Below are 144179 nucleotides of genomic sequence, written 5' to 3' on the forward strand. Positions count from 1 at the left end.
TTTTATCTTCAAATAAATGTTTCGAGAAAACAAAGCTATTTTTTTTTTCATTCTAATGGAATGGGAGCCAATTTACATTATGACATTACTTTTAAACGCGACTCGATTTCGTTCGTTCAGGAAGAATTTCAAGACGACCGACATTTTTAATTAAATTTTTTTTTAGTTTTACTTGCGATCTCTTTATGCCTAAAACATTTTTAATATAATATATTTCTTAAACATTTTGTCACTTCATCTTAACTATTACATTGTAATAAATTCCCACTCAGAGACATAAAAAACGCTTAGTCTCACCTGTGAAGATGTCTATTTGAAACATCTTTTTTAAACGATATGTGGTCAAGCAAGCATTTTTTCCATTCCTAAAGCATCTTGTAATATAATATTTTATGTATACTGCTTTAACCAATGATTGAAATTGTCTTAGTCTTGCAGTACTCGATGATGATCTTGCATTACCAGGGAATTCTGGCACAGCAACTCATTTTGGTCGGGCTTCTTGAAACCTTCCTGAACGAACGAAGTCGAGTCGTTAACTGCGCGCTTTAAAGTGACAAAGAATGGACCTTCAGTAACAAAAATAGAAATAAGTTTACCGATGCTCTCTTCTCTTGATAATCGATACCAAAAATCCTAATATGTACAAATATTATTGCACCAGTTAACTGACAAAATAAAGGGTTTTCCGATAACAGGTGTTATTTAAATATATAAAAGGCTATCGAGAGATGATTAATGATTTTTTATGGCCGGAATTGGATGGTATTGATCTGGACAACGTTTATTTTCAACAAGACGGCGCTTCGTGCCACACAAGCAACGAAACCATTGATATTTTACGGGAAAAGTTTCCGAGATCTCCTGATTTAACACCTTGTGACTTTTTTCATTGGGGCCACGTCAAAGAGAAGGTCTACGCCAACAACCCAGGGTCGATTCAAGACCTCAAAGATTGAATTCGTGAGGCTATCGAAGACATAGGGCAGCCACTTTGCGATTCGGTTATGAAAAATTTCATGAAAAGCATATTGTCCTGTAAGCGTGGTCGTGGTGGTCATTTGCCTGATGTTATTTTTCACTATTAACGACATACCATCCTTTTTATAATGAAATAAGCATCCGATCATTTATATTAAAAAATAGAATTTTTCTTTGAATATCAAAATAACACCTCTTATTGGAAAACCCTATATTTGATTGTTGTTTACCTTTTTTTTGTTTTGATTTTTGTGTGGCTGGGGTTATCCGAACTTCCCCTTTTTTATTGAAGTGATTACTTTTATTATATTGTATTTTATTTATTATAATTTCACAAATACAAATTATAATAAACACTGCTCCAAAATTTGTGCCTAAGTATACCGGGTAGTCCAAATATAAGTAATTTTTTTTAAATTTTTTGCTATTTTGAAGCTTGCAATTTTTCCGCCTCGCTCTACAGAGTCATGATTACCGATCTTGATTCTAGCAGAATAACAGCATACAGCTCATCATACCTCTTTTACGCACTCAGTTCGGTAAAACAGTTTTCATTCTTCTTGGCTATTCGTTTTTTTTTTTCGTGGTGCGGAGTTGAAGATCAATATCATACGTATAGGCCGGAAACGGTCGGCGCACTCGCGTGTCAGCATCCACGTCACTGTTGACAGTTATGATTTCGAAGTTGTAAGAGACTTCCTTTATTTAGGAACCAGCATTAACACCGTTAATAATGCCAGCCTTGAAATCCAACGAAGAATCTCACATGCCAACAAGTGCTACTTTGGACTAAGTAGGCAGTTGAGTATTACAGTCCGCTCTCGACGAACAAAACTAACTCTTTATACACCTCTCATCATGCCCGTCGTATCGTATGGCTTAGAAATTTGTATGATGACAATGTCCAATGACGCCTGCCTTGGAGTGTTTGAGAGAAAGATTCTGCGGAAGATTTTTGAACAGTTGCTGATTTTTGGCGACGGTGAGTATCGTAAGGGATGATACAGTGAGCTGTGTGAGCTTTACGACGACATAGATATAGCGCAGCGAATAAAGGTCCAGCGGCTTCGTTGGCTGGGACATGACATCCGAATGGAAACAAAGGCTCCGGCTCTGAAATTATTCGGTGCGGTATCAGAGGAAGGCCTCCTCTGTGTTCGAAAGATCAGGTGGATGACTTGGCTTCGCTTTGTGTATCCAACTGCCGCCGGTTAGCATGAGAAATAAACGGCTGATGCGCTTTGTTAAACTCGGCCAAAATCGCTTAACCGGTTATCGTACCAATCAAGAAGAAGGAGAAGCCCGGAAGCTACTTAGATCGTTAAGGCGAACACCGTCCAAACTACTCATGAGAGAGAGAGAGAGAGAAATTGCCGACAAGAGCTTGGAAGATTATTCTTATAGGATGCACTACTGCGAGGCAAGTGGAGACAATCACATGCAAAGAATGGAAATCATGTCTCAAAAGTAATGAAAATGTTTGCTTTTCCTATTAACAAAAGAAATTTAGCTTTCTTCACCCAAAAAATGTATACAAATTTGGATTGTTTAAAAGGGTTACGTGTTGTTCGCATGCTGCATATGGCATCACCGGCTAGGTTTTTCATTCAACAGTTTTTATTCAAATGCTTGTATAGATTTATATATAGATATATATATATATATATATACATATGCTTGCAGAATGTTTGAAATGTATTGTATATTTTCTATTATTAGTTCGTCAATTGCTGTAACAGGTTTTCCTCACTCCGGCCAATATATTACTAATCTCCTCGTCCTTACGTGTGTCAAATATTCGTTCGACGTTCCCTACAGTCGCCGAGCTTCCGGTGCCGGTGCGCGTAAAATGTGCAACAGGCGACTGTTGCATTTGGGTGTTAATGTCGCCGATGGCATTGTTCTGTGCGATAATGGACGTCAATGATGTGCTGGTGGGAATAACGGCGCCTGTAGTATTTGTGGTGGTTATAAAATGGTTGTAAGGGGCATAACCGTTTTGTAGCTGTTGACTGTGTATTTGCTGATGGTGATGCGTCGGATGAGAATGATGAGCGTGGTGGTGATGGTGGTGGTGGTGAGGATGCGTATAAGCGGAAGTGGTTGGCTGCTGTAATGGCAAGGTCAGTTGCAGGGGAAATGCCAGTGTTGTCGGCGGCGTACATGCGCTTGTGGCGGCTAACGTATAAGGCAACTGGGTATAATAATTAGAGCCGGTAGCGGAAACCACTAACGGATTGTTGTATGCTTCGAAGTCATCGTAGTTGTGATTTGTATCAGGATATTTAGCAAATTTCATGCCAACATCGGTTTTGCCTTGTTCCAACCCATTGTCACAAACGACAGGCGTGAAATCCGATTCGACGGCGTTGGAGTAGCGCGTGAATTCATCAAAGTGTACATTGGGCGCATAGGAGCTGGGCGGAGTTGCAAAGCTATCGCTTGTGTTGGCAATCGTTTGAAGAAGTGTACCTGAACTGGAAATACTGGTATCATGAGAATATATGGATTGATAGTTCGGACCACAATTAGTGCTGAGCGCATTTTCTGATGAGGTGGTGAATGTTGTGGCAACATCGCAATTTGTCAAAGATTGACCTGAGTTGTTATTGCGTATCGACGGGTTGTCGGCTGCGGAAACGGGCGGATAAAACGTGCCTTTTACGGAATAACCATGATCCAGTATTCCTCGACTATTGCACGTTACATACATGCCCCTGGTGGTGATAACGGCTTTGGGAGTCGATGTCAGAGGATATGCTACAAAATGATTATGCTGAGACTTGGACTCCATTTTGCCATACCTGGATACTTTAACTACATCTTTATCGAGATTGAGCGCATTCGACGATTGGTTCCGATTTGGTTTTGATAACTTGGTACCCACCGACTGACTACTACCCCCCTTCGTATTCGATTTCTGTGAACCCGTTGTTATGGTCTCATTATTCGTTATTGAAGACTGGCAATTAATCGATTCCAAGTGCTCGATTGTGTCGGAATTGCTGCAACAATCGGCGGGAGTGGAGGGAGAGTAGTTGGACCGCAATGCTTGCTCATAAATACTGGAATTTGAAGGATTTTTGGGCTGTCCTTGTGCCTGAAAACGTGTTGCTTGATTGTCGTCGGCCAACTGGTTGAATGACTGGCTCATGGATGGGGAATTGGTTGGTTTTTGCGTGACTGAGTTGGATTTGTTGGCGGCAGCAACTTGATTTGTCGTATTATTTTGTTCCTTCGCCGATGGTTGCACAGTGCGCACTTTCGATTGCTTCTTTCGGCGAGGTCGATATTTGTAGTTGGGATATTCGGTCATGTGTATGACACGGAGGCGTTCCGCTTCTTCTACATAAGGCCGCCTGTCCTGAGGAGTAAGTGAACGCCACTTTTTACCTAAATAAAAATAGTTTAAAAATAGTCATACGTTTAGTCATTCAAAATATAACAGCATATGATTTTTTTAATAAACGTATCTGTCAACAATTTATCTCAGCAACAAAACTCTACGTTAACGACTGTTACACAAAATATGCCTGATTATAGATTTCTTTTACTTCGGGTCTGTATTTAAATAGAGTCAGTATATTTACTGACGGAACTAAGCTTGATGAACAGGAGGAGTTTACTCTAAAAGGCTGGGCATCAGTGCAGCCTTTCGCTTGCCTAATCACTGTATTGTCTTTCAGGCAGAAGTTATCGCCATAAGAGGGCTTATTGTTCTTGAAGAAAAGACCCCTAACTACGAGGGAAGTATATCTTCTCGGATGGTCAGGCAGCTCTGAAATCGTTAGAGTCAGTAAAACACTATCAAAAACGGTAATTGAATGCCACAAATTATAATGCGAAGTATCGCAATATTTTTAAATTAACCTGATCTGGGTGCCAGACCATAGAAATATAGAAAGTACGGGGGCGGCTCAATAAGAACCCATTGGGGAAGTTGGTATTAGCATCATATGCTGGTATCTATCAAACGCCGGAAAAACAAATTTCAGACTGATTGATAGGTTAGTTTGGATTTGGCAGCTATTCGAGTAAGACGTGTTTCGCAATTTTCGCTAAAATGGAAAAAAGCAGTATCGTTCGGTAATTCGCTTTCTGTTTTTGGATGGGAAAATATGCGAGAAGATAGAAACAAAGTTGGATGCTGCCTGTGAGGACGCTTCGCCATCTATGAACGCAACAAATTTAAACATGGGCGAATATCCGTTTTTGATGAGGAGCCACCAGGACGCCCGGCAGACGTGGTTACCGAGGAAATCATTCAAAAGGTCCGCGACATGATTCTCCCTGATCGATGAACGAAAGCGCGCGGAGTAACCGAGGCCATAGGTGTGTCGATCGGAACGGCAATTAATATTTTACATGATAAGTTGGCGATGAAAAAATTGTCGGCACGATGGGTGCCACGATTGCCCACGGGGGACAACAAGCGGATGCGGCTGTTAACTTCGAAACAGTGTTTGGAACAATTACAAATAAATACTAAATACTTTAAGAGTATTTGGGCTAGGTTTCCTTCATTTGGAAACTAACTAATCTTTTTCAAGCAAATGAGAGAAAGAAGAGTTAAAAGTTAAAGGAAACTTTAAGGTTAAAATTTGTTTATTTAATCGATTAGAAAATCTCACTTTACCAAAACATATAATTGAAACTTTTCAAATATTCGCCTTCAAAGAGCAATGGCCATACGTACAAGGTAATTTGATGTATTGAAAATTCGCAATAATATAATACATAGCTGGGGCTCGTAATGGGAACCCGAAATTTGTAAATTCTCATAGGTTGTTCAATAAGTTTTGCGGTTCAATAAGAGATACGTTGCTCCTAGCCCACATTTTTTTTCTTTTTTTTTTTGTTATGTTGGTACTCTTTATATGAATGTATTTGAAGTTCCATTTCTATCTGGCAATTCATTCTTTGATTACAAGCCATTTATATTGATCTGGACAACGTTTTTTTCAACAAGATGGCACTACGTGCCACACAAGCAACGAAACCATTGATCTTCTACGGGAAAAGTTTCCGAACCGTGTTATCTCTCGAAGAGGTGATCACAATTGGTCACCAAGATCTTGTGATTTAACACCTTGTGACTTTTTTCTTTGGGGCCACGTGAAAGAGAAGGTCTACACCAACAGCCCAGGGTTGATTAAAGACCTCAACGATTGAATTCGTGAGGCTATCGAGGACATAGGGCAGCCACTTTGCAATTCGGTGATGGCAAATTTCATGAAAAGGATATAGTCCTGTAAGTGTGGTCGTGGTGGTCATTTGCCTGATGTTATTGTTCACTATTAACGGCATACCTTCCTCTTTATAATGAAATAAACATCCGATCATTTATGTTAAAACATAGCATTTTTCTTTGAATATCAAAATAACTCCACTTAATATAGTATTTTCTAGAATAGAAAAAATCAAGTATCGTACAATGATTGAACTTTTCTTTTTGGCAGCGAAAAAAATTTATGAGCCAATGTTGAAAGTATTTAAGGACTTTTCGCCATCAATTAATACAGTAGAAAAATGGGTTGCTGAATTTAAGGTCAAAGGTTTTCCAAGAGAGCAACAACACCAGAAATCGTAGAAAAAATACAGGATATCCTATTGGAAAATCGTCGAGTGACTGAAAGAGAAAAGAAGCCCTCATTCGGCAGTGTAAGCAAACTTTTGACTGGTGCCGCATTCGCTAGCAATGGAACATTCGAATGCGACTTTCTCAGCAACATTTAGAGCGTTTTCGAAAGGATTAAGTAGTTTTTGTGAGTCGACTATGCATAAAACATGGTCCATCACCATGATGCTAAATCAAAACAAGAAGCTAAATAGTGGTATGAACCTGGTTGTTCGGCTCCGAAACGAGTTCGTGACCAGAAATCGGCCAAGAAGGTGTCGGCATCAGTTTTTTGCAATGCGAAAGGCGTTTCCTTTGTGGATTACTTGCAAACTGGCAAAACAATAAATTCTGAATATTATTGTAATCTTTTAGACCAGCTGAAGGAAAAAAACCGTGAAAAAATACCCAGTTAGCAAAAGAAAAAAATTATTTTTCATCAGGACAATGGACTGCGTCACAAGAGCATTTTATACATATATATATAATTGGCGCGTACACCCTTTTTGGGTGTTTGGCCGAGCTCCTCCTCCTATTTGTGGTGTGCGTCTTGATGTTGTTCCACAAATGGAGGGACCTACAGTTTCAAGCCGACTCCGAACAGCAGCATTTTGACAATGGCTAAAATCCATGATCTAAAGTCGAATTGTTGGAGCATCCAACGTATTCACCAGATTTGGCCTCTAGCAACTTCCATCATCCATGGGAATTGGTACGGCCCCTGTCCGGCATTGGACAGCAGAGAAGGCATAGACTTCGATCCAATGATTCTCTCCATGCCCCTTGAAAAGAAATACAATGTTGTGCTGCCACAGATTCGATTGTGGTCAAACTCCGAAAATGAGCTCGGATGGCTCCAGGACCGAGCACGGTACCGGCTCTGGTGTCTAGGTGGAATCTAGCGGGACAAAATTACACTTTGCTCTTAGAATATACGCATCTGTGTTTCAAGCGGAGGTATATGCTGTTGCAATGAACTTTGTTGTGGAAAACAGGTGGAGAGACAGACCTGTATGTGTCTGCAGCGACAGCAGAGCTGACTTAAACATAATATCCTGATGCTAACATGGGTCCCGGGATGGGCTCTGAGCCAATTTCTTTGGCCCGGGGCCCGTTTTGCCACTCCCATCTGCAGCCATCAAAGCCACGGTTAGTAAATGGGTTACTACAACCCACAAGCGAGCTTGGCAGGCTGAGAGAGGCTGCAGATAGGCAAAACTGATGTTACCTGTCATGTCTGACCGATTGTCGCAGATCCTCCTCTCATTAAGCAGAAGGGACTGTAGGCAGCTGGTTGTACTGATGAGGGGCCATTTCCTATGGGCGAAGTACATGGTAAAAGTAGGCATCTCAGATCCTGCACTCTGCCCATCATATGGAGAGGAGTATGAAACGCCTCCGGCCTACGCTCGAAGGCGACCACCTTGGCGCCTTGGCACCACAAGATCTACTCGGATATCTTCGGAGGTCGGGTAGATTTAAAGAAAATTAAAAAGGGGCAGCAGAGTGGGCTTAATGTTGTCTGAGTGATGTGCTTGCTAGTTGTTCCGACAAAAAAAAAAGCAAAATTTAAACTGACACTGGTATAAGATGTAAAGTATCAAATTCATGACCTGGACCTAAATAATCATTGCTTGAGTCTTAAGCTCGTCTATTGTCTGTCGTAATATTGGAAATAAATGAACGTTTATTGAGAAAAAATGTGCTGCCTGATAAGTCTCATTGGCTACATTTGTACATATACATACATATATGTATGGCAATAAACAAATTTGCCGAAATTCAAGTGAGAATAAGACACCTGAATATCTACAAAGTCCTGTCGGGAACTAAATTTTCACACAAAATAAAAACTAACTGCCTTACTTTAAAACTGACTTTATTTTATTTTAGCTTAAAAGTGGGGCTTAATTATTAAAAAACTCTTTACATCGCTTTGCTAAAAACTAACTGCCTTACTTTAAAACTGACTTTATTTTATTTTAGCTTAAAAGTGGGGCTTAATTATTAAAAAACTCTTTACATCGCTTTGCTAGTTCCTTTTACATAAATTAGTTTTGAAATCAGAAATAATTTTCAAATTAAAAAAAGTTTATTACTTTTCCTTTTACGTAGAGTTCTGCCGCTGAGTATAGGTGAGTACAATATGCATACAAGTATATAAATTACCTAGCATCTTACTAAGATCCGCATTGTGGAGGTCCGGATTTTCATCGGCCAACTTTTTTCGTTCGATTTTCGCCCACACCATGAAGGCGTTCATTGGTCTACGTATTCTGGTCTCTTTGGCACATTTTGCGGCATTGACGCCAGTACGAAATTTCGATTCGTTCACCTTCTGTTGTCTTTCTAAGTATGAACAATTTACGGCACAAATGTCATCCTTGTAGTCATTGTAGTTCCACACTGGAGTATCGGCACCGGTTGGACAGTCTTCCGTGTCGTGCACTGGTACAGTTACAGCCACCATATTGGGATGTGTAAGAAATTTGTTTAGCATGACTTGATTATTTGTTAGCAATGGTAGATTGGAATTCAATAAAGGTGATGTAGTGGCAAGAAAATGCGAAGGGTACACTGCATTGCCTTCACTTTGTTGTAGCGTTCTATCAACGATTTCTGTTTCATATGCGGATTGGTGTATGGCCGGTGAGTGTAAACTGGGGGAAGAGTGCTCACTATCATGTCTAACACTGTAGGAGTCACTGCCAGCAATACCCATATTCTGCTCCTGTAGATCGTGTGCCAGACTGTATTCGGATATTCGTGACATGAATGGTTGGTACTTTTTATGGCTAAAAAAAATATGAGAAAAAATATATTTAAAACTTTTTTTTTTTAATATTATATTATATAAAATTATATTTTAAATATGTACAACTATCGATGTTACACGGATGAATGAATGTAGTAATGCACTTCAATTTCAACTCAGATCAACTTTTAGTGAAAATTCTTTCTTTTGTCCGTTACTCGACTGAGTGGGATTCACCTTTTGCACTTTTTACATTTATTCGGCCACACAAAATTAGATCTATTTGCATCGGCTTTTGACTAAAAAAAGATAGCAGCTAGAAAATCTGCTCAACTCAACGCCTGATGTTTGTGGTACGCCTCTGTAACAGAGAACGTCGCACTTTCAAAATAAAGTTACTTTCAATGCGCCCCAGAGATACACAACCAGAATATAAGGTCGACTTAAAATTGGAAAATTATTTATAAGCAGGAGTGAGAATCGAGAGGCGAATCTTCTGGCTGTCTGTTGCGATTGCAGCTTTTCGATGTTGAACATTCTTTTGGCCTCTGGTAACGATACAGCATGCTTGACTGCGCTTTGTATGTGTTAGTGCAGTCGGGTGGCGTCGTGTCACACATACTTGTTGTCGGTAAAAATCAAAAATTTTAGATATTAGCGTCAAGCACCCGACACGCACACATATAAAGTTCTTGTCAAACAATGCTTGACCGTCACCAGAGGCCATTTGCGTAGGTAGATCTACGTTTTTTGCTGCACAGAGGCGTGTGCGCAGTTTGGCTGCAACAAGGTAAAATGATCCACGACTGTTCCAAACTCATTTAAATAATGAGACAGTAATGGAATGGCACTCAATTTGTAGCCCTGATAATGTTTGTGTTTTTTTATTACAGCTATGCAAGTTTATAATTATAAAATGCTCGACAATAAATTCGAAAAAGCCACTAAGAGCTTCGACTTAGGCTTATGATGGACCCTAACCCTAATTTTGGTCTTAAATTAAATGCTTGAGCTAACGTGGGGAGAGATGTTCTGTCGTTCATAAAGCTCTGATGGCCAGTATATTACCAAAAGCTTCTTTACGTCATTGGTCTCGAGTACGGTTCGGTAGTTTGGAATACTCTTCTAAAGACAGAATCCGCTTCTTAATCAGTTCAGATTGGTTCTAAGTCTTAATTTAGTGTTGGCTTTCAAAGGCTTCTATTAAGATACCAAAAATAATTGACTATCCTATTGACTATCTGAAGAGCATCTTTCTTACGTAGTCGAAGGGAATTATTGGAATTTTTGCTTTTATCAGGTGTTTTTAAAGAACTTGAGAGCTTCAAATGATAATACACAACATAAATATTGTAGGAATGAATTTTTACTTTAATATAGTCTGGTAGATTATTTCATGGCATTTCTTTTGAATATATGATATCCGATATATATCCGCCGCACCTACGAGTTATATGGTTCACTCGAGTAGTCCCATTTTTTTCGAATTTTTCAAAGAAGACTGAATAATAAATCTAAATGGGCCCAATCAGCAGACATGCAATGTAAACGACGGTCATTTGGCTTCAATTCTTGCACGAACTGTATTTTTATAGGTACGTAAGCCAAGATCCATACGTAAAATGTTCAAAGGAATAAGGTGAGAACGACATTTCTTCTTTAACACTTCGCACTATGAACTTCGCGAACAGATGTTTTTTCTTTTTCCAAAACGAATTTTCACAGCGTTGTTCTGGTGCTAAATGACTAATGACGACTTGCTAAACCATACTGAACAGAAATGTCAACCTAGTTTGTCATTATCAGCTGTCAAACCATAGTTATCGATATCGATAATTCTCTTGTAGCTAAAAACACCTAAGTCACTGAACGGATTGGTTTTAAGTCCACTTTTACTCAGTGAAATTCAGCTAAATATATAAATAATAGTAATTGGCGCCTACAGTTCTTTCAGATAATCGGACGAACTCCTCCTCCTATTTGTGGTGTGCATCTTGATGTTGTTCCACAGATGGAGTGACCTACAGTTCTAAGCCGACTCCGAACGGCAAATGATTTTTTATGAGGAGCTTTTTCATGGCAGAAATGCACTCGGAGGTTTGCCATAGCCTGCCGTGGGGTGATCGCTATTAGAAAAAACGTTTTCTTCATTTTGGTGTTTCATGTACGGATATTCGAACCTACGCACTCGTGAAAGGTAGTTACGCTCTCATTCGGCTACGGCGGCCAAAACTGGCAATGCACTTAAGTATTCTCAAAAAAAATTTTAAACTTGACGATTATTTTCGATATTTGCCCAGAATTTTAGTAAACATTCAAATGCTGAAAATCTATTTTTTTTAATTTGGAAAACTGTTTTATATTCTTTAATTAGGCGATGCTAAACAAGTTTTTTCATTTATTATATACATATGTATATTAGCTTGGAGGAAAAATTCAATATTTTTACGTAAAATTTGTGCACAAATGGTTTAAACCCTTTTATAGTCCATCTTTAGCTCCTGGGTGATGTTACGACTACTAACATGTTGGTCAACTTCGATTATTTCTGTGATTTTAACGAGATTTTCTTTAACATCAAAAATACCTGAACGGAATCAACGAAACCAAAATTGCTCGTAATTGCAGTATCGGCACCTTAAACACCATTCACAATTTCAGCGACCTGTCTTGAATTTTCGACTTTATCAAAGAAAAACTGTAAAATGTACCAAATTGACTTTCAACTCTTGTTGACTTCCATGGTTAACACCCTATAACTCACAAGTGAATGGAATTAAAATACAAAATAGCAAAAGATTTTTTTAGTGTGAAATGTAACCGTGACAACGAGCATAAACTTTAAATTATTTGATCGTTACTTTGCGAGATATCGATCGCTAAGCCACCTATCGAGAAAATAATGGATTCCTTTTTCTTCAAACTAATATTAGATATGACAGCTGATAAGTATTCTAGTAGTTGTGGAATTTGAGATGTCGTGTAAAATGTAAGTCTCAAGTGATTTAAAATTCGTGTTGATTTTTGATTTTTTTTTTTTGTTTGCTATATTATATTCATTTTTTCCCAAATAACGAATGATCGGCATTTCTTTATATGGAAGAAGACACCCAATACCCAATATGAAAGTTGAGTACTCCAACGTTTATCTAAATTTATTGTACATAAACTTTTCCGACGAAGGTCTTTATTACTGGGCCCCAGGGCACAAAGTAATATAAGAAAATGAGAGAGCCGATGAGCTCGCTTAGGCAAGTTTTCACTTGCCCAGATTGAGCACGTCAAAAATATACCTATCACTCACCTTTCTGAAAACGGAAACTAGCTCTGGAAACGCAGTTGACATGGAAACAACCATTAGATTAGATTAGATTAGATTAGATTTGTGGGGCGTTGGACAAGTCCAAGCACTCAATCAGGAGACCATTGTACTACACCCGGATAGATTTCAGTAGAAAATTTAGAGATAATAAAGATAAAAAGTGGGTGGTAAGATGGATAAATTAGTTTGAGGTCACACTTCCACAAATCTCTTGGATTCATTGATGAATCTTAAGAGATCCAGAAGAGGAAGAATATGTACTTTTTCCATACTCAGTTTTAAGAGAAAGGTCGCTATTTTCCTGTTTGGTTCTTTCACAAAGCCCTTGGCAACTCTGGGTAGACCTTATGAAGTCGTCAATCCATAGTTGAATCGATGCGGGATTAACACCTAGAAAGGGTTTAGGGCCTAGTGGCATAATTGCAGAGCCTTCATTAGCCAATTTATCAGCTAACTCGTTCCCTGTAATACCACAGACACCCGATTGTTCACTGGCATCGAGAACAGTGTGTACCACTCCGACAATGGGTGGTATATCTGACAGTGGCCAGTGTTTTCTTCATTTCCCGGGAACAACCATACAAAAACGTTAAGGACTTGGAATACGAAAACTGCAAACTTTATTTTATCACTCTCTAGAAGAGACTACAAAATATTGGTTGGAGTACTCTGATGGCACACTGCCTCACCTCACATTACGCAGCCACAATGGGATTAGTCCAGAGCGATGTGTGTAGCGAAGTGAATGCTTTGGGTACTTTTCCACTGCAGGACTCGACAAATGTGCCTAGGATCAACATATATTTCATCCTTGAGGAATATTGCTGACAAAAGGCTGAACGGCTTATTAAAACTCGTGAAGACGTGCATTAAGAATTGTATGAAATAATATCTTCGACTCCAAATACATGGCACTGGCAAAGTGAGATCTTTGTACAGATCAGCCAGCACTACCTACAACAAGCTTTCCAATGAAAATTAAAATAAAAAATAAGAAAACTTCTGGTAATAGTTGTGTAAATGATGGTTAAAAATTGCATGCCCTTCGTGTTGCTTTGCGTGAAAAGTAATATACTGCGGAATTTACATTTTCATCCCACTGTGCTGCTTCTTCGGCTGGCTGAATCTTAAGTCACAGTCACCATTGAACTAAAGTGCCCACATAAAATGGACACTAGTTGAACAGCAACAAGAGCGAATATTGCTGAGACATCCAGCAGCCAACAGCCAGCAGCAAGCAGCCAACGGCCGACCATCGATTTATAAGTCGGCAAAATATATTCAAAACAGATATATTGACAGTATCCCTTAAATCTTGCAAAAGGAGGGTAGAAAAGGAAGAAGCGAAAACGCTACTCGCAAATATGCTACCACACCACGGCGGCACTGTCGCATCGCCTCCTGTCATGCTCGCCGCTGCTGCGACAATATTACCCCACAACTTCATGCATAAGAGGATAGAAGGACTGCTATAGCGGAGTTTTATGGTGACAGTGCCGGTTTGGACGATGTACAAGTATTCTAAGCGGTGGAGGCGGCCGTGCCGGCAGAGGTGCGGCGGTTGTTTTGTGGCTATGAATGTGGATGTGGCCCATGAATTTCATTCTTCGGTAGACATAAATGTAAATTGGGCGCGTGCAGCTATTGTATTATCAAAGAAGGCCGCGTCGCTGCCCCACTGCATGCCGACGGCAGTCAGACAAGCAGGCAAAGAAGTCAGCAGCCAGACAACCAACAGCCAACAGCCAACAGACGGACGGCCAACGGTCACACACAAAGTTACACACACCGAGCGTCGAGCAGGCAGCGGGCTGTGAGCTACGATATCATAAGCGGCTGAATAGCCAAGTCTTTTAGAAGATGCGACATATCGACACATTTCGAAGTAATTCGCCTTCCAAGAATTTGGCAAATAAAATATATTCCACTCCAGTTTAGCAGTTCGGCAGCTCGACAACCAGCAGTAGCCAGTTGAACGTGGAACAGTAGAGGATCAACTGCAATTGCGAATGCAGCTACGCTTAAATTTCACTCACCTTTATTCTGGCCCCTTGAAGCGGCAAGCCAGATGTCTGCGGGGAAAATGTTCTGCTCCATTTATCTCTGTTTGATTTTCCCTTTCACAAAAAAAACAACAACAAATAAGTACACAAAAACAAAAACAATGGCGTTTATTTAAGCGCAATTTAAATGTGTGTACACACACACTTATGAATTTAATGTGCACGTATGTATGTGCATGCATATCGGTGGGGATATAAATATAGGTTTATTTACTTTTAGGCATAGCAGAGCCGAAAGAAATGCATAAGCTTAGCCATCAATTAGCCTAATTGAATTTTTCACAGCAGCACCGCATTTTGACCTTCTTCGATGGTTTACTTATAAATCTCCTAAAGCGGCGAACTATTTTGTGCTTCCACCGGCAGACCTTCGTACAGCGCACCAAAGGCCCGGCAACGCGACATTCGCGATGACACTCGCTATGCGGTGCAAGGGGACAGCTGAGACAGGATAATTTATTATGGCCGACTTGCTTAGGCAACTGTAATATTCTGCTACCTTTCAAGAAATGCCTCGGTCGCGCCATTCTTCTGCCGCTTTTGGTAGGATTCTGAACTGGGTACGAAAGCACCCTTTAGTCTATGCTAAATATGTTCATACACATGTACATACATATATATGTATTTATATATGCATACAAGTAGATAGGTTTTTATGCACAAATATTAGGTTTGATCACTTTGCATGGAAGAGAAATTGCAGAGATTTGAGTAACTGTAGGAATCCGATGTATTCAGTGCCTGGTGTATTAAGGGACAGCATAAAAAAATTCAAATTTAAGAAAAGTAAGTTAGAGGTCTGCATAATTATAGAAAACAGAACAAAACACATTATAAAATTAATAATAAAAAAAAATTAAAAAAAATTTGAATAAAAAAAATAAGTAATAATTCATTATGCTCCACATTTTTCCCCCAAAATGAAGCGCTGTTGTGGACAAACTTTTTTTTGCACTAGAAAATACTGCCAAATTGATACACGGGACTGCCGCGTGCTTGGTGTATATACCGAATTTTTTATAGTTTTTCCTTATTGATTACCAAGAATCTCGTTTTGCATTGTCGAAAATTATGTTTTGGTACGAATATATAAGTACAGTCAGCGCCAAAAGAAAGTGTACACCACATATTGACAAGTTTTTACTTTTAATTCCAATTATTGTTTTAGAAAACTATGGTTTATACAACAAAAAACCATATAACGCAGTTTCAAACTTTGTAAAAAATTTATAAAAATTCTTAGGGAACGTGGGAGCGAGAGAGATACTATGTTCACATTTTTTTCCGATAGTCAAGCTGCGCTCAAGCCTCTGACTATGCCATGGGGCAGATCCAGATTGGTCAACTCCTGGAGATCAAATCTCTTAGGTGTTCAAGTAACATTTCTATGATCTGGATTCTAAGACATAGGAACATAGAGGGAAATGAAATTGCTGGTGATTTAACCAGGGAGAGGATTGAATTGGTCTACCCGTCCATCGGCATCTCCTGATTGTTGTTAAAGGGAAATTGCACAACTTATTTCTCAGAAAAGCACAGAAAAAATAGAGTTCAATTTCTTCATGTGCTATTTCGAAAGCCCTTTGGCCCCAGTACAATAGACGGAGGACTCAAAAAGTTTTGGGGGTAACTGCGCTTACTGATCATTGGACGATCGGCACACACGCGGAAAAGTTAAGGTTACCATTTAGCCCTCATTGCAGAAGCTGTGGGGTCCTTTAAGAGAAGGAGACTGTTGAGCACTTTCTCTGTAAATGTCCGAGTTTGGCAGCTAGACGATTATGGTCTGGGTGTTCCTTTCTTCGAAAGCCCCTGGCAGTGCGCCAATCTACATTCAATCAATTTTCTCCATTATTTCAACAGCTCTGGTTGGTTGTGGATATCTGCCCTGTTGGAGGTCTCATAACGGTATCAAAACGACGTTTTAGTGCTATTTAGTGAGTGGCAGACTGGTAACTCAACCATTTCATCTCCTACCTACCCTGAAAGTGGTCAGTATTTTTTTATATTGCGTCTCGCACAACCCCAACCAAGATAATATTCATTATCTATTGGTAAAAGCTGATGATATTTCACGCCATTACAATCGAAGCGAAATCTTCATATTGATCGAACTCGATGGGGTTTTTTCAGTCTTGTCTCTTTCATTGGAATGGTCTGTTTTTGGTAATCATATAGCCATATTTCTTCACCAGTTATGTCCCTTTCGAGCAAATTAATATCGTCGTTGACGTAATCCAAAACCTCCTGAGCAGAGCTGTCGCATGACAGTCAAAGGAACAACAATTTCCGAACAAAAATTACCAAGCACACTAAAATACTTCCGACCTTCCTTTCGGCCAAAAACAGCAAGAATCAAAGGTTGATAAAACTGAAATTAAATTGATGAAGCCTTTTCAAGCCTCGAAATCTTCTGAAAAAATTGACCTTACTACGAAATTTTTTATACATTGCGCTTTCATTCTCAGGTGATTGCATCATAAGATAATCCCGAAATTTAATTGTATGCGTCACATGCCCAAAAATGTGTGCCTATTAGCAGTAAAGAGATATCAAATTTCGATTGCCAAATTCAAAGGGTGGGTCGGCCTCAAAGTATGGAAAAAGAATTATCCCAATACAAATCTGTCAAATCCACCAATGCAAACAAATTCTCAGTTTTGGTGGAAAAATTCAAAACGCAGTCCAAGTTATATAAGAAACTCTATTATGATGAGTTTGTAAGGTATAGGGTGGACCATGTAAAATTTGCTTTTTGAATCGGCTATAAAAAAAAAAACTAATCAATATTTTTTTAAACTTTTTTTTTTAGTTTGAAGATTGAACATTGTCATTTACGAATGAAAAATAATATCGTTCAAATGACTGCCACGACTGGCTTTACAGTAGGCCATTCGATCAACCCAATTTTTAAGCACATTTTCGATTGTTTGGGCTCCAATTTCATGAATTGCAACTTCGATTTCGTGTTTTAAAACATCAATCGTCTCTGGATGGTTCACATAGCATTTGTCCTTAACGGCTCCCCACAAAAAATAGTCCAATGGGCTTAAATCACAGCTCCGAGGCGGCCAATTGATATCGGAATTTCGGCTGATTATTCGGTTCTCAAAAACGGTAGCCAAAAGTTCGAGTGTAACTTTGGCAGTGTGACAAGTTACACCGTCCTGTTGAAACTAAATGTCGTCCATGTCATCCTCTTCAATTTCTGGAAACAAAAACTCGTTGAGTATGTCACGGTAACGCTCGCCATTTACTGTAACCGCGGCTCCTCGCTCATTTTCGAAAAAAAAAATGGCCCGATGATGCCGCCAGACCAAAAACCGCACCAAACAGTGACTCGTTGTGGATGCATTTGCTTCTCTACAGTAACGTGTGGATTTTCTGAGCCCCAAATCCGACAATTTTGCTTATTGAAGTAGCCACCGATGTGAAAATCAGAAAAGAAGAAGAAGACTCACCACTTTGGAAATAGGTTTTCAATATTTCCCAATTTTGTTCAAGCGTATAGCGTCTCATTTCGTAAATGTCAAACCTTTAAGTAAATTATGAACACATTTGACATGTCATTTGTGTTACCATTCTCAAAAAAATAGGTGGTTCAAAAAGCAAGCGCTATATGGCGTTACAATGAGAGCCAATTAGCGGCATTATCCCAAATATTCATTTGTTATTTCTTACCTTTCATTTGTTGTTGTATGGCAAGGGGAATATTTTTTTGATCGTCCGGATTGCTCAAAATAGTCCGAAAAGCGTCTCTTTTGTCAATCGTCGGGGAATTGAAAGTGACACTGAGAAAGTTATTTGCGATTCGTACCTGCCCAAACACACTCTTATTTTTTTATAGCTATTTGAAGTTTTGTTTCAGATACGAAGGTAGGTTGTTTTGTGTTCTCCTGCTTCCAAGAATGATAAATTACAAGATTGTCACATCCGTCAAAATATTGTATTTCTTGGACAAACAAGAAAGAGGTGTAGACAACAATTAACACATTGACTGCCAAGGCACTTTCAGCAAATAAGATGCTCTGGGGCCACAGCATCAGAGACGTCAAAATTGGAATTTAGGGTAGTGCTGGTAATATTTTCTGCTTAGAAACAGGTAGTTTTTAACTCATTAGTATATCACACACATATGTTCGACGTGGCGCCTACCGACTTTTTTTAACTTACAACAACTTACATACGCCATACAAGCTCTACTTCGTTTTGCAAAAACAAAACAATTGGGAGTATGTTGTTTTTGCAAACAAACACCAAACAACGTTATATGACGACAATGTATTTTGATGTTTGAATCCGTTATTTTTGCAAACAGAAACAAGTCAAAGCTTATTACATGCTGTTAAACTTTCGCTGATTATTGATGCCTATTAACCGAAAAAATTGGTGTAAAATTAATGTTAGTCGAATCGACTAAGAATTAGCATTTGCGCACAATAAATAGCATTCGTTCTCTATGGTTAAAAGAGCAATCGATTGTCCGCTCTTATTGAAAATTATTACTTTTATTGCTTCTTTTAGTACCTTAAGTACCTTCTACTCAGATAAGGTTTAGATTAATTATGTGAGAATGTCCTTTTGGTTCGTGAATTTAATGAGATCTCTAATTCTGTCTTGTTAGATTTCCCTTGAGTGTTGCATATTATAGGGGTCTGAAAACAATTGACGTATTTGAATCAAAGGTTGAAAGATGGGAATGACGTGGCATAGGACAATAGTCACAGCACTTTTAAGATATTTTAATATAGCACATAAACAAACGCCTTCAAACATTTGTCAACAAATGCCTTCAAATTATATGAAGCATTTTGTGACCAAGAACCATTTCCAATGTTGACCTTCTTTCGCTTACTGATAGCTGCCCAATTAATCTTGAAATTATAAGACGAAAATGAAACAGTTTTGGACATACTTTCCGTAGAGAAGACAAAAATGTTGTCAACATGACTTTTTAATGGAACCCACAAGGAAGCCGGCGTAGAGCGCGCCCCGACAAACTTGCGTGCGCACAATCCTAAATGATAGCTCTACCACCGCCTCCTGCAACGAAGTGAGACATATGTATAGCGGCTGATAGAATCGTTGGAAAGCCTTTGTTTCCGCCGGATGATCCGACTAGGAGCGATAATACGTGCAGAGATATGTTTTTATATTTTCCGTAAAACTGTATATTATTAATGAAAAAAAATAAACAAAACCGGAAACCTTATATGTAGATATGTCAAGCCAAGAATGATAGAAACAAGATTGCACCCATCAGAGAGTACGTGATGCCACATTAACTGAGTTTTGCAGTGTTGCCAACCATTTGCTCTTCGCAATAAATTTATAATAAAATATTTAAGTTTGGTGTTTGTTTCTTTTTTTTTTTATTTTAAAGCTACCGAAACTGTAAGTTAAAACAAAAAACTGCACAATTAAATAAAAGAAGGTTAAAAAAGGTCACTATGAGAAGATTTAGTGCTAATGAAAATTTTTTGATTCTTATAAAAATTTATATTTTTAAAGTGGAAATATAATGTTTTGCTCCTTTTAAGGTTATGCAGGAATTTAAATCTTATTCTCTCAACTCTTTTTAACATTGAAAACCTTTTTACACATTTTAAAAAGCGTTTGAATTTACTGAATGCGAATTAAAACCATTGAAGTATAATCGTTTCTTCCAGTCCTAAATCCTTAGTGAGACATAGGGCATCAAGAGCTGTATTCATAGTTAAAATAAGCAACCAAATACCAGAAAATACTGAAGAAACCATAACGGCATTTTTCCAAAAAGAGTACCTTATCTTGTTACATAACCTCAAATATAGCAAAAAAGTCGTTCTCTTAACTAAAAACACATAATTAAAAAAAAGGCGCATTTGAAAGACAATTTGTCACGCATACAAAGCTCTTTTATTAATTAATAAAAATTTGATATTTTATTTTCGCATTTTAGTGCGTTTTTATATGCAAAGCTAGGCAACACTACAGTAGTGAGAGAGAGAGAGAGAGAGATTTGACTGCTAGAAGAAGAAGAACACCAACAATAACCGCAATCGGGGGCAATGCGACCAGATGTTAAAAAAAGTAAAACTAAATAAAACTGAGTGAATTATTAAACTAATATTTAAATAATGTATATTTTACAAAATTATAAACATTACATTTTAATTAGAACAGGCTAGAAAAATGTCATGAAGAAAGAACTAAAACTCGAGACTAAATAATAAAAAAATGCTAAATCAAGTTACGAAAATTGTAATCTGGCCATACTGGTGCTAATATAGTATGACGTCACTCATTGTCAAATACGCTGAGAGCAAAGTAACGGCACCACGATAGGCGCCATCTCATTATACTTTCCATCATGATGTCAAGCAATAATATAGTATTGTTTGAGCGAAACAATGGTGCTATACATTGTAGTAGGAAAACTACTTGTTAGAAAAACTCTTGTGAAATTATGGAAAGTAAAAAGATGAGGAGCCAAGAAAAGCAAAATGTAAGAAGTAGGCTACGAAAAAAATTAAACGACGTCTGGTAAATAAATATTGTGGAGCATACTTTGGATGACTGGAATTGTGATGATTGAAAGAAAAGTGCGCGTCGGTAATGAAGTGAAGTACAGAACAGTGTTAGCCACCGACGAATCGTTACATATCGAGAATGGAAGATTCGACCCATGTAAGTGTGCAATACAATTTTTTATTTTTTCCTATACTAACACCAATTAACATAGCGAGTGCTTATATTGAAAATGATGTTCGCAATTTTTTAAGAGAGCGAAGAAACTGTTTTCACTGTTATTTTAAAAAGCGAGAACTATGGGGACTTTGTTTATCATAAATTTTGCTGACATGAGTTTTTGCAGAATAATGAAAAGATCAGTTCTTTGGATGTAGATTTTATTTTATGCCTAAATTTGAATACAGAAATTATATTAACTATGAAACAAAGAAAGATTAAATTTTTTTTCTTACATTGCCTTTAAAATTAAAACCTAGAGTTCAGCTCTAAAAAAATTAAAATGCTGCTAAATAGGCGTGTATCCCTTTTGTAATACGCGTTGTGCAATTTGTTAATTTTATAATAAATTTAGGAAGCTTATGTTGTTTTTGGAAAATGAGTTCCGCGCATGTACACACTCTAAGATATTCGGAAGAACTAGCCCACCTTGGATCTTACAAGGGGACAATGACCCCAAGTATCGAAGCCGAAGATGTACATATATAGTGGAAACAGGAAAATAGGATTGATACGATGGATTGGCCTTCACAGCCGACTGATGCAAACTCTATTGAAAATGTTTGGGCAATAGTTAAGCAAACATTAAAGGGAAAACAAATATGGGTGCTCAAACATTTAGGCAATTTCGCCTGATTTGGAGTTGATTACTTCCACAACGTGCGCAGGAATTAGCGTAAAGTACGACTCAAGATGTGTAGCCATTTTCGCTATGCATTTTATTGAATATATTGCGTATTATAAATATTCCCAATGCACTTTGTTTGAATTTTTTTTCTTGTTCACTCCTCTCGGTAGCATATGGCCTCGACAAGACTTGTCTTGCATTGGTTTCATTAATCTATTTGATTCTGACAGGGTAGGTGATTAGGAATAACGCCTTCTTATTGCTTGCAGCGCCATCTGTGTTACACATTTTTCTGGCAGAAGGGTCGCACAGATGGTTGGGCACTTCGCTAAATTTGGTGTGTCTGCGCTATTACCGCGATTGCCCGCTTCCTCTTGCTGGCTCCACTGATGCAATGTATAACTGTTTGTTTTTGCTTGTTTTAGCAGCCACAATGCAAATAATGCGCTGACTATTGTAAGGATTGAAAGGATCAGTTTTTGGGTTTGAGGAATGATATTTGTTTTTTTTTAGAAACAGGGAAAGTAGGTAAATTTGGAAAAGTGCGAGGACCGTGCTTTACGTGGGATTCGAACCCACAACCTACCTCTGGGCCTTTGTTAGGCATTCTGTATATGGATTGGGATTGGTTTGGAATGTATGTACTTCGAATACTTCTGAATTCGTGTTGGCAAATTCTTCTAATTACACTGGATCACAAATTTCAACTTTTTTTCTGCACCAGAGACGCCGTTATGAAATTCCTATGTAAAATCACCGTCTGATTCCGAAAATCAAAGTTATTTTTTATTCTATGGTAACGTTTTTGAGATATTTACGAATTACCGTTATTTCAAAAAAACAAAAAATTGGGCCCACTTAATCATATATATCTCGAAAACGAATTGAGCGATTCCAAAACCGTTTAAAGCTTTTAAAAGGTAATAAAATTTCCTATAAACTGTGTGTAAAACACTTTTTGCTAGGCCCTGCAGATTCAAAGATAACGAACTATCATAACGGATTTTTTAAATTTTTTTAGTAAAAATATAAAAAAATTTGTACTTTGAGAGAAAGGATCTCGAAAACTTTTTACTTTTTCGTGTATTTTTTATTTTCACTCTAAGCTCTGTTTTATTACAAAAAAAATAAACTTTGATTAAACAAAATCGATGAACTAATACAAAAGTTACAAGCATTCAAGTAAATATATCCATATAGTAAAACTTAAGTACCCTACAAATAGTAGCATATGTACATATGATTCTTAAACTATCTATTTAGGCGACATATGAAATTTATTACACCAATGAAGAGGAGGGAACCAAGTTGCCATTCAACGGACTGCTATATTTGTACTACAAAAGTATTTGGGGTTGGAAAGTCAAGAAAAGTAACCTATGCCAGCGTATCTACAGTGTCATTACCAGAACTAAATTCAAGGGAAGCTACATTGCCAGAATCAAATTTAACTTTAGTTTCGGCTCCAGTTTCATTGTCAACAGCAGTATCTGATTACGCGGCATCATGTTGTACTGAATTGCAAACGGAAAACGAAAGAAACCCTTTGTCACAAGCACAACTCAATGATTGGATAAGGGATTTGGAATTGTCAAAAGAAAAGGCCGAACTACACGCCTCTCGTGTGCAACAATTTAAATTTGTTTCATCCGATGTTAAGGTAACATATTATAGGACTCGTCACGAACAATTCTCCCAGTACTATACGAAGAAGGACAGTGTTTGTTATTGCAAAAACATTGCTAGTCTATTTAAACAGTTTGGTGAACCATATGATTCAAAAGAGTGGCGATTGTTCATAGACGGCAATTAATTAAGTTTAAAGGCCGTATTATTGCATATTGGCAACCAAAAGCCATCTATCCCGATCGCGCATGCAGTAAATACGAAGGAAACATATGAGACAATGCAAAAATTGCTTGAATTAATTAAATACGAAGAACATGATTGGAAAATATGTGCCGATCTAAAAGTCGTTGGAAAGCTATGTGGTCTAAAACCTGGATACACAAAATACTGTTGCTTTCTATGCAAATGGGATAGCCGAGCACGTCAAGACCACTACATCATAAAGGATTGGCCAGAACGAATCGCGTTTCAAGTTGGGGTGGATAACATAAAATACTCATACTCCGCTCCACATCAAGCTCGGCCTTATCAAAAACTTTGTCAAGGCTTTGGACAAAGAAGGCGAAGCTTTTCATTATTTGAAAACAATCTTTCCACAGATTTCAGAAGCAAAAATAAAGGAAGGGATTTTTGTGGGGCCGCAAATAAGGAAAATAACGGCCAATACCCATTTGAAAGAACTATTGTCACCAGTGGAGGCAGCGGCGTGGGACTCTTTTGAAAAGGTCGTTACTTCTTTTTTAGGCAAACACAAAAGTCCTTCGAGCTGATAGAGAACGATTTAATCAAAAACAATGCGGAAATGGGTAAATAAAAAACACATATAAGACCGTTATATATATATTATATATATATATATGTATATAAGACCGTTTTCTCAGTTAACTTTAAAACTAAACAAAAAATTTTAAAGCAAATTTTTAAATTTACATGAGAATATATAGCCCTTAATCTGAATTTATTGCCCTGCTCCGAACAAACAAGAACGACCAAAATTTGTTCTGAATTGGAAGATTAACCCAGCCTAAGAAAATTATATGCTAATGTGTCACTTATGTATTTATCTAATTCCTTTTTTAATTTTCTTTCAGGAGTAAATATGTCTTTAAAAATTCATTTTATGCACTCCCATTTAAATTTTTTCCCGCAAAATTTTGGCGACGAAAGTGACGAGCATGGCGAAAGGTTTCACCAGCAAATGAAAATGATTGAAAGTCGGTATCAAGGATTCTGGGATGTTGCTATGATGGGTGACTACTGTTGGTTTCTCATAAGAGAAACCGATCCTTATATAAATAAGCGTCAAAACAAGACACATAACTTTTTCAATTATAAAATAAGATCATAGAGTTAAGACAGAATACATACAGTACATATGCTATTATTTGTAGGATACTTAAGTTTTACTATATGGATATATTTACTTGAATGCTTGTAACTTTGGTATTAGTTCATCGATTTTGTTTAATCAAAGTTTATTTTTTTTGTAATAAAACAGAGCTTAGAGTGAAAATAAAAAATACACGAAAAAGTAAAAAGTTTTCGAGATCCTTTCTCTCAAAGTACAAATTTTTTTATATTTTTACTAAAAAAATTTAAAAAATCCGTTATGATAGTTCGTTATCTTTGAATCTGCAGGGCCTAGCAAAAAGTGTTTTACACACAGTTTATAGGAAATTTTATTACCTTTTAAAAGCTTTAAACGGTTTTGGAATCGCTCAATTCGTTTTTGAGATATATATGATTAAGTGGGCCCAATTTTTTGTTTTTTTGAAATAACGGTAATTCGTAAATATCTCAAAAACGTTACCATAGAATAAAAAATAACCTTGATTTTCGGAATCAGACGGTGATTTTACATAGGAATTTCATAACGGCGTCTCTGGTGCATTTTGGCTGTAAACCAGTGTTATCATTGAAATTTAACTTGTATTCGTCTCCACACGGTAGATATTTTAAAGTAGACTTTAGGTCTGACACCGTTGGGTACTGTCTGGTCCGGATTATACGAAAAGCGGATAAGTTCGCTGTCACTATATTTTTTTTTAAGCTTTACTGTAAATATAAAGCATATATTTTTTCCCCATACCGAAGCGTACTAAATAAAATTAAAATTAAATTTAACTGAATAAGTAAAATTCAAGTAGGATAAGGCAGCAAGCAAGTCCTGCACTTCAGACAATAAATTTCGATATGTAATGTGTGCCAGACGTGTTCACCGCGAAGAGCAAAGGCATTGAATCCTTTCATAAAGATAGGCCGGACTAGTGTAAACAATTTTGTGAAGAGTCAACGCAATTCGGATATTCAGTAGGCTATTGAAAGAGATGCTCAGAATCTTCCCAGCATCTACGGAATGGTGTTTTTATTCCAAAAGTTTTACATAATATGATTAATTTGTTTCATATTTATAAATACCATTCGAATAAATCGCACATCAATGAGCTGCTGAATCCAAATTTGTTGTACAATTGAAATTATTTTTGCTAATTTTGGAAAATTGAAATACTTAATTTATTTGATAGGTTTTTATATGTATTAGGGGTACACATATTATATTGTATATATATCTATATATTTTTTTTAATAAGCCAAAAGTCAACAAAAGGTGATTTTGAGTGCTGACGTACGACGCCATTTGCAAAATGTATAAATCGTCCGATAGGGTGACTATTTTTGCGCCACATTGTATTTCTTTTTTTAAGTGATTTTGAGTACGATTGGTGTACGACGTTATTTGCACCCTCGGCCGATAGGGTGATTAATTTTGGGCCACCTTGTACTTTTTTTTAAGTAATTTCGAGTGACCGGTGCATCCGGTCGATCTAATTTTGTAACAATTTACTCAACATAAGCGCCTTTATGTCCCTAATAGGGCGACAAATGTTGGCTTCCAATTTGGATTTGCTGATACTATTTACCAAAGCAATTAAGCGATTCGTATTTATGTAGGGAATCAAAAAGTTATGATTTGTCAATTTGCCTGGAGAGCTCACCATTGACGGTAAAGTGGACTTCAGTTTTAGTTTTGAAAAAAATATAAGCCAAGATGCCTCCGGCGTCGAGAAGTTCGTGAATTCTTCTCTCTCCGAATAGGGCAATTTTGCGTTGAGTATGTCACGGTAACGCTCGCCATTTACTGTAACCGCGACTCCTCGCTCATTTTCAAAAAAAAAACATGGCCCGATGATGCCGCCAGACCAAAAACCGCACCAAACAGTGACTCGTTGTGGATGCCTTTGCTTCTCTACAGTAACGTGTGGATTTTCTGAGCCCCAAATCCAACAATTTTGCTTATTGACGTAGCCACCGATGTGAAAATGAGCTTCATCAGAAAAGATGATTTTTCGGTAAAAATGCTCATCTTCGGTCAAACGATTTTCTGCCCAATAGGTTTTCAATATTTCTCAATTTTGTTCAAGCGTATAGCGTCCCATTTCGTAAATGTCAAACCATTAAGTAAGTTATGAACACATTTGACATGTTATTTGTGTTACCATTCTCAAAAAAATATGTGGTTCGAAAAGCAAACGCTATATGACCAACCCTGTAGAAAATTAATTTCAATATTCCTCAGCGAAGCTTACGAAATTATGATATTTTCTGGTTAGAAATGGTTAGAACTAATTGTGCTTGCAATGCTCCGATTTCTAGAACCTTGAGAGAATTTATTTCGCTTTCAAATCATATTGGCCTAGATTTTTCTTCTACAAAGAACCACTTCAAAATGTTACTAAATGAATTCTTGAACTAAATTCTAAATATTATTATATATTATATTAATATTTTTTTCTCTGTAAATAATACGAAATGTTACATTTTCGTTTCTGAAACAAGTAAATTATAGGTTTCATTTATTTTTGATTGAATTATTTAGCTTTAATCTGTTTTTCGTAGTCTGTAAGAAATACTGGATTTTTAGATTATTAAATGGATAAATAAATAATAAATGAATAAGGAGCTCGAACAGTTGCTTTTTAGATTACCAGCAGAGCTGCCATGCGCAAACATTTCGGGTAAGATGTCCGTACCAACGCCTCAAACGTAAAAAAATGATTAATAACTCGAGCACCGAAATTGTTGTACGTTGGTGGCTATCTTTAGCGAAATGTTCATTTGTGGTTATAATTGAAAATATTATTTAAACAAATGAGTCCTTCAATATAATTTGCTTTCAGTAATTTTAGATTTTTAAAATATTCGATTAATACCAAACATAATTAATGCGATTTAAATAAATGGCATCAGTGGGTGTGTCCAACCTGAAAATAAGTAAAACTGTGCTACAGCACAGCATCCACTGGTAGTTGCAGTTCATTGGCTGCATCTACTTAATGGTAAATTGGTTCGCTCTCGGAGCTGCGGCTCGTTCGCTCGTTGGCTGGCGTGTGCCAAGGTGCGCGCATGACCGTTTCACGATAAACCAGTCTGGGTTATTAATATATACTCGTACGAGCTGTGCGGCCGCCATAGCTTACTGTTTTGCCAAGCCGCTCGGAGATGAATGGTAAGTATATAACTAAACAATCAACAACAATGCCACTCGGCAGACAAGCAACCAGGTGTGATATGCTTAAATAACTTGACGCCGTCTTATCTGCAAATGACCAATAAGCATTGGCGTCTTTAATTTTCACAGTGCTGCATTTTTACTACCTCTTGAGTGTGTTCATACAATGTATATGTATATGTGTGTGTGTATGGTAATGCGATTGAGTGGTACACTTTTCTACCTGAGGTCAGCGATGATGCGGCAATCAAAGCGACGATACAACTTTTTAGTGATGATGCTCGTAGGAGCACGAACGATTGGTCGTTACATATACATGCATGGGCAAATGTGTTTGTATAAAAGAATGCGTATGCATGGAGTAATGTGCATACATTGCTATACAAAGATTTTAATGCAGATGTATGTATGTATGTTTGGATATAATTAATTTACTTTGGCCTCTCTTATTTCATTGTCTGCTGGAATTTGTTAGCCTTGTTGTTTCGACCTAATTCTCACAGCTTGCGTGGTAGCGTGGCAAGACGATAATGTCTGCAACTTACCAACCTGAATTACAGTTGTTCAGTTTGAAAGCGTATATGTGTGTATGCATATTTGTATTATCACATACATATGTACATTTACTCTTGTTCCAGCAAATAATTATGTACATAAATATGTCCACTGGTATATGTATACATATGCATATGTGTGTGTGTATGTACCCTCCAGTAGAAATGGGGCAGCACTCTTAACTCGGGAGTAGTTCTACCCATTTAGTGACTGAAACTGGAGCGCAGCAGAAGTATAGTGGGATAGTTGTCAGTGCCAAAAATTATGGTGCAAGCCCACTATTCTCGCATATAACGGCAACAGCCTCAATTTTGTTGGTGAAAGTTATTAGAATGAACTTGAGTGCGATATGGCGTCATTTTCCCAAAGACCATAAATCGGAGTAAGTACTAATAATAATAAACAAATTTATGGTAACAGTAAACAACAACAAAACTAAAATGAATTATTGATATAAATTTTGTATTAATATTCAGATTTGTAAATTGCACTGAAAAAATCCTAGAGCTACATTCTTTCATACTATCTATGTAAAATGTGATGTCGAGTCGCTCTTTTCACCCCCTCTTCCTAACTCCATACACCACAAAGCATTATATGTACGCTTTAAACATATAAACTATACCAAATCTGTAATTAATCAGCCCTATCATGCAATTCATCGTAGACTGTTTTTCGGAGAAACTAAGAAATTGTAATCATACAATTCAAATCGCTCCGAACGTACATTCGAAGTTCGTAGAGTAGCATTCACCGAATACACTCGTAACGTCAAATCTTACAGTTTCGTACAATTTTTGTACGACGACGTTAGACTAACGGTCAAAAAATAAGAACGAGTAATAAAAAGAGGATTTAAAAGGAAACAAATAAAAAAGCTGTAAAATGTAAGTCCTATATTAACTAAGCTATAAATAAAAAGAAATTTTTGAAGTATATGTACTTTTATGTGACTTCCACAGGTGTAAAGTTCTAAAACCACGGCAGCAGTATGCCCCTTTGTTGGAGCTAATAAAGGAGAAATCAATCATGGCATTGATACTGTAGTAGCCCTTCCGGTTGTGGTAGAGGAATTTTTCTTTAGTGGAGGAAATAATTTTTGGGACGCACAAAAAATGATGTCAGGAAATCTATATTTTTGATAGAATTCCATTTTGCATTACCATTTTTCATTGGCACTCATGTCGAGATTTACCCACTAAGGACAAAATCGTGTTTGTTGTGACACCAATACGACTTTTAGTACATATCATAGCTAAATGTCGACTGCCCCATTGGCACGTCGAAATCTTTGCCATCTCCGTGCTGATACCCTCTCTCCGCAAGAAACCGTGAAACAGAGGATAGTCGGAGAACTGGAGTTATGGACGGCGACCTCGCTGAGCTTGCGTTGCCTTCAATAAAACTCAAAATGTATGTAAATGCAGCTTTATTTAACCGGTAATTTTTGATAAACTTGTTTTAAACCGTATTTAATAAAACTTTTTCTTTAACAAAAAGGCGAGCACTTACATTGGTTCGTCCATATCGAGAGGGTTGCTTGCATCTCACAATATTTTTCACTCAATTCTGAGACTCCGATTGCTTCTCTCACTTTCCCTCTCCATTAACACAGCCGCACATGTCAACGCATACCTTTTAATTTGAAAATTCAGCTAACTTGACAAAAAACTTAAAGATTATTTGCTAAATTGTCTTGTTTACATTGAAGTGAGCTGTTGGCGAAATATCAAAATTTGACCTTTTTCGTGTTCACATGGAACCCACGATTTCAATTTTTTCGTATTCGTAGTAGACATTCGTATTCGAGGGTTTTTTGCGACGGGTTCTAGATATTTCCAAAAATTGTAACTTCCATAAAGCCAATTTCGATCAGATATGGCAGATTTTCGATTAGATATTGGATTTGGTAGATTGAAAATCTGTCTTAAGCAAACCCACACTATCGCAGGTCTACGCTGATTTCGTAGAAATACTGGAAGAAACAATTCATATGTTCGTTCCTGTAGTGCCTGTAAAAAATCAGTCCAAACCGGCCTTGCACAATGCTAGGCTGATTAATCTTAATAATAATAAAAAAAACTAAAGCATTTAAATTACACCGCAAATCTAAAAATAACGCAGAAAAGAGTTCGATGTTGTGAACAAATTTCTATATCAGATCTACAGTTCTAAAGTATAGTAGAGAATGGTGCAAGGCAAAATAGTGAATCTTTTTGGCAGTTTATAAATGGTAAAAAAATAACTACCGAATTCCGTATGAAATTATTTGGGAGTCGTTGTCGGACATACAAAAAATTAGTAACCTTTTTGCAGAGTTTTTTCGTTCTGTTTATGTTTGTCAGTCTGATACCCGAATAGAAAATACCACTTTTAACAGCTCGCGGACATTTAAAGGATTCCAGCTCTAATTAAATGGTGTACTATAGGGCCTTTCGGTCTTGACAAATTGGATGGCTGCCCTCCTATATTATTAAAAAATTGTGCTGCATTGTTAGCCCAATCGTTAACAATTATCTTTAATACATCACTAGCTTCTAGTGAATTTTAACAAGATTGGAAAAAATCGTTTATAATTCCGATACGTAAGTTTGGAAGCAAGTCGAGTGTTCAAAATTATCGCCCGATCTGCAAAATCTCTAGTGTACCTAAACTCTTTGAATAACTGGTTCATTATTTGGTTCTCTTCCAAATTTCAGAGACAATATCGCCTTATCAATACGACTTTGTTAAGGGTAGATTTACTGTTACGGATTTAGGTTTATTCGCAATTTTTTTTTTTGAAACAATTTGAAACAGGTCAACCATGCGATGTCATATTCACCGACATCTCGAAAGCCTTCGTTAGAGTCAGCCATAGTATCCTACTTAAAAAGTTGGGTTCAATGGGTTGTTGTTGTAGCAGCATAAACATTTCCATATATTATATGTACGGGGAATGCTGCTGGAGTGACAGTCTTTGGCCAGATGTAAATCCGGGTCATTCCGGTATCGTAGAACCGGCTGCCGCGGGAACGAGTTTCAATTGGTTTCAATTAGTTGTCACCCTATCTTACTTAAGTGGTTCGCATCTTATCTCACAGCTAGAACTGAATTCGTTCGTATAAGCAATGTAAAATCTGACGCCATCAAAGTTACCTCAGGTGTACCTCAAGGTAGCCATCTCGGGCCACTATTGTTCTAAAGCTTTGTTAATTATATTCCATACGTTTTTGTGACATTGCGTTTTCTGTGGTATGCAGATGACTTGAAAACTTACAGTCGTATAGAGGACGTAGCTGGCTGCATAAGTCTTCAAGATTGAAAGATTGGTGTAAGGATAACTCCTTACCTTTTAATGTTGGTGAATGCCAGCACTTGTCTTTCGGTAGACACAAAGTTGCGATTGATTTCAGTTACAGGTTGCGCACTACCATCCTTACAAACCCTTACATCGAAAATTCCGTTTTCTAAACATAAAGACTTTATGATTGTCAAGTGTAGATCTATGTTTGACTTTGTAGTAAGGAATTCAAAGAAGTTCCCGTATCTTTCTACGCTGAAGAGTTTGTATTTTTCTCTTGTTAAATCAAACCTCGACTATTGCAACATTATCTGGGATTCATTCTATATGGGGTCATCTTTAAGAATTGAGAAGGTTCAGAAATGTTTCACTAGATTTGCCATTCATTCCCTTAGTTGGTCTTGTAGTTTGCTTGCATTTAAAAATATATGCCTTTTCTCAGCATTGGCAACATTAGAAATGAGAAGAAAAATTTCATCGGGAATGTTTGTAAGGGACATAGCCACGAATCATATGAATTTCAATTCCTACTGGAGCTAATACTTTTTAATTGTCCTACTCGTAACCTTCGACTCAGCAATAACTATGTTCCATTTACCTAATTACGAGACCAATTTCGGTCGTAATTTAATTCTGCAATGGGTTAGTGCTACCATTACCACTACCATTCGGAAGACGTAGGTTCGAATCTCCGTGAAACACTAAAATAAAGGCAAATTTGTTTTTAATAGCGGTCGCCCCTCGGCAAGCAATGGCAAACCTCCGAGTGTGTTTCTGCCATGAAAAAGCTCCTCATAAAAATATCTGCCGTTCGAAGTCGGCTTGAAACTGTAGGTCCCTTCATTTGGGAAGAAACATCAAGACTCACGCTACAAATAGGAGGAGGAGCTCGGCCAAACACCCAAAAAGGGTGTATACGCCAATTATAATTGGCATTACGCGAAAGGCATTCGAGTGGAATCCTCTTGCGAATGGTCGCAAGGGTGGTAAACCAAGAGAAACTCTTGAAGGCGAACAGTCAAAAGGGAAGCTAGCATCATCGGGAAGAGCTGGAGTGAATTAAAGTACATTGCCAAGAATGATATTTATGTCAGATTTAAATGAGCAATATGGGTGTGGCACTTCCGATTTAATTTTACTTGCGTCGTATCTCTTCTTTTAGATTCGTCATTTGTACCAAATTTGAGTAATTTTGCGTCATTTACGATTATAAGAGAGATGCCAGTTTTGTTTTTAAATAACCGTTATGGGAGGCGCGATTTTAAGTGCCAAACTACCTTTACCAGTTTTATATAACTTTATAGTTTTTTATTAGTTTTTGCTCGAACTATCTGCGCACAGGCAGACGGATAATAATAACTGCCCGTGTTAGAAACGAAGACACCATTTTTTCAAAAAAAAAAAATTTATTTCAACAAAGTCCCCTCTTAAAAAGATCTTCTCCCAACGCGCAGCCATTTTTTAATCCCTCCAAAAAATAAGATTTGTCGAACTCTCCAAAATACGCCCCTGTCTCGGCGATGACTTCCTCGCTTGAACCAAATTTTTTCCCTTCGTGCCATTTCTTCATGTTAGGGAACAAGAACAAGTCGTAGGGAGCCAGATCGAATGAATACGCAGGGTGCGGCAGCAATTCATACACAATTCATGCCGTTTAGTGGCGATAAATCCGGACGAATGTGCTGATGCGTTATCGTGATGAATGATTTTGAATGACTTCCTCGGTAACCACATCTGCTAGACGTCCTGGTCGCTCCTCGTCAAAAACGGAAGTTTGCCCACGTTTAAATTCGTTGAACCAATATCTAACTGTGGTCATAGATGGCGAAGCGTCCCTATAGATAGCATCCAACTTTACCTTATCTCCTGGCATTTTCTCCATCCAAAAACAAAGAGGGAATTACCGGATGATACTGCGACACACATCTTATTCGCATAGCTGCCAAATCCAAACTAACTTATCAATCAATCTCAAATTTGTTTTACCATCGTTTGATAGATGGCAGCACATGATGCTAACACCAATTTTCCTCAGAAACGCTCTCTGTCATCAAACCCGGGTACTTATTAAACCGCCCTTGCACATGGCAAATAGACTCAACTCACCATTCTGAGCATTTTATTATAAGAGTTTTAAGAGTGTGTATGTGTGTATGTCCAACGACTTCCTTATACGTTGCATACCACCGTTTAGTGAACAAAATCGCATACCCTTGTGCACAGGTGCGTGGGTATCAATATGAGCTCGTACCAATATTATTGATGTAGAACTTTTTCCTGTCATCTTTCCGTCGACGTGTTTCCTTCTGAAGCTTCATTAGAGCTATATTGAGAAACTTATCATGTTGATACAAACTAATTGGCGAAGCTTTTAAGTATTACATATTTCAAACATCAATTAAATTTTTTTTTGCGTAAAATTCTTGCGACTGGTGATTTTTTAGTTCTCCAAAATGGCCCAAAGAAAATATTCTATCGGATTCGCGTCGGGTGAATTTGGGAGCCATTATGTGGACGTTATGAAGTTCAGAACGTTGTTTTTAGCCATTCTTGGTTCACTTTAGCTTTATGAGACTGTGGCGAGTCTTGTTGAAACGTCTATGGTCTGCCATCGAAATGTTTGTCTGCCCACGGCTTTAAAGCAACCTCCAGAATACTTTGCCGATAATATTTCGCATTTACCTTGGCGCCAGGCTCGATGCAAACGATTGGAGAGCGCCCATCTGCGGTTACAGCGGCCCAAACCATTATCTGTGGCGGGTACTGCCACCTGGTGGCCAATGACTCAAATTCTCGTATGAACGGTCGAGTTCGAGTTGGGAGCTTACAAAGTGCTCAATTTGAAAAATGTTCTCGTCAGAAACCACAAAGTTCGGAAATTTACCGCTTTCGGCCAAGCGAAACAACTCCTTCGCTCTCTCAAGTCTGGCTTGTTACCTCCTTAGGTGTAAGATCATGCGCCTTTTGGACCTTGCAAGGCTTGACTTTGAGATCATCTTTCAGTATAAGGCGGATGCTATGGTCAGATATTTTCAATTCTTTCGCCATATAATTGACACTTCGGTGGAAATTTCGCTCAAGTCGCTTCTGCACCATTTGAACCATTTCAAGTGACGTTACAGTCTTTTGATAACCACCTCCATGATGTTTCGCGATGCTACCAGTATCATTGTAACGAATAATTGTGCGATAAACAAAAACTTTATTTACTTTAAGGTGCTCGAGCTCACGAACACTCACTGGTTGTGATTTTCGAGCCAAATATAATGCAATCACACTATTACGTTTGAAATCCATTACTGATTTTCTTTTTTCGCATTTACTCTCGACAAAATGCTTCCACGCGCTTGCAAACAATACACTGGACTGTGATTTAGCCAACTAACAGACAGCTAATGTCCGTACATCAGCTGCGCGAGCGGTCTGAAGTTGTTTACACTTCGAGTGTCGGACCCTGTGGAGGTATTGGATTTTAAATTGAAATAAACAACGAAAATGCAAATTGATTTTGTGATCTTTATTATTTTTGTGTAGAACCATTCATGAAATTTATTCTTTAAAGATATTCCCTTCAAACACCAAATGTTGTGGAGATCACGAGCTTAAATTTCCGGCATCATAAAGTCGCCATTCACTGTTACATTGGCGCCAGCCACGTCTTTGATGAAATATGGGCCGATGATTCCTCCAGCCCACAGGCCGCCCCAAACGGTTGCTTTCAATGGATGTAATGGGTGAATGACGTCGAGTTGCTCTTCAGCCCAAATACGGTAATTTTGCTTATTGACATAGCCATTAAGCCAAATTGGACCTTATTTTGTTATTTTTTTTATTATTATTTGTTATTTTTTATTGTTGCAGTATTAAAAAAATTTCATTAAAAAACAATATTTATTTCAATTGAGATGTCGTAGTTAATATTTTGTAAATGTAAGATTCTTACTTTTTACTGACTCTAAAAGCTTTTTAAAGTCATTAAAAGTGTACATTTTTGTCAATCACATTAAAAAAATAATTATTATAAATTAAAAACAATTTAATGTTAAAAAAGTAGAAAACTAATATAAGAACATATATCCATATTTTCAAATTATTCAAATGCCAAACCTTAAATATCTCCATATCAAATAAAATACACTTACTCCACTTCAAAGAAAATAGCTCACATGTATGTATGCGACGAATTGTAGTGACCGCATACCAATTTTTTGTTCGGTTATTCTTTTTTTATTTGCCTTTTTATTGTATTATTTTTGTTTCCATTTTAGTTTGTCGTGTATATTTTGTCTTATTACATTTTTTTGTACGAAACTAATCAGTTGATTCAAGTGCCAACGGTAGTTGCTAATCGTAGCATTTATGTATGCACACTAGTCAGAAAAAGTTTGCGTACAGGCGGACTGGGCATTAAACTATCATATTTAAAAAGTAGATTGAAAATAATTTATTTCGATTATAAAATCAAGTTTAATTTACATATTGAAATCCAGTTTTAATACAAATAAAGTTTTGAATCCAATAATACAAAAACAAACACAAAGAGGTTGTCTGTAAAGTCGGTTTACTGACGATAGTTTAACGTGATAACGTCATAAGAAAATACTGATTGAATGGTTGCATTTTTCAAAAGAAAATTTTAATTTTATTTGTTTGATAGATATTTTGTATGGATATATAACATAACATAACATAACATAACATAACATAACATAACATAACATAACATAACATAACATAACATAACATAACATAACATAACATAACATAACATAACATAACATAACATAACATAACATAGCATAATATAACATAACATAACATAACATAACATAACATAACATAACATAACATAACATAACATAACATAACATAACATAACATAACATAACATAACATAACATAACATAACATAACATAACATAACATAACATAACATAACATAACATAACATAACATAACATAACATAACATAACATAACATAACATAACATAACATAACATAACATAACATAACATAACATAACATGCTGTTCAAGCAAGGTAACGTCGCATGAGCAAGATAACGACGCATTTTTTGGTGCGTGCAGCCGGCTACATAGAATTATAAGACGATATCACGTCAAAAAATAATAATAACATTAAAACAACAGGTATTATTAACAAACTTGGTTTTATTTTAAATTCTTCAAGTAAATCAAATTAATAATAATCAATAAGAAGGCATATGCAAATACAAATACGTGAATTTATATATGTATGTACATATGCGCATATACATACACATACATATACGCTCACTTAAGTAGGAGAGAGCAAGATGTCGAACGTTGCCGTTCGTTTGCTTTGTCGTTCGTTCCGCGCTTTCGCTTGCAGATCATTCAAGGTAACGGCAATGAGCAAGGTAACACTAATGAGCAAGGTAACGACACATTTTTTCGTGCGTGCAGCCTGTTAAATCGAATTATAAGACGTTATCACGTCAAAAATAACAAAAGACTATGACCAGCAGAAAACACTTCAGAAAAAGTTTGCGTACAAAGAAATTAACCAGTTTTCTAATACCACAAAATTGAGGAAACCAATGGTTAATAGCTTGTCGGGTATCCATAACGTTTTAGAACTTCTGCTAATCGCTTCGGCATCGATTTGACTTATCTTGTTGTCTCTTCTGAGGTAATTTTATTCCATTCTTCGAGAATGACCCTCTTCAAGTCGGGTTTGGATGATATGTTGTGTTCCCGAATCCTGCGCTCCAATAAGTCCCACAAGTGCTCAATAGGATTGAGATCTGGGGATTGTGGTGGTGTATGCAACTGTTTTGACACATTATACAATAGCCATAGCTTGATTATTTCTGCGGTGTGTGTGGGAAAGTGAAACATATTTTCCAAACCAAGTTTTTGAGCACTTTGCTTTAAATTCGCCTTAAGAATGGCGAGATACAATCTTTTGTCCATAATTGTGTCAATGAATTCGTGGTTGCCCACACCAACACTAGCCATACACCCCCACACCATAACACCACCGCCACCGTTCTTAACGGTAGGTACTAAGTTTTCTTTATTTAAGCCTGTACCTTGTTTTTTCCAAACCAATTTACGTGCTTTGATTCCAAATATGCAAAATTTGCTCTCATCAGAAAATATCACCTTTTCCCAAAACTCTGTTGGCTTATTAATGTGCTGATTGGCAAAAGCAATTCGCTTCTGCCTATTTACAAGTAATATGTACGGTTTCTTTCGAGCATCTCGACTATGACATCTGCTTTTTTTGAGAATTTTGCATACAGTATCACTACAAATAAACTTACTAAACCTTTCTTGGACATCTTTTGCTAATTAAGAAGATTTAAGTCGGGGATTTGTCTGAACTTCTTTAATAATGAACCTCTTTTCTCGGTCACTCAGCTTAGAAGGGCGTCCAGAACGATGCTTAGCAACGGTAGAACCTCTTAAATTGTAATAAGAAACTACTCTTTGAATTGAAGAGTGAGTTCTTCCTACGGTATTCCCGAACTAGTTACTTTCCTTTCACCCGAACTAGTTACTTTCCTTTTACCAGCCATTTATCTAAACTTCGAACTTGTAGAACAATTAAAGCAAAAATGCCAAATACGCACAAATAAACACTTTTTCCCTCTGTTTTGCTTGAATTAGTAATGTGGGAATCCCCTTTTCAGATTTTGTACGCAAACTTTTTCTGGGTCACAAAAGGCCAATTTTGAACAATTAATCGATAAATCGATGTTTCCACATTATTTCCAAACCATAATGCGTTAAATACAGCTCTTAAACATTACGTTTAAAATTATAAACAAAAAACACATAATGGATAAATTTTATTATGAGCAATGAACATTGCAAGTACATAGCCGACTGTGTACGCAAACTTTTTCTGACTAGTGCAATGGGTTTTTTATTTAACTAATTTGTCATGGTACCGGTATTTTGTTGGTGTACTGCACATGATATTCAATGATAATTTGCTATACAATGATGCAAGAAATTTTGCACTGGACTGCGAGTACTCCTACTGTTAAATAATGTGATACTACGGGGCTCCGTTATTCGGGGAATTGGTTTCAGCTTTCAGTTGATAATATAATAAAAGTTTTGATGTTAGTAGGGCACAGGAATTAGTGGCCATGGCGCGTATTTTAAGGAAAAACTCGTAAGCCTCTTAAGCCACTGTCACAGAATTTCTAAAAGGATTTGAGTCGATTGAGCAACAACAAAAATTCAGTTTGTGGCGTGTAAAATTACGATTAATTTGCTACCAACTTAAATAAATATCGCAGTGAATGGATACCAAATCATATTTTTAGCATAACGTCAAAGAAGCGAGTAAGATGCGGAAAGTTTATTTCTGGTGATAGCTGTATTATGTAGATGTGAAGACTTCTTAATTAACTTAACTCAGAAGGGACCAAATGCACTCAGAAATAAAAGTCGATGTTACATAGCTATATAGCGTGTTTTCTCTTGCTCTTATTCTCCATCTTTACATGGGCTTTACAATCATTTGCCAATTTGGGCCAAAATCAAAAAACTTCGCCAATGATGTTTTTTTGTTATGTTGGCACACTCTTCATATGAAGTTATTTAGTATCTATTGTAGTATTTTCTACAATAGAAAAAATCATCGTGCAATGATTGAATTTTTATTTTTGGCAGGTTTAGGAACAAATCTTGAAAGTGTATAAGGACTTTTCGTCATCAATTAGTACAGTAGAAAAATGTGTTGCTGTACTTTAACATGGAGACGATCCACGTTAAGGACGTCCAAATCAGCAACAACACCAGAAATCGTAGAAAAAATACAGGACAGGTATTGGAATATTCCAATATACGACAGGCGTTGGGAAGTCGTCGAGTGACTGAAAGTGATGTAGTAGAAGCTCTAAGCATCTCATTGAGCAGTGTTAGCAATATTTTGACTGAAGGGCTTCAGAAAGCTGTGTGAATAATGGATGCCGCATTCGCTAACAATCGAACAAAAAAGCACATTCGAATACGACTTTTTCAACCACATTTAGAACGTTTTCGAAAGGATAAGTTGGATTTATCTATCAGGACAGATCTATCATCATTATCCTAAACCAACAAAAAGAGGCTAAAGAGTGGTGTGAACTTTTTTCTTCGACTCCGAAATGAGTTCGAGTCCAGAAATCGCCCAAGAAGGTGTTAGCATCAGTTATTTGGGATGCGAAAGAAATTTTGTTTCTGAATTACTTGCAAACTGTTAAAAAAATAAGTTCTGAACATTATTGTAATCTTTTAGACCAGCTGAAGGAAAAATTTGTCAAAAAAGACTCAGTTGGCAAAATAAAAAAAATATTCTACGTGTCACGAGAGCCTTTTGACAATTACTGAAATCGTTGAATTAAAGTTCGAATTGTTGGAGCATCCACCGTATTCAACACATTTGGCCCTTAACGCCTTGCATCTGTTTCCATACCTATAAAAATTCGTGGAAAGCGTTTTTTATCAAATGATGAGGTCATAACAGCTGGGGAAACGTATTTTGCAGCGCTTCCAGATTCTCACTTCCGGAATGGAACTCATAAGTTGGAGAATCGTTGGAACCAGTGTTGTTGTGATGTTCAGGGACTCTATACTGAATATTGAAGTGTATTTCAAACCATAAAATTGTGAAATACTTATTGAAATACGTAGTATTCATGCCAATTAGATGCAGGTTTTTTCATTGTGTTTGCGGGCGCTCTTGTTTTCGTTTCTAATTTTGCTTCTCGAAACTTACTTAATAGCGAATTAAGCTTGACGAATCGAAATCAGTCCGTATAGATTTCTCTTATAATGAAATAAGATATCTTCCATTGAATCTAAATGGCGTGCAAATACCGTATCATAACACGGAGAAGTACTTAGGTATGATTCAAGATGCTAAGCTTAAGTGGAACGAACACATTAAGGGGTTATCAAAAACTTGGATTTTTTTTGCATTATCTTAAAAATATTGTGTGAAAATTTGAAGTGAATCCGACAAATACTTTTCGAGCTATTAATTACAATTAACATGGGCGCTCGGTCGCTTCGGAGCGTTCGAGAGCAAGTAGCTAGCAGCAGCTGCATGCAAGCAACCGACGCACATACGGGTATTTTGATAATCCAGGCGGCCAAAACTATTTTAACGTTTTTTATAGTCTTAAATACTTTTATTCATCATTATTTAGACAATGGACTTTTTTTATTGAACTATTATATTATTAACCCTTAAATGACCGTGGTATCTTTAAAGATACAACCATTTTGTACTAGAATAAATAGAAAATGAATTTTTTTTTAGGTATTTATAGGTTAAATTATATAAAATAGACGTCATTATTAATGTTTTAATTATTTATTATCAAATGCCAAGTTTCACAGAAGGTGTCAAATAAAATACATTATTTGAACCAAAAAAAAATATTTAATTCAATCAATAATCTTACGTCAATAAGAACTAAAGCAAAATTAAACAAATTAAAGGAAAAAATTACAAATTTTCATTATCTGATGAATCAGATTCGTTAGGTTGGGCCGGAATGAGTAAACTTAACGTTTCCGGTAAATATGATATTAATTTTCCTCTTTTTACATTTCTAGCGCTGCCAAATAAAGGATCTGAACTAAAAAAAAGTCGATTAAAAATGTCTCTATTGCAGTTTTCTCGGGAAAATTTTCTTGCGAAGTCTTGGTGGTAAGTTCTAAAATGTTTATTCCTTGCTCCTGCAGCTTCCTCCGAAAGTTGCCCAATTGGCACCAATGCATTTTTTATGATTAATGCACCATGCACAAGTATTTTGTGCATTGTCGGTGTCATCGGGTGCCATGGATATAATTCAACGTACAACTGAGCTGTGTCAAATGCATATTTATCATACTTCTCCGAGTCCACTTTATGTCCGCATGAAATTGTCTCCAATATGACCTTTAACCGATAAATGATAGTTGATTCCGGTTATTTCAGCAGCTAACTTTGGATCTTCGAAAAATGTCCTGCTTGTGTTACCATCATTCGTGTTTCCAAAGTTAGCTTTTGGCATATCAACAAGCAAGCCAGTCTCGTTACGGAATCTCCGTTGGATTTCAAGTTTCCTGTCTTTCTCGAGCATTTTTTCCGCTTCTGTCTTTCTTTCTCTGTATTTTCGAACAGGCAACTTGTAGGCAAGATGGAGAATACTCTCAAAGAGTCTTATCCTGGCGTGTAAAACTGATAAACCAAACTCAAGGCATTCGTGGTTAATATCGTGCTTTAAATGCAGCTGATTAAAATCTTTGGATGTAGCGCCACAAATATAGCACTTATTGGTAGAAGTTGTGCCAGAAGCAGCGTTGCACACTTTGCCATCTACCTTTGTCATGACGAACACGTGACTGACTTTAAAGGTTAAACTATTTAATTCTAAATCTGTAGCTGACAGCGATTTCAAAGATTCAGTTACGAAGTCAATTTCCTCTTTAGTTATGCCCACACTTTCTTTCACAGACCGGAACCTCAAAGGACGACAAAAACGAGCTGAAGAGGGCGTTGGATTTTCCCAAACGACTTTATCACTTTTTCCACAGACTAACCTTAATGGAACAAAACAGGTTTGGAAGATATTTGAATCACAATCAGTATCACTTTCTTGTTTTTGTTTAAACTGTGACTGCTGTGAGCCGTCGCATCCCCATTTACAAATAAGTTTGAGGAACAATCTTTCTTGTTGAAAGAACTACTTCCAAATAAGTTAATAAGCGTTTCACTGTAACATCGACCAAGGGCTGTAAATCAAATTCGGCACTAGTGCATGTAATTCTGATAGATTCAGTAGGCGGATACAATTCATTTTTTGCTTTTTGAATAAGTGTGTAGCAGGGAAACATTTTTTTACATGTGTTCCTTATAACTTCGTACTGAGCACTTGTTAGATCAGCATCAATCATCATATTCAATGCTTGCATTGGTGATAAAGAGTGGATTTATTTTTTCCTAGTGTTTGAAAATGCCTTTTTGTATTTTGTCGCACGTATCGGAGAGTTTTGAATGTCTTTTAATACTTTAGAAGCATCTCCCTTTCCACTTTTGATTAACTCTACTGAAGCAGCATGCATAATCAAGTTTTTGTCCCTTACTGTAGATCTGAGTTCTGTAGTTTTGCGTCTTTTAGATCTTTCACCTGAGTCACTGAACAAACCAAAAAATAGCAAGTATAGAAAACGTTTTTAAAAAAAACTGTTCCATGAAACTTTTAAAATTCCACAATTAATTAATCTGCGATTTTCTGCGGCTAATTCTACTTTATTCTACATCTCAAAGCATATGTACACAATCTGAAAAAAAAATTCAAGCTTGGACGGACTTGGAAGTATAACTTTCAGCTTAACAAATAAAAAAAATATGTGTAAAAAATGCACTATTTCTCCTTGTACGGAATTCAATAAATTACGTTATTAATGAACAAAATCTATAAAATATTTATCAAATTTGGAAAAAACATACCTGAAGCTTCAATTTCCATCATTAAAACGAGACATATAACTTTAAATAAGTTAACTTTACTTTTTTGAAGATTTGTTGTTTGGCCGCCTACATTATCAAAACACCGTTATGTGCGACGTATGAAAGTGGCAGATAAGCGCGCTAACCATTAGAGTGGGTCTATTTTTTCTTCCGCTTTATTCAAAAGATATTGTTTCGTATAAAAGCACATAATTATAATCTTTTATTAAAAGTTTATATGACGACAATAGCATTAACCTAATTTTCCCTAAGACAAACGTTTGATTGCCTTAAAGATTTACCAGATGATCACCTACCAACTACTGCCATCTGGATCTCACCAAAGATCAAAAATATTTGCTGGAAATATCAAAGGCAATCCAAAGAGGTACCCTCCCATCGGAACTTATATTTTGTGATCCTGGTCGAATCAACCACGCTCGCTGGCTTACGTGTGCTAATAGAATTTTGCGTTTGTATATTTCAACAGTTCGACCTTCAGCTAAGCTCAAAGATCTTGTAAAATATTTACTGACCGTCTATGTCCCACTGTGGTTTAAAATACGAAATAATAGCTCTCTTGAAAACGGGTCAAAGCTCCTGTTTGAAACTATCAAACGGACTCGGTCGCTCGCACCTAAATATTTAGATGTTGTTAATGTTTCTATTTCTCGGAACGAATATTTTGCTCTTCCGGAAAACATCCTTTTAACAATGATGACTGATGAGAGACGAAAAATTCGTTTCGATGCCCTCGGAAAAATTTTGCAAGCGCGAAATAGTTCACTACATACATGTCGCATTCTACCCAATCTCGATTTTGATGCTGATGATTACAGCAAAATGATAAACTGGTCTACGGTAAATATAATCTCTCCCCCCGTTCTAATGAACGTAACAAATGAAATTCTTATGGAGATTTTATCATCCAACAATGTGTATGAGAATTGGGCGTTCTCTAAATGTCCATGCCATACACTTGCGGTGGAGCGAATGGTAAAACTCGTTACTGAAGCATCGCTTGCGGAAGTGACACTCGGTATGGATTCATTCGGTGTACTTTAGCATCACGTCCAACTATGTCTCAGTTTGACAACAAAGCACAATACTCCCTCTGATTTGATAAATATGAAATGAACTATTGCTTTACGTTTAAAAAAGCACAGAGTTTCTTGATCTATAATTTTTTATCAATATTACAAAATGTGGACAAAAAGAACAAAACCAGTTAAAAAAACTAAATAAAATAAAAAATAATAAAAATTAAAAAATAAATAAAAATTAAAAAAAAAATTAAAAAAAAAAATAAAAGAAAAAAAAAAAAAAACAAAAAAATATGAACCCAAAATGCAGCAACCTCCACTTAGTGGGTTCTGTGCCACAAAAATATTTATGTACTCGTATTTTCGCAATAAAAAGTAGGCAAAAAGATGCACAATCAATAACGTTTTATTATTATAATATTTTATAGTGTACAGGTGCTTAACCTTGGATAAATTTATGTCTAATTAATTTATAGTCCTTATTTTTGGTATGAAATGTGCTCCGGAATGTATGCATAGAAAAAAAAAATATCCTGAAAAAATTAAATTTTTCAGAATATCAATTTCAATATTTGAGGCCTCTGCTGGCGACAGAAGATGTCGTTCGATTGGGCTGAAATTTGGCCCACGCTTTATTAGTCAAACAGTGCAACTTTTCCGCACTATTAAACTTCGATCCTAAAAAAAATTTTTTTTCGGCCCACTCTACTAACCTAACGCTCGAAAAGGTATCATAGAATGATACGTAGGCAACAGCAATAGATGACAGAGTGTAAGTAATTAAATAATTCGTATAACTCTAAATAAATCGATAGCAAAACTTTAAATGTGTTTTTCTCAAAACTATGTTTTTTGAACTGCTGATTAATGTAACTTAAAAACCGCTTGGTAGATTTTAATAAAATTGATACTGCTTTTGAAAAACATACAAAACTCGTGCCTGATCGAAGGATTTTTTTTTCAAAATTTCTAGTTTTTTTAACAATTAATTGTCGGTTTTTTTCTCGAAAATCTGAAAAATATTTCCTGAGGCCGCCATATTTGTTAATTTTGGCACGATCAGACACAGATTATCTATTAATAAAACTATTGTAATTTCTCTTGCCCAATTGATTTTAGATGAATCTCCAACGGCTTTTAATGATCACCGCAAAAGACTTCTGGAGAAACGGGCTCCACACAAACAGCGATAAATTTTACAATAATAAATTTTTTTGAAATTTTGCTAAAGTCAAGTCAAAGCATGATGTATTAATGCTATGTTTTTATTTTTGTAAAATAAAGCCATTGACTAGCAAAAAGAAATTATTGAAAGTCATCATTTTTTCGGTCCTCTGACTACACCTAACCCCTTAAGCAAAAAAGAGAAGAACTTGAAATCTTGTATAAAAATCTCGATTGGCTCATGGGCAAAAGGTCCAAGTTATCAATATGCAGCAAATTCCTGCTGTACAAGCAAATGCTGAAACCTGTATATGCATATGGAATACAACTTTGCGGTTGCTCAAGTTCCAGTCAGATAATGCAGATTCAAAAATTCCAGAATGAAGTTTTAAGACGCACCGTAAATGATCCTTGGTATATTCGCTATAACGACCTTGAACGCAATCTTGGCATCGAATCAGTCGCCAACACAATACAAAAGTATGCTAAGATACACAAACACAGACTTCGATAGCATATCAAGCTTCAGTACTGTCTGATCTAAGCAATTGTCTGATCTAAGCAATTGGAAGACAAGGCTTAAACGAAAGAAGCCCCATAAGCACCTGGAGCAGAACACCCATAAAATTATTTGCTAGTCAAAACTCATCGCAATTGCTCGTTAGTTAAAACATGTTGCAATGCTGTTAAAAATAAAAAAATATTAATTGGTCTAGACCCGACGGCAAAAAAAGTGGCAAGAATTTCGATATTCATTGAAAACAAAAAAAAACTGAGCTAAAGTATAAATTTACTGAACAATGAATTGCGGCATTAACAGATTTGGCATAAGAACCGTTATTTTCATTCAGCATATGCTTGTTGTGTTAGATAATTATCCACACAACAAAAACGAAAAAACAATTTCTGATGTATTGGAAGTGCATTTTAAAGACAAAACTAATTAATTTGCCCAGTCAGTTGTTGAATTAGAGTTGCGTATAAAAAATTTATGTAAGTTTAAAAATTAATTTGAATTTGTAACAATTTATTTGTATTAAATTTTGCGTTAAAAATGGATTCAATGGTGCGAAAACCTTAGAAATTTTGGAAAGCTCTTGCAGTAAAGATACTCTAAAAAAAACCGCCGTTTACGAGTGGCATGAATGCTTCAGAAGAAGTCATGAGTTCACCGAGGATAACGAACGTAGTTGCATGCCGTCGACATCGAAAACTGACAAAAACATCGATAAATCAATAAAGTGAAAGAAAGTTGATCAATAATCGCAAATTAACATTAGAGAACTGGCAGAGGACTTGAACATTGCTTATGAATCCGCTCAAAACATTGTACATAATATAGTTAATGGTTTTGGCTTGCGCCGCGTTGCTGCAAAGCTGGTCCCAATGAAAGTTGGACCTGAATTTCATGCAAAAAATCAACCGTGTTGATACGCCGATGATTTTCAAAGCTGGATCCGGACCCACATTCATCAAACGCATCATTATTGAAGACGAGACGTAGACGACGTGGGTTTGGGAATACAATACGGAATCCAAACATCGGACTAGTGAGTGGAGAGTTCCGAGTGAACCAAGACTAAAAAACCACAGCGTTTTGAGTAAAAAAAAGCGATGTTCATGGTTTTTATGGATTCAACGGCATTGTACACCACGGAGAAACTCATACAGTTAATAAGGACTATTATTTGGGCGTTATGAGGAGTTTACAACAGACAATTCTCCAAAAAACAAATAATTTGTGGGAAATCTACTCGTGGTTTTTCCATTCTGATAACGCACCGTCGCACAGTGCCATCATTATCCGTAAAATGTTTAACCAAGAACGAAACGAATGTCAAAATCGAATTCGCCTGATATGGATCCTTGCAAGTTTTTCTGTTTAATCGAGCTAAAGGCATTTTAGCAGCCGAAAGAAAGTAATGAAAAAATCGAGGACGGTTCTGATGGCTAAACCGAACACTTCCAGAAAAGTTTCGAGAGCTGAATCAAACGCTGGCAGAAGTACGTCACAGTGGATGGGGAGTTCTTTGAGCAATAATCTTGTATTTTGAATTTTCTGAATATATTTTGATTAAGTTGGTATTGTAGTGGGTCTATTTGCAATTATCTGCGATGGTTGGCTAGATTCTTAATTGATCTTAAAGATCTCCATTTCACTTGGACAAATATTTATAAGCGGTGAAATATATGGGAATTGTCTAGGGAATGACTTGCATATTTATTTGTTAGCTTTCTTATTTGTTCAAAATAATTTCTCCCAAAAATACCCAGATTCTTTGGATCACCCAAAATGTAATATAAAATTAGATAAGGTATTCTTTCGCTCTCGCATGTTTTTCAGAATTCCAATGCTCAAGATGCCGTTAGACGTGCCGATTTTTAGTCACAGTTTACTAACAAATCCTTGAAATCCAAAGGAGAATCTCCCTCGCCAACAAATGCTACTTTGAATTAAGTAGGAATGGAGAAGTAAAGTCCTCTCTCGACGAATCTAACTAACACTCTACAAGGCTCACATCATGCCCGTCCTAACGTATGGCGCAAAAGCGTGGACAATGAAAACATCCGATGAAGCGACGCTTGGAGAAAGATTCTTGAGAGAAAGATTCTGCGTAAGATTTTTGGATATTTGCACGTTGACAGCCGCGAATATCACAGGCGATGGACCGAAGAGCTGTATGAGCTTTACGACGCCATAGATATAGTGCAGTGAATAAAGGTCCAGCGGCTAGGTTGGCTAGATCATGTCGACCGGTGGATACAAGCACTCCGGCTCTGAAAGAATTTCGATGCGGTACCAGCTGGTGGTAGCAGAGGAAGAAGAAGGCTTCCTCTACGTTAGTAAGATTAGGTGGAGAAAAACTTGGCTTCACAGAAAGAAACTCGACCAAAATCACGTAAGCGGTTATCGCACCAATCAAAAAGAAGAAGAAGTTTACTAATCAAACTTGATATAAATATTCTTTCTGCTTTACAAAACGATGTTAATTATATTTTTGAGTTATTTAATTTTTTGTTTGTTTTGGGGCTTAGAAATGGAATACCCAGCAGGCAAAAATCAACACCTGCTCTTCTTTGCTTTTCATCGAGGTCAAAAAGCTGCCGAAGCAGCCCGAAACATTTGCGACGTGTATGGGGAAGGTGTCATGAGCGAGTCTACAGCACGAAAATGGTTTGCATAGTTCGAAAATGGCGACTTTGACGTCAGTGACTCTTTCCTCAGCGGAATGCCTTCTGAGTTCGATGAAGAACGTCTCAAATCACTTTTGAAGGATAACGATCGCCAAACCAGTCATGAATTGGCGGAAAAAATGAACTGTGATCATAAAGCGATTCTCAATCATCTTCATTCAATGGGATTTATAGAAAAATTGGGACCCTAAAGAAAGTCGCCTTCATGCTGAGAAGATCTCGCCTGCCATCGAGCAACAAGATATGTTTCAAGAATTTGTAGCGGTCTTAACCGCCAACCTTACAGAAGTGGTTCTTTTCGGAAAAGAGTTTCTAATAAAAGTTTGTATGAAAAATGTAAAATATCACGCATAGACTTTTTCTTAATGAAATCGTCAGTAAGATTTGTTAATAAACTGACATTCATAGAAAATGAACTGATAAACAAATATCTGTCAAAGGCAAGGGAAATATCATTACCTCTAACAGAAAAACATTTATCACCAATATATTTAAAAATACTAAAAAATAATAATATGTTACATAAAAATAGTAAAGCAATATATTATCATAGGCGATACAATACTTACAACTTCAACGATGAAAATTTAGTTTATAACATTGATCAATTTATAGTCAAATAAATTATAGAAGTTTATTATACGTTATCTCCTTTTTAAGCCCTTTTTGGGAGAATATAAATAAGTTTTAAAATTATGCCAAAGACATTCCAAATAATAATCATAACCTATTGTAAAATCAAAAGAAAAATAAGTTTTAAACTCCTAGATAAATACAAATGTATGTTAGGATAATGGTAAATAATCTAATTTTATCATAACTTTGTAAACGCCTATGTTAAAATGATTTTGGGCAATAAATGAAATGAATGAAATGAAGTGGGCATAAACAGCGCTTTTTGTACCGAATCGTCACGGGAGATGAGAAATGATGCCTATTACATCAAAATGAAGCAAAAAAAGGAGTGGGTGGCTCCAGGAGGTACGCCAAAACCGAGAGTCAAGTCGGATCTTCATCCAAAGAACATCATGATATGTGTTTGGTGGGACTGGAAGAGCATGGGGCACTGAAAATGCTTGAAAAGAATGTCACGGTCAACAAGAAGCTCTACATTGTCCAACTACACCGCGTGAATGAGGCTATTCGGCTAAAAAGGCCTGATCGACATGGCCAAACCATACTCCTTCACGACAACGCCAGGCCCCATGTTGCACAAGTCGTCAAAGCCGCACTCCAAGAGCTCGAATGGGTGGTCCTTCAGCATCCGCCGTATTCTCCGGACCTTGCAACCGACCGATTATCATCTTTTCCGCTCCCTGTCGAACTATATGAAGGGAGTTACCTTCGATAACAAAGAGGTCTTTAAAAACTGGCTCAACAACTTTTTTGACACCAGACAGGGTATTTTTGGCGAAACAGAAGAGGTTGTAAACAGCAACGGCGAATATAGGTATAATTGACTAAAACTTATTGATATAATTATTGTTTTTTGTTTAAATAAAAGTCTTCAGTAAAAACGCTACGATCTTATTCCCCAACCCAATATTTTAAATTTTAATTAATATTATAATTTATAATTAAAGGTACTGGTTTGGTTTTTAGGTAAAAAGAATGAATACATGAGACACAATCGAATTTTTCTATAGTGAAAAGCTTAGCTGCAATTGCCTGTACGGAAAAGGAAAGAAATACACACTAATCATGTTCCGAAGCGCAAATGCTCGGAGCCAGTAGATTTCGCTGCTTGGTTTATTACTTCTGGGCATTTGAATATAAGCAAGCAGTAATCATTCTGCCATACAATTTCGCTAAGATGAAGTTTAGCAAAAGTTGCTACATTACTTAGTTTGCCTCCGATGAAATATATGTACATATTTTACTTGTTTATATACAAGCACACGTTTATATATAAGCATACGTGTGTACATACATACGTTTACGAACTTAAGTATCAACTTATATATGTACAAATGCAGATGGAGATATATATGTACATATGTATGTATGTGCAGCTCGATATTTATAGCGCTTGCTTAGCCGCGTCCGTTTGCAAATTCCGGCACACACACCCACACACACATAATTGTATAATTGTATGTGCATATGCAAATAAGTATGCATGTGTGTTTGGACGTTCATATAAATGTTATTATACATGCACACATTCATACCTACATAAATATCGAAAATCGTCTATTCATACCTTATACGAATATGTACAAATCACCCATTTTCACAAGTTTCTACCTATGCATGTATGTATGTATTTGCGTATGTATGACATATGTATGTATGTGTGTACGCCTGCACAAGTCCATGTATATATACATACATATACTTGTAAATATGTATAATTGTTGTATATACTCGCAAATGTGCATACATACATACATACATAGGTGTGTATATGTTATGTAAAAACTTTTCACAACTACATTTTCATTCATTATGGTTATTATCTCAAAGATATGTATCTGGTTACTACTACTTTTCAGTTGGGTGTAATTAAACAAAAAAAAAGCTGCCATGGGAAAAATGTAAATATTACTTGTAATTTGTTAGCAGATGATGTGGTTGTTCGTGATCATATGAGGGTTCCATTTTACTACGTCTTGCGCACTACAGAAGGGACGGTGGCGTTTGCGGTGCTAGTGTTGGTGGTGACGGTGACGGTGACGGTGCTGGTGCTCGTTGTGGTTGTTGTGTTATTAGAAGCGCAAGCGGTGACTCTGCCACAAACTTTAGTTTTGACTCGAACAACTGCCAAGTGGTAGACTTGAAGCGACTCGAAGGGGGCGATTATAGTTGGCGGTCTGGTAAGTGTGACTGTGACTGTGACTGTGAAGGTGGCAGCCGCGACAACGTCAGCGGCAGCGGCAACTTTATGTATTCGCACTGCTATTTGTTTGTATGTTTGTGCATGTGATTGGGCCAGAAACATTTTGTTTAATGCAGCATTATTCCGTTAGGTTTCCCTCGCTATTCACTGTCTCCTCTGCTAATGACGCTGCTGCTGCTGCTGCTGCTGCGTTTCTGTTGCTCTGGCCGTTGCTGTTGATGATGGCTATGTTGGTAGTGGCAACAAGTGTCTTCGATACCCGTACTAAACGTTGCACTCTTAATGACGGTCGACGTGTTTTCATAGCATTTACTCTACAACGTTTGAATATTTGCAAGGCATTACCCTAAAGAGGCGACGTGCTCTAGTTTGAATGCAATTTCGTTCCATTTGTTGCCCTCAGCATATTGAAACAACTAAAGTACGGGAACGGATATATATTTGTATGTACATACATATGTATATGAACTTGGTACGCTGTAAATAATTCTGACCGAACTTAGTGCTCGCCTTTACTTATCCACGAACGAATTTTACATATACACATACATACACACGTATTTTAGTACTGTCGAAATCACTGCTTTGCTAGAGGTATGAATGGGCACAATATAATTTTTACACACACTCGACATACATACAAACATACTATGTATGTACAAGTATGTATATATTTACACTATAAATACATAAATTGTTAGCACTTTTTTGAACGCGAATGCACCTTTGATGGATCTTTAATATTTTCTTACAGATTTCCAATAGCATATGTATACGAATACATACATACATAACATATATATATATATATATATACACACTTATATGCACACCCATTACTTAGATACGTTTTTCACACAAAATGTGGTCATTTCACCATCATTATTTAATTTCATTTTTTTTTTTTTTTCGAAATTGATTTAAAAAATTGTAATTTAATTTAAATATTAAATTAATATTTATTATTATTGTTTTTATTTTTTTTTTTATTTTTTAAATAATATTAAAATTACTAGCTTTTAGTTCCTATTTATATTATTATATTTGACTGTTTAACCCGCACGCACGCACACCTTTCTCATTTGTCTAACATTAATGCCAAACTTTAAATTGGGAAACGACAGAATCACCATAATTCGCTCATTTATTCAATTGTTTCATCATCCAAGAAAAAACTTGGAACCATAACCTCTGCTTTTATGCTGAGTAAAGAACTCATGGCGATATTTATTAACAATTAGGTAGCGTGTTTTTTCTTGGGTTAATCAGCTCAGTTTCACGATTAACGCCCACTGGAACAATCCGAATATTTTTTACTGATGTTGGCAGCGCTGATATAAAACTTCTATTTGGTAGTACGAAGAAGAAGAAACATAAGCCATTTTTTGCATTCTTTCACGAGAATTATTGTCAAAGAAGATTCGGACGTTGATTTCATTTCAAGGAAAACACAAAGTTGAACTCAATCGTTAAAATAATTTCTTGTGGATGTATTCTATACAACATTTGCTGTTTGCAACATGACGGCATTGAGGATGCAACATTAAAGGGTAGCATACGTCTAGAATTTTCAAAAAATCGATTTTTTTAATTACAAATTATTATTCTTTATAGTTTTTGGCGTATTTCTGTGGGTGTCGATTGTAAAAATTCCCCATAGAAACAAAGTTATGGTAGAAAATGCAACTGCCCGACGAGAGTTTAATGCGCACAGGTAGCTGTCCCTCATTTGAGGCAGCGAATTGCACTTGAAAGTCTAAACTGGTTTTTCTCGAAACTAATTTTTCCGACAAATGATAACTCATAAAGTTTTTAATTTTTTTTTCCTTTTTTTTTAATATTCGAAACTGTTTTCTCTATAGTTGTCGAGCCGGAATTTTGATATTTTTATAAAAAAATTTAATAAACATAATTAAAGTGTGACATTTATGTCGTAAAACGTATACTTTTTTTTTTAAATGCCACAAATTGCAAAATTTGTCGAAAATCAAAAATATGGCTCGAAAACTATGACTGCAATTTTTTTGTACAAGAATTTTTTTACTCTTTACGGATCCATTAACATTTCAAGGAGAAATGATGCAGACCGTGGAGCAACTTTTTTTCATTGTACTTTAGGTCACGTGATTTTTTATATACTAATTTTTGTAAAGAAAAATTTAAATAATTTGTTTTTATAAAGTTTAAATACTAATAAGCAATGTGTACAATTTTTTTATATTTATTTATATTGTTATGCCTTCTAAAAACAGTTTTTCTTTTTGCGCATTTTTGACGCGCTGGACGTATGTAACGTCTTATCCTTATCTTATCTTGGGCACAGATTTATTTGAGAAAAAATGTGTTGTCTGCTTGGAGTAGTAAGTAAAATCAAAACATTTTACGTAAGAATTCACAAACATCAGTAAATGCCTGATCAGGCAGGCCACAAGAAACACATCTAGGCCCACTTCTCTTTTTATTATTTATCAATGATCTGTCCAAACAATTTAGAACCCCAGAATGCCTTATGTATGCAGATGATGTGAAGCTATTTTTTGGGACTCACAATAGCACCGATTGCATTGATCTCCAATCTCGTATAGACAATTTCATTGATTGGTGTTCCTTACATAATTAATAAATGTCGCTATACTTCGTACGCGAAAGTTTTTAATGTTGATCCAACAGCTTACTACATCTCGAGCTCTCGGTGTTTATTTTGACTCCAAGCTCAACTTCACCATCCACATAACCTTTATTCCTTCTAAATCGTTCGCAATGTTAGCCTTTATTCGTCGAAATAGTTCTTCGTTTTTGATCCCTATACTCTCAAACTGTTGTACTCGCCCTTAGTTCGGTCTACGCTGTATTCGTTTGGAGACCGTTTCATACAGTCTATGTTAATAGATTTGAGTCTGTTCAGAGAGCTTTTGTGCGTTTTGCTTTGCACTCGATGAAATTCGTTGATCCCATTCCGTCTTATTGGTCTCGTTGCTTATTAATAAATCGAATGTCCTTAGAGTCTAGGCGTGTTCTGTTATCGATGTGTTTTGTCTTCGATATTTGTACGACCTCAATAGATTGTCCGTATCTGCTCAATAAAATTAATTTTAATATTCCCTCACGCATCTTCCGTTGTAATGAACTGGTTTTTGTGGGTATTGCTAAAACTGTTTATGGAATGAGTGCTCCTTTTAGAAGGACGCTGCTCAATTTAATGCTTATTATTCTTCCTTAGTCTTTGATTTCTCTTACTCTAAGTTTACTTTTAAGAAGTTACTTATGAGACTCTTGTCATAAGGTCTTAATTTGTATCTACCTATGTAATAGTCTGTAAGCCTCATGTTTGTTGATTAAATAAATAAATAAATAATCTATGCTTGAATGGTGATAAGTACTGTGTCGTGATTTTTGCTAAAAAATCGAAAACAATAATTTTTGATTGTGCACTAAATGGTCATAAGTTGTGTCACAATAACACAATCCAGGAACTGGGCTTAACTTCTGATTCAAAAATTATATTTTCCAGCCTTCAAGATTTCTGTTTCATACGTAGGAGTACTGTTGACTTATTGATCCGTTAACCCTCAAAACGCAGTATCTATGCTTAGTGTGAAGTCACTTGGATTACCGTTGCATAATCTGGAATCCGGGTTATCAACTATGCACTAATAAAATTGAAAAAGTTCAAAGAATTTTTACAAAAATTACTTTGCGTACTTTATCATGGCTGAATGGTCTCCCAAACTATTTTGGTAGACGTAAATTAGTTGGCTTGCAGGGCATGGAAGAGAGAATAACATATTTTCAATGTTATTTGTATATAACCTTTTAAATTCTAATATTAACTGTTCTCAAATTGCTGATCTATCGGTTTGGAAGGACTCAGAAAGTCCTTTGGACTCCTCGCCATTCAATTTCCCAACTCATAGCTGTATTTATCGGTCACAGGACGATCGGCACACACGTGGAAAAGCTAGGGTTAACATTTAACCCTCATTGTAGAAGCTGTGGGGACCTTTCAGAGAAGCAGACTGTTGAGCACTTTCTCCGTAAATGTCCGAGGTTGGCAGCTAGACGATTAAGGTCACTGAGTGCTCTTTTCTTCGACAGCCTGGGGCAGTGCGCCAACCTAAATCTCATCAGTCTTCTCCTTTATATTAACAGCTCTGGCTGGCTGTAGATATCTGCCTATTGGAGGTCTCATAATGGTATCAAAACGGCACTTCAGTACTACATGAGGAGAGCCAGACTGACACTTCAACCATTTCACCTACCTACCAACCCTCCCAACAGCGATCCCCAAGCATTTTGCATACCTGCAGGATCGGGAAGACATCTACTTGAAAAAATCTACTAGTTTTCGGCAGTTTAAAGGAGACTGAAATATTGACTGCTTTAGAGAAAACCCCCGCTCCAACTCCAGATTCCATCTTGGATGCGTCGGTGAAAACAAAGGTACCTATATCAGTGCAGACTCTTCCCTCGTTCCAGCCTGCTTGGGAAGATAGCCCTAGCAGAACCATCAAAATCCAATTTGCGGATGGAGAGTTCTGTACGAAGTACAGAGAAAGAAGGAGATATCTGACTCAAAATGCTACCATGCCGTACAGAAGATTGGCTCCAGAGGCGAACCCCCTTCAACCTAAAAACGCTCTCAATGGATTGAACTTGAAGATCAACGTGGTAAGCGTGGGGAAGCATAGTGACTTGCAAACTTTAAAGTCGTTTTTCTCAACATTTTGATTTTTGGGTTATGATACTCTTGCAGAGTATCTACAAAATAAAACGTTATTTATACTTTCACACGAATATTGCGTTAAAATTTACACTTCTTCGCTAGGCATGCAATTCTTTCTTTTTGCCGTCTTTGTGTTTGTTTATTTATTTATTAAGCCAATGTAGATTCTTATAGGTTAAGTGGACATATCTTAAGGTTAATAAGCATTAAAAAAAGAAAGTACAATTCAACTATTTATAATAAATATGCAAAAAAATTTATAAGTGATCTTTTGAAAATGAAAAAAATCTATCTCAACAAATTTAGAGATTTTATTAAACTCAATTAAGGCTCTAAATAGGAGCATTTCGAGAATAAAGAGATTTTGAGAGATCAACATAGAAGAACTTCGAACTACGCGGAGCTCTGGCCCGAAATATTGAAGAAAATCCTCTCAAGAAGCACCGGACAATCAGCAGCACCGCGAATTAGGTCAAGGATGAAAGACAAAGATAGGATTATTCTCCTGCTCTGCAATGATTTTAAATTTATCAGTAAGCAACGCGCTTCATATGTAGGGATAGGATCCGAAAAGCGTAAATTACGCAACGCGAAATGTAAGAATATTTTCTGAATTCGTTCAATTCTAGCAGCATCGAAGACCAAATACGGAGACCAAATGAAGCATGCATACTCAAGTTTGGAATGTACAAAAGCTATAGTGTATAAGGATCGGAGAAATCGGAACTATGACCCATAACGAAAGCAAGCATGGCGTAATAAAATTTGTATGACTAGCAGAAGTAAGTTACGAATCAAATCAAGTAAATCATATAATATGAATAATCCTAAGTATTATATTTAATGTTTATTACTAAGGTAATTTTTGATAAAGCGATTGTCCAGTAAATAAAGTCAATCCCACTTATTTATAATTCATTTAACCGAAAAGTACGCTAAACTGAAGAGTTCGTTGAAGCTACGCTAAAGTGAAAAATGAAGTTAAATGAAAACTTATTTTGTGACCAAATTAAGAACTAACATTATTAAATGGTATTTCAATCCGTAGAAACTTTGGTTTCATCCCCCCGATAATGGATCAGTGTGTACCCTCGCTTAGTCCAAGCGTAACTTTCTTCAACCATATTCCATCAAGGGAGGAGTGGACTGAGTGCAACACTTGGGGACTGAGGGCAACACTTGAATCTGTTCACGGATGGTTCAAAGTTGGACGGTATGGTTGGAGGAGAAGTATTCTGCTAAGAGCTCCCCATCAGATTCAAATTCAGGTTACCGGATCACTGCAGTGTATTCCAAGCAGAGGTAGCCGCAATCAAAGAAGCAGCTGATTGGCTAGTCACTTGCGTAATAACTGTTAACTGTTATTTACTCCGATAGCCAAGCGGCAATTAGGCTCTAATATGGTGCACTCGAAACTGGTCAGGAAATGCCTGGATTCACTTTCTATTGCTTCCGAATTTTTTGAAATAAAGTTAATCTGGGTACCTGGTCATAGTGACATTGCGGCAAACTGCGAAACGGACTAACTGATTTAATAAGGGACCTGTAAGGTAGTGTCTCCGCGAAAGGAGAGAATCGGGATCCCTTTGACAACCTGCGCTCTACTCCTCTTAGGATGGGCTTTGCACCAACTCAGCGAGCGCTGGGCAAACTTGCAAGGACGCGAAATCCTTCTAGCCACTTATGGATCTTAGGCGTTCGAGGGATATTCTGAGCCTGACAAAATTTCTACGCTCAAATTTCGTGGGCGTTCTCACGGAGCACTATCCGCGAGGTATACATGTCTTGAGACTCGGAATTACTTCGAGCCCTTTCTACGTCAGCTGTATGGAAATGAGGTGGAATCATTTCAGCACCTCGCGAGACTAAGATTTAAGCATCTTTGAAGTCCATTTTTGGCTTAACAGATCAATAAACAAAATTGCCGTATTTGGACTGAAAAGCAACTCGACGCCATTCATTATATATATATAAAGGCTTGTACACCCTTTTTGGGTGTTTGACCTAGCTCCTTCTCCTATTTGTGGTGTGCGTTTTAATCTTGTCCCATAAATGGAGGGACCTACAGTTTTAGATATTTTTTATGAAGAGCTTTTTCATGGTAGAAATACACTCGGAGGTTTGACATTGCCTGACGAGGGGCGACCGCTATTAGAAAAAACTTTTCGTTAATTTTGATATTTCACAGAGATTCGAACTCACGTCATTTCTGAATTCCGAATAGTAGTCACGCACCAACCCATTCGGCTACGGCGGCCGTCCAAGAACAGTCATTACATCAATTAAAAACAACCGTTTGGTGCGGCCTATGGGCTAGAGAAATCATCGGCCCATATTTCTTCAAAGACGAGACTGGCGCCAATGTAACAGTGAATAGCGGACGCTATCGCGTCATCACAAACACATTTTTGATACCGGACACTGAAGTCCGTGATATCCGCAAAATTTAGTTCCAACAAGATGGCGCTACTTGCCACACAGCCCATGAAACAATGGATTTACTGCGCCGTCGTTTCGATGAGCAATTAATCTCTCGTCTCGGACCATTGGATTGTCCGCTTGACTTAACTTAACTTTTATTTGTGGTGATATGTAAAGTCGTAATGCTTTGTGAGCAAACCAGATTCGAATAAGGCATTAGAAGCCAACATTTCAGAGGAATTATCTTTAAAAAATAAATGTCATGGATTGTTCTACACAAAAATAATAAAGATTGGAAAATCAATTTGAATTTTTGTTGTTTTAATTCAATTTAAAATCGGATAACTCTAAATTGATCACCCTTTAGTATGTTCCGGTACATTTGTAACCAGACTGCCAGATATATTGACGGTGCTAGGTTGGTCTGCCACATAAAAATATTCAAGCATGCACTTTGTATGGAAAAAAGGCATCTCACATCTCAGCGCAAATAATTGGCAAAAATCTACGGTAGTTTGTAGTCATTTGAACATTGCATTTTGTGATACCCGAATTCTATGGACTATAAAAATGCATACTCAAAAAAGTTCTAAACATTCTGGTTAAACAGTTGAAAGTTTTGTTGAAATTTTGAAAATTTTTTTACAAAACTTGAAACTATGATATCTGTTTGTTATATATTTTGTTGTAGTACGAACTACAGTGAACCAAAAAGAAACTGGGACACTAATATTCAAAAAATTCATATATTTGTATAAATAAAGAAATTATTCACAGATTTTAAAGAAATAATTCGCGTCGAATAAATTTCAATTTAACTACTCAAAATGCACAATTGTTATTTTACTATTAACGGCAACTCCGTTTATTTAAATAATAACCGCAATAGCATAATTTTTCAAATTCAAACAAAAAGTGGGACACCCTAATGTTTTGGCAAATTTAAGTAAACTATGGATATTGCGTTATTTTTTCGGATCTGCTAAAGTTACTTTTCTTTCTCACATTTCGCCATCGACGTTGCAAATGCCGATTGATTTAAAAAAACTTACATGAAATACCATTCTGGAGGCCAAAATGTGCGTCAAATCGTAGAAATTTTGGAAAAACCTAAATCGACAGTATTTAGTAATACATTGAAAAAATATAATAAAAACCACTCTTGTCTGAGAAAAAATCTAAGAGTTGGAAGAGTTTCCAAAATTAACTCAAATGTGACCAAGAGAAGGACTAAATGTTTAATAAAAGAGAAAATAAAAAATAAAAGATCAAAATATCTGCGATTAACACTGCTAAATTCGTGAATTGTGGACGTACACCCACAAACTATCAAAAATGTTCCACACAGTAAGAATACAGAGCGCGCAGGATTAATGCGAGTAAAAGATTGAACTATGCTAAGGAACACGTTAGCAAATCGTATGAATTCTAAAGAAACGTTCTTTTCATTGACGAGTCGAAATTCAACTTATTTGGGTCGAATGGTAGCAATTTTATCTGGGGAAGGGAAGCTACAGCGCTCAATCCGTTCTCTGTGGTTGGTACTGCGAAACATGGCTGTGGGTGTGCAATGGTTTGGGGCAGATGGAGTGGGCTCGTTTTGTTTTATTGAAGGCACTATGACTAAAATGAGTTATCTAGAAATACTGAGAACACATTCCCAAAACTGTGTAAAAATTACAGTTGCCAGCAACGTTCACCTTCATTCACGACAATGACCCAAAAGCATACTGCGCTGGTTCTAAGAGAATGTTTGCTTTACAATATAAAACAAGTATTGCCCTATCCTCCTCAAAGCCCCAGCTCTCAATCCCATTGAGCACTTGTGGACCCATATTTAAAAATTAAAATTAAAATTAAATCAGCAACTGAAGGGATATGGGAAAATAGTCCAAGAGATGTCTCCAAAACGCTCCATGCCACGACGTCTGCAAGCAGTAATTAGTGGATAGGGATACTGCACAAAATATTAGCTCATCAATTTTTCTTTATTTTCATATTTTCATTACTGTTCCACTTCATGTTTAAATTGTAAAATTAAGTTATTGTTTTGTCTAGTCGGAAACTTTTAAATAATTTAAATATTCATGAGAAGAAAGCTTTCATGAGAAGATTATCTCTAATTAGTCTGGGCATGGATCTGGTCAATACATTGATTTCCCTGGACATGATTTTCTGCCTCCTAACGGGATTTCTGCGAATTCTTTCACGTACGGCTTTTATGGCTGCACTCTTTGGAACTACACAAAAATAACGGAAATTTTTACTGCGATTTTGTTCTCGCCGTATGCACTGTAAAATTTATCAAAAAATGTATGGCAAGACTAAGTATAATGGTGTTTCGTGCACACAGCGAATTGCGAACCCGGGTAATTCCGAATGCTAGTCGCACACCAACTGTTCGGCTACAAGCTGGGTTTCAAGCGATAACAAACTAAAATTCTACGAAATTTAATCTAAGAAATTTCTGAAACTTAAAAATAAAAACGAATTTTTGAGCAGCTTTTTACATCCTTATGATGCGGCGGTGGTTGTGTGCGGCATGTTAATTATTCGTGATATTAGTCCCTCGAACGCGTTTGCTGTTATAAAAGTCGATTTATTGTTAAGAAAAAAGCATTAATTGCAGATGATGATTCAACTGTGCGTGTGTGCGTTATTTTGATAATTTTTTTTAGAAATTATGATTCAATATTTAGCACTTTGATGTTACTTTAATTGTTAAAGCTATGTATTTTTCAAAGCAGTCGTGTAATTACATCGAACATTATTCGCTCAATTGAAATTAAGTGTTGGATTGTTGAAATTTTTTTTGCTAATCTATACACAATACACAAAACTGATTTTTGCACCAGAAATCCATGTCTCCATTTTTAAAACAAATTTTAGTTGTTTACATTTTAAAGCACTGATCTCGCATCATATGTGTATATGTATGTTTACGTACGGTAGATATTTTATAGGTAAAGTTTTTTTTTTTATTTCATTAGTCATGAGGCAACACTTTCTTTCAACTTTTCCATCGATTAATTTATTACATCTTTTAAGCTCTTACTTGTTATTTACATATATTTCACAAAACAAAAAAAAAACGTTTCACCGTAGCGAAGAGTAGCACACTTGTAACATTAATGTTTGCGAAGCGTTTAGCAAAGACTAGCGAACTGTTGCTGCTCTACCCGTATGAAAAATCAAAGGCCACAATGATCCCTCTCACATTAATTCACGTTGATGTATGTATGCGTGTTTGTGTGTTAGCCAAATACGAAAAAGTCCACGATCAACACATACGCAAACGCTCACATGTGCAACGCTGTTTAATTATGGGACACAATGTTTTTAGTGGCCCAATAGTGCGAATGTCTATACTCTTGGGAAAAAACACCAATACCTGTGCGCGCGCGCACCGTTTCAAACTGCTGCAACGGAACCGAGGCGAACTGAACTGAATGACGGCGGATCACAACAGAGTTGCACAGTCGGGCTGCAAGCTCTACAGAGCTCCGAATTCAAGTTGGCCATGGCAAATTCACTCAATAGCAGCGCAAGACTAAACGTTTGTATGTGGATATGTAGGTATGTATATGTAATAGAATGTCTAGCAACAGGTCCCAAAAAGAGCGTACGCGAAGCGAGGTGAGCAGAGATGAGCGGCGATGAACCGAGTCGTGTTGAGTTAGATTCTCTCTGAATAATGGCTGAAGTAAATACTGTACGTATGTGCATATGTATATGTGTATATATATTAGCAACACCAAATCTCACTATTTAGCCTATCAATGCAGTAGATGCAATCTTAATTGTAAAATACATACTATATATTTTTGTGGTAAAAATTCGATGAATTCGATGCATTTACATATCTATCTTCTGTGACCTCTTATAAGTTACTAATGCAGCAGTTTTCAAACTAGAGGTGTACATTTAGTTCATCAGAATATTATTGACGTCTTGTTTTTTAATTGCTGACTTTGTAAATGAAGAAGTTGCCCATTTGAAATTATTTATTTTTCTTACAAATTTTTTGAAATCTTAATTATTTGCTTCTACCACTACATTTATAAACCTTATCTATGTGTACAATCTTATATTCGCCTCGAAGCAATGCATGTTCACATGGAAATTAGCACTGAGAGTTAATCTGCATCTTGTAGTTGTTTATCCACTGAAAGAGTGGAGCGGTATTGGTAGAGTACGAATAGAGAAAAAAGTATGAGCTTGGACACTTGCAATTGGTGGATTTGTTTCTTATCATTTAGCTTAGGCGTCGCACCAACACACTCAAAAATCTCTGAGCAGAAACGAAATGTTAAAAGCCAGCTATGTACTTATGTATAGGTGAATTCGCATAAAGGTATGAATAATATGTATTAAATTTCCCTACAGTAAATGCGACTAGCTCCAAACTAGACCGAAACTAGCTGATTTTCATGTGGGTCAGCCCGCACTTTAGAAAGTTATGGAGACGAAATCTATAATGGCAGAGTACATCGGTTGGCATGTGTGTACCGTTTTGTAATATGCCATCAGTTTATTAATAAAACTACTTTTCAGCTCACCCATATCTATCTAAATAAACAGGGACTCTGCAAAGAGTGGACTTTTGAAATGAATTTCTAAGCGAGTGTTGGTGCAAGGTGGAGTTGGTGCAAAGAATTCAGAAGGTATGACCAAGTTCAGACTGTTACCGGCTCTCAGCGAATTGGAAACAATCAGCTGATTGGTTATGACAGCAATTTGAGATTGTATTGGTGATATACGCAAAAAAATCAACACAGTCATTGACTTCTTCATCGTCTGAACAACGACTGATTGAACGAGTGTGTGAATACGTGTGAAATAAGCGGGCAGAATTCTATTGCCGGGAACCCGTTGACGTGGTTGCTTGCACGACGAAGTTGCTTGCACAATTTTGTTTTTCACCATAGCAGATTGACCAAACCTGGTAATCTATCTTCCTTGAGTAAGTGGAGCGATTTACTTATCTGACCTACATACTCAACGAGTGTTGTTGTAGCAGCAGAAACATTCCCCATGCATATACGAGGAATGCTGCTGAAGTGACAGTCCTTATTTATATATAACTGACGCTTACACCCTCTTCCTATTTGTGAAGTGCGTCTCGATGTTGTTCCTTCCCGAAGTGGCAGTCCTTGGCCGGATATAAAACCGGGCGTTCAGGTTACGTAGAATCGACTGTCGTGGGAACGAATCTTTGCTACCTGGGAGACTTGAAAAAAAAAGTTCTAGACTCAGAACGCTGTACTTACAGCTATTTTTTCGGAGAGTCAGGACAGGTTAAGAGCTCTTGGCTCAACTACAGCTACTTGGGACCTGTATTTCATGAATTTGGCTCGCAAATATAACGTTGTTGGATTCATTGGAAGTAACGAATTGCCCATTAGGCTACGGTTTCATCGGTGGTAGTGAATTTTACTCGACGCGAACTCGCACGAGTGAGGTGGTTCTAGTACACAGGTTGTATACTTCTTAGCTATCTATGAACTTTAACTTTGCGCTAAGTAGTAAAGAGCAGTCCACTTTTAAAAAGATGGCTATCTTTGGAATATTCAAAATGCCAGAAAGTGAAATATTTGTATTAAAAATTTCGTTTTTAAGGCGCAAATATGTTATGAAGCACACTAAAATAGACGACATACATGATGAAAAAGTTCCCGGAACAACACCCAGGTGACGCTGATTTGAGTTGTATGTTTTTAGATGGCCATATCTGTGATTAACATTCCTACCTATATTTATCACCATTGCTTAAAACAATTTGTAAAAGTTACGCCGTCTTATGTATGATAAATCTTCCTCTGAACACATTCTATTTTTTACAGTTTTAAAAATGGATTTGAATTTGCAACAATTAATTTGTATTAAATTATGCGGTATTGTGCGGATTCAATGGGGAGAAACTAAAGCCACTTTGTTTGCCAGAATATGAAGTAGAAACACCATTGGTACTAATTGGGGCGGAGCGTATCCTCTTAAAAAATATTTGTTGCAGCCATTTCTCAAAATTAGTTTAACCGACGATAAAATGAAATGAAAAAAAAACTATTAAAATCAGAGAAGAATATAGAGTACGCTTTTGGGCACTTAACCAACAAGTGGCGAATTTTCGGGAAGGTAATTGAGAAAAATGTTGGCACGGCTAATAATATGAAAAAATATTATTTGTATGTCTGTTGTTTTTTTCGCCCCTCGGCAGGCAATGGAAAACCTTCGAGTTTATTTTTGCCTTGTACTCCTGGAAAAGTTAAGCCCCAAACAAATATGTACAAAAGTACGACCCATGAAATTTTTTTATAAATAGTTTCATATATAATATTATTCAGAACTTCAAACAAAAACAAACATTTTATTCAGATGTATATCTTTAAATAATTAATGAAAATTCTTAAACTAAATTAACAAAACTTCAAATAAAATACATAGATAGATAAGTAAGTTTTGAAGAGATCTTAAGCCCCAATTGTCTAAGATGACTTACAAGACTCGCATACAAAAATAGCTTGCCGTTTAGGGAGGCATTTATTGTGTGCCCAAACTAAATCGCATTGTAAACACGATAGCCATGTTGGGTTGCCATCGTCAATCTCAAATAGTTATTACAAAAACCAAGCACCGTGTCATTACTAGGTGGAGCCTCTATCCAAGGGTCTTCATCTGAACTCGGCAGCTGCAAACTTTCTTCAGATTCGCTCGAAGAACTTTCCCTATTTGGTTTTCTACGCTTCTTACCGCTACGGGATTTAAGTGGTTTATTCTTTCGCTTCTCGACATTTCTTATGATCTCCTCCAAAGATGCTTTGTATGGCGATGTTGTTAAACCGTCGCAGCAGATCGTTTACCTCTGGAGCTACTATAGTAGGCTGTTTTATTTTCGACGGTGGTGAGATCTCCCAAGGTGTTATAAATTTGCTCATAATTGCGCTACTAGTATTGGCGATCGGTTCTTCTAAGTTTGCTTGCATAGAAGCTTCTTCTTGAAATCGATCTTCTCTTTCAGCGGTGAAATCGGCTTCTTGGAATATATGTTTATCAAAAGGATAAATTCCAGTACACTTAAACCCATTTATTGCTATCTGAGCTGTTTGAAGCTTAATATATGCTTTTGAGAACAAATCAACAACGTCGCATTAGGTTATTTTTTGGCCTTGTTCTCTCATATGTCTTCTTATTTCGTCATTATAATACGTTTTAAGTGGCACCATAAACTATTTATCGAAAGGTTGCATCTTGTCGGTACAATGCGGTGGTAAAGATATAATAACAACACCATTTAGACGAGCTTTGTTAAGAACCTCAATATTTCGCGTGTGACTATAGTGGCCGTCTAAAATGAGCAGCACTGGGTTTTCCTTCGAAGGATTTTTGAACCGTAGGAAATGATCAAACCATTTAGTGAATATTGGTATTTGTATCCAGATAGATTGATATATGGCAAGAAAAATCGGAGCCGGGAGCGGCATGTCTCATTAACAGTGGAGAAGTTTTTTTCTGGGAAAAATAAAAAAGGGTGGAACAAAAGCCCTCCCTGCACTCATACAGTTCACCACGGTAATGAGTGATTCTCATTCCGCTGACGTCATACATCCAATTTGCCTTTTTCCTTTCGCCGCCAAAATTTTTGGCTGCCTACCTTGAACAATAGACTATCCGGTCTCGTCCACATTCCATAATCGCGTTGGAGCGAGATTATACTTTTCGTACTCGTTCTCCAATAAACTATAAAACTTGTTAACACTTGCCACATTAAATCCTTTAACCCTAGCCATTGAGGTTCCTGTCGCACTTCGTAGGCTTATTTCAGGCTTGTGCCTTTTTAGAAGGCCATATAACCAATCCTTACCCACGCATTCCTTTATCAAAGAAAATGAGTTGTCAATATGGTTTCGCTTCGCTATTTGAAACGCAAGAGAGCGGATATCACTGCGAGTGAGTCCCCAAAATCGCGACTCCATACCCTTAACATACTTTACTAATTCCATTTCTAAATCTGGGTTAATTACGGGTTTACGTCCTAATGGCGTGTTCAAAATATCGTCTATAGATCAGTCACTGCGAGCGGCTCTTTGCAACGTTGCAAATGGCACACAAAATGTTTTTGAAGCCAAGAGTATGCCTATCTTTTCCCCTCTCACAGCTAAATAAAATATAGCAAATTACATCATTTTTTTTGGTGCCAATGGGTTGTACCTTTAATATAATATGGTATATCACATTAGGCGAATTTAACTTTTTCAAATTGAATTTGATTTTAAAAATTCCACATAATTTTTATTGAAAACTTACCTGATCTATAGCTAAATAGACTCGCGTTAATGGAAAAGTAACTATTCTTTTAAAAAAAATTTGTGTTAAATTCTAAGCGCTCGGTTTGCAAAGTACGCACTTAAATTATTACGACCGCATCACTCAATGACATTTTTCGCAATGAGAGCAAATGAAGCATTCGTCAGCATGTATAATTCTGTTGCAGCGGTTTTTCCCCCGTTAAGCATATTTTCAACAAAAAGTTCTTGTTGAAACATGTATAGTTCAGAAAATAAGCGGGTATATCACATTACCCTCCCATATCACAATACCCGAAGTTACTCTATACTTTCGAAATATCGAAAAAAGTCGATTTTTTTTTAATTTTACATGGACTTCCCCCCTTAAGAACAAATTCAATACAACTTAAAAAGATTGGCTTCAATTCGCTACATTCGCGCAATTTCAAAATGACGGAAATTTGAATCGCGCGCTTTCGCTAAATTTGTGCGAATAAAAATCCATTTTCATCGACCGCACCAAATCAAATGCGGGCATTACCAAAAATTTGCGAAGTCGCGCAAGTAAAATTCGCTGCCACCGAAACCATAGCCTTAAGCTAACCCGAAATACGAAATAATTTTATTAATAATACTTTTAATATTTTAGCCAACTTTTCATTAATAATCAAATATCAAATATATTTGAATTGTGCATTCAAATAAAATGTAGAGGAATTGAGCAAACACTAAAAAAAAATTTATCACACATATTCGTAAACAAAGCATTAGGTTCCTATTAAAATGTATTTTAATTTTTCATATTTAATTAAACCTTGCTGAGACTTAGTCTGATTTATTTATTTTTATGTTGAAGATACAATACTACAACCTTAAGACCTATTATGTCTCCTTCCAGGATTTGGATGATGCCTTTTAATTATACTTTCGAGCAGAACTTTAGTATGAACTCTAAGTTCTTGTAATTCATCATGCCGCCCTTTATTATGAAGAAGGTCACCCAGTATTCTTTTGCATTTGCGCAGCGGTGTACTGCAATCTTACAAATGCGCTTAAAGTTTCATTCCACCAGTTTTTTTAGGCAATTTTCAAGTTATTCTAATGTAAGCCCATGCAATATTCAAAGCGTTTCGGTTGTGATAGCCCAAAAATGCTGTGGAGTCTTCAATCCGGGTTGAATACGCTATTATAGTTCACTAGGAGCTGCCTTGTTCCAGGTGGACAGTCCATGGACCAAGGCTTCTGGACCACCATAGAAGGCGTTGGTCTGAGTTGAAATCCTGCACAGTAACTAGGTACGTTGTGAAAGAACTAAGCTGAAAGTTAGCGACCTTTCTCTTAAAACTTAGTAAGAAGGATCTGAGAGTACTGATGGGTGTAATCACAGGGCGCAACGGCTGTGGTCGGCATGTGACTACCGTGGGAATCATTGGCAACCCAAAATGCCTATCCTGTCTTGAGAATGAGGACACTGCAGAGCATTTTCTCTGAAGCTATCCGGCGTTTTCTAGAATCAGACTTACGCTGATAAAGTTCATACTCTTCCTCTTCCGGATCGCTTAAGATTCATCAATAAATCCAAAAGACTTGCGGAAGAGTGACCTCGACCTAATTTTTCCATCTTACCATCCATATTGTATCTTTCCTGTCTCTCTATTCTTTCTACTGTAATCTATCCGCATGTAGCACAATGGTCTTCCTCACTGAATGTTTGGATTTGTCCAACTGCCCACAAATCTAATATAATCTGATCTAACCGCCACTTAAAGAATCCCAACTTGATTGGTTATGCCCATCGGGTTAAGCTTTTTAAAGTACTCCATCACCAGTTTCGATCTGTAGCTCTAGCGCTGTTAGCCTAAATTGTAATCGAGTTATAATTTTAAACTTGATTTTTTTCAATAAATAAATATTTGACGCCTACACTTCTGTTAGATGTTTGGCCGAGCTCCTCCTCCTATTTATGTAAGCGTCTTGTTATTGTTCCACAAATGAAGCCGCCTCTGAATGGCAAATGGTTTTTTATGAGAAGCTTTTTCAAGGCAGAAATACATTCGAAGGTTTGCCATTGCCAGCCAAGGGGCGGCCGTTATTAAACAAAACTGTTTCTTTCATTTTACTGATTTATTCACGGAAATTCGAACCTACGCACTCCCGAATGGTCGTCAAGCACCAACCCATTCGGCTGCGCGGACGCCTTTTGTACTACTTATAAAGTTAAGTTATTCCTAAACAAATTTCGTTTCGCCTCCGCCTCAAAATAGCTTACTAACTTCATTACTATTTTTAGATTGATGACAACGCTTTACACCAAAATAGGTCTGGACCAAAACTTTCTGAAACAGTTTTCTCAAATATTGTAATACTTATTTTTTAATATGGTACAGTCCATCAATCCAGCCTTATGTCAATTCCCTGCATTGTAAAAGTTTCCTCTCTTACTCTTTATTTGGTTGAAAATCCTCAATATTTTTTTAAATAATTTATAATGATTAAAATCGGCATCCAGAATTTTCGGCACGTGAATAACAGCGCGAAACCTGTATGCCGCTAATGTCATGATTATTACTAATATTTACATACATACGCACGAATACGAATACTCGTATGTATGTATGTAATAGAACAAACAAACAAATTTGACTAACTAAGCACACACAAAGTCATGCATTTTAGATATAAAAATAGTAGATACCTACCGCAGCATTCAGATGCGAAAAATTCTTAGTGATGTCCATCTGAGGCGAGGTAGAGTATAAACAATATTGCACATGTCAAAACTCTGCTTACATAACCTACGAACCGTTCCCTTTACTGAGAGGTTGAATCGTTTTAATCTTTGATAAAACAGAATTGCACCTTAGGCGAGGATTCATACACTTGGAGATATTTTGTATTATTTGCTTATTACGAAAATACTATATTATGTATGTAGCTGCAATATGTTCGATTTTAATTTTGGTGCGTGACTACAAACTTGTTGGCCCATTATGCACCAATATCAAATGAGCGAAACAGCAAAGATGATAGATTACAAGGTTTGACCATCCGAAGCAAAATTGTGAAAGTAAATTTGGCTGTCACGTCATAGGGGATTGGGCAGAGAGAAAGACGAATGAAATGAATGCAAAATGTGTAAAGTGAGGTTAGTTGAATGAGTGCCTCGTTTTAAAAAGCTTCTGGCCAAAGCTATACACCGTTTGGGATGGCATACAACTAAATATAAATCGCTGCATTTTTAAAACAAAATCACAAATTGAAGATGCTCAACAAAACACTTAACAAATAATACATTTACTCCTAATGACATATGTCAGCCCATTAGGTAGAGCCCTTGTTCGAAACCCAGTGCGGGCTGAAACACCAAATGAAAGAAAAGGGTTTTTTTTCTAATAACAGTCGTCCCTCAGCAGGTAATGGCAGGTCTACGAGTGTATTTCTGCCATGAAAAAACTCTTCACAAAAAACTATCTGCCGTTCGCAGACGGCATAAAATTGTAAGTCATTCCATTTGTGGAAGAACATAAAGACGCACATCCCAAATTAAAGGAGGAGCTCAGCCTAACATCTAACAGAGATTTACATATGTAAATATAAATTATTTGTAAAGGAAGGGCTGTTTTATCTTTAAAAACGCTATAAAAACTCAGTTAAATCTTTCGTATCATTTCAGCGTAGGAATCATTTCTGAATTGTCGGCCAAAAATCTTTAACGACATCCTACAAAAAGTGTAACGATATTAAATCGGCGCTTCGTGGAGTCCAATTAACATCATAAAAGCCAGATTACACAATTAGTGCTCAACAGATCGATTGCTAGCCTGTTGGTAGGGCACGCAGCGCTAACGTTATTGGCGTCTTCATTTTCGAAGAAAATTCGGACATTAATGCTACCGTTCCAAACGCGTGAGAGTGCGTTGGCTTCTCTATGACTACGAATGGATTTTCTTAGCTACAAATGCGTAAACTTGGCTTATTTACAGCGTTGCCGTGATAAAAGTACAACTCATTACAAAATATGAATTTTTGAATAAAATCACCTACATTTTTCAGCTGCTCTAAAGCCTTTAATTTCTTAGTTAATTCTGAGTTATAGTACAAGCGAATAAACCGAATTTTTTGTGCGGAATTCCCTCAAGAAACTGCAACCAATGCTGCTGCTGAGATCTGTAGCAAGGTGATTTTATCGGGCCCACAGCGCCAATATTCTCGGTCAAGCGAATCGGTGGCTTTCAATTAACATGCCAATTTTTCAATCTTCGTTGATACGAGTATGAATTACAATATCCATACACAACGTATTTACATATATTCGTGTATGTAAGTTAAGACATGGGTTATGACTTCAAATAAAAGCAGCTGTTTGACAAATTTAAAATTTACATATGTTGTTGATAATTTAAATTTTTCTCAGAGTCGATAAAGATATGTGGCGACCATCATAGCCAAATGGATTTGTGCGTGACTAACAATTTGGAAGGCCCGGGTTCAGAAAACGTTTTTCCTAGTAACAGGCGCCAGTCGGCAGTCTATAACAAACCTCTGAGTGCATTTTTACCATGAAATAAAAAATAGTTAAAAAAAAACTAAAAAACACGCTTTTATTGCTAATCGAACTAAAAAGTAGAAAATAAATTTTAATGACAAAGAGACCTATAATGAAGTAATAGCAAATCGAACGATCAGTCATAGTCAACTACCTCAGAACAGAATTATAACAAAAATACAAATATTGTAGAATAATTCAAATTAGAGTTAAAAGCGTGGGATGCATTTTGCTTCACTTTCATAACCCTCTGTACATGGGTAGTTGCCAATAGAATGATTGTAATATTTACTAAATCAAGCATGCCACGCTTTTAACTCTAATTTGAATTATTCTATTTGTATCTTAATTTTTGTTATAATCCTGTTCTTAGGTAGTTGACTATGACTGACACAATCAAAACGAGATGTAAAGTTCCAGTTTGGTTTTTTTAGTTCATTTTTGTTGTGAATTGTATTTTAATCGATAAAATTTTATAAATGAAATTATGGTCATGATAAATTCCTTCTTTACTTGCCAAAATTTTATTCCGTAAAATAATTTCAAAATTTATGTTTTGATTATTTTATTGTAATTAACAAAATTACATCTTATATGAAAATTGAATAGAGTAAATTTGCGTGTATGAGACTTGTAGTATCTACGCATGTGTAAAGACTATACAAAGTGCGAATACAACTACCCTGAAAACGTGTTAGCCTTCTATTCGTACTGCAGTGCCGCGTGCCCGAGCAAGTTCGAATTCGAAAGAGTAGGTCGTAGACTCCCGAAATCAGTAAGAGTAACTCGGAGAGTGCAGGCACACGCAGACCGCGCGTTAGCTCTGTCTTTCTTACTCTTCTACAGAAGATCTAAAAAAGAAAATATTAATCCTGCCTATGCTAATAAGGATAACACAGGCCGACAGCATCTCAGACCCAGAAAACGGACTATATATTTTCGAAGGATTTTGATGCGCTGAATCCAAATCTGGCCTCAGAATTGCTCTATCAGCTCTGGTTTTCGAGATATCCTAACCTAAAAGTGCAAAAAACACCGTTTTTGCCCATATTTGAGGTTATGTAGCCTTGCAGATGTTTTCTTTCAACAAAATTAAAGGATAGCATCTTTAAATACAAGCCTTCTTTTTTCAAATGGCGTTGAGTTTGCTCAAATATCATTTTTTTTCGCTGAGATATCGCATTTTGAAATTTTCATGTTTCTAAATTTTCCTACACCTGAAAATCGATTGAGATAACATAGACATGATATATTCGATTACTAATTTTCTTGAATTGAGTCTTATTTTTCTTAAAATTTTGTCTCACACCATAAGTGTGCTAATTTACCAAACCCCTACACTATCTAACCCACGGGTACCATAAACCTTCGGAAATATATAGTCTGGTTTCTGGGTCTGAATGTTGGTTAAATTTTGTCGGCCTGTGTAATGGAAAACTTTTATCAAATTATTGCATTGTCATCGGTCCTAGATAGGTATGCAAAATTCCAAGTCGATCAGATTTTTAGAAGCCAGTGAAAATTAAGCTCAAAGATTCCGTTACATTCATTTATACATACATACATACAACGCGAGCTAATAAAAGCGTGTTAAAAACAATTTGTGGAACAGCATCAAGACGCACAAGCTCAAATCAGAGAATGGGTGTGTCAATTGTATTCATATACATATACTAGGGTACATCACTCTTCATTACAAAAAAAATTGGTACTGTTTTTCCAACACAATCATGAAATTTCTTATATTTTAAGACTTCCGCTAAAATAATAGGACTATGAATAAGTTCGTGCGGTTTTTTTTCGAAATTTGAAACTTTATTGACGTAAAATGGTTACAAATTTAATATTCAAAGTATTGTCCATCGCTTACTACTACTTTTTCCCATCTTTCTGGCAATTCACGGATTCCCTTTGTGAAAAATTCGGTCGGTTTTGCCGCAATCCACGAATCGATCCATTTTTTGACTTCATCGTAATTACGGAAGTGCTGGTCAGCCAGGCCATGTTGCATCGATCGGAGGAGATAGTAATCGGATGGCGCAAGGTCTGGACTATACGGCGGGTGGGGTAGGACATCCCATTTGAGCGTTTCTAAGTATGTTTTGACCACTTGTGCAACATGTGGCCGAGCATTGTCATGTTGCAAAATAACTTTGTCGTGTCTATCGGCGTATTGCGGCCGTTTTTCTCGCAGTGCTCGGCTCAAACGCATCAATTGTCGTCGGTAGACATCCCCCGTAATCGTTTCATTCGGTTTCAGTAGCTCATAATACACAACACCCAGCTGGTCCCACCAGATACACAGCATAACCTTCAGGCCATGAATATTCTGCGCCGACGTCGATGTTGAAGCATGCCCAGGGTATCCATACGTTGCCCGACGTTTTGGATTGTCGTAATGGACCCACTTTTCATCGCCAGTCACAATTCGATGCAAAAAACCCTTTCTTTTGTGCCGTTGAAGCAGTTGTTCGCATGCCATAAAACGGCGTTCAACGTCTCTTGGCTTCAATTCATACGGCACCCAATGGCCTACCTTTCGGATCATTCCCATGGCTTTTAAACGTTTGGAAATGGTTGATTGATCAACTCCCAAAGTTTTTGCAACCTCTTCTTGCGTTTGAGCCGGATCTTGATCGAGCAATTCCTCCAATTCGGTATCCATGAACTTTGGCGGCGCACCCTCGCGTTCTTCGTCTTCCAAGCCAAAATCACCACTTTTAAAGCGTGCAAACCACTTCTGGCACGTTCGCTCAGCTAGAGCATGCTCACCATAAACTTCCACCAAGATACGATGACTTTCGGCTGCTTTTTTCTTCATATTAAAATAATGAAGAAGAATTCCCCGCAAAAACACATTATTTGGCACGAAATTCGACATTTTCAAGTGTGGTAAAAATATTGTTGTTTACGCTTCAAATAAAAAACTTATACTGACGTTTGTGCCTTACGACAGTAGCTCTCCAATGAATGTTTGGAAATGTGGATCGATGGAATAATAATCAAGTTACGCCATCTGTTGTAAAACCGCACGAACTTATTCATAGTCCATTATTTCAGAAAAATCGTTAAGATTTACGTGAGCTGGACCGGTTTGAAAAAACTTCCTAAAATCGAGATTTTTATACGCAATTTTTTTTTCTTGACAATAAATCGAATACAAAAAAAAAACAAATAATAATGTAACGTTACAATTAAACGTCGTTCCTAGTCGGAACATAGGGAGGAGACTAACGCATTCCATCTATCACGATTTTGATGCTATTCCAACCTACTCGTTTTCAAATTTATTCAATTGTTGGAGTAATATTAGAACCCGTAGGTGGCCTGCAAACAAACAAACAAGCATTCTGCTTTATACACAACCTCATTTTCATTAGAAGTTTAACAAAATTTTTCCTGTGCATTCAGATTTTCGGTAACTTCAACTTTGTAGCCATTAAGCGCTTATCAATTATTTATTTTTCTTGTATATGTGTGTGTATGTATTTATGTTAGTATTTAAGCAAAGATCATTGAGCGATATGAACCGCAATGTCACACGCCCACTTTTTTGGAGCAATTCGGTGCCCTTTCGGTCTGATTGTCGGTGCCGACGATGAAGTCAAAGCTGATACCAATAACTTCGACGCCAGTGCTGCTGGTGTAGTTGCCAAGATTTAGCTTGCGTTGATTTGCCTTTTCGTCTGCAAACTCCTTAATATGAATGTGCAACTAATGTGTATGTGTGTATGGAAATATGTACATATATTACTTTGCACAAACATCTATTCTTGCCAAAGCGGTTGGCAATGGTGCACTCCCACCGGGAGCGGCGCAAGAATTTGTTCTGTGCGCCAAGTATTTATCAGCTATGCATTTTTTTATCGTCTCACTGCTGCTATGCTGCAGCACATAAAATAAAGTTTAGTACATCAATAACACAAGTATACATGGCTTTGAACCTGAACAACCAAGAGTTATTTCTAAGATAGTTTTGATGATTACTTCGAATATTCAATATGATCTTTTAGGATTGTTTCTAAAACTCGGAATTATTAATAAATATATATTTTGCACGCTTTTTCAATCAATGAAGAGATAGTGAAGTGATTCGATTTCATTTGCGGTTGGATAAATTCAGTAAAGAATTTTCTTCAAATACTCCCAGAAGAGTCTTCCGTTTCATCAAAAAAGCTTTGCATGTACCTACTTGTAGGTGGTGATAATCAGTTTAAACTCTGTTACTTCTAAAATAATTATTTTTAAATGTGCCTAGCCTTCTGGCGGGGGCGTTAATAGGTCAATAACCAGTAAGAATTACGACGAGCCTAGTGACTAACAGGTTTTAAACCCTATTTATAGGAATAACAAATTCTTCTGCCATGAAAACATCCTAGGACTATTTTCTTTGTTGAGATGCCGATGGGCTGCCTTTTATATCCTTGTGCCCAAAAATGAAAACACAGTAAAATAATAATTAAAATAGCTTTGTATTTCAAAATATTCTCCTTAGAAGTCAATGCACTTTTTAAAGCACTTTTGCCACACAGAAGTTGATACCTCCAAAATGGGCGTTTAAAGACTTTTCAACAGCTCTTCAGGTGTTGAAAACCCTTGATCTCGATTTTTTATTTCTGGTGTTCGGAAACAAAAAGAAATCATTAGGTGCTAAATCAGGGCTGTAAGACGGATGGCCCATTATGTCGATTTGTTGAGTGTTTAAAACCTCTTTTATGAGAGTTTGCATTGTCCTGGCAAAGGACGGTTCGTCTTCGGCGGTTGGTTTTTCATAATTCTCCGAAAACTTCTATACGACTCAAAATTGACTGCTTTAAGTTTTTCTAGTGGTATAGTTGCGACATGACCAGGCTTCCAAAAAAAAAAAACAGGGGCCATTTGTTTTGAAGTGCTTTGAACCACGGCAGCTTAATTTCTTCAACGTTTTTTACACCAATTGCCCTTTTTTGGGCAAGTGTCAAATTATGCGGCAGTCAACGAGAACAAATCTTGCTGACGACCAAATGTTCATGCAATATTGAATGTATGCTGGTCCCACTAATGCCTAAAAATGTCTCTATCTCGCTATATGTCCATATGACAATCTTGCTTTATCAATTGACGCACAGCGTCGATTCTTTCTACCACCACAACCGTTTTTGGACGGCCTCGACGAAACTCATGCTGCGAGAATCGACGGTCACGTTGGAACTCGTTATACCTGCATTTCACAGTGGTCAAGCTTGGTGCTCCAACGCTAAAAGGCGATTCATGGACAAAAAAAAAAGACAAATAAAGTTCGTCAGCTAATCATAGTTAGTAGGGTGAGTCGATTTAAAAATCGCTCATTGCTCTGTGAAAATCGTATTCTAGGGATCAAAATAAGAAACTTTGCCGAAGGAACCATACCTCTAAAACGAATTCTAATGTCCCCCAATTTGGGTCGAACGAACAATCCCACTTTCACCCATTTAGAGTGCTCCAATCGAGTCCAAATGTATGACCGACCCCCACTAACTTTGGACGGCCGATCCACCCATGCCAGTGGCACACCCCCTGGAACTCCCCTGGGGGGTTCCCATACAATCATTTCAAAATATCACCATTTTTGGCCTTTACATGAGAAAAGAAACTAAAAAGTTCGACCCAAATTGGGGGACATCAGAATTCGTTTTAGAGGTATGGTTCCTTCGGCAAAGTTTCTTATTTTGATCCCTAGAATATGATTTTCACAAAGCAATGGGCGATTTTTTTGCCTCTCCACGAATCGACCCGGCCTAATAGTTAGTGTTGCAAAAGTGCAAAATATAAAAGGCAACACTTGTACTATAGAAATAAGATGGAAATAGGGCAAGCATGATTCACTAAACTCAGAAATCTCGTTACTCGGCAGTGAGTTGGAGTCAACCTAGGCCTCGCTCGGGCAAAACAATGCATAGACTTTGATTACTCCTTTATTAATGAGTTATATACAGTTAGAAGGCCGAAAAATAGCGAATTTTCCAGAATTTTTTCTGAGAAAAGTTTTAAATTTATTGATCTATATTTATTGATATTTATTTGGAAAGGAGCTACAATAATTAATCGAAGTAATAAGCAAAATAAATTTTTTTGGCAAAATGGCGGTTTCTCAAAAAAAAAATCATTCTTTAACCAAAATTTCGGAATTAAATTGTTTATAAAAACAATATTTATCCGTGAGAAAAAATCTTCGATTAATTACTAAAAAATGTACAATATTTAAAAAGCTCGTGCTAAAATTTGAGACTATTTGGCAATATAAATTGGGATTTTCCTTTATATTGTATATTTTATAATGAGCAACTGATATTATCGATTGTTCTCATGCAGCTAAAAAAACACCAGATACAATTTCTTTTTTGAAGGAGGTTTAAATCAAATGTCAAAATGTTATGTGGAGCACGCTCCCACTAATACTAAAACGATTCTCCCACTCCGCTAATTCTGCCCTGGAACCGCAAAAGGGTAGAGCGCTGGGTAGATCCGCGCTCATGTCCGAAGACACAATATGTACCTGCGTCCAGGTTCCTCTCCTACAAGCATATGAAGGCTATACGTCGACGATAGTCAAAATTACTCCCACTGTGTTTATAGGTAGGTGATTCTAAAGTAATGGAGACATCGGCAAAGTTGCAGTAGGGTTACATTAACACTCTACCATCTTGTCCTCTGTACGATGTTGTATTGAGTGTTTCACTCAAAAGTCTGTGCTTGCCGTCGGTTCGTGGGAAACTGCTCGCCTTCGCTGCTGCTGCTGCTGCTCTAACTGTTGCTGCACCGCTTTGCGCTCCCAATCAATATAGTGGAGTCGCGTCATGATCTTACCTACGAACATTTGGTTGCGCACATATCTCATTGAAGGGTGCTGGGAATGGTTGATGCCCCAGGGGCTTGTTCGCGAACAGCTCTTTCCTCTCTGAAGCGGTCGTAATAAAAAAATCACGTGCTCTGCGTTTTCGTCAGTAAGCGGGTAGTTTGGACAGCAAGGGCTGCCTACCTTAGAACGATGCAGGTATTCCTGAAAACAGCCTGTCCGCTGAGCAACTGATACAATTTAATGTCGTTCATGTGCTGGAGGTATCTCCTCATTACCTATTCCAACTCGTATTTTAACAAGTCGATACAAGAAATATTTTAATAATTTCTTAAGGTGCAGGCCCAATGCTTTGCTTGCTTGATTTGCATAACTGTCAAAACATACAAGGTGAAGTCACATATGAACGATACTGAGCTAAAATAGAAACGACAGTAGGTTTGTTCTGATAAATTCGAGTTTATTTATTCAAAATAGTCGCTACGTACATTAGTAAGCAGATCCAAGGTATTTTTCACTGGTCCCCTCAATGTATTTAAATATAACTTTGTTGAGGATATGAACCAGGACCTGGTCGACCTAGATTAGTATTAAGTACTCACCATTATATGACTTATACGCTTGTGCGATGGTGCGTTATCATCATGCAGAATCCAAGAATTATTTGCACACATTTCCGGCCGTATGAGACGTACAGCATCTCTCAAACGCTTCAAACCCGATAAATAGTGGCAGATGTGTGTCTGTCTTACAGTCCTACCAACATAAGAAAAAAAATATGGATCGGTTCCCACGTTCGCAGTTCGTTTAAATTAAACATTTTCGGTACTTTTTGATCACACAGCGCAGAGCCAAGTATTGTAAAAGTTGTGGATAAAATATCAAGCATTAAGGCCAAGTATTAGAATGAGTTCTTAAATTGAACTTAAATCTAACTTGAGATTTTGCGCTTCATCAACCTCTTTTGATCAAAATTTTAGTTCGACGTAAGCTGGGCATCGGCGACTTAAGTTTTTCTTATCTTGTTCCAGATGAGTAATTTGTTCTAGTTATCTCAATTGAGCTGCTTGGAGCACGATCGGTTGGAGAACGTGACAGGATGCATCAGTCATAAGCTGTACTTCCATATTCCCAACATCACTGAAGAAAATATATTCGATGAATTGCAGCTACAATAAAAGCGTATAAGCGAAATAATTAATTTTAATTGAAATAAAAAACACTGAAATACATATATTTAACAAGATTTATTTATTAGGCCTCTTCTTTTCGCCAAGAGTAGTAACCAAAAGGAGTAGATGAAGCAACGGTATAAATGAACACATGTTGGCAACGCGGGAGTAGCTGCCTTAAGTTACATTTGTTTGTATGGCAGTGAGTTATACCAATGTAATGAGCTACATATATCCATACTCGCTAGCGGCGAATCTTGCTCGATATCTTTGTTGTTGCTTTCGCATGCAAATTTTTCGTTAAGTTAAGCGAGCATAGAGATAGCGAGCGGAGGAGTGGCGAATAGAAGAGGCCTATTGAGTCAGTCGATTTATAAACCATATATTTTAAACTATTTGTTAAGCGGACAGATACCTGTAAAATTTCGAAAAAAAAAATTGTTTTCATAAAATGTTAATATAATCCTTTAAGAATATGTCAACAAATTTTTAGAACGTATATTTAAGGATTTCTTATATTATAGCTCGTCAACCATGACGACTCTATTCTTTGCGTTGTATTCAAACTTTAGAGACGTTTTACTCAAAACTTTATTTTTCGAATTGGCGTACAAGATAACTCGAAAAGTTGTTGGCCGATCTCCCTGAAATTTTGCACACATCTTTTTTTATGATAGTTATTACTTTCTATGTGTTTCAAGTTTTCGAAAATTTTAGGAAAATTCACAAAAATAGTAGGAAAATTTGCCCCAAAATTCGTCTTTTTCTTTAAGCAATTTATTCCGCGAATTTGTTTTTTCCATTTATTGTTAATTCATATAGAAATTATGACATTAATAAACAAAAAAAATTTTCTTTTTTTGTATTCAGGTCACTGACGCCGATGCTACAATGCCCGCCGATTGAGGACCTTCCTGGAAGAATTGAGTGTACATCCGCCATTTTAAATGATTAAAATACAAAATTAATAAAATTTATATTATTATCTATATATATAAAAATGAAATGATGTTCGTTTGTACGCATTTTTTTGGGCCGATACGAGGCCAATTTTATTCGTTCTTTTTTCATATTATAGAGATCCACTAGTAATGTATAAATAAACTGTATGCGAATTTTGAAAAAAATATATTGACTTCTTCATTTTATATAATTTCAATGAAAATCAGGGAAATGTGGCCGTTTACAGGTATCTGTCCCCTTAAATTGTATTGAATGTGCAAATGTTCACTTAACTTTAAACCGGAAGAGGTTTTACATTATTTGAACTAATTACAAAACATTGAATTACAGAATTATTATTATTTTATATTGAAAATCTTACATTTCAAACATTTAATTGAGTATTTTTAAAATTTCTGCTCAACCTACAACAGAACACAAAAAAAGCAAAAATCTATTGTACGAACTTCGGTACAGCAATCAGCTGTTCGTTCGCTAGTTTTTTTTTTCATTCGCGAAATTTATCATAGCCCTATCTCTTTCAACCATAAACCAACGACTCAAGATCACGTCAAAGGGAAAGAATATAAAAGATATTTTCGGATGTGACGTCACTTCTCTGACCCCATGAGTTTGTTGTAGTCACGAGCTACGAATTATACGATGAAGCAAATTTGAAAAAAAAAAAAAAACAGCAGTTATTGCTCAACGCAAGACGCATTTATTGAAGGTGGTGGCACTAGACCAACAACGATGTTTTGTACGTTTGATTGTCATGGCAAGGTATTGGCAACGTATTTAGAAAGCAAAAAATTAATTCGCCTTGTTTTATTCTGTGCTGACAGCTACATGGGCACAGCGAAAGAAAAAAAACAAATCAGCTGATTTACCAACACCACTTTTAACAGATTCGCCTTGGCTCAACGTATGAATAAACATAAACATTTTTTATGAAAAATAGTTTTAAACTTAATATAAAATGTTTTGGATTGATATTTGTGCTAAATTTTACTTCACTTTGTGTACACTCACGCTTCTAAATAGCAAACATATCAACACCAAAAATTTAAACAAAGAAGTTCACTTAAAAGAGAAACCCCACGAAAATGACGACATGTATGTACCATGATTCAATGATAAAAGGTTTGCTCAGTAAGCAGCTTTCTCTTTCTCTCTTGACAAATCGGCTCCCTTAGCAAGACACTGGGTTGCTAGCTCTAGAAATTTTTAGTAAAAGCGAAGGAAAAGTAAAAAACAACTCGCTCGAGAGTATTCATTGGTATGTTCAGGACTATGGTAGTATGACATGGAATACATACCCCTTAAGTCAGGACATGATAAAGTATTTGACGTAATCGATGAGTGGAGAATTTACAAAGCTTTATTTCTTGTGATGCGTTGACTTAGAAGTAATTTATGTTTTGCAAAGAGCTAGCATTTCCCCAAGAGTTACGACAGGGAGAATAATTGAATAGTCCCGACGCGACCGATAACATTGCATACCTCATTATAAAAAAGTTGGGATTGACGGAACTTGTTCCCAATGAGTCCACCTTACCATGGATGGATGAAGTGTCCAGAGGAGGCTTGGCCAAGTACCAGCATGAAAAAGCTCCTCATAAAAAACCATCTGCCAGAATCGGCTTAAAACTGCAGGTCCTTCCATTTATGGAACAATATCAAGACACGCGCTACAAATAGGAGGAGGACCTCGGCCAAACAACTAACAGAATTGTACGTGGCAATTATTTATTTATTTTTAACAAAATAGTTTCATATTGGCGAAGCTTCGCAACTTCGCGATCGGTTTTAAATTTAATAATTAATTCACAAAATAAAAATCTTGAGTTAAGTGAAATAATTTTTTGTTTTAATATTAGACTTGGCAATTTCCGCAAATAACTTCTATTTGTACCATTATTTACATTCAAATATTATTTAAAACTAATTTTTTAAATCGTTCGCAGTTTGTTTCCATTTAAGTAAGAAAATACTTTTATGTTACCATTTTTATCAAGAGGGATTAATTTGTTCCATTTTATTCACCTTCTTAAATACAACCTTTTGTAAGGGAGTGTCAAAAATCGAATGTCACTAGTGAGCAAACCTTTAATAATTGAATCATGTGTATCAAGGCGAATTTATTACAGGTGACAGCAAACACATATAAGTAAAACCCTACATGTATTTGTTGTTGCGTTTGGTGCAAGCATCATGTCAAAATCAGCAAGCAAATGTAAACATACGAATGTAAACATACCAATACATACAAACAAAGCATATCATTTTGACGTAAGCCATACCTACGGCGAAAAATTCAGCTGGATGAATGCTGTCACCTTATTAAATTCACCTTGATGTGTATGTACTTATTCTCTAAAATCGATTACAAACACAAGGACTGCTTACATTATCTGGTATATTTTGTTTATGCAACGGATACAAATCAGCTGGTTTTCTGCTAATCAAAAATAGCTATTTTGAATGAATACCTAAATTCAGAATTTTGTTTTCGTTTTTTGTTTAATTCAATTGGTTTCTAGGCTTTTTGCTGTAAAAAGTTATTAAAATTAGATTCATTGTTGTTGTTGTTGTTGTAGCAGCATAAAACTTCCCCATATTTACATACGGGGAATGCTGCTGGAGTGACAGTCCTTGGCCGGATATAAATCCGGGTCGTTTCGGTAACGTAGAACCGACTGCCGTGGAAACGTTAGATTCATTGTGTTGAATTGTGCCAATGGCAATAAAAGTAAAGCAGTGCCTTTGATTTTTCAACGAATGTGGAATTGTTGCAGAAGTGGATCGAGTACTACCTAAGGCTAAAAGCATTTAAAGCAAAAACTGTCATATGTCATTCATATGAAGCATATTTCGCGTCAAGAGCAAAACAATAATTTATAAGTTCGACGATTGCTAAAATGCTTTTATCAAAGTAAATTATTAGGGCACGTTTTCATAATCAAAATTAAGTTCACAATAAATATTATTGCAGATTTTGACGGATTGAAATCTTTTTTTTTAATCTAAATTAATAATACGTTCACATAAGTATTAGTCACCTATAAATCCACCAAATTAATCTACCCGTTCACATATGGCAAATTACCTGCAAAATCTACAATAAGCTGTCAATACTGCTTTGAGAGGTTTTTCTTCAATTATCAATTATTTTGCTGGGATACTTCGGTGTTTTTGGTTTCTTTAATTATTATTAATGATATGAAGAAAATACAAGGAGAAGGAATAGCTAATTTAATTGCGTAATTCACTGCTAATAATAAACAGTTGGAGGAAATCAGTAAACGACGTTTACTGAGGTTGCAAAAAATTATGGCAGTAATACGCATAGAAAATTCTATATTACATTTACAGACCTGTTTCCTTTGCCGGCATCCATTTCATTTAGTTTTTATTTTGATGTTTCTCCTTACATTCGTAACAATAATTATCGATAACACAGAAAACACAGGGTTGTATGTCAATAAGTATCGTTAGTATCTAGAATTATTTTATAATCTCAGATTTTGGGAGAGAAATTTTGTACAGGAAATCACGCTTTTATTTGGGTTTTTGAGTAAAGCGCGATAAAGTAGATCATCTATTTATATGTGAACATATTATAACTTTGCATTGTTGTTCCAATTTCGCAGTTTGCTCAAAGCTTAGACAGCCGACGGCGTTAATCGGGATTAGCGGCGCAGTTAATTCTGATTAAAATTATAGTTACAGACGGTTGTTAGGCGTATTAGTGAACAGCTGATTTGCTTATTGAATAGTTTTATCAGTAAAAGGTACCGGTATTAGCTGCCCTGATACTAAGACATAATTAATTATTTAAATAAAATTTGAAAAAAGTCGTCAAAATGCACCGAAATATCAAAACAAATTCATGTAATTTCGAAGGTGTTAGTGAAAACTAGCATTGCATCCAGCCTTTCTTGTTCTTCGCCTAAAAATTTCATTATTTTTCATTCACAATAGATATAAACCGTCATGTTTCGGCAATGTTGCCATCGAAAATTCGTCTAATCCGCTTAAATTACGAAAATTAAGTCTAATTGTAAGTCCGCATTAGTTGCCCTTAATTCCTGAGATAATTCTGAAATAACTCGTTATTTCCCATGTATGTAAAACTCGTGTACAGCAAACTTTCTCTCCTATTTTCGCTTCAATCTACACAATGCTGTATTCTTTCACTTTGGCAACCGGTCAGACTAAAACCGTACCCATTGTACAAAAACCCAAGTAAAAATACTCTTCTTCTTTCTATTTTTTTGACAGGCACCATAGGTGCGAATTTGACACTCAGTCAAGTGTGTAATGATGTGACTGCTTGGTCTTTTGCTTTAGGGGGTTGTTATGCCAGATTAGAATTTTATGACAACATTACAAATAATACAATAGAAAAAAAGCAAAATAATATCTTTGAGTTCAAAAATTTGCAATAACACATATTGTTAATTTATTTCTAAGGTATACTAATGCTTTTTATTGAGAAATATCTGAATTTTTACGCAATCTTTTAAACTTTTTGATACATCTTAAAATATACTCGTATTACTTTATAAAACATTTATTGATGACGAATTTGACTGCTTATATTTATATTTCAAATGTATCTCCGAAAATCTGGTAGAACTGATTCGGCAGTGGTTGCCTTTGGGTTAATGATAGAAAAACCCTACATTGCTCTATGTATCAACTTTTAAATAAACATGATGTACTACGTGCTGCGGCTGCGATAAAATTTGCGCCGTATAAACGTGTTGTACAGCATTCTCTCTTTACAACACTAAATAATCATGGCTCCTTGGAATCTGGCAGCTTCGTGGGCTCATTGTGAATAGTAATTTTGTTCTTATATTGCGTACTTGAACCCATGTTTTGCCGCTGTGTACGCGATTAAGTTTAGTAAAGTAGTGAAGTTTTTCTTTGTAAACATTTTAGACTCGATAGACTTAAATAAATTTATTTGAAGTGGTGTCTTGTGAAAATAAACGTGCGACAGAATGGATCTCTCAGGTCCGCAATTAATTTCAAACATCTTGTCTAGTGATGAGCTAGAGCAGACGCCGCCTGGGGTGCAGGAGAAATTGAAAACTTGGATAGATGGATTTTTCGATGAGTACTGCAAAAATAAGGCTGCTGCTAATCGCCTGAGTGAGTATATACAATTTAACGCAATCGTAGTTTTTAGTTTTAGTAGTTAAATATGTATAGACTTTTATTTTAGTCAAACAAAAATCTAACCTCAAAAAAATGGCGTCTCTTGCATTTTTCGCGAACGGCAAAATATTCCCTGCATTTGCATATACACATGTGTATGTATGTGAATGCGAAATGCTTACACACAACACCACGTCGTAAATTTTTTTTAATGTTCCTTTATTCATTTTCTATTAGATGATTATGAGCAAAAATCGGAGGAACTACAAGCATTAATTCAGGATTACGAACTTAAATTAGAGAGCCAGAATAAAAATGTTGCAGAATTACGTGCGCAACTGGACAGTGTTTCGAGCGAGCGTGTACAATTACTTGAGCAAAGCAAGAATCATGAAGTGGAGATGCTTGCGCTTAGAACTGAACGAAATGCTGTGGCTGAAGAAAGAGACTCCTTTTTGAAATTAATAGAACGCCAGAAAAGTGAGTTGGATAGATTGCAAGAAGAAATTCACTCTTATCAACAGCAACTGAAAAATGCTATCACAGCAAAATGCGAAGCTATAGCTAAAGTAGATGAAATAGAAAGTCAGAAGGTTGCGCTTGATTTTAAAGAACGCCGCATGGAACAGGAACGTACAATGCTTCATAATCAGATACGCACACTTACTGATGACTTAAATCGGAATATAGCGGAGCTTCAGAGCATACGACGTGACAATACAATGCAGGGCATGCATCTGGAGGCCCGACTTGCTGAAAAAACGGAGGAACTAAAAATTGCTCAATCTCAATGTACACAATATAAAGAGACAATTGAAAGACTTTCACAAAATGTCCAAGACCTATCAACTAAACTATTGAACCAAAATGAAGAAGCAAACAAGATGATGGACTTTTACAAGAAAGAACTGGAAGCTAAGTCTAAATTGGCTGAACTATACAAAAGTAATTGTGAGGACACGGATGTGGAGCGAAATGAATTAAGTACTGCCATATCTGATCTTAAGCGAATGTTGGCCGAAGCCAGTGATCAGTATGGAGAACTCGAAACCAAGTTCAAAGCTACTGTGCTGCAACATGAGCAAGAACTCGAAGAACGCGACAAAGTAGTAGAGTCACAAAAATCCGAACTTCAGCATGCAAACGATTTGCTGAAAGAGGTGCAAAACGAAACCATGGAGAGTGCTATTTCGAAAATAGCTCCATCCGCTGCAATCGCGAGTCGCCTCATCCGGACTGATATGTCGCTAACTGAGCTATACTCCTTATATGTGAAGAGTTCCGAAGAACTGGACCTTCAAAAACGCGAAAATGCGCGTCTAAACCTTCAATTAAAAACTATATTGCAGGAACTGACCGAAAATGCGCCGGTAATTAAAAAGCAAGAGCTGGAGTATGAAAAGTTGATCGAAACAAATAACATATTGGCCCATCAGCGTGATGAATTGCTAAGTAAGAAGGCTGATATGGAAGACTTAATGGGCAATGCACATTCCAAAATAAATCACCTAGAAAGAGAAAATAAAAAATTAAAGAACTCTCAGAACGACCTCAGTCGTCAAGTGTGCTACCTGCTAAAAGAGGTCGAACAATTGCGAATCGGACTCATTTCGGAGAGTTCTGCCGTTCAGAGCGGAAACCTCTCCACCACAGACGACGTCATATCAAAGAAATTAGTAACATTTACCAATATTGTGGAGTTACAGGAGAACAATCAAAAACTTCTACTTCTTGTGCGAGATCTTAGTACTAAGCTAGAAGATGCTGAAACATTGAAACAGCAAATGGAGGCCGCGGCTTACCAAGAAAAAATCGAAAACTACGCCAAGAAATTCCAGTCGATGCAAGAGACGTTAAATCAACAAAATAACACCGTAGCCACGTTGGTATCGAAGTGTGAACGTTACAAGAAAATGTATTTCGAACTCCAGAGAAATATACAAAAGTCTGGAGCCAATGCAGAACTGAGTGATATTGAAGACGCTGAAATGAGAGAAATTGACGATACTGAAAATAAAAACACCACTAACATATCAAATCAAAGTAAGAGCAGAAAATCTAATGACGGAAACGGAGAGCGTCGTATTCGAGAGTTGGAACAGCAATTGCAGGAAGTTAAAGACCAATATAAAACATTAAAGGAACAGTACGAATATTACACACAAGAGAAAAAGAATAATGAACGTATTATGAATGAGCAATTCGATTCTATGCGCACAGAGGTGAGAGAGTTGACTTCGACGAACTGCAAACTAATGTCTTCACTTGAGTACAGCAAAGAACAAATCAAATTACAGCAAAAGAATATTTCAACCTATAAGCAACAGATAACAGCACTCGAAGATCGTAGCAAAAATTATGAAAATACGATTATAAAGCACGAACAGACAGTGCATTTCCTAAAAGATGAAATTTTGAAAGCGCAGCATGGCCATTCGGCTGCCCAGAGCGAAGCATCGCACTTGCGTAGTGAAAATCGTATTTTAAAGGATACCGTAAATCGTCTACAAGCAGAAAAGGAAGGATATCATCGCGAACAGCAAAATCAAAATTTACTTTTGAATAATTTGGAATTGATCAAATCGAATTTGGAACGTTCTGAAATGGAAGGACGAGCAAGATTGGAGCAGCGGTTAGACGAAACTGTACGTGAATTGTCCGCTCAACGCCGCCGTTTCCAGGAGGAAGAAGATCGGTTCCGCGAAACAACAAGCGATTTAAAGCGGCAAGCCGAATCTGCAAAGAAATGTATGGAGGATGAAAGAGCGCAGTCTGAAAAGCTGCGTAATGAATTACAGACAGTACGTGAAGAGCTCACTACCAAGACCAATCAAATCGATGAGCTCAGCAAGAAATTACAGGAGAGCTTAACTCCCTCCAAAAATGATAATCCAATAGCTTTGGCGAACAAGAAAGCACGTGAATTCGAGATAAAACTTGAAGAAGCGAAAATTGAAATAAATTCTTTGTCAGCTGAATTAGCAAAGGCGCGAGAACATGCCGATCAATACTTTAAGATGTCACAGAGTGCGGAAGCAGAAATTAAAAATCTCCATGAAGTTCACACCGCATACACCGCAAAAGCTGAGTCTCAAATTAAAGAACTAAAATTGGTTGAGTTGAACCTAAAATCAAGAATAAGTGAACTTGAAGCAGAAGTACAGCTAGCCAGCGTCACTGAAGTACCAAATTCAAATCAATCCGAACAACTGAAAAAATCCAAAGACGAGCTAAAAGATGTTTTGCAGAAATTAAGTGAATGTAATCGTAACCTCCGCACCCTGCGCACGGAGAACACTTCACTGTCGGAATCGTTAAATGTAGTGCAGGGAAAATATGCCAATGAAATGGTTTTACATTCAGCTGATATACAAGAACTCACAAAAGTGAAAGAAGAGATGACAAAAGTACAAGATCAAATAAATGGCCTAATTAATGAACGAGATTCCGCCAGGAATCTGTACGAAGAGCTTAAGGGCTCGCATGACGAAGCGCTGCGCTTACTCCAAAATGAGAAGGACGAAATGGAAAAGCGTATAGTTGATCTTAATGGTCTCAATTCAAGTTTGCACGACCAAATCGAAGCACTGACAATGCGGCTAAGCATACTTACTCAATCTCAACCAGCAGCCGTCTCTTCAAATTCTTTAAATGAGTCTGCTATGGATACTTCTGGTGGGGAATTGAATCGTTCGCGTTTAGAGGAAGATCCCAAGAACAATGACCAATTATTGCAAATAATTAAGTATTTGCGCAAAGAAAAGGACCTCATCGACGCGAAGCTAGACATACTAAAAGCGGAGAATGCACGCTTACAATCTGAGAATATGATTTTACAGAAAAAGCTGGATGAATTAAAGGGAAGCCTTACTCAAGAGCGCGCCAAGTCCGAGACTTTAGTAGTTTCAACCACAAAACATGAGGAAATTCTACGCAAAATAGAAAACCTAAATGCAATTACCGACAGCAACAGAATTTTACGTGAAGAACGCAACTCGCTGGTTTCACGTGTGAAAGAGCTCAACGAACATATTACCGCTATTGAAAATGATTTATTGCCATTGCAAAATCAAAATCGCGAGCTTTCTACGAAAATTGAAGAGCTTACATCAGAAAACACGTCTCTACGCACAGAAGCAATTAAATGGCGTCAACGTGCCAACGTACTGGTTGAGAAGAGCAATAAGAATCCTGAGGAGTTCAAACGATTGCAAACCGAGCGTGAAAATCTTGCCAAGATGCTGACTCATGAAAAGGACTTATTGAAGCAGACCACTGATGAACTAAATAGCATTAAGGCTGAAAAGCTTCAACGAGAGACTGAGATAGCATCACTTGAAAAGCAGATCCAGACACTAAGTGAAGAGAAGAAAAAGCTCAGCGACGAATATTCTGGAGTTCGTCAAAACAATATGCGTATGTTGCAGGAGATTATGGAACTGCGAAATAAGTTGCTGCAAAAGGAAGAGGCGTTGCAAAAACTTGTCGACGAAATGGAGGCTAAAGAAGCTCAATTGCAAGACTCTAAGAATAAAGAATTCCAGATTCGTAAAATTGCGAAGCGTTATAAGGATTCTTATTTGGAGCTGTCAAATAAAACAGCAGCCGCTTCACAAGATGGTGCGACACCGGCGCAAGATAACATGGATATTGGCAGCAACAGTGGCGCGGAGGGGGCCGCTAGTACCGCAGCAACCGCAACGGCTGTTACAAATGAATTAGAACAGCATCGCAATACCATTGAAAATCTTAATGGCGTCATACGCACAATGCAAGAAGAAAGTGAAAAACTGCGTAAAGATTATGATGACTTGAAGACTGCTGTAGAAATTGATGATCGCACCAAAACTCTATTGCGTGAGGCCAAAGCACGCATTGTCAGTTTAACGGAATCTAAAAATGTTATTAGTCAAGAATTGAATACAACTAAGAGCAAGCTACAAAATGTTCTACAAACATCAGAGAACGCAGATTCGACCATCAATAACATTAAAACCCAATACGAGGAAACTCTAGCACGGCTCGAAAAGGAATTACTCGAACAAAATAATCAGAACAAAGAGGCAATTGCTCGGCTTACCAGAGAAAACGAATCGCTGCTAATGCGCATTAATCAGCTAAATCGGCAGCTCGGTTTACAGCAATCCGCTAAGCCGTCTACCAGTTCAGTTGCAATTACAGATAAGGGCTGTATTTCGGAGTCGTCCCCTCGGACAGCGAATGTGAAACCAATGTCAGGCTCAACCACCGTGCAACAATCGGCTACAGTAACACCATGGCGCGGTAGTGAAACTCCTTTGGCTAGTATTCGACCAATTTCGGTGCAGAATAGTCGCACCGCTGCTATCCTTCCTACAAGCCAACAACCTGCAGCCGGTGGTTCGTCGACTTCCACGTCAACCTCATCGTCGAGCACAACAACCGCTTCAACCGGCTGTAGCAATACAGCTTTAGTTCCGCCACAGCAACAGGTGCACACAACTGGCAGCAGTTCGATTGAGTCAATGTCATCGTCACCAACTTCTTCCCACACAGATTACATGCCCTCCACTAGTAGCTCGGCTTCGGTAGCCGTTGCTGCCATTCCACCGATGGGCTCTACATCTGCAGCTGAAAGTTCCCAAGAGGCCGAGAGCGTCCAACAGCCTCAACAAAATGAATCACAATTGCTTGTTGGTGGTGGGCAACAACAGGTGGTGGCTTTAGTTTCACCACGAGTTGAGGGGTCTTCACAAAATGTCCCTTCTCCGAATTTGCAGCTTCAACAAGATCCGGGAAACCAGCAACCTAGTACTTCAGGCACTACCAGTTCTAGCACACACATCGCTGTCAGTAGCCACAGTCGTCATACACCTTCTAGCAGCAGTGTTACCACCTCACAGGCCGGTACATCGGGTGGCCATAAAAGGCCTCGTGAACTAGAAGGAGACTCATCTACGAATGTTGAGGATGGTAATGCCGACAAATCAACTAAACATCCGAAACGCTTGCGTGGATCTGAGCCAGCTATCTTGGGAGTAACCGAGTCTGGCATCGACGTTGAATATCAAGTACCCACTTCATCTCAACGTGATCAAGAAGATGATATTGTCGTCGTAGACTCCGAGGAAGAAGACGACGGCATGATCGAGGCTGATGACGGGCCAACGGATGGCGACGCTGAACATGAAGGCTACGAAGATTCCTATGAACAAGATCAAGACATGGACGAGAACGAGATACCAGAAATTAACGAAAGTAACATACGTGTGGATGCCGAAGTCGATAACAATGAAGTTGATGTCGATGAGGGCATTGAAAACCAAGCTCAGTGTACGTCGGGTACCGACAATCAGTCAGACATACATTACAATACCGGAGCTAGTACAAGCCAAGCTGCAGCATCCGCCATGGCACATAGTCACGAGATGGATAGTCATCAACAAAGCCAAACTATCAGTAGCGGTAGTTATGAATCCAATCCCAATGCCACACAACCGACGGCCCCACAACGAAAACAGGCTCGTCCACAGAAATCTACAGCAACTGCGCCACAACAAGGATTAGGCGGAAATGTCAGTGAAAGTGGGGAGCAAGATCCAAACGGAAGTCGTCCATCTGACAGGTAGGACTTTGAAAATAAAAATTTAAATATTCACACGAATTAAATTCAAAATTTTTTCAATTAGTGGTGCTGAACTAGTCAGTTCTCCACAAGGTTCCAAATTTGGTGCCAGTGAGGCTGGAGCACATTCCGAACAACACGAGAGCAAATTGGCTACCAATGAGGCGGCCGATGAGAACGTAGCAGAGAGCGATGAACTAGTGGGTGAACGCAATGACGAAAACGCCCCTGAAGCTTCAAAAAGCGGTGCACCAAGCGATGCTGCGCTGGCCGCAGAAGAGGATATGGAAAACGTGGAAGAAGAGTTCATAGAGGAAGCTGCTGCAGTAGAAGTGCTTGAAAATGCAGATAGCGAAAGTGAGTATGCCTTCAAACTGTTCAAACAATATAAAATTAAATATACTTTTTTATTAGGTCATCACAGCAGCGGTGCTACGCAATCTGAAATGCAGGATATCCAGCAAAACCAGGTCGAAGCAACATCTGAGGACAATGAAGGTGCAGATGGAGTATCGTCGGAAGGCGAAAAGCAAGCCGTGGAGGAAATAGAAGTGAGTACCTTAAAATTAAAAAAAAAGAGTTAATATAACAGCAGACGTACTCTTAAAAATTTAAAGGAAGAGGGACGCGAAGCCGAAGCCTCCACTTCCCCATCGATAACAACTCGGTCTAAGGCTATCAAGGGTTCGGGTGGTGTACGGCGACCTTCTCGCGGTTTTCAACGTGGAGGTAGACCAACCCCTATAATTTGGCAAGGTATAAATAAAATGTGAAAATACCGCGTCGTGTGATGCACAGGATCTAACTTTTATTACGTTTTTATTTGCAGATAGTGCTGGACACTCACGCAATATGTCTCCAAACCATCGCGGACAAGAACCGCCCGGTAGTCCAATGCGCGGTTTCCCCAACCAGCGTTCTCAACGCGCACGGCGTATGCGACGTCCGACCGGTGGAAATTACGGAAATATGCGTTATTCATAAATATTAGCTTTTGCAAGTAATATTTATAAAATACAAACAAAATTCATACACTTAATATCCCTCATTATATTATATTTATGCAAACACAAGATCGGATTTACTTTCGAAAACTGCAACAATATTTTAATCTTAAATAAATGTTGCATATTCCACTTTAATTTGCCAATTTCGTTACTAGCCACATTTAATTGCTTCGAAACGAAATTTATTAATAAAGTATATGCTAATTTAGAGAGTGCAAATATGGGAACTTGGAAATGAATTGCTGTTAAAACCTCCTCCAACGATACTATGGAAAAAATCAATTTGATTTTAGAAAGTTTCATGAAGGTTTTTTAGAATAGTCAAATCTGCTTTAGCAGTCGTCAAATGCACTTTGGAATGCATTTATCGATTTTAGAAAGCAACAAATCTAATTAGAGAACATCAAAGGCACATTAATGAAATAATTTTATAAATGAGAATTCGCATTGCCACAGTATGTCTCCAATATTTTACCTTTGTAAAATTTGTATTGGTAAAAAAAATGTTGATATTTACAAAAACTTGATTTTCTCGCGTTCGTCGTTATTTGACTTAGGCTACCTTAATTGACGGGCACAATTCCATTCCCATGGCAGCCGGTTCTACGTTACTGGAATGACTCGGGTTTTTCCCGACCAATGGATGCCGCCCCAGTAAGCTAGCCCTGTCTTGTGTACCGTACCCCACAGGCACAGATATAGGGCTTTTTCGCAAGCGATAGTATTGCACCACCTATAAACGTTTGTAGCCCTGTTTCAAATGCTAAACTGATACTCTTTGATGTTCCGCACTTTTGGCATAAGACCTCTTCTATTCGCCACTTCTCTGCTCGGCATGCTTATACCTCATTAAACTAGTATAACTCACTATTTTTATTTATTAATAATAAAGCCAAACATACAACCATAGGTTATTTTTACAATGATTGACCTTAAGAATAGTTTACATAAAAGGGTTAACAGTAAAATTAAGTACATTGATGAGTACATTCAGCAATTTCGGCAAGGTAGCGAAGCAATTTATTTTTGAAACACGCTCTTTCTTTTATACGTTTAATTTTGTAAGGTAAGGTATTCCAAAGACGGGCAGAGACGTTCAGTCACCAAACAACTGTATTTCATCGGGACTAACTTTAACGAACGGCAGGACTTTGAAAACGTAAGTCGATCTTTGAGGTATCTGGGTTCCTGAGTGTTTATGATCTTCTGGAGTAAAAGTAAACATTTAAACCTAAGCAAGTCGTAAAAGGATACGGAAGCAATTTTTTTCGCAAAAACAGAAATATGGTCATAACGTTTTTTACATTACAAATGTACTGTTTCACACACAAATGTAATTTTAGGCAGCTCTATTCCAGCGGTGCCAAGATATCTTTATACCAGTTGCTTTATTTACTCGCCACTTGCTAAAGCTTGGTGAAAAGAAGAGGCCTATAGATAAGTGAAAGTGTGTAGGCAAATAAAAATAATGGAGATTTCTATAATAAATAATATAAATATATGTAGTAATTGTTAAAAAAAAAAACTTATTGGTCGAATTTTTAACAGTTAGAACGCTATATTTTTGCTAAAGTTGCTAGAAGTTCACATAGAACATGACAGTTTAAAAAATCGTGCAAAGTATCGGTTTGATTGCAGCTCGATCCAGCCCATATCTATACATTAGAGCGGGACAATTTACATGGAGCAATTTTTTTCGACATTGCCCCTAGCAAATTCGATTTCTACAAAAAATTGTAAGGAAGAAATTCATTAGAGCATAGTTCTAAAGTCAATTTGAGTCCTCCAAAATTTAAAAGAAACTGTCTTTAAAACGTTCCCTGTCCAATGACCCATATGTGGCTCACGACGAGAGCGTTTTGAAATAAGTTCACGAGTCAAATTTGGCTCATTTCTCTATACAATAACCAAAATAAAATAATTAATGAAAATTATATATTATGACATAAATGGAGTTTATTTAGCGTATCAGAAGAAAAAAAAGTGGACTTGGATCATTCTCAAAATGCTTTGTATGTGGACAGGGAACCTCTTAATACGAAAATAGAAAAAAGTTATGATTACGAAGATAGAAAGTAGAGAAAATACACCTCGTGTAAAAAATAAATGTAAAAACGGTGTGAGTTGCAAAGAAAGTTTATGATTCGAAATTTTTGTTCTGCAAATTTTATAATACTTTGATTAACCTATAAAAGGAATTACATACAGTCACTTTTTCTATAACAATATTTGAAAAAATCAAATATAATTAACATACCTTGTAGCATCATCTTGTGGTACTTAAAAAAAAAATTATATCAAAAATTAATTTTTCGTAACAAAAAATCTGCAAGTGAAAGTTGTATTAAGAACAAAAATGGCATTCATAGTAATTATATTAAATTTTGCATCATCGGTGGAGATGCGCGTTGCGTTTCCACGACAGTCGGTTCTACGTCACCGAAACGACCCGGATTTATATCCGGCCAAGGACTGTCACTCCAGCAGCATTCACCGTATGTAAGTATGGGGAATGTTGATGCTGCTACAACAACAACATGCACATTGTACACAAAATACCTTTTGCTGTTTGTTCTAATGAAAAAGAATCTTACAGGATTACCAAAATTATTTATTTTCCTCAAACTTTAACAAATAAAACAAAATAACTTATTACGGATTGGCGATAAGAGAAAATTTTTGTTCACGCGAACTATTCCAACGTATGATGCAAAAGGGTTAAAGATAGTTTATTTTAAAATTTGATTATCTGGATGGACAATTATTGTACAAGGTTCCTCAAAATTACACATCCAATTTTGTTTTTGAATAATTTTTTTACTGAATAAAAATTTGGCTTTCTACTTCACAAATGTGAAATATGGCTGACATACGAAAACATTTACAAAAATTATAAATTTTCTGATAGGATGATAAATTTTGTGCCACCTGGTATAGATAACTCGAGAAGCAAAAAACAGCCAACAAAAAAAACAACAAAAGTAGTTAATAATTGAATAAAACCTGACAGCTGGGCTGGGCATATTTGATATAGCATCTCACATACAGTCCGGTTCACTTGATTAGAGGCAAACATTTTTTTAATTTATTTAAAGGTTTTTTGTATTTTGTATTTTTTTTTTTTATTTGTTATTTTTTTTTTTTTATTTTTTGTGCTTCAGATATGGCGCTGTTAGAACTGGGGATTTGTCGACTGCAACATTTGCTATTTCTTTAATTTTTGCTGTTGGAAGGGAATTTTATGCAAACCTGAGGATTTTACGGGTTTCTTTCGATTTCAAATACATCGCACTTCGGCCTTTGCAGTTCTTACCATTGGAGGTGCCTTATTTTACGTAAAGATCCACAAAGTTTGGACTTCAACCAATCTTTTTGGCGATTTGAAAGTGCCTCTGAGATCAGGTTATCGATTTGTCCTTTTCCGCGATCTGTTAAATCTTTTTTTTATTAGAAATAAAAAGTTTTAGACCAAAAACAATGAATGTTTAAAAATACAATCCCTTCACACACCCTTTAATGCACAAATAATGTAGGCTAACTGAGCGCCCGTATTCAAGCGAACCAAAAAATCAAGTGCAGTATTACTAGCTGCTGAAGTTTTACTGCTGCGTAATACCGTTAGATGGAGTTATATTTTGATCCGTGTTTATTTTCGAGCAAAGTAAAGTCTTCGCTGAATTATCAGAAACCCTTCAGTTAATGGATCAAATACGGTTGCTTTAACAACCATTTTCTTCCATAAAAATGATTGCCTCTAATCAAGTGAGCCGGACTGTATCTACTGATGAGAGCATTTTTAGTCCAGTCCCTAATAAACATTCACGCTTGTTATCAAATAGCGATGAATAGTTGTAAAATTAAATTCTACTCCCAATTTCAATTTGAATTTTTATATGTTTCGTACTTATGGATGGAATTTTCAGTGTACACTAATTTAAATTTTTTTTTTTTGTAATACAAATAAATTGTTTTTGTTTATAAATACTTATGTAATATGGATTTCATTATTACTTATTTTGCACAGTTTTTCGGGAAAATATTTACGGTTTTTTCCTCTTACATGATTTTTTAAAGTTGTGGAACATACAGTGGATCACAGAGGTATTTTGCATGTACAATTGTATGTACAAATTTAAAATTTTGTATGCACTAAGTATCCGAACATAATAATTTAAATACGTGTTGTATTACTGAACATTGTCTTAGATACGCTACACAGTATGCACGAAAATTGTACCGTTAGGTGCATACAACAAAAAATGTGCGTAGCAATGAAATTCTGTGCATTTAGATTTATATTTAATAACTTATAAAATAATAAGCAAATAAATTTAAAAAAAATACAAAAATTCAAAGGTAAACTTAATCGTCTTCTTATGCAAAATACTTTTGTAAGCCACTGTATCCCAAATTTACCATATGTCGCATGTAATTAAAAAGCTAGATTCCCCATGCAAAATTTTTCTCTCAAAAACTGAGATTATAAAATAATCCTAGATAATAACCACACTTCTTGACATACAACCCTGTGTTTTCTGTGCAATAGATCATTTTTTTTTACAAGTGTAAAGGAAAACGTCAAAGTAAAAACTAAATAAAATGGATGCCGGCAAAGAAAACAGGTCTGTAGACATAATTCTAATAAAATGTTTGCTAGGTATTATTAACTATGCATTCATACATATAACAGAAAAAAGCGTGTGTCCTCTTATTGCTTAATATAAAATGTAATATCGAATTTCGCACTCGTATCGCTGCCATAATTTTTTGAAACCTCAGTAAACGTCCTTTACGGATTTCCTTCAACTGTTTATTATTAGCAGTCAATTACGCAATTAAATTAGCTATTCCTTCTCCTTGTATTTTCTTCATATCATTAATAATAATTAAAGAAACCAAAAACACCGAAGTATTCCACCAATACTCGTATAATTTCTATGAACAAAAACCTTTCACAACAGTATTGACAGCTTAGGTAATCTGTATTCGTAATTAATGAATATGTGAACGTACTTTTAATTCATATATTGTTACATACATACATACATATGTACCGAAGCAACCACGACCTACCTCACGACGCATCGCATTATCATATCTACGTACAATTATTCAAGAGTAATAAATACTCAAATGATCGAATTCCGCCTAAAAAATGCAAAAACAATTCGCATCTGCAAATGCATGTACGTATGCACAATTGCTGCTCTAATTTACATACACTTAATTCCCTTTTTACGCGATAGATATGTATGTACGTTCCCAAAAAATTCGTGTAAAAAGAGGCGAAAACAATATTAAAACATTCTTTTCAGAGTTAACTTGAGAATTTATGTCGTACTTACACGCTTTAATTCATTAAATATATTATAAGAAATAAATTATAATATTAAACGGCGAGAGCAAAATCTACCGAGTCTCAGAGATTTTCTCTTGAGATTGAGAAGATTTTCTCTGAGACTAATTTAAATGCTTCGTACATGCGTCGAAGAATCTTAGTATATTTGCTCTATGAGATTCAGGAAAATTATATAAAATATTGAAAGTCGTTTTAAAACAAAACATTTCGTGTTAAAGAATTTTTGTTCGTTTTAACTCAAATTCGTGTAAAAAAGAATTAGGTGTGCATACATACATACACACTTGTATTCTAAACTTCCTACAAAACTATGCTTATTAGTATACTCAAATGTACGTATGTGTGTACATATAACCGAACACACAAGGCACTCACTTTATGCTTGTACATATACATGCGTATGGCGTTCTAAGCTACAATTCTACGGCTAGCGACTACAAAAACAAAATGCCATTATTCTTTTAATCGCGACGGCGCTGAACCATTTCAAACATGTATTGAATAAGCACAACAAAAACGAGTTCATTCATAAGTTCGAGCTCAAATTTGTAAAAGCAAAGTAGTTTCATTCATAAAATCGAAATCAAAGTTCTCTGGTAGTAAATTTAAAATGGACTGTTACAAAAGCACAGCCGATGCTAAAATGCAATGCAAGTCATAAATGTTGCGACCACCGTGGATTGAAAGCGATTCGTAATCCAGTTGCATGGTCATATATGGTTGCATGCTTACCCACAAACGGTACAATTTCGAGTAAAATTTTATTTTGTAAAGAGTCATTTTGAGTAAAGATAACGACACCGGATGTTATTCACGTTGCCACCCAGCTGTACAACTAGCAAAAAACAAAAATAAAAGTTTATTTTTCGTACAACCAAGACACAACTTCATTCAACGAGTCCACAAGCCATGCAATCTCAAGCACACCTTCATCAAATTGAACCAACGGTCGCAACGTTTATACATAGCTTACATAATGGCTAGTAAACTGGCCACCTTTTCTTTTTCGTAACAATACTTACCTTGTGCTTTTTTTGTTTTAATTTAATAAGAAATACTTACTCTGAAGATGTTGGCTAACGATAATAATGTTAAATAAAAAATCCATTTTCTCTTGCCAGCGAAAATGTTAAATAAATGTTCTCAGTACAATTTTAAAGCAAAGCGGTCGCACAGGTGTTTCTGTAGCAGCAACTACAATTGGCAAGAATTGAGCAGCGTTGTGCGGAAATAGTGCGTTTGCCAACAAACCCGAAATCACGACGCACACTGTCGGTTCTGCGTTACCGGAGCGACGGTCTTAAGCTGCGATTAGGGGTGCCGTAGACATAACCCCACAACCATAGCCATAGCCGTAACATTACAGCATTTGTCGATTAATCATGCCGTAACCATAAACAGCTGATATTGAAGTAGAGCTAATGACAACATTTGAATTTTAACATAAAATCACGCATAATTTTCCACTAAGTCAATTAATTTTCGTCATTCATTTCTAATATTCAATTTTTTATCGCAAATATCACAACAAATGTAAAGTAATTCACAGCTGCTTACGGTTACGGGGAAAACCCAAAATTCAATAGATTCATACGGCTACGGTTATGGTCTGGCGTTATGGTGCGGCACGTATAATCGTTTACAGTGATGCCCATATGTTTGATGTAGCAATCTATGGTTACGGTTATGGCTAAGATACAGCACCGCTATTTGCAGCTTTAGCCGCTGGCAATGCTCAAACATTCATGGGCAAATATTTATGTTGCTAGAGCAACAACAACCAATTAGTAAGTTTGTATTTATTATGAGCGGCCGCCGTAGCCGAAAGTTGGTGCGTAACTACTATTCGGTAGTGCCCGGGTTCGAAACCCAGGGTTTGGAACACCAAATGACAGAAAAAGGGGTTTTCTAAGAGCATTCGCTCTCGGCGGGTTAGGGCAAACTGCTAAGTGTATTTTTGCCATAAACAAGCTGCTCAAACAAAGCATCTCCGGTTCGTGGGCGGACCTAAAAAAAGCGCGGTACCCAAAAAGGTGCATACATATGCAGATATGACTACTTTAATTCCGAAAGTGGCCTACAGTCACAAAATATCAGACAAAAGCCTCTCTGACTCGAATTTTCCTGAACATTTTTGGCGGTAAAAGTCCCATAGTTCCCTCAATTTTGCTCTGATTTCGCTGAAACTTTCATTGTACGTTAGGTAAGACTCTCCACTTTCCAAAAATTAGGTAACTTATCAAACCAAAATAATATTTAAGGATTGGCTAAAAGTTTCAACCTACTCGTTTTAACCTTTTTGCACCACCGCTCGAAATGCGCGTTGTACTCAAAAAGTCTTGTTTATTCAATGCGTCGGCAAGACTTTTGCTGTTTGTTCTAAGGAAAAAGTTACAGTATTACCAAAATTATTTATTTTCCTCAAATTTTAACAAATAAAACAAAATAATTTATTTTGGATTATTCCGTTCTTGGTGATAAAGGAGTTTTTGTTTGCGGATTATTCCGTCGAATAATGCAAAAGTGTAAAAAATATAGATCAAGTCTAATATTTCTTCTCATGAAAGTAATCTAAAATTTTCAATTGTTTTTGAGGCATTCAAAGAAAAAAAATTATTTTAAAAAGTGACTTGTATGCACCTTTTTGAATTAACTTTTTAAATGTCGATTTTGTCTTCGATGATTACAATTTTGGTACTGAAATAAAGTACAATTTATTTTTTTTATTTTTTGATATTTTATCTCTTATGATGCGCCCAGATGTATGCATCCAACATTCGCTCATATATATTTGTTCATGCGATTTGGGCTCTTCCCACTAGCGTAAACAATTTCCTCTTAATACCTTATATTAATATGATTTATCTGAACAAATTGAATAATGTAATGAAAATCTTACTTCATAACACAGTAAGTATATGAACATACATACACACATACATATTTATGTACGTTCTCTGGTTATACTCACGAAATCTAAAAATTATTTGGTACAAAAACAATCTATTATTACTTAGCGCATTTTCAAAATCTTCCAGACTAAACTAATAGAATGATCAAGTAACCGTAAACATTGAAAAATTTACCAATATTTTATTTATGACAAAAAAGTATGTAACCAATTTCCATCATAAATTTGAATAAAATAAAGTTCTAGTTATTTGCAACATGCCTTGATGTCAAGCTTCAGTCTTTACTTCTAAGCCGTAATGTGTTATGCTCCGATTCGCCATTTTTCTCTTTATGTGATAAGACCATTACCACATTCAAAGTCAACAATCTTTTTTCAACATTTATACATACATACATATATGGAAGTAACGAAGCTCTGTTCATGTTTTCTAGTAAAAATTATCCCGTAACCAAATTTCGTAAATTTGTCAGCATTCAAACAAGTACAAAAAGCAGCCAATTTTCTTGACAACCAGCGAATTATACTTTGTATTAAGTGTAATTTCACATTTTTTCTATGTTAACTTTCTTTTGTTTAAATTCTTCAAAATTCAGCTTTTTGTTTATGGGATGAGTACGAGCTTGTTGTCGTAGCAGCATAAACATCCATACATATATGCGGACTGCTGAAGTGAGTCTTTGGATGGATATAAATCCAGTGATGCAGAACAAAAAGTCGTGGGAACGATGAGGACGTGCATGGAAAGTGATGGTTTTCGCACCGAATGTCAAATTGTTACAAGTAAAAACTACCAACTCCTACCCAAAATGCGGTCTTAATTTCGTCTACCATAGAAATAACAAAACGTGGTAACTATAAAACCCGAAAGCCTAAGTAGCAGGGTTCGTCGTCCGTACTTCTCTTCAAAATAATGTATACAAATACAATCAAATTAATAGAACTTCACGAATGTGTTTTTGTATGAATTTATATTTTGTTTTTTATAGAAACTATAAGCGAATATATTACATTCTTTAAAGTGAACATTTACGACCTTGGGCGTTCTTTCTTCTCCTTATACAAGGCAAGCAATGAAACGTTCGCAACCTTAACTACCTTGAAACGTACACCGGGAATATCACCCACGGCGTGACCTTTACGACCGAAACCAGCGACCAAGACTTCATCGTTTTCTTCAATGTAGTTCAAGCTACCGTCACGTGGGACGAATGCGGTGATTTTTTTGCCATTTTTGATGAGCTGCACTCTTACACACTTACGGATAGCAGAATTAGGCTGCTTAGCCTCAACGCCACTGAAATAAGAAAAATTTGTTCATCAATCAGTTTTAGTTTAATAATTTAGATTTAAATTTTAGTCAATAAAAAGTAAAACACTGTTGTTGATGGGGAGCGCTGCGCAGCTCACAGTATAATCCTGTGATATGATAAATTCCATATACAAAACACAAAAATATACTGCGGGTTGCACAGTCACTAGCGGCAAACAAAAAAAAAAAAACAGTCACATAAAGTTATTGTTTTAGACAACCATCAGCACGCACTTGAGTTCACTGTTTAAAACTATAACTTGAAGGTCTACATACACTTTTTCAAGAACGATGCCTTTAGCATGAGACGCTCCTCCAAAAGGATTGGCCTTCCATCTGGTTCCCAAATGGGCTTTTTTGTAGTCTTTGTCAGCCCAACGCTGATCACGACGATGGTTCACATGCTTTCTCGCTGTGCGGAGACCTCTTGGCTTGCCTGGAATAGAATAAAAAAGAATGCAATCAGTAAATAATTCAAACTTCGACAAAGAAAAAAAAAAGTCCCGCAAATTGTACCCTGTACGCTAACCCATGGTGAGGTTAAACACGAAATTTACAAGCAAATTGAAATTATGTGTATAATTTGCAAATATTATCAAGCGAAATAATCTTTTCAGCTTAAGATTTACTTACTAACTCAAATTTTAAGAAAGTGATTCCAATGATATTGAACGATGAAAAAGTTAACATTTTGAACAAATACTCGTACTAATCGCAGACTTGAGACAAATACGACCGCCGATTTTTTGACGCTTGACTAATAAATTTCACTTACTTTCACAAATTATTTATCGGCGCACGATAGAAGTTCAAAATAGTTAACAAATATTCTTTGAAAATACTTTAAAACAAATGTAATAAACTAATTCTGCAACTCACCCATAATTTCCAAACTTTCTCAAGCAATGGCGGAAATAAAAGAACGAGCTGTTGTTCGGATCGTATACATCTTTCAAATTTGAGCTACAACAACTAATCAAGCTGTCAAGCAATAGTCGTTCAAGCAGAGAGTATTCGGAAAGTAGTTTCTCCCATGGTGCACCATAACTGTGCTTTAAAATATTTGAAGAGAAAATGTACCTTTCGTTAAGAATGATTTATAAAAATAGATTTCGGTACATAAGTGGGAAGAAATGAATGATTTAAATTATCGTGTTCAGCTAACAATTTAATTTGTGAGGCCTTAGTAAAAGCAGCTGATTATTGGTTTTTCTTTCGTTTTAGTGCTGAGGGGAGTTTACGATTGTGCATATAATAGCCATGGAAACCGATTTTTTTTATTTTAAAATATCCGTATACTTTTTCAAATCAATGCGATTATGTTAAGTAAATTCAAATTCAATTTAAAGAACATTTATTAGATAAAAACAAACAAATTTCTACAAATGTAAGCACCTTTTCTTCAACATTGCCCCAACATTCGGTTCCACCTTACCGGAAAGACCTAGCTTATATTACCAAAGGATATCAGAATAACAGCATAAATATCGAAACCAAGTGGCAGGCCATGGCAAACCTCCGAGTGTATTTCTGCAAAGAAAAAGCTCATCATAAAAACCATTTGCCGTTCGGAGTTGGCTTAAAACGGTAGGTCCCTCCATTTGTAGAACAACATCAGGACGCACACCACAAATAGGAGGAGGAGCTCGGCCAAACACCCAAAAAGGGTGTACGCGCCAATTATGTATACATATATATATATATATATAAGTGGAATACAAGAAGATATGCATACTGAGATTTTATTTTTTCTTTTGTACCTTCACAATTTAACACGCGGCACTTTATTTTTATTATTATATTTAATTTAAAAATCAAAATATTCACTGATTGATTCACGAATAAATAACTTTTCTTTGCTGACGTCACTCAAAGTAGGCAATTCTGTCAACTTCACCAATGCCAAAGTAGCTGTATTAGGATTGCAGTTGCAACATAATTGAAATGAGCGCGATTGTATATTTCGCCATTTCATTTATGAGTTTTACTTGATTCCAAATCATGGAGTCCCTTTTACATTAAAAACGGCTTGAATAAAAGTTTAGGGTTATCCAGATTTGCTTTTTCTTACGTTTTGCAGTTTTTTTTTTTTAATTTTTTACCCTACATCAACATCTAAAACTACTAAATGTATCTTAGCATCTGGCAAATTTCTATTTTGACTTTACACACTCTCATTTAAATTTCAAAATGGCATCAAGCAAATCAGGTTGCTGTATTCATACGCTATAAGATCAAAATTCAGGAAATGATTGATGGGATTGGTTGACACCATCTCACTAAGTCCTGATTTTCACAGGGAAACATTTGAAAGGGAAAACATTTGTTCGTGGGAGAAGGACGGATGGGGGAGAAAGAGGCGTTTTTGTTTCCTGTACTGGCGACACGCTTTGTGATTCTTATTCTTATTGCCAAACTAGAAAATCTAAACGTCAAAAGCAACCAATGTGGACAAAAACAATTTTGTCCATGTGACTGGGAATGAAACATCAAAATAGAATTGCCAGTGTCTCTCTTCCATATGTCTCTGTGTATAAATCGGGACTAATGCTTATATCCATGGGAAAAAGATTTTTAGTAACTATATCATATTTTCTCAGAACAAGACAGCAAATGCACGCACACAAAAATTTGTTTTGATATTGGCAATAACTGTCAAGCAAAGCACCAAATAGTCGGCAATAACCGATTGCGGTATATTTTTTATAGCTACATAATTTTATATAATTAAATGCAGATTGAGGGCCGTTTTACCATCGGCTTTTTAATTAAAGGTCTGAAACTATCGATAATTGGCACCCTTCACAGTGAACGATAGTGTTTGTCAAATCATCGATAGACTATCGAGACTATAGGCAAAAATTACAAAATTTATATAATTATGAAACATTAAAATTTTAGGCAAGCAGCCTATTACTACTTATTACTGCTAATTCAACTTATTTTAATTTAAAAAAAGAGGTTGTCTGTAAAGTCGGTTTACTGACGATAGTTTAACGTGATAACGTCATAAGAAAATACTGATTGAATGGTTGCATTTTTCAAAAGAAAATTTTAATTTTATTTGTTTGATAGATATTTCGTATGGATATAGAGAATGAGGTAACATTAACCTAACATAATATAACATAACATAACATAACATAACATAACATAACATAACATAACATAGCATAACATAACATAACATAACATAACATAACATAACATAACATAACATAACATAACATAACATAACATAACATAACATAACATAACATAACATAACATAACATAACATAACATAACATAACATAACATAACATAACATAACATAACATAACATAACATAACATAACATAACATAACATAACATAACATAACATAACATAACATAACATAACATAACATAACATAACATAACATAACATAACATAACATAACATAACATAACATAACATAACATAACATAACATAACATAACATAACATAACATAACATAACATAACATAACATAACATAACATAACATAACATAACATAACATAACATAACATAACATAACATAACATAACATAACATAACATAACATAACACGCTGTTCAAGCAAGGTAACGGAGCAAGATAACGACGCATTTTTTGGTGCGTGCAGCCGGCTACATAGAATTATAAGACGTTATCACGTCAAAAAATAATAATAACATTAAAACAACAGGTATTATTAACAAACTTGGTTTTATTTTAAATTCTTCAAGTAAATCAAATGAATAATAATATAATCAATAAGAAGACATATGCAAATACAAGTACGTGAATTTATATATGTACATATACGCTCACTTAAGTAGGAGAGAGCAAGATGTCGAACGTTGCCGTTCGTTTACTTTGTTTGCTTTGTCGTTCGTTCCGCGCTTTCGCTTGCAGTTCATTCAAGGTAACGGCAATGAGCAAGGTAACGACAAATGAGCAAGGTAACGACAAATGAGCAAGGTAACGACACATTTTTTCGTGCGTGCAGCCTGTTAAATCGAATTATAAGACGTTATCACGTCAAAAGATTAACATATCTGCATATCTTAAAGATGAGAGGAGTCCATTTAGTCGTGCCTGCGCGTCTGCACGTCCGTTCGGCTGTTCGTGCGTACGCTAACTAGAGCAAAAATTAAGAAATTCTCTTTGCCCAAGGTAGGTTTGCATTGGAGATTGGCGCTCAATCAATCATTTTCAAAAAATAAGAAAAACCCGTTATATTTCTATTATAAATTATGCAAATTTATTTAATGATTATTTACATTTGATTCAAATGATGAACCTGAAAAGGATATGACTAAAAAAAAATTGGAAAAACGATTGGTGCCACGCCCACTTTTGAGCAAATGTGTGTATTCTGGCAATGACATAATACGACTCGCACAGTCTTGGTACATGGGTTGCTGCGCGCCCTGTTTAGATCGGACATATATATAATATTATTGAGGTGCACGTCCACAAGATGAAATTTCCGCAAGTTCAATTGATGTTACAAGCTACAACTCCCGAAAATTTGTTTAGGCATTTTTGCGAAACTCAGCAAGGGTAAAATGGACGAAATCGGTCAAAAATGACAAAAATCATTTCTCATATAACGGTAATTTTTAAAAAGAAAAAGAAAGAGAAAACCTGATTCTGAATTTTTAAATAAAAAACGACTATTGAAATTCGATGAAATTGATAAGCCCATTTTTGGGTAAATGTGTGTATCTCGATAACGACTTGATAAAACTCGTATTGCTTATCACCTCAATTAGATTTGACATAAATATTATTGAGATTGGGCAAACGTTTTAACATGTTAACACTAAATTTCCGTCTGTCCGCCCGTCCGTCGGCTGTTACAAGACCTAACTCTCATTATATGATGGTTGATTTCAAAAATTCATTTAACAACAATTTAATTCTAATAAAATTTACGTGGCGGTATAAAGGTCAACCCGGACTGAATTTAGCACTTCCTTATTTGTTTGTAATGACGTTTTACAAAATATTTCCACACCTGAATTCAAGATTATTAATAGTCAATAGGTGAATATGAATAATATAAAATGAAATATGCCTCGGCAGGCAATGGAAAACCTGACATGAAAAAGCTCCTCATAAAAACCATTTGCCGTTCGGAGTTGGATTAAAACTGTAGGTCCCTCCATTTGTAGGACGCTCGCCACAAATAGGAGCAGGAGCTCGGCCAAACACTTAGCAGAAGTGTACGCGCCAATTAAATATTTATTTGTTCTTCACTTCAATGCATTCGTCGGAACCAGTTGCCCTACCAGTATTCTCGTGCAGAACAAGGAATTCAGTTTCTAAACCATTTAAAAAATTTAAATTAATATTTTCAAAGATTTTTTTGCGGTCTTTCGTTATTTTAGTCATAATTCTGTCAAACCGTCGAAATCACTGCCAAAGCACAAATCGGTGCGAGCTAAAACTCTTACAACAACTAGAAACATTCAGAAATCCCAAAGTAGTTTGTAGCCAATCAAAAATTATTTGAGATTGACATTCATGATCAAAGTTCATTTACAGGGTGGCATGGATGGTTGTTGTTGTTGTAGCAGTTCATTAAGTCCTGCCAGTGCGGTGTAGTCAATGATCACCATCGTCTAACTCATCTAACGGTAGATCCATGATGGAGCCAGGATGGAGAGGCGTGTTATGTGAGTGGGTTTAACAGGGTATGTGAATAGATGCTTAGTATCGTGCGGGGTACCTTCATATTTCGGACATATACTAAGTATGTCGGGGCCTCTTCTGGATAAGTAAGAGTTTATTTAATCTGCTTGAGCAAAATTACGCAGATCTCACGAGACAACGAAGTTCTTCATAGGTGATGGGTGGTGGCTGGACTCCGATAACAGCATTCTGCGATCGGGAGTTTAGAAAAGTGGTAAGAGACTCCTAGTGAATGTCGTTTAATGACTGTTTGTACACTGTCCGATCCAGTAGTTCTAGTCGTGTTTGGTCCTGCATCCCGTCGGTGTAGTCGAACAGATGTCACCTGACTCACCTGGGAGGTTGCTCAGGCTCTAGAAAGAGCATGTAGGGATGATTCCTATGGTAACACTCCAGCAGGAATTGCTTGCTGAGCATCTTACTGAGGTCTTTAACCGGGAGCATAAAAGCCTAGTTGTAAAGCTGTTGTAGGGGAGACATCAGGAGGCATCTCGTGGCTATCCTGATAGCAGTATTCTGGCAGGTCTGAAGCTTTGACCACTACAAATCACTAGTACTAGGCAACCGGATGGGCACAGCGTAATTTGGTTCTAGGTCAAGTGCTTTAAATATGGCCAGCAACATTTCCTTGTCTTTGATCCAGGTCGGTTTGATCCGGTTTTGGAACTTAGAAGCAATTGCGGTTGTAAGCGCCGAGAAGGAGAGCAAATTGTCGAAGCTGATACCTAAAATTGTTCGGTTGTTAACGCTCGGTTTTGGTGTGTCATCGACTTTCACCTGTAACTGCAGTTTAACCTCCTTCGTCCAGGTGGTAGAGAGAGTCGCTGTGGATTTAGTGGGAGAAAGCTGGAGATTCATTGCAAAGAAAAACCGAGAGAGACTGGCGAGATAAACGTACACTCACATTGCCGCACGCCATTATCGAACAATCGTCAGCATAGGAGACCAGTGGTATGGATGGTCGAAGGAGGCACTTCTATGTAAGTATATGCATGCATATACATGTACACACAGCCTGGTTACTAGGTCGTTCCGACTTTTGAGTCTATCGAAAAAGTCATTTAACGTTGAGTTGGTTGTTGATCTTTCAAGAGTTACGACCGCTCGCTCGTCTTGTAAAATTTTAAGCTACATATGTAAACACTTTCTGAATTTATTAGGCAACGCATTGTCTACTTGTTTGTTAATTAAATAATCTTATTAAATAAATTAAAGGCGTGATATGGTCACAATATAATTTGGCGACGAGGATTAAGGAAATCAGACAAACATAAGATTAAATATAAATATAAATATAAAAATAGTTGCTACGCAGCAATGACAACGACAGTTGAAGACAGAATAACACGCAAGGCGTATTCCTATAATGTGAAGTCACGAGAACAATAACAACATGTATATATATTTGTACATGTATGTATTTTGTTTTCGCAATTTAGTCAAAAGCGGTCCACTTTGACATTGTAACCGTCAAATCGCAGGAAAAAGAAGAAACCAGCTGCTGCAGTAATCTACACCTTGTCTGTTAGGTTGTTCAATAAGTTTTGCGATTTGATAAGAAAACCACAATTTTATGATTTGAAATACCCTTCATAACCCATTCCAATTTATGAATTCTATCCCTGAAGTGCACATCTGGAAGGGCTGCAAAATACGCTTCCACAGCTGTTATGACCTTATTATTGGATGAAAATCGCTTTGCACGCATGCATTTTTTTTTAGGTCTGGAAACAGTTGAAAGTCACTAGAGGCCAATAGGATGGAAGCTCCAACATTTCGAACTTTAATTTAGGGATTGTAGCCATTGCCAAAATGTTCTTGTGACACGACACGGTGCATTGTCCTGATGAAAAATAAGTTTGTTCTTTTACAAACTGGGTATTTTTCACGAATTTTTTCCTTCAGCTGGTCCAAAAGGTTACAATAATATTAAGAATTTATTATTTTAACAGTTTGTAAGTTATTCACAAATAAAACTACTCGTAGCCCAAAAAAATGATGTTAACAACTTTTTGCCGATTTGTGGACACGAATTCACTTCGGACCCAAACTACCAGACTCACATCACTCTTTAGCCTCTTGTTTAGGATCATGGTGATGAACACAAGACTCATGCATAGAGATGTAGCGGCTATCAAAATCCACTTTATCCTTCCGAAAACGCTCTAAATGTGGCTGAGAAAGTCACTTTCGAATATGTTTTTTTGTTCCATTGTTGGCGAATGCGGCACCGATTGTGCACACAGCTTCTGAAATCCAATACTTCAATCAAAATATTGCTTAAACTGCCTAATGAGATGCCTTGAGCTTCTACAAAATCTGTTTCACTCACTCGACGATGTTCCAATGCGATATCCTATATTTTTTCTACGATTTTTGGTGTTGCTATTTTTGAACCTTAACGTGGATCGCCTTTATGACCACGTTTAACTTCAGCAACCCATCCTTCTACTGTACTACTTCATGGCAAAAAGTCGACAAGTCTTTCTACACTTTCAACATTCGTTCATAAATTTCCTTTGCTTTTAAATCATCCAAAAATAAAAATTCAATCACTGCACGATACTTAATTTTTTCCATTGTAGAAAATAGTGACACGTCTATACTACAATAAATGGCTTGTAATCAAAGAATGAATTGAAAATTCACATACGTTCATATGAAGAGTGTACCAACGTAACAAAAAAAAAAAAAAATTTGGCTAGTAGCAGCGCCATGCCTTGTTGAATCGCTAAACTCGGCTATATGGCTACAGTAACATCAGATGGATGGATGGAAATTTAGTCTTGACATATAAAAAGTGGACGTGGTTCTCACTAATATTTATGTCAAATCTAAATGAGGTGGGGAGCAATACGCCTACTAAGTTTGGTCTAGTTCTATTAAGCCGGTGTTGCAATACACGCATTCACCCGACACGGGGCACCGACTGTTTTTCAGAATTGTACTTGCGTCGTATTTCTTTTTTTGAGTTCATACAAATGAAAATACCGGTAATGTACTTCACTTATAACAGAAATATTACGTTTTTTTTTTCATTTTTGAAAATTACCGTTATATGGGAGAGGGTCATGGTTGTTGACCGATTTCGCCCATTTTCAATACCAACCTACCTGGGACAAAGTTTCATTGAAATTTCTTAATTTTTGCTAGAGTTGTCGTGCGCACGGAAACGGACACTTATACACCAGAGTGCGTGGTGCACCAACACAAATCTTTCAAGTACATATCGTCCCCTTAGTATAACAATAGCCTATGTGCTCATAGGCTATTATTTTTTTATTGAATTTTTGGATTCTCCATCGTCGATTTTATATGTGGTCAAAATTTTGTCAAATTCTAGTTCCACAAAGTGGGTCAAAACGTCAGTCAAAAAATAATAAATATTTACGGACATAACGAGATTTGAGTGAGAGCTACTTTCGACAAAAAGTTTGAAATTCATTTTCTCAAAACATCAAAAAATTTATAGGCTATTTTAATACTAAGGGGACGATATATCCTTTTTAATTTGGGCACATTTTCAACAAAAATTAAATTGCTTTTTTGTAATTTCTATAGTAGGGCGGTGCATTCCAGCAAGTTCTAGCGGCAAGAAGAAACGCCTGACCCTCTTGACAGCGGCAACAATATTAAAGGTAATTACGATCAATGAGCATTTTTTCAAACTAAAATCAAATACGAGGTGTGTTCAAGAAGTATCGCGAGTTTTGTATTTTTTTTAAATTATTTATTTATTCATTAATATCTATTTTGTCCCCTTCAAAGTAATCCCCATGAGATATTATGCACTTGTGCCAACGTTTTTTTTAATCTTCGAAGCACTTCAAAAAATCTTTATTTTTATCTTGTTCAGCTCCTCCTTCGATGCCGTCTTTATCTCGTCAATCGTAGCGTAGGGTCGTCCTTTCATGGGTCTCTTCAGTTTCGGGAACAAGAAAAATTCACACGGGGCCAGATCTGCGGAATACGATGGCTGTGGCGTCATTAGTGTGTTGTTTTTAGTCGAAAAGTCGGGCACAAGTAATGATCTGTCAGGAGGGGCGTTATCGTGATGCAAGAGCCAATTTTTGTTCTTCCACAAATCCGGGCGTTTCGGGCGGATTGCTTCGCGCAATTTGCGCATAACTTGCAGGTAATATTCCTTATTCACCGTTTTACCCTGTTGCACGAACTCATGATGCACAACGTCCCTGCAATCGAAGAAAACGGTAAGCAAAACTTTTACATTCGACCGAACTTGGCGCACTTTTTTCGGTCTTGGTTCGTGCGGCGGCTTCCATTGAGATGATTGAGCTTTGGTTTCCACGTTATAACCATAAATCCACGATTCGTCACCAGTTACGACCCTCTGGAGCAAATTTGGTTCGTCGCGGACAGAGTCCAACATCTCATTAGCAATGTTCATGCGATGCGGTTTTTGGTCAAAATTGAGCAGTTTTGGTACGAATTTTGCGGCGAGCCGTCTCAGCCCAAATCATTGAAAAAAATCGAATGGCACGAGCCAATCGATATGTCTAGTTCCTCAGCAACTTCTCTAACGGTGATGCGACGATTGGTCAATACCATTTTCTTCACTTCATCAATTTTTGCGTCTGTTGTTGAAGTGTTCGAGTGTCCGGCACGCTCGTCGTTCACATCTTCTCGGCCTTCTGAGAACATTTTGTACCACCGATAAACGTTGCTTTGGTCCAAGTTAGCCTCTCCGTATGACACAGTCAACATTCGGAATGCATCCGCGCACTTAATTTCGTTTTTCATACAAAATTTGATACAGGTTCTTTAATCCATCTTTTTGAATAGGTAAAAATCGAAGACGAGCCGAAACACGTGCAAGCAAAGTAGCTGTCAACAATTAACTGAACATTCAAAATGGCCGAACTCGTCGGTATGAGTGAGAGACATGAATACCAATATATCGCCACCAAAAAATTGAAATTCGAATATACGTAACCTGCGAAAATTCAAAATTTGCGACACGTTTTGAACACACCTCGTACTTAGATCATACATATATTAATTTCATGGGAGTTTCTGATTCTTCTAATGAAATTTGAAATTTCTCTATATATCGGGTATTTTTTAAGAGCTTGAGAACCTAAAATGATAATACAAAACAAAAGTATGGTTGGAATGTATTTTTTATTTTATTATATACTGATGCTGGTAGGCGATTTCATGGCTATTCATGGCAATTTCATGGCGTGACCACCATTCGGAGAACATAGTTTCGAATCTCCGTGAAAAAAAGTTTTTTCTAATAGCGGTCGCCCTCGGCATGTTGTGACAAATTTCCGAGAGTATTTCTGCCATGAAAAGGCCACTCATAAAAAATATCTGCCGTTTGGAGTCGGCTTGAAACTGTAGGCCCCTGCATTTCTGAAACAATAGCAAGAGGCACATCACAAATAGAAGGAGGAGCTCGGTCAAACGCCCACAAAGGGTGTTCGCGCCAATTATATATACATACATATTTTTTTCATGGAATTTTTGTAATATGGTAATCGGTCTATGTGGGCCATATGAGTCACGGGTAGATCGAGGGCGCTCGAGAGAACTTCTAAAGCTAATAAAGGCATCTTAACCGGACATTTTCCGTTAAGTGCTTATGCAGTGCGTCTTGAGATTGCTTCAAGTCCGTTCTGTAGAAGCTAGCTGAAGGATGAGGTGGTATCATTTCTGCACCTTTTTCTCAGCTGCCCTGCTCTCGCCGGGGAAAGATTTAGACATTTGGGCTCTCACTTTTTTGATATGCCTGCGGGTATTGCGGGTTTAAATATCACACAGCTGGAGAAATTCATCGGTAGCTTGAGGAGGTTACTACGAAAGTAATTAGCCACTGTTGGTCGTCAGCCTCTAACCCAAAGCCCCTTCTTTTTTTCACCTGTTTGATTCTTTTCCTTCGAATTTAGATTATTTGTTCAAGTGGGCCCCTCGCAAAGGCAGCTATTTATCGTATCCTATATGTGGGTCATGGCTACGAGTCCAATTTCGACAAGCTTTTCCAATAAATCAGGCCGTATTGCAACAAATCGATTGTTAAGGCCGCTGTAGGGCAAGTTGTGCCATCTTGTTGGCACCAAATGTTGTCGATGTTTATCTAATTAATTTTTGAAAACAAAAAACTCGTCCGCATGGCGCGATAGTGCTCCCCATTCATCGTAACGTCAGTTACTTCTTCATTTCGAAAGAAAGACCGATGAGGCCACCAGCGTGTAAGCCCCACGTAAATGAGCAAAGTGCTCTATGAACCTCGCTAACAGATTTAGTTTTATTTTTTTCAAAGTAACTTTCCACAATTTGGAAGCGTTGCTTTGGCGTTAAACGATTCATGGAGACTTGCCAAAATTAACTGAATAGAAATGTCAACACAGTTTGTCAGTCTGAGCTATCAAACCATAGTTATCGATAGTTCTCATCCAGGTAAAAAAAAACACCCGTTATAATCAGAACGTTAGCAAAACACAGCTATTCGCGCACAAAGGGAGATGCTGGATAATGAAATCAATCGGAAATCATTTAAAGCGTTTTACGCTTACTGGTTTACTGGTTTCTGAAAAGTGTTGAATTAACGTTGAGTTAGCAAAGAGTTACGAACGCGCGGCCACCTTTTAAAATTTTAAGCTACTTTGTTTATTTTATAAACAACATTTTATCTATTTCCATGTAATTGTTTGTTGATTAAAGAAATATATCACGGCCACAACTGGTTTAAAATACAAATACAACAAACCCAAGAACTGGCTTCGTTAACTGAAATGTGTTTCTTGGCGATTTGAATTTAGAATGAAAAGAATTAGAAGTATGCACACACACATACATACCTTAAAATATCAAAATCGCTCTCTAATGTTAAAAATTACACTCACTGTTTTTGTTAAAGAAAGAGTAAGTTACTCACACCAAAGCGCTTTCAGTTACAGGTTTTTTGCGTAATGTGAGTTGATGGGAAGTGGATGCTGATCTTTCCAGGTCTACGTACAGCTCCTCACACCACCACGCAAATTTCTTTTTGAAAAATTTCTTGGCTCTAAACCCAAATCTCCACAATACTTACTAAATCCATCTGGCCCAGCTAAGCCAAATTTCTATTCATAACTTGAAAAAAAAAATTGGTAAAATTTGAAAAACTTATACTCTTTTAAAAAGCTTTTTCATTTATTTTAAACGACCAGATTCTAAAACGATCCATATTATACGAACGAAGGTTTTCCATTTGCTTTTGTGGTCAGCGGTAAGTTTTGGAGGTGGCTTCATTTCAGAGAATTTAATACTCCCTGAAAGCTAATATAGCACTTTACACGTGCAAGAGAATGTTGGGTAAGAAATGGGGCTTTCAACAACCAAAGCTATTGGTCCTACACAGCCATTTAAAATCGATGCTGATATATGCGGCAGCAGTCTGGTGGCCCGCTACAAACCAAGCAGAATAAGAAACAAAGATCAGCGTGTATCCTAACCACAGGAGCGCTTAGCGCAAGTCCTACTGAAGCGCTTACCGTACTAAGACATCTGTTACTATTGGACTTACACATAAAAACAATCGCTACATGCAGCGCGGTGTGACTCAGAGGCATAGGAAGCTGGACAACAAGATCGTGCGGCCACAGCAAGATCCTCCTACAGGGACTCTTACTACCAAAAAAGAAATGTGGCTTCACAATCATCGATCTTTTCAGCTATCACGGCCTAAGATTCAAATTCCATTTCATCCAAACTAGTTTTACAGTGTAGAAAGGATCTAGAACTGTTTGGTCACTGGCTTCGAATTACTCTGAATGGGTTCCCGGTCATAGGAATATAGAGGGTAATGAGATAGCAGATGAGCTAGCAAGAAATGATTCGGCACTAGACATAACAGAGGCGATGGTAGTTGCTACCCCGTTCAACACAATAAAAACATTCATTGCATCACAATACTAATCCCTTTAGCCGAAAGAAGGTGGAAGCAATTAACCACATGCCCCACAACAAGGAAAACATGGCCGTCGTACAACATCCACACGACGAATTACTTGTTAGGATGCTTTCGTCCAAGCATTTCACGTATCCCTGTAACCCTTACAAGTTACTGGAAGATAGGGGATCATGCAACCAGATTTAACCCGCCTTTCAATCCCATGTACAGAAGCTGTCAGGCGGAGAGGGTGAAATAAAGTATTTTCCACTACTTAGGTGAAGCTTACCTTTTCTACAGCAAATTAATAAAATCTCAGACATAGAGATACAAAGTTTGGTGCTATACTTGGATCTCACGAAATGAATCTGAGTAAAAAAAAAACGAGACGAGAACAGTGAAATGGCGCTAGTCGCTAATTAGGATTATTTCAACAGAAATACTCAACCATTTCAACAACAACAACCCCAAACGCTTCAATACTCGACTTAACATAGTCCGAGAAACATTGATTCACATTGAGCCTTGATATCTCGCAAGCTTTTTCTACTGTTTCGTGCCACGCGAATAACTTTCGCACTTCACGGGTGTTTAGAATTTGTTTTCATCCACGTGGATTATTTGTAGCCCCGTAATTTTTTTCTTTTTTTAAATTTCACAAAATCACTTCTTCCTATTAGGAGGCTTATTTCCCGAAATGACTTTTTTTCGGAAGCAAAAGCTAAAATTTTATTTTTTTGCATTTCTGTAATTTGTATACCACGTAGAATTTTGATATAAAATGGCGAACACCTTCAAATTTCTACATTTCTTAATAACCGTATTATGCTTTTATAATTTTGCAACAGTTATATTTGTACACTCTCTTTTTGCCTCATACAAATGATGTTGTTTTTGTCGCATGAACTTGTTTCTCTTTGCACACTTATCCAAAGAGTTCATGTAAAAGCATCTTCCCTAAAACAGAACAAAAAATATAAGTAAATTTATGGTGCGTTTATTATTATGCAACAGGGTGTATATAAATACATGTGTATGCCCGCTTTTGTAAATTCTACACTTATTGACCATTAATGTAAGTAGTATTGTTTAAATGAGCAGTTGTTACCTTACCCTTTCAGCAGACATTGCACGCGTCGCGAGGTATTTCTTTCACTTGTAAGTGATTTTCGTTTCTTTGCGTTCATTTATTTGCTTTGCGTCTACCGGTCGATATGGCAGTGGCCATCCGTCCGCGCCTATTATTAAATACATACATATGTATGTAGCTACACAAAGTATCATAGTTGGCGCAAACATACTTACACAAGCACATACTTATTTAATAGGTGACCCATTAAGAGCGCCTATTTTGAATTTAGTGCCTTTTGTAGTGGCTTGACATGTGTTTTGTGTTCGTGTAATGAGGGCTTTGCGAAGAAGGTTCCAAAATGTCGTTATTTTGCGCTACGGCAATGTGAATTGTCTATCAAGAATAGATGGTTTGATTGCATTCGATCTGTTTTTTTTTTGGAGCTCGTCTGAGAGGAAGGTTATATTTTAGTAGCCTAATATGGATTTCTGAATTGTAAGACGAGATTCGACGCGCTTTTCAAGGCGGTCTTAATAATACACCCCAAATAAATATGTATGTATATAAAAGCTGGTCTAACCAGCACGCTTGTGTGCGTGAACCTGTGGTTACGAGCAATTATCAAGCCCCAATGTGATAATGTGACGAAATTCTACACACGAGCACTCGCGTCATTACTTATGACTGGGACTCTGGAGTGGCGCTAGCTCCCATACGCTGCTGCTTCTACCACTTCTACCGATGTTGATGCTTTTTTGCTTTTTTTTATTGGTGCTGTTGTTCGGATAGTTAGCATTGTTATTGGAGATGGGAATGGCAATGTCGCCACTTGCTTAAGCGCCAATACAAGTAACAACAACACTTCGTGATGCGCATTTCCATTCATTGCCCACTATTGAACACGAGTACCTTGACGCGGCGCGCTTCGCCTTTTAACACCAATCGGCAAAGTTCAACATGTGAGTGTTCTGAGAATAACATTGCTGCATACATTTTCCGCTGCTCAATCCAACTGAGCACAATTCAAATACTGATCGGGTGCTTTGCAGTTTCATTCAGTGCCAATATACCTACAAGCTTTTTTGTGTCCCACACTTCGTATTCGCATACTTACTTGTTCAATGCATGCTGCTCCCTTGTTGACTTGTTGTCGTACTCTACATGTGTGTATGTATGTATGCATATACGTATCTACATACATGTGAACTCGTTTATATGAATGCATACTCATATATACATACATATATAACTAGCATAGCTTGCTGTTAGTCTGTTGCTTTGCTACTTTTACTTTGCCGCTTTGACTTTGGGGCTTTTTGCTCTTTTGGCTTCGCCGCCTTTCGATTTCAACTGTTGGCTGTTGGTTGTTGGCGCTTATGCGAATATTATTGTCGCTATTTTGCGCTGTTGACGCAGCCACAAAAGTTGGAATAGCCTGGCCGCATACTGTCGCTCCATGGTGCTGCTTTGTGTGCTGTGCGCCTACATACTCATATCTGTAGATAGAGCGGTGAGCCGCGCACAATTCAATTCCTTTAGTTATCTGAAAGCAGTCTGAGGAAACGGTTGTGGTCTCATCGCCACCGGATGATAAGCAATCGTCTATTTAAAATTGATCGGCACCAGGTCGATTATTATTTAGTGTTTAGTGTTCGCCTTCATGCCACCACGGCTTAACATTCACGTCCACAGTCACTTGTGTTGGCAATTGTACACACACAGTTAGTGCATCGCGCAACAGTGAACCACGCATCGCTTTTTTCAATATTCGTTTCTTGTTTCGTCAGTTTGCAGTTTTGTTTCATTATTTCAAACATTGTGAAAAATACACACTTGGCTGTGCAATATATACATACATACATACGGGCATATTTTAAGAAAATAGAATTACAATTATATGTAGCGCACGAAAAAGAACACTGAAAAGGAATGCAAAAAGTGAAAAGTATTTAAATTTAGTAAATCGCAACGAGCTGTGACTGCCATAAGCAAATAAATGGTAAAAACAAAATAAAACACAATTCGAAAATAGTAGCGCTAAAGAAAAGAAAGGCATTTTTTATAACGAATTAATCTAAAGTTTTGTGAAAAAGACAAAAATCAAATATTACCATTAAAAGATAGAATCAGCATTTGCGCCGAGTGTTTGCTCACATATCCTACGCTAAGCGCTATACACTAAATAAGACGTGCGTGCACGAATTACCCCATACATTGAAAAACAAGTTTGTGTGTGAGTTTATGTATGTGAATGCAATCGTACACTGTGACAATCGAAAAGAAAAGCAAACTGGCGTAGAAAGTGCCGTCTACAATTTGAACAGTAGACCGCTTACTGCATTTTCGGCTAGGCGCATATTGCTAACACGTTTACTGCACTCCTCAACGATCAACCGACTGCCACCATCCCGAAACTCACTAAAACAACCTCCACTGCGGCCGTTCATGTAAACAGTTGAATCTGCGTTAGGCATCTGGAGCGTTAGAGGCAGCTCGACGACAAAACCAACAAAGATAGCAACTATCGTCCAAACAAAAACAACGATAAAAACAGCGACGATAACAGCAACAGCGCCAATAGCCATAATAATAACAAACACGACGGCAACGCCACCAAAGGCAATTAAAAGAACTGTGCATCAGCGGCACCGATTAACTTTGTCATATTCATTTATTTATTTATTCAATACACTGCAGGTAAATGGAAATTATTATCGTAGTTTATAAGCATTCATACATAAAGACTTACGCACGTGACGCCAGCCCATTCGCTTGGCGATCGATCGCTCACAGCGTTCCGTTCGCACTGGCAGTCTAATCAACCAAGAAACTGGTGGCCTTATGGACGGGATTTGAGACACTAACATGCGACTCACAAATAGCCTGGTTCTACTACAATTTCCTCTGCTCTTGTCTGCCCCGCTACCATGACATTCGACACATTAATATATACATATGTATGTATATGCGTGCACTTACATATGTTATATATAGAGAGTGAATATTATTTTTCGATTTTGACTGTTACAGTGGAAAACTTTGCACGCACACCACCACTGCCGCAATTGCATCGGCAGCAACAACAGTATGTGCATGTACATGCATGAAACCAGCGACACTACCACCACTTGAAGGTGTATGCGCCAGACACGTTCTCCCAGCCGGACCATTACGATCATAAAAACTTAGCGGATCGTGTTGGCGCTCGCATTGGGGCTTGCTTTCGCACCGGTTGCCGGCAAGCAGTTCGCGCACGCTACACGAACATTTGCGACTATTACCGCGCGGCTGTTTTTGCTGCTATGACGAGTAAAATTCTCAAAGGCATGATTGGTGTTGATGGTGGTGGTAGTGGTGCTGCTGCTGCTACTGCTCTGACTAAGGCCCATATTGTTGGCATTGGGCATGACGTTGCCGGTGTTAACGCTCCCAGTTGAGGAGACCGGTCTGAGTACGACAATAATTGGTAAGGCGGTGGTACGTGTTGCACCAGGCCTCTTGACATCTTAGGTAGTCTCTTATTAGGTAATGACTAGGCGAAGTGTGTAAAAGTAGTTTCTCCAGTTGAAGCGGTTAAGCGGTAAGAAATAAAGCAAGTAAAAAGCAGAAGGTGATATTCAGAAAAAGCATACTAACTTATCCAGTGCATACCTATTTTTTGGATACCTATTTGTGTCTGCTTTATGCATGAACACCTTTGTAGACGTGCCTTTTTGTGCACTTATAAAATGGCATACATATGAACACAGGGATAAATATATATGTACATATATGAATATGTTTATTTAGATGTGTATTATATATTTTTATATTTTGGCAATGCAAACCCTAACATACATAGTATGAGCAGCACATTTTCTCCAACAGATACAACTTTATTTGTCTACGAGTACCTAAACTCGCGATGCAGTCGGTTTTTTTTTATTTGTTCAAATTCATTCATCCCGCGCTCTTCTTAACGATTGCACTTATTCCACCAAAACGAAATCAAGTTCGACAATAGAACGAACCAACTAATGATCGAAAATGTCGTCGTACTAAAACGTGTTGTTGGTAGGCAAATGCCAATATCTGCATAGCCAGCAATAGCAACACGGACAGCGAACCCTCCACTACTTTCAAGCTTTTAAATCCAACATCTAAATATCTTCAACAAATTATAATACTCGTATACCTATGTGCATACATACATACATGGCTGTATAGGTGTGTGTGTAGTTTCTATTAATGCCGCCACTATGTGCAATGCGCATATACCGCATAGGTAGCCACAAAGCAGCGATCAGAAAACATAAAGCAAGTGAGCGGAATCGAGTTGGTTGGTGGCATAATGCGGCATGCCGAAAGTTTATCGCAATAATTCGCATACTAACTTGTTAAAATTCCTACTTCAAACACATATACATACATACATACACACATATGTACAAGAAGTATGACGAGTATGAATTCATTATCAGCTACACGCAGCAAAAGGGGCCGGTATACTTATATCAATGCAAAGTTTTTGTCAGTCAAAATTTCAAAGATTGTGTTTTTAGGTCGTTGTTGTAGATGTTTTTTTTTTATTATTTCCTAATTTATTGATACTACGTATTAACTTTTTTATTATTTAACTAACCGTTGAACATATTGACATTATATACATATGTACATGTACTTTTGTGCGTGCGTGTGTGTGAGTGTGTGCATTGCTCAATTTTCTTTCAGATTATTACTCTCGAAATATTTGAGGAATTTGACCTTGCCGATAATTATTTATTGCAATGCCATTATGGTTGACATGCGTAAATACTTGAACTCAGGAACGCTGTGAAAAACCTGCTGCTAGCGTAGCTCCATTTAACTTGAAAAGACATGCGTACGTCTATTGTATAACGAAAGTGTGCGCAAGTAATGCATGTCTGCCAGGTATATACATACATATGTATGTATATATGTGTGTGTGTAAACATGCATGCACTGGTAGATGGAAAATAAACTAAGGCTGTTTGATGTCCTTGTGAAAATAAATCTGTATATTAATTTTTTGAAAGTATTTACTAAATACTAGCGTCGTGAACGGCTTAACCGCTTTTTCCTACTAATTAACCCAAGAGTACTAATATTATTTTGACGGCCGCCGTTACTGGATGGATTGATGCGTGACTACCATTCGAAATTCGGAGAGCGTAGGTTCGAATCTCCGTGAAACACCAAAATGAAGAAAAAGTTATTTCTAATAGCGGCCACCTCGGCAGGCAATGGTAAACCGCTGCGGGTATTTTTGCCATGAAAAAGCCACGCATAAAAAATATTTGCCATTCGGAGTCGGCTTAAAACTGTAGGTCCCTCCATTTGTGGAACAACATCAAGACGCGCACCACAAATAGGAGGAGGAGCTCAATCCATTACTGTGACGCCATTTTCTTTTTTGTTGTTTCTCAATGTGTTTTTCTGAGAACAGTGGTTTTGATCATGTGAGACGGTCGGATATGTTCGCCTCCTCAGTCGTCATTCAATGGTGTTGATACTCACATGTATTCCCTTTTTGGCAAGAACTGATCGTTCTTGGCGTAGTCGCAAAGAAGTGTCCCGCTTAAAAAGTTGGACGATCACTTTATCCTGCTTTTTTGTCGTCACTCGCTTCAAACCGCGCTCGGAAAAGTCATCAACATTTTTGTGCACTTTATACCGCTGATTCCACATCACAAAAACTTTTTTATTTATTTTTTAATCACTTTTGCAGCCGCGGCGTAAAAAAATGTCGGCCCTTTCGAATGCGTGCATAAAAATACCACCTCGAAACGTTTCGCGTACTTCTCACTCATTTTTGCTTGGTTGCGTTTATTGAAAAGTAATGATGGAGTCGAAACGCCTCCCCTTCAGCTTTCTTTTCAGGCGCAGGAACAAGAAGAAGTCCGGAGGGGACAGGTTTGGGCACGTAGACTAGCACGACGGTCAATGTTCAAAAATTCACGAACCCGGTTCACATCTTCACCTGTTTGCGTCGTCGAAGGCCTTCCAGATCGCTGTTCGTCTTCGACGTCCTCCCGGCCTTCCTTGAACGACTTGTGTCACCGTTTTACCTGGGCACTGGATAGAGATTGGTCCCCGTAAGCCTCCTTGAGTAGCCCAATGGTTTCGGTACTCGTTTTGTTAAGCTTTACGCAAAATTTGATCGTGTAACGTTGCTCCAACGATCGCTGCATTTTCACCACTGCAAAATCCTAACACACTTTTAAAACAGCTTTCCCAGTGAACTGGGACCGGTTTCTAGTGGAAGGGGAAGGTCCAACGATCATTTTCCCCCACCACCCGATTCCCCGCGCGAGAAGGCTCATTACTTTTCAATCAATAAGAATTCATTATCTGTTTCTTGAATGTATACGGGGTGTGTTCAAAAAATAAGCTGAATTTTCATTTTTCTCAAAAAATATTCGTTTATTCATGAATTTCTATATAATCTCAGTGAGCAGGTACATTATCATGAAGCAAAAGCCATGAATTCTTTTCCACTATTCCGGGTGTTTTTTTTTCGTATTGCTGCATGCAAACGGCGCATAACTTCAAGGAAATACTCCTTATTTACCGTACGACCTTGTGGTAAGAACTCCTGATGCACTACGCCATGGTAATCGAAGAAAACAGTGAGCAAAGCGTTGACATTTAATCGAACTTGGCGTGCTTTTTTTGGTCTTGGCTCTCCTGGACTCTTCAATTGGGACGATTGGGCTTTGATGTCATAATCCTATACCCTTTGTCACCAGTTATGACCCTTTTAAGCAAATCTGGATCAACGTTGATATCATTAAACAATTCCTGAGCGATGCTCATCCGACGTTGTTTATGATCAAAATTCAGCAATTTTGGAACGCACTTCGCTGTCACACGCTGCATGCCCAACATTTCCGAAAAGATGGCATGGCATGAGCCAACCGATATGCCGACATCTTCATCAACTTCTTTAATTGTGATTCGACGATTCTCCATAACAATTTTCTTTACTTTCTCCAACATTGTCATCGGTTGTTGATGAGCTGGGGCGTCCAAAGCGAGCGTCGTCATTCACATCTTCTCGACTTTCTGTGGAAAGCTTGTACCAATTGTAAACATTTTTCTGACTCAGAGTACGCTCACCACTGTCAACACTTCAAGTGTTTTTGAGCACTTAATTCCATTTTTACACAACTTCTTTTTTTTTTTGCCTCCTTTATTAATTACACCTGTCGTATGACACTAAGTAATTCTTTCTACAGCTTGGATTTCATAACATTAATCATTATCAATATTGCATTTTGGTTAAGTTTTTTTGTGTGTACATACATAGCTTTCAATTTTTCTAGTTATCAGCTGAGTTGGGGTTGGTCGTTTGAGCCGCCTGAAGTTTGCCCTTTCTGCTGATGGGAGTTGTCGTATGTCAGTATTTGTATGGTTAATTAAACGGGCAATATGATTTGTTTTGCGTTTGCGGATGATTTCTGCTACTGCGGATGATTTCTCGATGTTGAGGTCGCGATGAATATCTTCGTTTGGGACGTACCAAGGTGCATTGGTTATAGTTCTGAGTATTTTTGATTGTAGTCGTTGAATAATGTCAATGTTACTTTTACTTGCAGTTCCCTAGATTTCTGTGCCGTATGCCCAGATTGGCACAATCACAGTTTTGTATATAAGGGTTTTATTCAGCTTCTTTGATCCATTTTTTTCGATAGCAGAAAATCGCCGAACACGCAAAACACTTGTCTTATTTATGCCGCTCACAAACAAACTAAATCTGCTATATTGCTAAACCGTGAACATATCTTCGAGAACAACAAAAAAAAAAATTATAATCGAACAAAAAAAAATTATAATCGAAAGTAGAATGTACGTTACCCGCGCAATTTAAAAATTCGACTTATCTTTTTAACACATCTCGTATGAGTAGTAGAAAGCCTATAAAATTATGTATGAAAAATGGCATTTTCAAAATACACTCCACTTCCTACTCCAGGTACAGATGTCAGCTCATTGGATGAAAATTCAGATGCAATTTGGGCATAATTGGGGCACCGTCCAGGCAATTTCGCGGCGAATGCTGCCATTCAAAGCTTATTCACATAAATTCTTTCTTTTTCACGGTGTTCCGGTGGCCTAGAGCTCGAAAATTTAAGGTTTTCTCAGGAATTTTTTTTTACAATAAAAAATTAAAAACGATTTTTAAATTTTTTAAGCTTTTTATTTAACTTCTTTTACATACAAAAATGGAAAAAAATGGTAATTTTAATAATTTAAAAAATGGCGCTGAAGTTGGCCCTCCCGAAAAATTGGACCTGGACGGTGTTGTCTATTTTGGCTCTTCTATTTATCTGAAACACAAAAACCAAAAAAATTATTAATCCGTATGACTGTAGCTGTGTCCTGTACTAGAATAAAAAAAAAATTGACAAAATGTCGCGGTTTTGAATTTGACACTCTAAAAATGGGGGGTTTTTTCAGTTTTTTAATCAAAAAAATACAAAATAATTTAAATAATAATATGATTCTAGTACGGGCGATAGCTATTCAGAGGATTCGGTTGTATAGTTTTTTGTTTGTTTGACAACACCAGGCCGGAGAAAGTAGTTTTAAGATAATTGAGTTTAAAGTTTTGAGAGTGGATAGTGCGACCATTGAAGGCGCCGCGTGACGATTCTGATTCTATCTGCTAAAACGGCTGTAGAATCGAAAATACTGAGAATATCCTTCCAAAAATTTGACAGTTTATTCTTAAAAGCCTTTACTTTCGAAATATCAAAAAAAAAAAAAACAAAAAAAAACACCAGTCTATCGGTTAGACGCGATAGAAGTGAAACCTTCCGTAAAACAAACTGAGAGAGAATAAGACGAAAGCAGCATTAGGAGCAAGATAATTATAGGTTCATTATAATATTGCTATAAAGTTCATATTTTATTTTCTTCATTTTATTATTATTCATCCTCAATGTTTTCAATTTTAACAAATGATACGAGTGGCTTATGATAGCTAAAATATGATACAAATGCTTTGGTTTCGATGTTGTCAACATATCTTTGAAATACCGCGTCAATGGTTGTTTTTGATCGTGTTGTCGATTCAGTGCGATTGTTACACATTTTTAAATTGAATGTTGTATTGAGAACGTCAATTAAAGGAACCGCCGTGTCCAATGCAAAATTTACGTTAAAATCGCCACTTAAAATCATTGGAACTTTATTGTAATCTTTTCTAAGTATCCGCGATACTTCTGGTGTATACTTTATTAAATTTTCGTGAATGAATTCCGTGATGCTATTTATTGATTTTTTTTTCTGTCGATATTCCCGACACTTTTCTGCATTATTTTTCGGCATAATTGCGGTAAATATTTAAAAAGTGAAAATATTTACGATTATAAAAATACACACGCGGTTGCTATTATGAGCGTCCCCAGCAAAACCTGCGTGACCGAAACTCTAACACAATTACATTTTTTTGAATGTTACAAACACATATGCACGCAGGTTTTGCTGGGGCGTGACCGAAACTCTAACACAATTACACATATGCACTCGTATTTGTTTGAAAATCGACTTTTTTTTTTGGTTCTCCGTCACCTTTGGAAAATGTGTAAACAGTAAGCAAACTTTATTCATATATTTTTCCTTATTTTTGCATCAGTAAAATTAAACAAGCGCCGTAGCCGAATGGGTTGGTGCGTGACTACTATTCAGAATTCACAGAGAGAACGTCAGTTCGAATCTCGGTGAAAACACCAAAATTAAGGAAAACTATTTTTCTAATAGCGCTCACCCCTCAGCAGGCAATGGCAAAACACCGAGTGTATTTCTGCCATGAAAAAAAGCTCCTCATAAACATATCATAAAATAAAATAACTGTATAAAAAAATTTTTTTTCTTGTGATTCGAACCAAGGATTTTGGATCGGAAGCTCACATTGCTAGCCGCTCGGCTATCGCGCCATGCTGTCGGCGCTGGCCTAAAAGTTATTTAGCTCCTCGCTACGTGTATATGTAATATTCGTAGCCAAGAGTGTCGCTTTTTTCGTTTCACTTTTTCTCAAATCACTCCCAACGATTCTAAAGAAGTTTTCACTTCAAAAATCGATCAATCAACAATTCAATTCAACAATCGTCGGAATTGGCGTCCGAATTGCTGTAGAATATCATGAAACTATTCAGCTCGGGAATTTCGCTTGCAAAAAAATGATTGTTGTGTTGCATGCTGTTGTTGTTGTAACTACGTCAAATGTTTCTCATAAGTTTGTGGGGAATGCTGCTGAAGTGAAACGATATATCGTCAATATTCACGCCTAGTAAATGGCAGGTTATATAAGCAACTTACTAGGGTTGTCCATTACATATCTGTTTTTAGTCAATTGACGTTCACTTTGACATGTATCTATAACATTTTTAATTTTGTTCACACTTAAACATGCAACTGCATTCATACAGATTCATTGCGTTATAATCAGATAGAAAATTTGTAAAGCCGCAGTCAAACATGTGACAGTACTTTCAGAAAATAATTTGCTTTCAAAAACTCTTAGTACAGAAGTTCTTATCAACATCAACACTGGTAAATTAATCTCAAGTCATTTTCGGAAATGAATTTAGACATATTTGTACTACCTCAGAAACGGACGTTTGCGTCGCATTTGGATTCTCTTCGCTTTGCTCGGCAAATGATTGCGAAATGAATACTCACAGAACTTTGGCCAGCTCTCAACTTTTTGCGTACGTTGACATGTAAATAAACATATTTCAAAAATTGTGAATTGATTTATGGCGTCTTAAAATTTAGTAATTTTGTTGTAGAAACGTTTTTTGTATCATACATAAATATGTACATATGTACATACAAAGAATATACATAGTATCTGCGCTACAACATTGTCATTGCTTTGAATGCTGTAGCGGAGCAGCCTTTAACGTAGTTCTAGTACAAGGATGACTTGTAAGGGCCAATTCTAAATTGTTCTAGTTACAAAAAAAAACGTATATGTATTATATTCATACGTTCATATGTTGTATAAACAAATGTATAATATATATATATATATATATATACAATTCTAGACATGTATGTATATACACACATATTTATATGCATTTTAAACGCTGATAGTGCCAGTTTACCCAGATAACCTACTGGACCTTTTCGTTATAGGTACAGATGTACAATACTATATATTAAAATAAAAACAATTCTGCCGATATCTGTAATTTTATTTAATATATGTGCTTACATTTATATTTTATTTTTATGGATAAATAGCTTTATGGCACAAGATTTTACTAATAGCGGTTGCCCCCAACAGACATTGGCAAACCACCGAGTGCGTGCATACAAATGAAAAAATAGCTTACGAGTACATACATACATACATACATATGCATATCTAGCACAAAAATGCTTCTCATAAAAGCCATCTCCTATTCGTAGAAGGCAGTGATGCACAAATGTAAGATAGACAAATTGGAGGAGACGCTGTGTCATCTAAGAAAGTGTGTGTGTATGTATAGAAATTGTAAGGTGCCTCCTTTTGTGGGGCAGTATTAAGATGCATACCAAAAACTAGATGCATGACACAAGGCTTATTTTAAATAAATATTAGTTTGGGGAAAATTATTTTCTCGGTAGATGGCTGCAGTGATCGATATCTCGTAAAATATCGATCAAACAATTTAAAGTTTATGCTCGTTGTCACGGTGACATTTCACACTAAAAAAATTTTTCTTGTTTTTTATTTGTTCCGTTCAGTTGTGAGTTACAGGGTGTTAACGATGGAAGTCAACAAAGAGAAAATTATATACCATTTGGGCAACAATTTTATGCAAAACTAATGGATTTCTTTTTTCCCATACTAACATAATAATACGAGGGCGGATCAATAAGTCCGTAACTTTATGTATTTCTGACCTCTTTACTGAAAAAGAAATACTGCTCCTGTCAACAGGCATCTGTCAGTTGACTCAAAATTTGAACATGCTGCGTCAGTTAGTTTGTGTTTTACAGCTACCTTTATCAGACTACCCAGTAATTTGAGGAGAGAATGAAAAAAAAACTGAATATCGTGTGCTTATTAAGCCGATTCACCCTTAGAAACCCACTGTTTCGACAGATGTTTGGTCTCTGGTGTGTGGTGATGGATCCATGTTTCGTCCACGGTTGAAAAACGGCGCAAAAACTCCTCCATATTGCGATTAAACAACGCCAAACCTTCCTGTGAAGTTGTTACACGATTGCGTTTGTGATCGACTGTGACTTACTGGGTAGTCTGATAAAGGTAAAACACAAAATAACTGACGCAGCACGTTCAAATTTTGACAGGAGTCAACTGACAGATGCCTGTTGACAGGAGCAGTATTTCTTTTTCAGTAAAGAGGCCAGAAATACAAAAAGTCACGGACTTATTGACCCGCCCTCGTATACAAGGAGAAGTCCAAAATAAACAAGACTTTTTAATGAGTTAGTGCGTTGGAAGTTACATCCCTAGCTGACTTCCCGTGAAAACTTGGTGACATTCGGTTCAGTGGAAGCGAAGTTATTGTTCCTAAAGTGTCAGTGTGGTTGTGTCAGCGGTATAAAAGTGAGTTTCTGACAAAGAGTTAATATCAAATTTTGTTTTAAGGACATAAATGCCAATGAACATACGGGCCACCCAAAATCAGTAACCACTGAAAACTCCATCGAAATTGTTCGTAAATTTATCAAAAATGAGTCGAAATCATTGTTAAAATTCATGAAATCGGAGTTGAATATCTCCAAAACATCGATTTATCACATTTTAACTGATCATTTGGGCTTACGAAAGGTCTGTGCACGTTTCATTCCGAAAAGTTAACTGAGGGCCAAAAATTGCTTAGAATTCAACATTCGAAAGACCTCATTAAAGAGGCAAAAAAAACGAGAGCTTCCTTTACAACATTGTAGCTGATGATGAAACGTGGTGTTTCCAACATGAACCTGAAACTAAGCGTCAATGGAAGGCCCCAGACGAGCCACAACCCAAAAAATCGCGTTTGGAGAAGTCAAAAATCAAGTTGATGCTCATTTGTTTTTACGATTCCAAGGGAATTATCCACAAGGATTTCATGCACACGGACCAAACCATCAATGCAATTTTCTATCTTGGCGTTTTGGTAGAAATAATCGCCTAAATGAGTCGACAATTCAGAAATTTCAAGAGACTGGTTCTGTCGAGGATTGAAAAAGGAGTGACAGGCCAAAAACTAGATGGTCTGTTGAAAATATTGCTGTTGTTGCATCATATTTATATATGAAAACCATTTATATATTGAAAGAAATATTGGGTGATGATTTAATTTGACATCTTCAGACCGGCTTTTGTGTGACTAGTAGAACAAGGCGAATATATGTGCCAGAGTGAGACTGAGTACCAGACAAGATAAAATGTCAGATGTAGATGAGCGTCGTACAGATAAACTTGAACTGCGAAAAATTAAATACAAATAAAAACATACCAGATGAGCTCTTACCCGCACTGGATGCAGGTGTCTGCGAGTTCTGGTCTGGTTTGTTGCATCGCATTCGTCCAATTCGCCCTGAATACCGCGAAGGAGGGGGCTGACGCTTATTGCATGATAATGCACCATCTCATCGATCCACTCTTGTGACTTCTTTTTTGACATGAAATCGCATTTTCACCATCAATCACTCATCGTTTTCGTCTGATATGGCTGCCTGTGACTTTTACCTATTCGGAAAATGCATTTGGCCATCAAAAGAAAACGTTTTGCGTCCGTAGAGGCCATCCAAAAGGCTTGTGCCGACATCCTGAAGGACATTTCGGTCAATGACATGAAACTCTCTTTCGAAAAGCTTTTTGATCGCGCAAAACAGTATATCGAGGCCAGAAGGGACTTTTTTAAATAAATAAATTCGAATTTATCAGAACAAAGCTTATAGTTTCTATTCTAGCTCAGTCCTGTATATTTTAGACTTCACCTTGTATAATATCGTATATGTATGTGTATTAATTAGCGCGGGTCAATTTTGCTCGACATTGTTTCTAAGAGATTCGGATTCTGCATAAAATTCTATGAAAGAATGCCACTGGAATGTAGCGCTAAAGTCAATTTCGAACCTTCCAAATTTCAAAATCAGCTGGTTTTAATTAGAAAAAATGTGAAGAATTAAATCTTTAAATATTGTAAAATCTAATTTTCGTTAGTTTTTTCCAAATTTTAGTTTGATTTACAGACTTATAAAAATGACTATGTTATATATAAAATATTATTGCACTTACTTAATTAGCTGACAGCTACAACCGATGGTCGGTCTTGGCCGCTAGCAAAATGTTGCGCCAATCGCCGCGACTGCATTGCGCGCGTTGACTTGGTCTCTGCAACGTAGATGAGGGCGTCCTTTTTTGCGAGTTCTACCAGTTCATTTCGAAAGGAGCTCCTTCTTTGCTCTTAACGTGACCTAGCCAACACAGCCGCTGAATTTTGATGCGCTTCACTACGTCGATGTCGTCGTACAGCTTGTGATTCCATCTTATTCGGTATTCATCATTCACGCAAATTGTACCACAGATCTTGCGAAGAATTTTTCTCCTAAAAATTCCTAATAACCGCCCATCGGTGGTCGTCAATGTCCAGGACTTAGCGCCATACAGAGAGATCGGGAGGATGAGTGAATGATAGAGCGTTTTTTCGTGCGTCTAGAGAGGGCTCTGCTTTTCGATTGCCTATCCAGTCCAAAGTAGTATCTGTTGTTGTGTATGTTATTCTTTGCCGGATTTCTTGGTTGGCGTTGTTGTTGGTGATAATGCTGGATCCTAGGTGGAAAAAATCCTTGAGTACGCCGAACTCGTAATTGTCAATCGCAAGCTGCTGTCCATACGTGTAGACTTTTGGGTTGTTGACAAAAGGTACATTGTCTTGCACTTGTTTACCGCAAGACGGGATTCTTTTTTAAGACTTGAAAAAGTTGCTCTGACTGCCCGCTGACTAATGCCAACAACGTCGATATCATCAGCGTAAGTGAGCAGCAAGAGACTTTTATAGAAAATAGTGCCGGAGATGTCGATGTTGGTGGCACAAATAATTTTCTCCATCATCGAATTGAAATAAATCGCATGATAACGAATCGTATTGTCTGAAGCCCCGCTTCGTTTCAAATAGCTCAGAAAGATCTTTGTCACTGCTTAGAGTCATGAGCTTTGCGGAAATACCAAATTCATACATACAGGTGATGTCTTATTGCACTGTGGAATGCGACTTTGTAATAGAAGAAAAGGAGGTGGGTATTGATCTGCTGCTTTTGAGTCTTCTCAAGAAGAGCTCTGCCGGCAGGCCATCCGCACCCCAGCTTTGTTGTTCTTATGCCGAGCAATAGCTCTCAAGACCTCGTCATAGCCGGGCGGTGGTAAGTCGATACCGTCACAGAAACTGCACTACTCGGATCAATTTCTCCATTGGTGGGGGTGTTCACGTCATTACCATTTAGTAGTTTTGAGAAGTGTGAAGGAGGAGTCCATATCGTCGGCATGCTCTAGACGTTCGTTACCAGGTCTCTATTTTCGTCTCTGCAGGAAAAGGCCACGGTGTTGAAACCATTCGTGAGGTGTATTATTCTTACGAAGAGTTTTCTGCCCTCTTTCCTGCTGCCATAGTGATAAATAAAACCTAAGTAGAGATACATATGTCATAAATTCTTCATTATTTCTAGAAATACCCCTATTCTATAAAAAGAACAGCCATTTTTTGCGAAAAGTAGAAAAATAAATATTCGATTGTACGTAATGAATGATAAGTAACTGTAAAAAAATATGCTACATAATTACTTTTAAATTAATTTATACGAGTATGCGGCGCATAATTATATTTCGTAATTGTTTTTCTTTCTTGACGCATTCACATTTCTCATTTATTTATAAGTTGTATGTATGTATGTATGTATGTACATACATACTATATCTACGTGCGTACTTACATTCGTGTATTAAAACAGAGACATATTAACATATCATAACAGAGTGGCTCCACATTGCATGGGCCTCCTCCCTCTTATCAGAAATCGTCGGAAAATAGTGTTTTGGTGCAAAATTATAAGGCTGCACTCAAAGTTCATTTACATTCCATCGCTGGGTCATTAGACTTTTGTAATCTGTTTGGTTGCAAATCGTCGGCGGCGATCGTCTACTTAAAAATTCTATTATACATTTTTATATAGTTTTATTAATTTGTTTTAAATTTGTGACATATACATACATACATACAAGTGGATAATTGTACAAGATTCTAATGTGAATATGATTTGGTGATTTTTGTTTAATGCGTTTGATAGTTTTACAGCACTTTCCATTGGATTCAGCCTATATTTATAACTCAGCTATTTTTTTATAGGATTTTTATATTATATCAAAAAAGTTAATGCAAATGTAACAGCCAACTATTGTTAGAATTTTCAACACCCAATTTTCACTTAGGGAAAAGATAAATCGTTATAAATTTCACTAAATAAATTAATAAATCCATTACTTTTGCGTAAAATTCAAAACTTTATTTAAGATCCTTTGGATTATCCGATTTGGGTCAAATAGGCATCGCTTTGTTATATAATTTGTGTCATTTTAAAAGCAGCTTCCTTATGCCTCTCTCATAGAAGTCTTGGTACTTACTGACGGAAAACTGTAGTAATCGATTTTCAAAATCTGCTCTTGATACCGTTTTCTTATCACTCAGGAAGATTTGCAATGAGAGAAAAATGATGTAATCGCTTGGTATATGGTGGATGCATTAAAACTTCCCAACCAAGCTTTCGGAGTTTTTGGCAAGTCACTACAAACGTCTGTGTCCTTGCCTTGTCCTGATAGAACATAACACATCTTACGTTGGCCAAATTTGGCCGTTTCGGGTCAATCTCTAGCTTCAAACGGTCCAGTTGTTGAGAGTAGAGATCTGAATTTAGTATTCGGCCATATGGAAGCAACTCATAATAAATGATTCCTTTCAAGTCCTGGCAAATACGCAGTAGTACCTTTCTAGCCGTTAGTCCTGGTTTGACCACCGTTTGAGCGGCTTCATCATGCCTTACCCACGATCGTTTTCGCACATTGCTGTCGTATTTCACGCATTTCTCATCCCAGTCACCATCCATTTAAGAAATGGGTCGCTTTCATTCCATTTGGCCAAGGCTTCGCAGACGGAAATTCGATCCATCATGTTTTTTGGTGTTAATTGGTATGACACCCGAAACATCGAGCCGCCTTTTGAATCCTGCTTTGCAAAAATGGTTTAAAACTGTTTTATGGTCGATCTCTAACTCCTGGGCGATGCTACGACTACTAACATACCGGTAAACTTCGATTATTTCCGTGATTTTATCGACATTTTCGACATTACCGACATTTTCTTTAACTTCAGAAATGCCGGAACGGAATCGACGAAACCAAAATTGCTCTTTATTAGCTGTTGCAGTATTGGCACCATAAACACTATTCACAATTTCAGCGACCTGTCTTGATTTTTCGACTTTATCAAAGAAAAACTGTAAAATGTACCAAATTTTCTCGTTGTTGACTTCACAACTGAATGGAACAAACAAAAAACAGCAAGCGAATTTATTTAGTGTGAAATCTCACCTTGACAACGGGTATAAACTTTAAATTGCTTGATCAATACTTTAAGAGATATCGGAGATCTACGGAGAAAATAATGGATTTATATTCCCCCCGGTATTTTAAGAAAACCTATTATGATGAAAATATAAAGAGTTACCAATTTAGAGGTGTAGGATTTTAAATTGAAATAAAACAACGAAAATTTAAATTGATTGTGATTACCAATTTTGATTGACTCGCTGAAGGACTTCGATCGGTATCTCGAGAATAACTTAAATAATGTTGCTTTTCAATGCCTCAATCGACGCTGGTTTATCCACAAAGCATTTAGATTTTACATACCCACATACATAAATAAAAGTCCAAAGGTATGATATCACACGATCTTGGTGGTGAATCCACTGGCCCGAGACGAGAGATAAATTGTTAACCGAAACGACGACGAGTAAATAAATTGTTTCACGGGCTGTATGACAAGTAGCGCCATTTTTTTGTAACCAAATGTTGTGGAGATCAAGGGCTTCGATTTTCGGCATCGAAAAGTCGTTTATCATGACGCGATAGCGTTCGTCATTCACTGTTACATTGGTGCCAGCTTTGCCCTTGAAGAATGTGGGCCGATGATTCTTCCAGCCCATAGGCAGCCCCAAACGGTTGCTTTTAATGGATGTATTGGCTGTTCTTGAATGACTTTGGGTTTCTCTTAAGGTTGGGTTTCCCGTTAAGCCAAAAATGGGCCTCATCATTGAGCATCATAAGTTGGCCTCAGCGCGTTATGAACACTTTACAGAGCGTCAATTTTCGTAACAGAATCGTACGATTTGTAAACGTTGTTTAGGCGTATGTCCTTCCATGATGAAATGTCACTGAATACTGAAAACTTTGGTTCGCGTGATCTGTCAAAAAAAAAACCCTATTGGAAAAAGTAGCTCCAATCTGATCACCCTTTACATACAAACATAAAATAGCAGTAAATCTTGTAAAATCTTACTGATTACTAAAAATAGCTTCTGCTAGTTAAAAATCAACTCATAACCACTAAATTAAATAAACCGTTAAAAAGTGCGATTTGTAGTACCAGTAGCAATCTTAAGTAGCCAATAACAATTCACTGGTAATGCGAATTGAATTTCATTATCAGTAAAAATTGTATTGATTAAAATCTGACCGATTATGTATTGCTATTTTTTCCAATAATCAATAAGATTTTGCTAGAAAGGCATATTAAATTGCAATATCAGTAAAAATTATTTATACTGGAATCCTCCCATAGAGTGATTAATTTTGCGCCACATTTTATGTATGTTTGTGTGTGCATGTTCCCACATTTCGTTGCATTCGATAATCTTGAAACCAAAAGGAGGTAATATCAAAATAAAACTTCCATAAAACATTTCTCAAATTCTCGTTTATAGTATCTCCTTAAGTAGGTGAGTGCAAAAACAAAGGCTTTTTCTGCAAAATCTACTTGCAAACTTTTTATACATTAATATTCCACACTCATGCGGCGGTATAATAAACTCATGCAAATTTTGATTTTTTTTCACCAAAAGATAACGGAAATTAAAGGTAGCATTGTAGCATTGCGTTTATATTGTTTAACAACACTTAAAATCTCTTCATAAGGAGGTCAAAATGAGTGTCAGATTCAGCAAACCGAAGAGTAAACACATATATATATGTGTGTGTACATACTTATTTTCTCACTGGATGAGTACAAATCCAATGTTTTTTTTACGATATTCATTTATATACATATGTTTACGCCCATATGTATTTGTAAATAGATACATATATTGTATGTAGAAAAGCTGTGGGCGTACGCATGTGAGAGTATTTAAGAATATTTTATATTAAGAACGTTTGAGAACTATGTATTTCCTTTTAAAAAACAGGAATAATCAAAGAATTAACAAAAACCAGTATACCCGGTAAACAACATTGACGACATTGGCACACTTGTGCGCAAATAGTCACATGCATACGTACTCGTACGTACCTACGTATATACATACATATACATATATTATATTAATGTAGATCACATTTAGGGGCTCGACAAATATTTATACTCACAACACAAATATGTATTGTCGAAAGTGGAAATAAAACGAAATATTTCCCAGTTCGATATTCATAACGAAACGCACGATTATGGACTAGATTTTGTACTGAATACGATTTTTTATGTTGAGTGCTTTTGCTTTTTATTCAATTTAATTGTTTTTAATACAAAAAATGCGTAGATACAGTGGTTTAAATAAATATGATACCAGAACGTATTGACAAGTGTTGACGATTTATATGTTTCTTATTGAATTTTAATAATTTTTTTCATTTTTAATAATTTAGTTGTGTATTTTCTGCATTTAACGAATGCTGAATACTTTTTTATATGGGGGAAAACACTCAACACCGTCTGTAGGAAAAATGTTCAAAAATCAATGTGATTTTTGAGCCACTTCAAATTACACTTTATTATACCGAAATTTAATGGGCTATAAAACTGCATAATCGAAAATTTTCTAAAAATTTTGATTAAAAAACTCACATTTTTGAGAAAATTTTGTGGATTTTTTTTTAATTTATCACAGTTTGGAAATTGAATTTACCTATATCGATTTTTGTAGAAGAATAAATTGTATTTCATAAAAAAAAAAATAATTAAAATTAGCTGAGAGACAAATAATTTGCCAAAACTTGCCTATAAGCCCTAGTGCCATGGTTATTTAACGCAGTGTATACCTACATACATACAAATATATATATGTATATATATGTATATATCGTTAAATATGCTTATATAATATGTGAAAACAATAAAAGTACATTCACATATGCAGTGTTTAGCAATAAATCCATAAAAATTAATGTGGTGGCTTAGCTGCAAAATTAACAATCAGCTGTCAAGACTCTTTTGAAAGGTTTTTTTCACAGAAATTGGTTTGGTGGAATATTTTAGTGTTTTTGGTTTACTTAATTATTACTAACGATACAAAGAATGGCAAAGAGAAGCAATAGTAAATTTAATTGCGGAATTCGCTGCTAGCGATAGACAGTTGCAGGAAATCCGTAAACGAGGTCTACTGAGGTTGCAAAAAACTATGGCAGCAATTTTCATGCGAAATGCGATATTACATTTTATAATAAGCAATAACATGCCAAAGCGTCTACGGACACACCCTTGTTTTCTGGGGCGGCAGCTCCTCTAGATAACGAATTTTTCAATTTCTTTTGCGAAAAACTGAGAGTATTTATTATCTTAAAATAAATTACATATGTTCGTGCTTAAATGAATATACAAAAATTTGTTTGAAAAAAGAAATAAATAAATGGCGGCGCTACAGGTACTCAAACGTGGTTCCTTTAATTTGCACCGTGGAACGTACAGCCTTTTGTAATCAACTGAAATCAAGCAGACAAAATTGTTCATTAAAATAAGTTATTCCGCTTTGCTCTTACCTATTTTTAACGAAACAAAAATAAAAATTTGGTATAATAATATTTTTAGTGATGATTAATGGAAAATTTGAGGCCAATATGTTAAAGAATAACCCTGTAAAATTTTATGTTGATATCTTGACTACTTTTTGAGTTATACAGCTGATATCCGGAGCTCCTCTCAAAAAAGATGTTTTGCGGTGACCACTGTATCTTTGAATTGAATCCTCTAAAATTAAAAAACAAAATAAATTGCGTTAAAGTAATGTTAAATCTAGTAATTATATACATATATATAATTGGCGCGTACACCCTTTTTGGGTTTTTGGCCGAACTCCTCCTCGCATTTGTGGTGTGCGTCTTGATGTTGTTCCACAAATTAAGCCGACTCCGAACGGCAGATATTTTTATCAGGAACTTTTTTCATGGCAGAAATATACTCGGAGGTTTGCCATTGCCTGCCGAGGGGCCACCGCTATTAGGAAAATGTTTTTCTTAGTTTTGGTGTTTTCAGCGAGATTCGAACCAACGTTCTCTCTATGAATTCCGAATGGTAGTCACGCACCAACCCATCGGCTATGGCGGCCGCCCTAGTAATTAATAGAAGGAATAAGCAAAATACATTTTTTTAACAAAATGGCGATTTCACTAAAAACAAAAATCGAGTTTTGACCAAAATTTCGGTCTAAATAGTTTATAAAAAAAAATGATCGGTGAGAAAAAATCTTCGATTAATTACTAAAAAATAAATAAATAACGTATTAAAATTTGAGACTAATCGGTTTAGCCGTTTTCGAGTAATGTTGATCACCGACTTTGAAAACACCATTTTTAGAAAATTTAAAATTGAAACGTTTAAAATTTGAAAAGTTCTTTACATAGAAATGGCAAATTTAAAAGTGTTGGAGGAGCTGCCCCTTTATTAGAATTATAATTACAAACCTCTTTTCTTTCCCGGCAACCATTTAGTTTTCTCTTTTACGTTTGTACTTACAGCCGTAATAATAATTATCGATAACACAGAAAACACAGGGTTGTACAGCAAAAAGGATATTTATAATCTGAGATATTCTTTTAATCTCGAATCTCGGTAGAAAATTTTGTATGGCTAATCTCGCCTCGAAAAAGTAGGTAATCTAGTTATATGTGGGCCTGTTATAATGTACTTTTTACTGTATATTATTAAAATAATAAATAAAATAAATAAATAAATTAGTTGGGGTTCAGGGCTTAAACGAGTCATATATGTGTGTAGGTATATGCATCGCTTCATTCAAATAAGAACCATCTGTGCCGTTCTTATAGTTTATTTTTATCTTGCTACTATATTGATTTGCTTGTGACAGTAGATGACACCAACAACATACCTACTTACGCATTGATGTAGTCGTATGGATGCACTTAACCATCGTCTCTCGTTCACGTGCACGCAATTATTACATCGATTCGTATTGATGTGTCACAGTTTGAGATTCATCTCATATGAAAAAAATTCAGTGCAGAAATGGGCTGATGCGCTGTTTTTATAGTCGCCCAAATACTCATAAGTGTGATGATAATGTAATAAAAATATAATATACATAAGTGTTGGGTTAGTTGGTATTAAGGGGACCCGATAGTCTAGAAATTTCAAAAAATCGATTTTTTGGTTTTCCGATATTTCGAAAGTATAGTATCCTAAGAATATACTGTGAAATTTGCTTGCGGAAATTCCCAATATTATAGCTTCTACATCCCATTAACTAGATAGAGAGCGGTCCGCGCGCTCCTGTACCTCAACCTTTAAACTCAATTATCTCAAAACTACTTTTTTCGGCCTGGTTTTGTCACAAAAAAAAAACTATTCAAACGAATCGTCTGAAATTTTAATATGTTGTTCACAACATCAATGGCTATTGTCCGTACTAGAATCATATTATTATTTCAATTATCTCGTTTTTTTTTATTAAAAAACTGAAAAATTGAGTGTCAAATTCAAAACCGCGCCATTTTGTCAATTTTTTTTTATTCTAGTATGGGACATAACTACATCTATACTGATTAATAATTTTTTTGGTGTTTGTGTTTCAGATAAAATGGATAACACCGTCCAGGTCCAATTTTTCGGGAGGACCAACTTTGGCGCCATTTTTTTAAATTCATAGAATTAATTTTTTGTTGTTCATTTTTGTATGTAAAAGAAGTTAAATAAAAATCTTACAACATTTAAATATAGTTTTTAATTTTTTTATTGTAATATAAAAAAAAATTCCTGAAAATACCCAAAGTTTTCGAGGTCTAGACCACCCCTTAATGTAACGAGCGATGAGAAATATATTTTTTTTTTATCTCGAAGCCTTAGTCTGCTGCTGAGTTGATGCTATGCTCACTATCAAGTAGACCTCTGGCTTGAGTTTATGTACATATGGTTTAAACGCCTTCGAAGAGCTCAGTTATTATTTGTAATTATCTATTAAGTGTAATTTAGTTTACTTAATTTAACTTAACTTAATATTTTTCTCAACCTGTTATATCGGAAGTTAGTCTAGACGGACGACTGCGTTAATCGCGATTACCGGCGCATTTAATTCTAATTAAAATTTTAGTGTGACAGACTGTTACGCGGATTAGTTGATTTGATTGGATAGTTTTCTGAGTAAAAGTCGGTCAAAAATACAGGCATTAGCTGCCCTGATACTAAAAAGATATTATTTATTTAAATAATCTTAAAATGCAATTCCTCAAACTGCTACGAAACATCAAAAGAATTCATGTAATTTCGAAGGTGTTGGTGAAAACTAGCATTGCATCCAGTCTGCCTTGTTTTTCTCTTTAAAAGTGTCATTATTCTTCATTCACAATAGATATAAACTGTCATGTTTCGGCAATGTTGCCAACGAACATTTTCCTAATCCGCTTAAATTATGAAAATTAAGTCTAACTGTAAGTCCGCATTAGTTCCGCATTAGTAATTCCGGAGATAAATCCGAATTCCTGAGATAATTCCCGATTAACGTCACCGTCTCTCTAGGCTATTAGCGGTTAATTAAAACTAAAACGGATTAATTCAAATTAAGAAACTTAACAACTTGTAGGTTTAAGTACATCATTTTTGGCCTTATTTATAATAAACAGGGAACATTGAAAGATGTTTACCATATCTTCACTATTATAATTCTTTAAAATAAATGTTTGTAGAAATTAGTTTTGAAAATATGTAATTTATTTAATGTGGCATTATTGAAGGGAAGGTGTTAAACCGATGTAATAGAAGATCCAAAAAGAAAATTGGCATGTTAAGTAATCCCTACCAATTTCATAAGCTAAATTAAGTTGAGTTATTATTATTATTATTATAAATGGCTAATTGTGTACTGCGACCTGAAAATATGTATTATGCAGCCATGTAGCCCACTCAAACAGCTTTAGGCTATTAATAAATTCTAAAACCTAAAATCCTAATTTCTACCAAGTGGTTTGGATCTATAACCCCGCTTCCCAGGTAATGTAGTCTGCGACGTGCCACTGTTGGGCAGTCGCTTAAAACATGTGCTGTTATTACTGGTGCATCTTTACAGAGTCTGCAAGAATCAGTTTCTACCAGTTCTAGTTTTCTGAAATTTACTATGTCCTGTTAGTAGTTCAGTGTAAAGTTTTATGTATTTTCTGTTGAGGTATAGGATACCTACCTACCTTCAGTGAGTCTTTTTGGTTGCCGCATGCCCGTTTGAGCTCCCCAGTACTCAATTAAGCCTCGTTGTTCTCGCTCACATAGAAAGGCATTTTTAAGCTTTTATTTACCTCGCAGAAAACTTCAGGACCTATTAAGGGAGTGTTTGCACCCTTTTTCGCTAAAGTGTCCGCAATTTCATTTCGCATTTAAAACATTCCCAGACCAATCTTGATTGCAATGAGAAGCTATCTAGTTATATTAGAGCTACTAGACTGTCGAAGAGAATGTTGATATTGGCCTCTACGAAGGCATTCCCTGACACATAGCTCTAAGACGACTTAAGTCTACACTAAGAGCAGAAAAGGTCTTGAAATGTAAACCTCCTTTTCATTCATTCAAGTTTACACTAACTGAGCTCCAAGTTTCTCATTTCTTCCATAAACCAAAATCATCGTAAGCAAATAACACTGAATCAGCTGGTGGGAATAAAGCCCATTTATTTATTTATTAATATTACTTCATAATTAGTTGTGTTAGCGATGTGCTAAGCGAATGAAATAATAAACGCTCTCGTAAGTCCTCAACACTAGCTAACTAATTAGCACCAACATTTTTATAGATTTGTAATTCAGTTTAGTAATAATATAATATATACATATATGTATATATTTATGTTTGTATATACACTAGGTTAGTACATTTATATCAATAACACAGACCTGCAAAAATTTACATGCTTTTAGTTACAAGAGCAATCGGGAATATTTTGTGTTTTTTTTCGTGCTGAATACGAATCTGTCCGCTAAAATGAAGCATCACATCCTGAAATTGGCATTTTTTTGTCAATTTTGTGAGGGTCCACGTTTTTTTCGTACATATTTCATTTAAAAAATTGATTTACGATGCTTTCTCAAAAAGTTATAAATATTTGAAAATACCCATGCATTTTCTTATCGCTAGCAAGATCCCCAAAGGGTGCTTTGTAAATATTTGGATGCCATAAATGAAAAAAAAAGTTATACCAAAGATATATTTTTTTTTTCTGGGATGACGCTCGTGAAAAGGAGACTCTCATGAGTACTGCCGTACAGGCGTAGCAGAATGCACGACTCGTGGGCTCACAGCTACACCTGCGTACTAAGCACCGGTCTACCTATCTCCACCTATTCACCACCCTCACCGCGAAACTGCCCAAAAGGTATTATTTTAAGGAGGCTGGCTAGCTCAAAGGCTCCTAATTATTGTTGACGCCTGCTAAACTCTGGAAATCTTAGATTATTATGAATGTGTGTTACCAGCACGCAGATTCTCTTCCAGTTATTAGCTGATTTCAGCATAAAATCCATAATATTTTCTCCGTTTAAAATTTTAAAGGTTTCGTGAGCAAAGCGTGGGCATTCGAACTAGACGTGTTCAACATCATCTTCCCACTCCATGCAGATTGGGCAGTTTGGTGAACTGTTATGGCCAAATCTATGGCGATATTTTCTAAACACCCAGTGCCCTGAAAGGAATTGAGTTGGATGGAAACTTGTTCCCCATGGTTCCTTTCTAACCACGTTGTACATATGGGTATTTGCTCATGCGTCCATCTACCCTTAGTTGACCAGTTTCACCAGTCCTTCCAATGGGCGATAGAACGACGCCTTTCTTCTTCAGCGATTTACTTACGCATCGATTTATCTTCGAATATACGAACATTCTTATAAATAATCTCTGCATTTCTTTAGCCAGAATGTCAACTGGCATTAGTCCTGCAACGACGAACGACGCAGCATCAGAAATTGTGCGGCAGG

General features: G+C 36.7%; 4 protein-coding genes across 5 annotated transcripts in view; 2 read left to right on the forward strand and 2 right to left on the reverse strand.

The window, feature by feature from the left end:
* Positions 1-2675: 2675 nt before the first annotated feature.
* LOC129246171 (putative transcription factor SOX-15) lies at positions 2676-81820 on the reverse strand. Of its 2 annotated transcripts, none has more exons than XM_054884750.1 (3): positions 81733-81820; positions 8768-9393; positions 2676-4374 (listed from the first exon to the last, which is right to left on the reverse strand). In XM_054884750.1, exons 2-3 carry the CDS (start codon positions 9369-9371, stop codon positions 2705-2707), a joined length of 2274 nt encoding a protein of 757 aa, XP_054740725.1. In that variant the 5' UTR covers positions 9372-9393; positions 81733-81820; the 3' UTR covers positions 2676-2704. The 2 variants fall into 2 exon arrangements, with proteins under 2 accessions (XP_054740725.1, XP_054740724.1); XM_054884749.1 differs by lacking the exon at positions 81733-81820 and adding an exon at positions 51507-51675.
* A 3750-nt stretch (positions 81821-85570) lies between these two features.
* On the forward strand, positions 85571-93856 carry LOC129246459 (nucleoprotein TPR). Its single transcript, XM_054885308.1, has 6 exons — positions 85571-85863; positions 86107-92473; positions 92538-92830; positions 92888-93024; positions 93091-93229; positions 93303-93856. Exons 1-6 carry the CDS (start codon positions 85713-85715, stop codon positions 93455-93457), a joined length of 7242 nt encoding a protein of 2413 aa, XP_054741283.1. The 5' UTR covers positions 85571-85712; the 3' UTR covers positions 93458-93856.
* An 8846-nt stretch (positions 93857-102702) lies between these two features.
* On the reverse strand, positions 102703-104025 carry LOC129245940 (40S ribosomal protein S23). The gene is made up of 3 exons (XM_054884389.1): positions 103942-104025; positions 103339-103498; positions 102703-103047 (listed from the first exon to the last, which is right to left on the reverse strand). The coding sequence occupies exons 1-3, from the start codon at positions 103943-103945 to the stop codon at positions 102780-102782; spliced, it is 432 nt and encodes a 143-aa protein (XP_054740364.1). The 5' UTR covers positions 103946-104025; the 3' UTR covers positions 102703-102779.
* Positions 104026-119247: 15222 nt separating this feature from the next.
* Positions 119248-144179, forward strand: part of LOC129245453 (monocarboxylate transporter 3) — a 35076-nt gene continuing 10144 nt past the window's right edge. Inside the window, exon 1 of the mRNA XM_054883628.1 lies at positions 119248-120415. The gene's annotated coding sequence lies outside the window, so the exon portion shown is untranslated. The remainder of the gene's footprint in view (positions 120416-144179) is intronic.

The sequence above is a fragment of the Anastrepha obliqua genome, chromosome 4, assembly GCF_027943255.1.
Source record: "Anastrepha obliqua isolate idAnaObli1 chromosome 4, idAnaObli1_1.0, whole genome shotgun sequence".
Taxonomy (NCBI): Eukaryota; Metazoa; Arthropoda; class Insecta; order Diptera; family Tephritidae; genus Anastrepha; species Anastrepha obliqua.

Coding starts and splice junctions, on each gene's coding strand:
- LOC129246171 (XM_054884749.1), bottom strand. CDS start 51,559: ATGGAACCCTCATATGATCACGAACAACCACATCATCTGCTAACAAAT. Junction 9,394..51,506: donor CATCTGCTAACAAATTACAA/GTAATATTTACA, acceptor TATTTTTTTTAG/CCATAAAAAGTACCAACCAT. Junction 4,375..8,767: donor GGATCTTAGTAAGATGCTAG/GTAATTTATATA, acceptor ATTTTTATTTAG/GTAAAAAGTGGCGTTCACTT.
- LOC129246459 (XM_054885308.1), top strand. CDS start 85,713: ATGGATCTCTCAGGTCCGCAATTAATTTCAAACATCTTGTCTAGTGAT. Junction 92,474..92,537: donor GGAAGTCGTCCATCTGACAG/GTAGGACTTTGA, acceptor TTTTTCAATTAG/TGGTGCTGAACTAGTCAGTT. Junction 93,025..93,090: donor AAGCCGTGGAGGAAATAGAA/GTGAGTACCTTA, acceptor AAAAATTTAAAG/GAAGAGGGACGCGAAGCCGA.
- LOC129245940 (XM_054884389.1), bottom strand. Junction 103,048..103,338: donor GGCATCGTTCTTGAAAAAGT/GTATGTAGACCT, acceptor TTCTTATTTCAG/TGGCGTTGAGGCTAAGCAGC.